General features: G+C 53.0%; 1 protein-coding gene and 1 non-coding gene across 3 annotated transcripts; one reads left to right on the plus strand and one right to left on the minus strand.

Moving 5' to 3' along the window:
* The first annotated feature begins 5,265 nt into the window (after positions 1–5,265).
* On the plus strand, positions 5,266–5,371 carry LOC120364784 (U6 spliceosomal RNA). Its single transcript, XR_005579926.1, has one exon. It is a non-coding gene; the product is annotated as a U6 spliceosomal RNA (small nuclear RNA).
* Positions 5,372–10,017: 4,646 nt separating this feature from the next.
* Positions 10,018–77,037, minus strand: NECTIN1 (nectin cell adhesion molecule 1). 2 transcript variants are annotated; one of them, XM_003923594.4, is made up of 6 exons: positions 76,116–77,037; positions 27,463–27,813; positions 26,620–26,922; positions 26,168–26,285; positions 24,221–24,372; positions 10,018–14,337 (listed from the first exon to the last, which is right to left on the minus strand). In XM_003923594.4, the coding sequence occupies exons 1-6, from the start codon at positions 76,192–76,194 to the stop codon at positions 13,790–13,792; spliced, it is 1,551 nt and encodes a 516-aa protein (XP_003923643.1). In that variant the 5' UTR covers positions 76,195–77,037; the 3' UTR covers positions 10,018–13,789. The 2 variants fall into 2 exon arrangements, with proteins under 2 accessions (XP_003923643.1, XP_074256835.1); XM_074400734.1 differs by lacking the exon at positions 10,018–14,337 and adding an exon at positions 14,345–23,762 and having other exon boundaries at positions 76,116–77,035.
* Positions 77,038–141,583: the final 64,546 nt, after the last annotated feature.

Genomic DNA, 141,583 nt, shown 5'->3' on the forward strand with positions numbered 1-141,583 from the left:
CAAACAAGGTTCCCACGAACTCAGGTTTCACCCAACCTGGGGCACTTCCTGATTCCTGGGTGCACGAAACCTGTATGGGGCCTGGGATCCCCTGTGGAGTCAGGCTGGTGCAGTCTCCCTCTCCTGGGCATCCTCGTGCCCTGATGCCAGGCCGTATATGGCTCTGCCCTTCACAGTTTCTGTGTCAGCAGACCGAGGGTAGGATTGCAGAGTGGTTAGAGACATGGCTTCTGTGGCCGGACTGCCTAGGTTTAAAGCCCAGCTCCTCAATGGCTAACTGGGGGACCGTGGGAGTTCACGTCTTCATGTCCTTGTGTAGGGGTTGATAGTAATAGTAATCATACCTACCTCCGAGGATGGAGGTGAGGCCTCAGTGTTACAAAGTATGTTGAACAGTGCCTGGTACTTAGGGAGTGATATTGTAAGTCTTAACTCTTATTAAAATATCTTGAGCCACTTTGTAATTTCCAGACATCATATTAATGTAAAGAATTCTTACTGTTGTTAGAATCCTGGGACTCAATTTCCCCATTTGAGAGTTGGGGAGAATGATCTTTGAGGTTCCATCTGGTTCTAACGGTCTGTAATTCTTGGATAGGAAGTTAGACCTCTTGCTTGGGGTTTGCATGAGTTGAACTACAGAGACGAAAGAATAGGGCATGGAATAGGACACCCGTGAGCCCAGGCTTTGTAAGGAGAACTTGACCCCTGGGAGGCGACAGCAGAAAATAAGAGGAGGCAGCGTGTTTCAGAGGGGGAGCTTCCCAGTCAGGGGCCCTTGGGTACCGTCCTTACCCCAGAGCCTGCACCAGCCAGCTGGTGGCTCCAATTCCCACTGGGGCTTGGGCGTGTCTTCAGAAAGAGTATCATGTGAGAGACCTATGATTTTCATTGATCAAGCCCCCAAATTTTCCTGGGGTGAACAGATACTTCTGTGAGGAAACCCTGGAGACAGACAGCCCCAATCTTTCTTGGGGGAGGGGTCTGTCCTCACCACCCAACGCTCCTTACGTGGGCTGTGAGAGGAGACATGGGGAGCCTGCTCTCACCATGGTTTTCCCTGGAGCCCCTTCTCTGCTCCCCTCTCGTAGGGGCTTGGAGTGTTTGTTTTATTAGCAGGGCAACTCCTTCACTTCTCTGCAGGGGAGGGCAGAGTGGATCACTCTCACAGTGAGGGGATGAGACTATGCCCACCCCAAATCCCCCACTCCCACTGCAGCTGCCGAACACCAGACTTCTCTGGAAGCTGCCCTTGGCCACTATCACCCCAGGCACCTGGGCTCAGGATCAATTGCAGTAGATAGTGGAGATGGAGTGGGGTGTGGTGATTCATCACTGTCAGGGCTGTCTAGCAGCTCCGGGGTGGACCTGCTACCCAGCCCTGCTGTTTTGTCTTCAGGAGCAACTCAGAAGAGGCCGCCAGGCTTCCATCTTCCATTACCCAGGATCTTTGTTCCATAGGCAGAGAGGAGTCATGAAATCCGAGAGGCAAAGGGCCTTGCTCAAGGTCACCTGGTGAGTAGTGGCAGGGCTGGTTGCAGAGCCCAGCCCCCTGCCACCTAGTCCAGGCGTCTCGTCAGCATGTTGCCTCCCTCCTGTCCGCTGCCATCCGGCTCTCACCACCTGCTCTTCCCTCCCAACCCATTATAGTCAACAAGGAAAATACCACTTGGTGTGGCTTACTGTCTCCTGCCTTTCTTGTCATAAATCCCCAGGAAATTTCCATCCCTTAGGGTCAATTGTGGGGACCAGAGAAAGGTTTCCAAGTGAACCCTACCTGGTGTGATCACCATGGCATCTGGAGGCCTCATGCCACCCGCTCTGTTGTGCCTCAGGACTCCTGTTACCTAATGGCTGGCTTTTCCTTACTATTCCAGAACAGGGGTTTCTCCTAGGAGTTGCCCAGCCTGGCTGACTGGATACACACCAACGCTTCCTCTTGAGCTCCAGGGAATATATGATAATGGGCCTTCAAACATTCTTTTTTTTTTTTTTTGAGACGGGGTCTCAATCTATCTCCCAGGCTGGAGTGCAATGGCACAATCTTGGCTTATTGCAACCTCTGCCTCCCAGGTTCAAGTGACTCTCCTGCCTCAGCCTCATGAGTAGCTAGGATCACAGGCATCTGCCACCATGCCCAGATAATTTTTTGTATTTTTTAGTAGAGATGGGATTTCACCGTCTTAGCCAGGATGGCAAATGTTCCTTTTTAAAAGCATAGGTACCTTTCAAAACCCTGCATCTCTGATAGTCGTATGAAAAAGTGCTCAACATCCTTAGTCATCAGGGAAACACAAATTAAACCATAATAAGATACTGCTATGCCCTTGCCAGAAAGGCTAAAAGCTAAAAGGATGGATGACACCAGGAGTGGGCAAGAAGCAGGGCCACGGGAACTCTCATATGCTGTCGGTGGGGCGACACTGGCACAACCACCCTGGAACACTGAATCTACTAACCCTAGTTCCACTCCCAGCAGAAACGAAGCTGATGGGCCCCAAAGTTACATGCAAGAATGTTTGTAGCAACTTTACTCATAATCTTCCCAAACTGGAGACTGCTCACATCCCCACTGATGGTAGAAGAGAGAGGCACACGGTGGCCGGTTCTCACTTTGGGATAATAATACACAGCAATGGACCATTGCTGTGAAAGAGCTGCAAAAATAGTACCCTCAATTCAATTCTATGAATAGAATAGACTAGGTATGACTTCATTTCTGTGAAGTTCCAGAATGGGGGTCATGCCTGGGTGGGAGCATGAATGAGCCTCTGTCTTGATCCGGGGGTGGTGACATGGGTGTGTACAAACGGAGCTGAACCCCTAAGATCTGTGCACTTTACTGTTGGTACGGTATTCCTCAATAAAAAAAAAAAAGCTTGAAAACTAAAAATAACGAAGTACCGAACCTCACACAGGATCCTGCTAAGTAAAAATGATCACAGCTGAGACCTATCCTCTCGCTTCCCATGTCAGGTGGCTCCTGGGGCATTTCCAGGTGGCTTCAGTGGATGACACTGTAGAAGGCACCGGAAGCCTTTGCTCTGGGGTGAATGCGGCCTCACATTCCTGCAGCTGGCCTCAGTGCACCCTGCATGAGGGTGGCCCAGTGTGGGGATCCCAACCCAGCCCTGCCCTGAGGGACACAGCCCAGCTCCTCCAGGCCCGGGCCCCTCCAACAGGCTGGTGGGTCAACAGGCTGGTGCGAAATGACGCCAGTCAGAGAGAAAGAAACCAAGGGGTGGTGCTCACCACGTAGCCAGGAAGGAACAGGGCTGGGGTCCTACCTGGAACTTGGCAAGTGTCTTACTACTTGATGTTATTTACACGATGAGTTCTATTTCTCTGCTGAGGGCAGATATACAGATATACAGTGGTGAAAATAACAGTAAGCAAGAATACCATCCTAGTTCAACACAGCTGAGCACTCTGTCTGTTTGAGGTGTTCTGCTGAGTGCTTTACAAGGAGTCAATTCTCCTTCAATCCTTACAGCCATCTGTGGCAGGTATCCCCATTACCTGCTTTACGAATACCTTACTCTATGTACGAACTATCTTTATTCATCTCAGCAGTCCACTCACATAGGTGGAGAAATAAAGTTCAGGGAAGGCAGGTACCTTGCCAAAGGTCTGCAGAGCTGACAGGTGGTGGAACCAGGGATTAATCAAGGTCAGTTTGACTCTAAAGACCTCTTTCCTTTCACCAGGTTTTCCATAAATGTCTGCTGTGGACTAACCTGATGGAATCAGTCTCCAAAAGGAATAGCGGAGGCTGAAATGCTGACCTTCGTCACCAAGATAAAACATTGCAGAGGTGCATGAAAATTACATTTGGGGGTAAACAGGCGGCACAATTGCAGGGTGAAGAAGACCTGCTTGGAGGTAGCACACGTGAAAACAACTCAAAGGCTTACTTGCCCATCCAAATCATCCATCCATCCTCCTCAGCTCACTTCTGCCTTCCAGGTTCACGTGATTCTCCTGCCTCAGCCTCTTGAGTAGCTGGGACTACCAGCAGCCACCACCGTGCCTGGCTAATTTTTTATATTTTTAGTAGAGACGGGGTTTCACTCTGTTGGCCAAGCTGGTCTTGCACTCCTGACCTCAGGTGATTTACTAGCCTCGGCCTCCCAAAGTGCTGGTATTACGGGTGTGAGCCACCACGCCTGGCTAACAGACTTTGTTTAAAGAGCAACTTTAGGCTCACAACAAGATTGAGTGGAAGGTACAGACAGTCTATGAGAAATTGACTCCCTACCTCTGCATAGGTATGACCTCTCCCACTATAAAAAATCCCATACCAAAAATAAAGGAAAAAACATCCTACACCACAGGGGTCCATTTGTGGTAGTTGGTGAACCCACACTGACACACTGCGACCGGTCCATAGGTAACTGGGGTTGTTTGATGTTGGTGCGAGGGCTTGCGCCGAGCTGGCCATTGTGATCATGCTTTCCCACAGCTACTGATCAATGGAGTCAAGACTTGAACCCAGGTTTGCCTGACTATTAAACACAGGTTCCTAACCGCTATGTTGCCAAGTGGCCTGATGATGATAGTATAGGGTTAAATATCTCAAAAAGGAGTTTGGTGAGGAGTAGCCATCTTCCAATATTTGAAGGACTCTCCCAGGAAGGCCAGATGGAGTTATTCTGTGTAGCTTCCCAAGGAAATGCCTAGACCAGTGGGTGAAGTGTAGGGGAGGGAATTTTTGTCCGCATAGAAGGGTAGCCCTGTGACATCAGGGCTTACCTTGAGCGGTAACAAATTGCCCAGCACCAGAGGCTGGGCACATTTGGAGGAAATCCCCCTACCCTGGGGAAGGTTGGGCTGTACCACCTGAAAGTCTCTTAATTTTATTTAATTATTTTAAGACATAAGGTCTCACTCTGTCACCCATCCTGGGGTGCAATGGTACAATTAGAACTCACTGCAGCCTCCAACTCTTGGGCTCAAGCGATCCTCCCACCTCAGCCTTCCAAGTAGCTCAGACTACAGGTGTGTCCCACACCTGGCTAATTTTTTAATTTTTTGTAGTGGAAGTCTTGCTATGTTGCTCAGGCTAGTTTCAAACTCCCAGCCTCAAGTAATCCTCCCACCTCAGGTTCCCAAAGTGTTGGGATTACAGGCAGGAGCCACCACGCCCAGCTGAAAGGTCTCTTTTCACTCTCACCTTGATCAGTTCAGTTTGGTTCAGCCTCTATTGAGTACCCACTCTGTGCTAGCTCTGGGTTGGGTGCCGGGGATGAGTAAGACATGATCCTGGTGCTTGCTTCGGCAGCACATGTACTAAAATTGGAAAGATACAGCGACAAATAGCACGGTCCTGTGCAAAGATGACATGCAAATTTGTGAGGCATCACATTAAAAAAGAAAAAGACAAGATCCCAGCCCTCGAGGGGCTGCCAGCCTAGGTTGGAAGGCAGCTTGTACAGTTGTGTTACTTGCTGTCGCTTTTTGCCTTGGATGCCATGGGGGCTCTCAGGGATGAGGGTCCCAGGAGTGTGGCAAAATAAAAAGGAGCTGGCTACTGAGGGGAGGGTGGTTGTAAGCAGGAGGTCAGGTTGGGGGACCCTGGCCAGCTGGTCTCTGGGTCAGTCACCCCCAAGGAGGTCTTTCCTCACTGTGGAATGGAAGAGGCCTTTGTTAGGGACCTTAGGGCCCATCCTCAGGCAGAGAGTGGAGGGCTCAAAGAGCACAGGCCCTGCCACCCTCCCTTCCACCTCTCTCAGAGTCCTCCCTCATCTGCCTAACTGGGATACAGGGGAACTGTCACCTTTCATGAAGCACATTCACTTCTCCTAGGTTGACAGCATCATGGAGCAAGAAGCTCCATTCAGAGAGGGCCTATGGGACCTCCCGCCTGGGCTCTTTCATAATCCCTCTTCTCCTTTCTGGCAGGTGCCCAGGACTGTGGGACCTCCCGACTGGGCTCTTTCATAATCCCTCTTCCCCTTTCTGGCAGGTGCCCAGGGCCTATGGGACTTCCTGCCTGGGCTCTTTCATAATCCCTCTTCCCCTTTTGGCAGGTGCCCAGGGTCCAAGGGTCCATGCGTGGTCTAAACCCCAAAAACCTGCTTCATGAGGATTATGGGTGTGGCTCCATCCTGTCCCCTACTTGCCTCAGGTGGTGACCTCCATTGCAGTCACTGTCATCCGGGATCCCAAGTCTCACAGGTGATGATGATGATGAACATGAAGATGATGGATGACAACTAATGATGACAACAATAAATAGCATTAATTGGCATTCAAACCCTATGTGTGTTAACTCATGGAATCACCCAACTTCCCACATCTTCAGTTTCACTTTCCTATCTCAAGACCCACCTCTTCCTCACGACTGACACCTGAGGTGGCCTCTGCCTCCATGCTGGCTGTCCATTTGAATCTCCTGGGTAGCATATTAAAAATATGTCTGTTACCAGGCACAGTGGCTCACACCTGTAATTCCAGCACTTTGGGAGGATTGCTTGAGGCCAGGAGTTCAAGATCAGCCTGAGTAAAATAGGGAGACCCCTGTCTCTACAAAACAATGATAATAAATAATAAAACTAGTCGGGAGTGGTGACAGGTGTCTGTAGCCTACTTGGGAGGCTGAGGCAAGAGGAATGCTTGTGCCCAGGAGGTCAAGGCTGCAGTGAGCTGTGATTGTGTCACTGCACTCCAGCCTGGGTGACAAAGCAAGAACTCATCTAAAAAAAAAAAAAAAAAAAAAAAAAAGCCTGTCCAGGCCCCAATCCCAATCCCAGAGGCTCTGACCCTATTGATATGGGGTGTGGCCTGATTTTTAAAAATCCCCAGATGATTCTAGGGTATAGCCTGGGTTAAGTTCTCCGTGCTCAATAGGGCCTGTGATGTATGTTGATGATGCCCTGTGGATGGTTCTCAAGCCAAGCAGCCAGGCTTGTGCCTTTCTCCATGGAGCTCAGGATGAGCTTGGATGCAAAATTGCCAGCTTAGATGAGGCCCCAGCTCCTGGAGTGTGTGTGTGCTGTGGGAAGCATGGTTAGTAGAGGCTAGGGTGAGGACATTGCCTGCAGTGTCTCATCTGGGAGTTGTTCTGGGGATGAGGAGTGGAACTACAGTCTCCCATGGAGAAGGACTTGGCCCGACTCTGCCATCAAGCCTGTAAACCAGAAGAGAAAATAGGGTCTGGGGTCCAAGAAGCCAGCACCTATGTAGAGCCTAAGGGCTGCTCTCCAGAGCATCTCAAGGATGTGCTGGTAGAGCCTCCAGCTGTGGGCACTGGTATAGAGGTGGCTCCAGAAGCAGGTCTAGCTGGCCTTCTCCTCAAGCGTTCAGAGGGCTTTCCTCCTCCAACTTTCCTACCCTTGAAAAATGCCCTTCCCATTGAACATTGAAGAACACTGGACATGGAAGGACATTCTTCAATGTCCACCAAATGCGGCTCCTGCAAACTCAGTTTGTATCCCCCTGGGGTTCTTGTTGCTTTGTGAGGGAACAGAAGCTTGTACCAGATCTAGCATCCTCCCAGGAGTCAGGCTGGTGCTACCCTTCCCCTGGGTTCCTCCCCTCCTGCTGCTCTCAGGATGTGGCCGTACCCTTGAGCATGTTGGCACATGCTTTCTGATGGTCTGATTGGGCCAAATCTTAGTTTCCTCTCTAGATTTTACCTCTCCATGTGCAGAATGAGTGTGTTGGAGTAGGATGATCTCTTTTAGAACAACCAGCGTAAGATGGCAAATTCTCAAGGCTACCTGAAATACTCTTAACACATCTCTGTCTGGAGAACTCCTACACATCCTTCAAGGGCCAGGTGACATGTCACTTCAGAACCTCCCAAACAAAATGACCCACTCCCACCCCAGGACTTTACACACAGCTCGGTAACAGCCTGTGGCCAGTACAGCACTGGCCATTTTGGAATCAGGCATACCCAGGGTTCTGAATTCTTTAGCCGGGATTCTGGGTATGGTTGTTACTGCATTGCAGTCCAAGAGCAGCCAAAAATGTGTTGTAAATGAATACGTGAATTCCTCAATTCATCAAGTTTCTCTCTTTAACCATCTGCAACCACGAGTGGGTAGAATAGGGGAGCAGAGAAAGGCCTCCATGGTCTCCAGAGAGGAGCTTCGTTCTGGGCCCACCAGCCAAGACAGGGATATGGTGGGCACATCCGGGGGGACCTTAGGCACTCAGACAGCTGCTGCTTCCAGGCCTTTGGTCCTCTTCTCTGCTGAGGGTGGCGCTGGAGGGATGGAGGCAAGGGTTGAGGTTTGGGCAGAAGGAGCCACACACAGCCTAGCAGAAAGTTTTTCCAAGGCCCAACTGGACTAGAAGACTAAGAGTGTGCCCCTGGACTCCCAGCATCCTTTGGGCCGGGATGTCTGTTAGGGAACAGCCTGGCACTGAGCCTGGGGAAGCGACTGGGTCTGGCTTCTCCAGCCCGAAGCTCCGTCCAGAGGGGTTGTGCCTGAGACTAATTGGCTTGCCCTCCTTCCGCTGCTGGAGAAAGTCTTGGCTAATTTGCCAGAACGCTCTAGTTAAATGCCAATTAGGATGTGCTGTCCACTGCTCTCTTCCAATATATTAATAATGTAATTAAGCATTTATTGCCTGCACAAATTAAAACTTAAACGGACAGCCTGGAAAACTGAGGAAGTGACCGCTTAAACGACCAATTTGCATCTCATTCGAATACCAACATCTAAACACAGCCCCTTCTAGGATGCTGGGTTTGGCCTTCCAGAGGGGGCTCAGCCAGCTGCCAACAGCTGCTGGCTTCTCCTTCGGCATGCCAACGTCTGCCCATCCAGCCCCAATCCTGGGTGTGGAGGATGTGGCCTTGCCCGCAATGGGCAGGAGGGCTTTCTGCGAAGCACCCATCTTGGCTCTATCCTTTCCACCCCCTCCCTTTCCCAGGGGTCATTTGGTGTGGATTTCAGTGAAAGGAGATGCTACCGAGTATGGGAGGTGGAGGGAGGGATGGCTGGGATGGGGCAGTCCCTGAAGCCCCTGCCACTCCCACCCCAGGATCGATTTGTCCTGCATTCCAGCCCAGGAGATGGGAAGCAGATGGTGCTGGTGCGAGAGTGGGGAGGTAACCAAGGAACAAGAAGACCTTCTCTCCAAACAACCAGCCCCCTGGAGAGAATGGGGGTGCGGGAGGGGTGGGTCTCAGGGAGAGCTTGCAGGGGATGGGCAGTATCTTCGAAACAGATGAAAGGATAAAGCTCTCAGTTCTTCTCCATCCCCAGGGACCTGTCTAACGCAGCAGGTGTGATGCCACTGGTTTTCTTCTCCAAACAGCCACGGGAAGGGACTTGGGAGGAAGAAACAGGACAGCAGAAGTGGGTGACAGGGGAACTGGAGTTTGGGGCAGGAGGTGCCCGTACCCCCAGGAGGGCTCCAGCTGGTGCAGGGCTCGCCTTCTCTGCTGTGTGCACCCCCAGCCCTCTCTCTATTCTTTTTCTTTTTCTTTTTTGAGACGGAGTCTCGTTCTGTAGCCCAGGCTGGAGTGCAGTGGCGCAATCTCGGCTCACCGCAACCTCTGCCTCCCGGGTTCTAGTTCAAACAATTCTGCTGCCTCAGCCTCCTGAGTAGCTGGGATTACAGGTTCACGCCACCATGCCCAGCTAACTTTTGTATTTTTAGTAGAGTCAGGGTTTCATCATGTTGGCCAGGCTGATCTTGAACTCCTGACCTTGTGATCCACCAGCCTTGGCCTCCCAAAGTGCTGGGATTACAGGCATGAGCCACCACACTGGGTCAGGCCTTATTTTCTTAAAGGCCTCTCTCCTGTGTCTGTGGACGCCCACCCCTCCCTCTGTGATGCTGCTGCCAATGTCCACGGTCTTCTCACTTGCCTGGAAGATGTTTCCAGGGCAGCCTGTGAGCATTCTCCCTCAGGGTCCCTGCTCCTCCTGAACCCTGGGGCCTGGGCATGGGGTGGGGGTCCTTTCCCCTCACCATCCCTCTGCACCATCCCCTCCAGCTCCACCCCTTCCCCGCCCCCACTGCCGTGGAGCAGGGCAGGGATGGGACACAAACCAGTTTGTTTTAAACACTTTATTTATAAAAAAGTACATTTTTTTTCCTCAGTACATTTTCAACCCATCATTTTTTTTTTAATACAAGTAAAAGGGGGTGATGCAAACACCCCCGGGTCAGAACCAGGAGGATCTGCTGAGCAGTTCCCAGACCAAAGGCGGAAAGGGTGACAAGACACCGAAGCAAGGTGGCGCATCACGCTCGGAGGGGAGGGGGGCAGCTTCTCCTGGATTCTTTTCATTTATACAAAAAAGGAAAATCAATTTTTTCGATCAAGAATCCCAATCCTCACAGCAGGGGTCAGAAGAGCAGCAGCACCAAGTAGGACGGGGCTCCTCCTGGCCTCACGCAGGAGCTGGGCAGTGTTGGCAGCGGTGGCGGCAGCAGAGGCCTGGGCGCCCTCACCACCCGGGCCGCAGCAGAGGGGCCTGCCTCCTGGCATCCTCGGCACTGGGCAGTGCGTGAAGACTCCCTGTGGGTGTGGGGACCTGGGGGGCACCTATCTGCCCCTCCCCAGGAGAGGGTTTTTGTTGGCAGTCAGGCTTTGGTGGTCTCTGTCTGGACTCCCAAGGCCTGGGAGCACTCCCCTCCTTCCAGGAGAGGGGACACCTGTATCTGGCTCAGCAGAGCTGCCCACACCCATCTAACACAATTCCCAGTTTCTCTGCTCTGAGGATGGCAGAAAAGTTATTGCACCAGTGACTTGGGCACATGGGGGTTGGTTGGCAGAAGGGGCACATGCCCAGGAAACAGGGCCCCTATGAGGCTCTCTTACGGCCTGAGCACTGGGCAATCATTTTTCCTTGAGGGTTTTCAGCAGGATCAGAGCATTCCTTCTGCAACATCTGTGCTGAGTGGCCCTCTGGCTGTGCACACACGTGTGTGTGTGTGTGTGTGTGTGTGTGTGTGTGTGTGTACACATGCCTGCTCGTGGGTCTGTCAGAGGTATGGTGTACCCACTATGGGCACATGTGCTGGGCTTGCAGGCCTGTGTTCACCTACTCTATGCTGCTGCTTTTCAGACCCTTCTGATAAAGGGGACTTGGATGGTTCTGTTACGCATTAGAACAATATCAAAATCTGTAAGGAAACAGGAGTATATAGGTGGTGGGGGGCAAGGACAGGGAGGGCAACAAGAGGCAGGATGAACACTGGGGAGGCCTTGGCACAATTAATACCAAGTTGATTTCATTTCCAGCAAAGCAGAAGCTCAGCTCATGCTGGGGGCACGAAGGAGAAGCTAAATGTCCTCATCTCTCTGCTGGGCCAGATCTCCCTTTTGCCAGCTGGCTGTGTCTGTGGGCCCAGCAGCAGTGCCCACCTTCCCACAAACTTGGGGCACAGAAAACCTCACATCCCTAGGCCCAAGTGCTGACCCCTGCCCCATGCGCACCCTCAGCCCAGACTGGCAGCTGTTTGGTGGGTATGCTGAGGCTGGGCCCCTGGCAAGGCAGGAACCTCTACATGGCCCATGCTACATGGACCCCAAAATTTGTGCTTTGCTTGTGGGGAGGGTGTGGAGGTGTCTTAAGGGGGAACTCAGTGCTTTGGCTGGGCTTGGGGCCTTCAAAGTCCATCACAGAATGGGGACTAGGAGGTGGCAGCGCAGGATAAAGGAGATGCAGAAGGAGATGGGGACAGGGAATGCCTCTATCAGGCAGGGCCCTGGGATTGCTTCCTGCCTGGGGAAAAGGGGACCAAGCAGAGGGGCCAGAGTGGTGTAAGGTGGGATGGGGCAGTGATGTAATGTGGAAAAGGTCCCCTGGCCTGGGGGACACTAATACTGCTGGGAGAAGCAGCCCAGCTCCTCCACCTCCCTCTGCCCTGTGGCTGGAAAGACCCCATCATCTCCTCCCCTAACTCCACTCCATCCAATACCCCAAATGTGTGGAGCGGAGAGCCGCACCAGGGCTGGCATGGCTTCAGACTTCTGCTACGTGGCTACTGGGCGGCCTGGGCTGGGGCCAGGGCAGTGAGGGCCAGACAACGATGGCCCATCTGCTGGGCCCAGCGTTGCTGGGGCAGAGATGAAGCTGGCTGGGGGTTCAATAGCAGCACCAGGGAGGGGAGGGGTGGGGCTGGGGGGCTCCCTTAGGAAGCTTATGGCAGGATGGGCTAGTGCCCGTGGGGCACAGAGTGGTCTGCCTCCCTCCTCCCCAACACTTGCAATCCTGCAGAGACCCTGACACCCTGGGCTGAGTCAACTAGAATCTCAGTGGGCAGGCATGAAAGGCTGAGAAGCCCACCTTGCCATCCCAGGGTCTCTCCCATGGGCATGCCCATCTGGAGTGCCGAGGGATCTGGGAGCAGATGGAGGAACTGAGGCACTTTGAGCTGGGGGACTGAGAGAGGGCTGGGCGGGTCTTCCTCCATTACATACACGGGAAGACCCAGTCTGGGGTGGCTGATAGGAACTCAATGTCCCATTTAAGGAGGGAATCTGCACTCAAAGGGAGGGCTTCTCCCAAGCCCTCCCCCATCCCAGAATGGCTGGGATGAGGGTGGCTGAGCAGGGGTGGCTGAGCAGGAAGTGGCCTAGTGACCCCACCTCCCTCACTTTCTGTGAGGCCCGAGACTTTGACAGTGCTCTTTGTGTGTGAGGTGTTGTCTGGACTCCTTGGTCCCTCCGACTGTGTTTGCAGAGATTCTGCCATGAGGGCTTCCTGCTCCACTGCCCTCCAGGTGGACGCTTCTTCACCTCTAACCCCTGCAGGTGGTTGCCCCTGGGATCCCAGCTCTGACTAGCCAAGACAGCCAAGTGTTGCTAGACGAGGGAGAAATCGGAGAAACCTCCATGCTGTCTGAAGCAGTTTGGGGCAGGCCTGAGATCCTCGGGTGGAGGCAACCGAGGCCCAGTCTCAGCTGTCTCTGGAAGCTTCTAAAGGCTGCCCCCATTCTCAGCTTAAAGGGGGAACGACATGGAAATAGATGGGTAGGCCTTGGGCAGTGTCTGGATGGGGCAGGACATGGGGCCCCGGGGAGAGCAGGCAGAGAGGAGTAGTGTGTGCACACGTCAGCAGAGGCAGACAGCAGGTCTGGGCTGGAGCCCACCTGGAGCCACTTATGGAGTGGGCGCATTTTGGGTAAACAGGGGACAAATCAGAGCTAGGCCAACTCCACTCTGTGGGCCAATGAGGAAAAAAAATGTAAAACCACCCTTAGCAGGAAAACACTGCCCAAGGCCCCGCTTAACAAACAAGACTCCCTGGGAACTGGGGAGAATCCGGCCCCCTCCCCCTACCTCTTGGGTGCACCGGCTGTCTAGAACCAACGAGGTCCAAACTCCCGGCTGCATCAGCTTTCGCTGGCGGGTGTTGGGTTCCCTCTCCCCGGGAGGAGCAGCATCTGGGGGTGTGGGGGGCTTTTCCTCTCAGAGCCCCTTAAGCCCTCCACCCCCAGTGAAGAAACACAAATTCCAGTGTTGGGGGGTGGGGAGGCTGGCTCCCTCAACCCTGGAGGGATGCCCAGGTACACAAGACAAGAACAGGGCTCCCTACACAGAGGGCAGGCGGGTGGGGCCGGTAAAGGGAAGATACGGTAACACTAAAGCCACAGTGGAACACAACACCATGGGGAAGGGCTGAGGAGGAGGAAATCAAACACAAAGCCAGTCACGGCTGCCTGGGCTCCCCTGGCCCCCCAGGAGTTCGGGGCTGGCTGTGGGCAGCTGGGCAAGTCTCTGTTCAGCTCCCGGAGTGGGAGGTGGGGGGTGGGCAGGGGGCGTGCGGGAGGGGCCGGGGAGAAGTGGGAACAGACAGAGGCTCTGGAAGTGGGGCTACACGTACCACTCCTTCTTGGAAATGAAAGACCCGTCGTTCTGAGAAACCATGTTCTCAGCCAAGTCCAGCTGCTCAGGGTCATACTGGTAGCCCAGAGTCCGGTCTCCGTAGCCGTCCTGACGGGCCTCGGCCTCATCCACGGTGAAGTAGGGCCGCTTGGCATCCTCGTCATATTTGGGGTGGGGGCCGCCCACCTTACGCTCGCCCCCTCCACCGCTCTCCTCCTCCTCCTCCTCCTCATAGCTGCTTCCACCCAGTGGGCCAGCCTTCTTCTCATCGTCTGAGTCGTCCGGGTACTGCAGGTTCTGTGCCATCGGCGGGTGGTGCTGGGGGATGCCCGCCTTGCTGTAGCCGTTGCCGTACACGTGCTTCTTGGTGCTGTAGTCACCCTTGAAGGTGTGCCGGCGCCGACGCAGGGCGACCACGATCCCGCCGACCACAATCAGCACCAGCAGGACGCTGCCCGCCACGCCCCCAATGATGGCCGTGGGCACCGGCCCGGCGCGCCGCCCATGTTCGGGAGGAGACGGGGTGTAGGGGAATTCTGGGTGAGGAAACGAGATGGAAGGGACAGCGTCAGAGTGTGCTCCTGGGGTGCTGAGGGGGTGGGAGGGAGGCAGGGAAGCAGGGAAAGGAGAGGCCAGGAAGGACAGGATGCCTGCATGCCCAGTTTCAGCAGCTCCAGTTTGAGGCCCGTCAGCACCCTACCCCTCCCAGAGCCCAACCATGCTGCAGCGTTGGTAGCTGGAGTGACAAACAGGCAGGAGGAGAGGCAGAAGGCAGTACCCACAGCACCAGGGTCGTCCATCCCCACTGTCCTCGGTGTGGTGCGGACCCAGCTCAGCCCCCCTTCACGGTGCAGTGAGACATGTGTGCCAGCACCAGCTTCAGCACAGTGTCCATTTGATGCCATTCCCTGCCGGAACCCTGAGGAGGTATGCCATTCATTCTCATCGGATATCCGAGGAGCCGAGGCTTACAGAGGTTAAAGAACTTGCCCGAGGCCACCTGGCAATGATGCAACGTTGCTTCTCCTGCACGTAGAATGTGTGCAAATGTCACCAACCCCTTCTGCCAGACACCTGGTAGTCACTGTGCCCCGACACCATCGCCTTGGCTTCCAGACCCAGAACCAGGAACCAGTTAGGTGTTGTGCCCCTGATTTTGTCTGCCTGCAGGGCACAGGGAAGACAGGCTCCCAGGCACTGGCCTGGAGATGCCCTGTGAGTGCCAATCAGCTGCCAAGGTGCCAGAAACCAGAGCTGTGGCTCTTGGCTGTGGTCTGGCCCTGCAGGGCAAGGTGGGGGCCTGGTGGTGCTGCCAGCCTGGGTTACAAGCGTAAGACACCAGCATGGCAGGGCACAGGTACGGGGCAGGGACGGCAGAAATAGGGGTGGAAGTGCATGCCTGCATGTGTGTGTGGTAATGTTGAATACATACAAGTGAGCATGTGAACAGGCACACACTCTTGCCATCACAGCAAGCCCACCAGTCAGGGAGCACATGCCAGGAGGGCCCATGGGCCTGTGCCGACGTGACGAATATGAGTCTGCAAATCTACGCTCCGTGGACATAGCCGCAACGAAAGGTGAGAAGCAGAGAAAGGAGGCAGGTGGGACGGGAGAGAAGGCTGGGTGGGTGGCTTTCTATGCCAGCGGGGCCGGACGGCAGTACTGTTCTCTGGCCAACGCTGCCCCTTCCCTTTCCTTACAGGGCTTGGGAATGTGGCTGAAGCCAGGGCCAAGCCACCGGCCAAAGAAGCCCTAAGGTGAGGCGAAGGGAGACGGTTCCTGGCACCGCCACATGGTGGCACCGGAGACCACAGCTGACCTCGGTCAGAGGCCTGGACTGTGGGTCTAGGGCAAGCCCAGAAGGCTGACCTCAGCCACTCAGGCCCTCCTCTCTCCAGGCCCACGTAAAAGGCCAGGAAAGGGCCGGTTTGTGCATGTGCTGCTGCCAGCTCACTCTCTGATTCAGTATCTCTCACTCCATGGGAATCACGCTCCTCCCCTGGGCCCGCTCCCTCCTCCCAGGGTGTGTGTGGGGTGCTGTCTCACTGGCCGGGGCAGGCTGCAGCAGGGTGGAGATTCTAGGAAGAGGAAAGGCCTTCCAGGAGTTCGGGCTGGAAGGGCTGACGAAAACAGGGGGCCCAAGGAAGGGGAGGACACTCACTCTCCCAAGGTCATGAGGCTGAGCTGGGACAGCCCAGAGGCTCCTGCACTCGGGGGCGCTGGCGGAGGAGCACTGCCATGGAGGACTCTGCTCCCCACCTGCCACCACTGTCTTCTGTGCAGGTCAGCTGGCAGCTGCCAGTACATACTCATGGGATCTTTGTCCTGATTGCCTGTCTCTGCGGCAGCCTCCCTGGAACCTCAAGCGTCTCCCGGCTCACCAGGTCTCATCTGGTTACTGCCCTCAGAAGGGCCCCACAACTGCTCCCCGTGGGAGCAGCCTCCACCAGGGGCACCCCAGAGGCAGCTGGGAGGAACCTAGCCTCCTCTGTACTCAGCCTGCCTGCCCCTCCTTGGTTCTTACCCGGTTCTCACCCAGATCTGAATGATTTCTCCTGTCTCCACCTGTCTTCCTGTCTTCATCCATTCCTCCAATCAGCAAACATACTGAGCCTCTATCCTGCTAGTCATGGGATACGAGAAACTGACAGCCTCGCCGGGCAAGCAAAGGACACTCAGAGACAGCACGTGAAGATGTCAAGGGAACTGGCAGGCAAGTGCAGGGTGCAGGGCAATGAGGTGGTGTGTCTTGGCATTAGAGAAGGTTTCTTGGAGGAGGCAGGACTTGGAGAGGCCAGTAGAATAAGGAAGCATCCTGATGGAGGGAGCTGCCGTTTTTCTGAAACATGTTATTGTATTGTCCCTTGCCTTCCAATACAAGATTCACTGGTCCTCGGCTTTCTCTCTGAGTGCTATCTCTGGCTGCGCTGCTCCTCTCTGCTCCAGCTATCTCACTGGATGCTCTGTCCTGGGACCCTCAGCCATGACCCTCTGCTTTCTTTCCTAGCGACAGACTGGTTTCAGTTTCAGGAGTCACCCTTATTCTGCTGGCTCTCCAAATTATTTAGGGTACATAGCTCTTGCCCAACTCTGGGACTGTATCTCCACAGCATCTCCCAAACTGTGGCCCATGGAACCTCAAACCATTGACTCACAGGGTCACCAAAAATACAGGGGTGGAAATATTGGCTTAGACAAGCATCAGAGCCAGTCACCTTCTCATGCACACTGTGAACTATTAGAGAGACGCGCCAAATGCCATGTTTCCCAACATATTGGAGAATGAACCCCGAACCCCCTGCTCCCAAGACAGTCTCACGTAACCGGTATTTAGGCAGACACAGTAGAAAAACTGACCTCTAACACATCCTTATCTGGAATTCTCACCACCACTTCAAAACCCATCTGTGCCAACCTGGTTTGCCATCTTCCTTCCAAACCCTCTTCATTTGACAAAACTCCCTGCCTCCACTGCCACCAGCATGCAACTGAGGCCAAGTTTTACTGCTGTGGTCCACTCCTAAATCTCCCACTTTCATTTGGCCTCTGCCTGCCTTGAGTCACCCCACCCACAGTCACCAGGTTAATCTACTGTGTAGACATGACCACTCCCTTTCTGAAAGACCAGCAATGGCTCCCCAACTGCCAGTCGGGCTGTGCCGTCTGGCTTCAAAGCTTCCCTCATGTAACCTTATCTTGGGTTTGGTCAACTCACCTTCCCTGCCATCCCTGTCATCCAAGTTGGTCCTTACTGTAAGCCTTTACTCATGCAGTTTGCCCCACCAGGAATGCCTGTCCTCATCCTCCCTCCCCGCCTGTTGCAATTCTCCAGCCCCTTCTTCAGGAGCCTTCTCTTCTCCAGTTTACCCTGGTCTTTTTCTCGTTCGAATTTCTATGTACTAATGGTCTCCACCTCTTATTCTGGTTGCAACAATTGCTAAGGTCATTTCATTAATCACATACCGAGGTAGCATAGTAAAGCCTGTATAAATTGCAAATAAATGCAAATTAGAATTTCCCATGGCTGGCTGTGGTCCTTCTGCCAGTTTTCAAATGGCTGAAGTTCTCTTCTGTAGGAATGAGGACGGGGCTGAGGAAGTGGCAGCCTCATGATCATTTGGGATTGTCTTGTTTCAGGGTGCTGCAGTAGTCTATACGCTCACTATGGTTGCTTTGTGCTTTCTTCAACAGCAGAGATCCAATAAAAAATAAAGTTCTCCTATATTTTCCTCAACTATGTTGAATTTTCTGGACCTCTCAAGCCACATCATTGCAGTATGGTAGAGGGTATGGTCTTATCTGTTTCACAAGAATGCCTGGTGTCCCAGACTAGTTTGTAAGTTATAATTCAAAATGCAGGCCGGGCGCAGTAGCTCATGCCTGTAATCCCAGCACTTTGGGAGGCCGAGGCAGGCAGATCACCTAAGGTCAGGAGTTCAAGACCAGCCTGACCAAAATGGTGAAACCTTGTCTCTACTAAAAATACAAAAATTAGCCAGGTGTGGTAGTGGGCACCTGTAATCTTAGTTACTTGGCAGGTTGAGGTAGAATTGCTTCAACTTGGGAGACAGAGGTTGCAGTGAGCCAAGTTTGTGCCTTTGCACTTCGGCCTGGGCAACAGAGTAAGACTCTGTCTTAAAAAAAAAAAAAAAAAAAAAAAAAAAAAGCACATTGAACCTGAACCTCTTTTTACCATCTCCATCACTACCACCCTGATCCAAAATACCCTCATCTCTCACCTGGATTATTGATTGCAATAGCTACCTAACTGCTTTCTTGATTCTACCCTTTCCCTCTGTGGACTGTTTTCCACACAGCAGCCAGACAAATCCTGTTAAAGTGTAAGTCACATCTGCTCAGAGCCCTCCAATGACTCTCTCTAGAGGCTTAACACCCTCTGTGTGCCCCACACCCTGCCCCACCTCTGAAGTCATCTGCTCCAGCTTTCCTGCAGGCTTGCCCCGCTCCTGGGACACACTGCACACACTGCTCTGCCTGCTGGAAGCTGCTTCCCCAGGGTCCCCAGGTTCACTCCTTCACCTCCTTTGGGACCCAGCTCAAATAGTCCCTTCTCATTAAGACCTTTCCCAATTACCGTATTTAAAACTGCAGCTTACAAGCCTACTCCACCTGTGCTGTCCCCGGCACTTGGGAGCCCCTTACCCCGCTCTTTTTTTTACCCTCCTCAATTTCACCTTCAACATTACTAGTACTTTTTTTTTTTTTTTTGAGACAGGGTCTCACTCTGTTACCCAGGCTGGAGTGCAGTGGTGCAATCTCAGCTCACTGCAACCTCCTCCTCCCCAGTTCAAGCAATTCTCCTTCCTCAGCCTCCTGAGTAGCTGGGACTACAGGCTCGTGCCACCATGCCTAGCTAATGTTTGGATTTTTAGTAGAGATGGGATTTCACCATGTTGGCCAGGTTGGTCGTGAACTCCTGACCTCATGATCTGTCTGCTAGGCCTCCCAAAGTGCTGGGATTACAGGTATGAGCCACTGCGCCCGGCCTGCATATTTTTAGAAAATGTATTTTATGTATTGTTTTTCCTCCTATGCTAAAACATAACCTCCACAAGGATAGGGACTTTGTCTGTTTTGCTCATGGATTTATACCAAGCACCTAGATTGCCTGTCACGTGGACAGTGTTCAAGAAATATTTGTTGAATGACAGAATGAATTCTCTAATGGCAAGATGATGTCTTAGAGATGAGCCTTGCTCTAGGCATAGAAAGTATGCACGAGAGACTCAAATAAACCTGCCCGGGGCCCACTGGGACCTTGTTTCTCTGGAGTGGCTGACAGGAGGAGTGGTGTGGTGGCTTGGGACCAGATTATACTAGGTTTCTTTCTCCTCCAGGCCTTCTGTTTAATTTTTTTTCCTTAAGTTACTCCTCCTCCCCGCCACCCCGCCGCACCCACTGCCACTCTTTCTTTTGAGACAGAGTCTTGTGCCAGCACCTGGGCTGGAGTGCATTGGCGTGATTATCAGTTCACTGCAACCTCTGCCTCCCAGACTCAAGCAATTCTTCTGCCTCAGCCTCCTGAATAGCTGGGGCTACAGGCACACACTGCCACATCTGGCTAATATTTTGTAGAGACGGGGTTTCACAATATTGGCCAAGCTGGTCTCAAATTCCTGATCTTGAGTCATCTGTCCACCTCGGCCTCCCAAATTGCTGGGATTACAGGTATGAGCCACCTCGCCTGGCCAACTTTTTTCCCTAAGTCCTAAGGAGGTTTACTGTTTCTTGGGATCTTTTGGGATCAAATAGAACCCTGGTTATTTTGGCTACTTTAGGGCTGGGCCTGTGTAGTAGCAGCAGAATGGCTGGGATGACCTCCCAGCATCAAAGACTTCCGAGTGAGGGACAGAAGAAAGGAGAAGCATGGGGAGCTAACTCATTTGCAAGCAGAAGGGGCTGTCTGGAGTGGAGTGGAGCGCCCTCCCCTCACCCTCCATCCCTCCAGCTGTTACACTCAGCCAGTAGCTCCTGTCTCTGTGCCAGCAGCAGAGCTGCAAGGGCCGCAGCTGGGAGGAGAGAGAAGAGCCAGGCCGCGGGGTCATTCGTGTTTGCTGGCGGGGGCCCAGCCACCCTCCCTCACATCCTCTTGCAAAGGGAGCAGCTTGGCCCCATTCCTGAAGTTGTCGCCTCTCTTCTGGGGTCCCAGGCTGGCCAGGACAGTGGGGAGGTGGGGGCTCTGTATGCCTTTGGGGTCTTGGTTCTCTGACTGAGGTGGGTGGGCTGGTGCTGGGGCTTTGGATAGATCTGAGGTGGAGAGAAGTGTTAGGGCTATAGTCTAGATCTAGGATCTGGAGGTTTGGGGTCAAAGAGAATGTTTAGGCTTGCCTCCAAAACCAATGCCTGGCACTTCCTCAGGCAGGAAATGCTCCGGCATCAGATTAGGCCTAGAAGCTGTAAGAACTACAACTCCCAGCATGCAGTGCAGCCAGCCACAGGGAGAGTGGGGAGGCCTGAGGTCCACCTCTGGGAGGCCCTTCTGTCCATCTGCAGCTGCAGCAGCTGTGCATCGTGTCAGACCATCAGACAGGGCCGCGGCAAGCTGGGGGGGAACCGAATCCTCCCAGAGGCACAGATGCAGCTGCCTTCTCAGACCTCCTGACAGACTGCCATTCACCGGCTCAGAGAATGGCACACTGCCACGACACAGCCACGGGCTCCACATGCACACTCAGCATACAGATGTAGCCTGCTCACACTGGTTCACATGTACATGCCCAGAGACACATGTCTATTCCATGGCTGAGCATGCACACTTGCAGGCTCACACTTGCCTCCCTTCCGGGACACCGGGCTTCAAGGCCCGCAAGTCTGGGTCTGAAGAACTCCAGGCCTGACAAGCAGACTGTGACACTCACCCACAAGGGATGAGCCCGGGGTTCACTGGGAAGGTGAGTTGGGACAGATGCCCTGCACCCTGGGATGGGAGTGGGGATGGACATCCTACACCCTGGCAGCCTCCCTGCCCCGGTGTTGCGAGTGGCGAGAGGCTGGGTCCCAGCTAGAGAGGCTTGGCCTCTCTCCTCCCGACACTCTCAGAGATAGAGGCTGCCTCATTTGGTTTTTTCAGTCTGGTTGAGGCCACATCCTGGGTCCCTCCCCACCTTGGCATTACCCCGGAGGGAGGAGGGAGGGAGCTTCGTTTTGTGACCACTGGGCCCACCCCATGAAACTGCTCCTTAGTGTAAGGGCTTCTGAAAGGGCTTCTCTGGGGCCTGCGCCCAAGGAAGTACACGCAGATTCTGCCGGGTTCATCTCCTCGGTGCCCCTATTGCCACAGCCACAGTCTGGGCCTATTGTTTCCCACTAGGGAGTCGCTCATGGTGGCAGCTCCTAACAGGTGTCCCGGTGCCAGCCACACAGCTCCCCCAGAATGCTCAGGCTAACTCACACACCTCGCCACGGTACTTCCTGGCTCAGAGCTCTCAGAGACTCCCTGTAAGTCTCTGAACTCCCAACAGAGAGAACACCTTGTTCTTTCCTCCCTGCCTACTCCGCTCCAGCCATTTTCCTTCCCATGCTTCCCCTGCCTGGGCACCCCGCCCTCCAGCCCCGACTACTCACCCATCTCCCAGCAACCACCCGGTGTTCCCTCCTTGGGGATCCAGGGCCCCAGGAAGCCTGTGCCAAAGCGAGTCTGCGCAGGTGTGCAGTGGCCCGGCACACACGTGTTCTGCACACGCATGTCTCTCCAGCACACCCTCTGCTGCCCACCTTCTGCCCTGCTCCAGTTGCTCCTCATTTCCCTTTCCAGATGTGCCCAGGGCAAAGTTATTACCAGAACGAATGGCCAGAATGAAAAATTAAATTTCCACTTATCCCTCTCGCTCATGCATTCTCTCCGGGCCAGTGGGGCTTGGAGCAAGGGCACGGCTGTGCCCTGCAGGATGGGCTCCCCAGAGAATATGGCAGGCACTGGCCGATGTGGGATGGAGGGTGGTGAGGTCAGCTGCTGCTTGGAAATTGCCTGAGAGCAGAAGAACAAACAGCCCTGAGAAGGCTCAGGTCACCTCCCTGAGTCCTCTGGAGAGGCTGAGAGACCCTTCCGAGGGAGGCCAGCCACTCAGCTCCAGGGCCTATCGATGAATGACTCAGTGAGTGTCACACATCCCTGGCTCCTGCCTAACAGGCTGTCAGCAGGAGCCATGTTGTGTCCCTCTTCCAGCTGGGACCCTGGACGGTCGGGCCCTCCAACACCACTCACATGTTGGTAGTCCACCATCAGGGAAGGTATCACCACACAGGGAGTACTGCCTGATTGTAAGAAGCCTGAGACGAGTGTGATTATCTTCATATTAGAGGTTTGGAGGCTGAGGTTCAGAGAGCTGAAGAAGTTGCTCAAGGCCACACAGCTAGGAAGAGCCAGTGTGTGAACACGCAGGCCAGGTCTGTGCTGTGCACCATGTGACAGTGCCTCTGAGGAGTGGACATGCTCCCTATGACCACTCCACATGGAACACAGGCTCTGCCCTTCCCGCTTCCCCTTGACTCCGCCAGCATCTCAGGGCTGGGGCTTGGACATCCATGAAGCTCCTTTTGAGCCCTACTCAGACATTCCCTGCTGGGGAGAAGTGTGGGACGCTGGCCCCTTCTGCCTGCCAACCCGTGAGAACCCCCAGCCCTCACCGGAGGGCTGGGATGCCTCAGCCTTCCCCAGGCTCCAACCCTGATGCTCCTCCTCCTACAACCAGCCTCAGGGCCGAGGGCAGGGACTGCAGACAGCGGCAAGTGGCTCTACACTCCTGCCCCCTGATGACAGAGGTGACAGAATGGCCCTGAGGACAGGGAGGCACAGACCCTGGACAGGTTTGCCTGGCTCTTTCTGCAGCTGTGCCCTAAATGTACCCACAGATGAGGTCTCCACTCCCGAGACACTGGCTCAGAGCTCATGAATCCTCATGGCTTGTCCAAGCTTTGTGGCTGGAGCCCAGGAACTGCCGGCCAGTCTTCTGTGTCCCTGAGGTCACCTTCTATACATGTTACTTCCTATATCTCAGTCACAGTGTGACGCCACTTCCTCTTCAAGGACACTCTTTCTGTCACTTTGTCACCCGGCAGCTAGCTCAGGTCCACTGTAGAAGACACTCCCCCATGTGAAGTTGTGATGACAGTTTACCCCTGTGTTGACCTGTGTTGATGCTTCCATTCATAATAATGATAATGATGGCGGTCAGGGTGATAATCACAGAGCACTGGCCATTTATTGACACGCTGGTCTGTGCTAGGTACTTGACCTACATCATGTAGAATTCTGACAGCAGCCCTTCAAGGCACATCATACTGTCCCCGTTTTACAGATGAGGGCCAGAATCACAGCTGTCTGACATCACCCCATGTTCCTTTCATGTCCCAGGTGAAGTCTCTCCTCAGAACCTCCTAGCCCTTGTTTTCCCTTTGCCTGGATGGGTAAGTTGACAGAAAGCACCACGGCTTTGGGCTACATCTTTGCTTTCTCTCCAGTCTCCCTGCTTGAGGTAAGCCTCACTTTCCGGCCCATGAAGAGATCCTCAACCTCAGGTGCAGAGCTTGGAGATGAGCTCCACCTGCAAACGTATCCCCACCAAGCCAGCATCCGGTGGTGTGCTCTGCTGGCAGATCCTTGGGCAGGCGCTATTGGCCCGTATAATAGCATCTATGTCAACAGCACTTCCTTCTTCCCTCCCAGAGCCTCCCTCCTGCCCCTCTCTGATTGGGAGTCACCCCGACTGTCTCATTTACATCCTTAAATGAAAGAAAGAGAAAAGCAAAGCAAAACCAATGGCCAGCGCTCAAGGGAGAACCAGAGAAGCAGGAAAAGGAGATAAACTTCCTGTAGTGGCACCACCCGAAGGTGAGGGATGTGGGTGGCAAAGGAACCCGTAGGTGTGGGGAGGCTGGGAGGATGCAGCTTCCTACCTGTGATATTGACCTCCACCTGGCCTGAGCGTGTGCCGATGGAGTTGGTGGCCTCACAGATGTAGGTCCCTGCCAGGCTATAGTTGATGGGTCCCTTGAAGAAGAGGGTTCTGTTCTGGGCCTCCACACCCTTGGGGAGAGAGCCATTCAGCCTGTGGGAATTGGCAGACACAGTGTAGGGTTACGACTCTCCAGCCTCGAGAAGCTGTTCCTGTGTCACCCACTTGGCTCCAGGCCCCCCAGACCTTTGCTGAGCTTGTGTGGTTGGGTCTGTCTTGGAAGGTAGAAAATAACCTTTTGCACTTGGCAGTTTTATATTATTTAGCTTTTCATATTTGGTCATAATATGGGAATATAGGCAGGCTAGGTAGGTACTGGTCCCACTTAACAGATGAAACCTGAGGTTCAAGGCCTGGGAAACACAGCTGGCAGACAGCAGCATGGGAACTCCAGCCACATCTCAGGACTCCTGGTGTAGTGCTCTTTCTACTTCCTACTCACATCTCCTGGTTGTTGGTCCTTTGTCTCCTAGGCAGCTGGTTAATAACACAGATGCTTGGGTTATAACTCCAGATCTCCTGGAGCAGAACCACTAGGGCAAAGGCCTGGGAATCTGTATTTAACAAGCCACTCAGGTAACGAGATAGGAACTATGTTCCATTCCACTACTTTGTGTTTTTGCTGGGAATGTTGCAGGACATTTTCATGTGGGAAGTGATTTGCAAATGTGCCAAGGACAGGACAGGGGATCTTCTTCCTTTCTCTGATCTCCGAGGCCACAAACTATTCTGCTGAACCGAGCAGCTCCTGAGTCCGCAGAGCTGAACCTGGCCAGCAGGCTCTGCCCACTCACACCTGCAGAAGCACTTCTTAAAAAACTTTTTTGAGACAGAGCCTCGCTCTGTTGCCCAGCCTGGAGTGCAATGGTGTGATCTCAGCTCACTGCAACCACTGCCTCCCAGGTTCAAGCGATTCTCCTGCCTCAGCCTCCCGAATAGCTGGGATCATAGGCACGTGCCACCACACTTGGCTAATTTTTGTATTTTTTGTAGAGATGGGGTTTCATCAAGTTGGCCAGGCTGATCTTGAACTCCAAACCTTGTGATCTACCCACCTGGGCCTCCCAAAGTGCTGGGATTACAGGCATGAGCCACTGCATCTGGCTTCAGAAGCACTTTTTATTCCAGGAAGTGGAGGATCATAGGTAGGGCATACCAGGGCCCTCTGGTTTCCCGGAAAAAGGGGACAGACTCCTTCTGGGCAGCTGTCTCCTGGCCATACATATCAACCTTCTTCTTGGTTCCCCATATCCCTGGCTTTCTGTGTGTTCCATCCAGCTCTTCTCTGGGAATAGCCTTGGCCCGGGTTGTCAGAGCCGGCTGGAGGGGAGACAGGACCCTTCTAGGGTCAGGCGAAGACCATGAGGCCAAGAATGGGATGATGGGCTGCAGGGTGCATGCTCCATGAGCACGGGCGTTCTGGGCTGGCTGCTGTCTCCTCCCCAGGAATCTGGGGGTGCCAGAGAGAAGGAATAGGAACAAAGAAAGAGCTGAGATGCTCCAAAACACCAGCTTCCCTGTGGGTACCTCAATAAAAATAAATACTGGGGGCTTGGGGTGGGAGTGACTCAGGCTGAATCACCAAAGGAAAATGACGAAACTCTTTATTAGGAAGAGGGAGGGAAGCAGATCACAAGGGGAACCCCCTCTGGTAGAATGGCTTGTCTCACTGACCCTGACACTGTCATACACAGATGTATAGTATATGATACACATGTATATGTGTGTGTGGGGGGGGGGGGGGTTCTCTCATGGCCCTGCTTCTCACTGAGCCCACACCCTAATTTCTTCCCTGCCTAAGGTTCCTGGAGGTGGGATGGGTGGCTCCCATCACCTGTGGTCCAGCCAGGTGTCTTCCAGGGTGACCGGCCAGCCCTGCAGCACTTACGTGGTCCAGTGGTATTCAGTGGCCGGGGGGTTAGCGTCAGCTTTGCATGTGAGCTTCACGTCCATCCGCTGCAGGTACCAGTTGCCATCAAACCCCTCGATGGTTACCTCGGGCTCATCTGTGGGACAAGGGATGTTTGAAGAGGGTGAGGCCAGGAGAACGGGACTGAGGGTGAGGGCGCTTCAGTCAGGAAGGGATGGAAGGAGCAGGGGCATGGAAACAGCCAGGAGAGAGGGAAGTGTGGGAGGGAGGGTGGTGACCACAGAGCCCCAGAGCGGAAACAGGAGGGACATGGGAAGGAGGAGAGAACATGAGCAAAGGGAGGAGATGGGGGAGAGCGGAGGGGAGAAAAAAGCACCTGCGGAAAGAGACAGGGAGGAGGAAGGAGGGGAGGAGGGAGGAAGGACAGTGGCGCCCACCCCAGGAGGCCCCTGGCACCCAGCCCTGCTCACACTGCACGTTGAGAGTGAGGCTTTCCTTGAAGCGGTCCATGTGATAGTTGACGATGCAGGCCAAGGACTGTTGGTGGGCTTCCCTGCTTGGCACCAGGCGGTAGCGGCTGATGACCGTCACTGTGCCATTGGGGTTCCGGATCTCCTGGTACTCTGCCTCACCCTTTAGCCGAGTTTCCCAGGATACCACACTGGGAGGCTTCCCATTGGCTGAGGTGCAGGTGGCCACCAGGACCTTGTCATCCTGCCCCTTCTTGGCTCGAAGCACTGCCTGAGTACCCTCTATCCAGTTGGTGGGTTTGGCTGCGGGGAAGCAGAGACAGTGATGAGACTACCTCCACTGACTTGTCCAAGACACACCAGCCGAAAGGGTGTGGCGCCCATCAGGCCTTGTCTTCAGGTCCCCTTGGCCATCCCTGCCTCTCAGCTGTGCCTCACCAAAGCCTGTCCCAGAACCTTGTGCAGGATGTTCTTCATGTCCTGCTAGTCATATCCCCCTCATCGAGCTTAGGCCTCCTGGAGTTCCAGCATGTTTAAGGCAAGCAGCACAGGCGGCTCCTTTCCTTACCGTGACAGTTCGATGCTGCTGCCTGCACGGTGCCTCGTGGTAGGCTCCGACCTGAAGAGCGACCTTCCCCACTGTCTAGAGCTCAGCTCCTGCCCCTAATCCCTAGTGAATTGTGGGGTGGCCTCAACAGAAGGGACTGGAAGCCCCATGCCTGGCACGATGGGAGCATGTCCACCCAAAGAGGACGTCTGGAGTCACTGAGGCACGCTGAGGATGGCCATGCCCTGAGGTCACAGGTGCCTGGATGAACAGGGTGGGGGCCTAGGGCAGCTTACCCATCACTGTGAGATTGAGCTGGCTTTCCCGATTGCCCGTAGGGAAGGTGGCAAACTCGCAGATGTAGACACCCTCATCCTCCAGCTCCAGGCGGGAGAGGCGGATGGTGCCATCGGTGAAGGAGGGTCTCAGGAATTCCACACGCTCTCGGTAGGGAGCTAGTACAGACACGCCCATGGATGGGTTGTAGATGGCCACGTTCTGCTTGGTGCCATTGGTGGCCTTCTGCCACGTGACCTGGGTGATCTTTACGCTGGGCAGAGGGTTGGCAAAGCTGCAGTGCAGAACCACATCTGTGCCGATGAAGCCATACATGGAGTCGTTCACCTGGACCACCTGGGAGTGGGCACCTGGCCAGGAGGATGGCAGGAAATGGTCATATCAGGCTCAGCCTCCCCCCGCCCACACAGTTCCCTGTGCTCTGGTCTCATCTTTTATAGCAGTCACTATTATTTTTATTCTGATTGTAAAAATATTAATTACTTGTTATAAAAACACTCTAGGCAACAGTGAAAAATCATGAGAAGAAGATGACAACATCCTATGATCCTGCCGCTCAGGATAATCTTGAAGGATCTATCTTCTTTTACTTGATATCTGTGTATATCAAGTCAGAATCACGCTGTACATATTATCCCATAAGCTGCTTTTTCACTTAGTGATAGATTATAAACATTGCTCTGTGTTAGTAAACATACTTTTTTCAAGCAGAGGCCCAGCCTAGGAGCCATGCACAGGCTGCTTTGCCTTCCTGAGCCTTGGTTTCCTCCTCTGATAAATGGGGCAGAGAATGCAGTCCTCTCTACCTCAGGAGGTTACTGGAGGAACCCAATGGTGTGATGGATGAGAAGGTACATCAGAGACAGGCGGCTCTGGGTGAGCTTGAAGGCCCGCAGTAGCTGTCATCACGGCTACCCCTGGTGTCTTCTCCCTTGCAGCTGAGTCTCCATCCTGGGGTGCACTGGCTGGGCCCTTCTTACTCAGCTAGGCGGAGAGAAGTCGGCACTGCATAGGGCTGGGCCTCCGCTGGCTCTCCATGGCCTTCACAGTCAAGTCTAAATGCCTTCACTTGGCAAGACCTCCTTGCACCTGCCTTTTGTCCACATCTCTCCATCAGCCACACTTTCACACTGTACCAGGCTGGGCCCATCCTCAGAACATGCCACATTTCCAGTTTCCTTCCCTCTTCCTCCCATTTATTCAGCCACAATTTGTTGAGTGACATATTCCAGGATCTACTGTGAGCATTTGGGTCATATCAAGGAGCAATTCAGTCCTGGCCTCCACGGAGCACAGAGCCTATCCACCCAACACTCCTAGACTCTTACCCTGGCAGCTCCCTCCACCTAGATGGCCCTTCCCCTTCTCCACCTGTGGACAGGCCCCTGAGGCCACCTCTAGCTCGGCTCTTTCCTGCCTTGGAAGGTGGTGGTTTACACATCTGACTTCTCCACCAGACCATGAACCTTCCCAAGGGCAGGGTCTGTCCTTCCCATCTCCACATCCCCAGCGCCCAGCATAGTATCTGGCACACAGTAGATGCTAGTAAATATCTGTTACTACACAAATTGCAATGGAAGTCAAGAGAGCAGACATTTGCAAGAAGGAGGGAGTGACTAGTGGTACTGAATAAGTGAAGAAAGAAATTCCCTCCAGTCTCCGCACGGGCTGTGTTATCCCCTTTAGAATGCCCTTTGAGCTTCCTTACCCCTCAACTTGGCTCAGCTCCCTCAACGTAAGGCAGCTGTCCCCACCACTAGGCTGTACACTCCAGCTCTCTCTTGAGTCTGGCCAACTCCCCACAAGCCATGTCCTTGCTGTCATTTGTATACTTCATGTCCTTGTATCCTTATTTCACCCACTTGATTGAGCATCATCAATAGCATCAATAACATCCAGCCCTGTACTGATTTAAGGCAGGGGGAGGGCCTAAATGACTCCCCAAGGGAGTCTGGGATCCCAGAGTAGGAATTTGGGGCTTATGCTCACTCACCTCCTTGGCCTGACAGGAACATTTTAGCAGCATGGACTCCTCTGAGGGACCTAAAACTCATGGTCAGGACAGTAAGTTGCTCCCCTTTCTTCCCCTTGAGAGGCCACAGGCCAGGTCTCTAGGTCACTACAGTATCCCTGATGCTCAGCATATAGTAGTCACTCAAGAAACGCTTGCTGGATAAGTCTATCTGTGGCTTCACCAAGCCAGGACCTGCAGTGTTCTGAAAGTTTCTCTGGGGTTTCCCCTTCTCTGCACCAATTCATATCCACACAGCCCTTCAAGGTCCATCAGGCCGATCCTACCCTTTCCCCTCCAGCCGTCCCATTTGCCAGCCTGTGGGGGGCTTTGGAGCTGATGCCCCTCGGGCAGAGGTCCCAGGGGCTGGGAACACGACGAGAGAAGCATCCAGCCATCCAGCCGGGAGTTGGGAGGGCTGGACTCTAGCCTGCCTCTGCCGGGACCGTGGCCAGTCACTTCCCCTTTCTGAGCCCTATTTTCCTCCTCTGTAAGGCAGCAGGCTGGCCTCCCCAGTCCCAGTGGTCCTCCTGGCCCTGTCTGGTGGCAGTCCGGTGCAGCTGTGGCCCCGCTCCAGAACAGTTCCACAGTGAGGTCAGTGGGCCAGACAGCCTAGCACTCCTGCTGATGGGCTAGCTGGCAAGCAGCTAAGCCCTAGGCCCTCTCCAGCAGGATAATTAGGTGCTCCCCACCCCTCCCCTAGCCTGCTGGAGGCTGCCCAGCGGCTGAGATAATGTGGGCATAATTGGGAAACTTGCGCCACACAAAGCCAGGAACCGGAAAAGCCAGTTGGGAGGGCTTGGGCCCCAGGTGAGAGTGCAGGGAGGAGGTGTGGGCTCCAGAAGCCATTCTGGGATTGGTGCCAGGCTTGGTGGACCTGCAAGGGGACATGGCCCTCTGAGCCCCGGCAATCCTGCCTTCTCTCATCCCCCCGAAGGTGTGGAGGCAAGCAGGGCACAGTCCCCAGTGACATTCATTGGCTGCGACTTCAGTGGTGACCTCACCTTCAGAGCTACGTCAATGCCAGGAGGGGAGATGGCTGATAGTGGCCAGGCATGTGATGGGGAAGGTACTGCAAGGTGCCCAGGCACCCCAGAGGACCCCTCACATCCTCCATCCCTCACCAGGCAGGGGCGGCCCTCCTCAGACCCATGTCTATGTTGGGGTGGAGATTACTCTTTTCTCTCCACTGTGGCACTCCCAGAAGCAACCACATGGTGGGGAAGTGAAGAACGTTTCTGGTCTCTCTCTTACTGGGCACCAAGTGGGTGCCACTAGCCCTGGCCCTTTTTGCCCTGGTGATGGGCAGGGTGGGGCAGGGCAGGGAGGGTCTCTAAGGAGCAGGTACAGACTCACTTTAGCATTTGCCTCTTTGCCACAGCTGACTGTTAGCAGGGCCAGGGGAGGTGACCCGGGGGTGAGCATAAGGGAGCTCTTGGGGTAAAGGGCTTGGGCTCATTGAGGGTGGGGATTGGATCCCAGAGTTCTGGAGTTGGGAGGTGCTGGAAGATTGGAAAGGCCTAAAAACTCACTTCCCCACTCCACACTTAGGAACTGGGAACCCAGCCTCTTGTTAGTGGCTGCCTGCCTTGGTCCAAGGACTCAGGGTTGGGGAGAATGACCCTCGTTCTTTGGATTGGGAAGTTTTCAGAGGGGAGCAGAGTTCAGGTGACTCTAACAGGCAGGGTTAGAACAGAGGAGCAGGGATCACCACTGGAAAGAAGAGAAAGAGCTGGATGGGGGCAAGAATCCAGGAACAGGTGGGCCAGGAAAAGGGACCAGGATTGATTCAAGGCAGCCTGCTCCAGGGACAGGCAGCAGGGCTTCAAGACTGCACAGCCTCTCTCCTTGCCTGTCCAGGCTTCTCCAAACACTGCAGCCCTGGCAACCTGAAAACTAAGCCGACGTCTCCCACCTTCTGAAGGGCTGTTCCATCACCACCCTTTCAGGCAGCATGTTGGGGCTATTAAGAGCCAGGCAGTTGGGTCTGGATTCCATCTCTGCCATTGATGAGCTGTGCAACCTTGGGCAAGTGACTCAACCTCTCCGTAGCTCAGGTTGCACATCTCCAAAATGGGGATTATAAGAGTTAATACCCACCCTATAAAACTGCCATAAGGATTAAGAGAGTCCCTGGGAAACAGAAAGCAGCACTTAGGACAAATGACAGGCTCAACAGATGTTAGCTTCCAACATCATCACCACCATCATCTTTCATCTACGAAGCAACAGGCCTCCCTCCTTGGAACTTCATTCAACAAATATTTGCTGAGCACCTACTCCATACTGGACACTGTAGGGAGTGCTACTAGGTGCCCCTCCTCCAGGACACCCTTGTGACTGTCATCCCTTACCATTAAGCTGACAGCTCCATTCAAACACCAATAACATATAACATTGACCTGTACCCCTTTTATTTTCTGCTTGCTGGCAGATGCATCTAGCCTGTCTACTGTCTCCCAATTGACTGTAAGCCCCTGCAGGAGATGAAAGGAGCAGGCCTGGGCTTGCGTTGAGTTGACCATGTCACGCCTGACCCTGGCAGGGTCCAGGGCTTGGGGAGTTAGTTCCCTGCTGACTTTCTCTGATTCTCTAAGCCAGGCATCCCCAAACTACGGCCCTCGGGCTGCATGCGGCCCCCTGAGGCCATTTATCCGGCCCCCTGTCGCACATCAGGAAGGGGCACCTCTTTCATTGGTGGTCAGTGAGAGGAGCACAGTATGTGGCGGCCCTCCAGTGGTCTGAGGGACAGTGAACTGGCCCCCTGTGTAAAAAGTGTGGGGACGCCTGCTCCAGGCAGTCAGGGCTGGTCCACGGAACACATCCTCTCTCCTTCCATGCAGGTTTCCTTTACATGAGAACCAGGGACTGGCCCAAATGTGGGACCTGGGATCACTAAAATAGTAGCATATTGGAGCTTAATGGACCATGCAATTCATCATTTATAACGACTGGAGGGATTACATCACGTGCCCAGGGACACAGAGCGGCAGCACCCAGCCCAGTGCTTTCCCACCCTGCCACAAAAACAGACTCTGGCTCAGTCTAACTCCCTGGGGCCGCTTTCTGGGTGGTGTCCCTCCTAGAATACAACCTCAGTGCCTCCATTGACCCTTGTGAGAAATGGCACAAACATCAGCTACATATTGGTGTGGCCACTGCACCTGCAGGTCACCTGACTGGGTGTCAGGTGACGGGTCAGAAACAGGGGCTTTGCGGAGCCCAGATTTGTCTGTGTGGGTGGGGGTACCTGCAGGAGGCTGTTAAGTGCAGTAAGAGCCAGAGAGGTGGGGAGTGAAGGGCAGAGGCATCCATAGAACTTGTGCTCTCAGCAGAGGGGCTCTGGCATCCCATGATATCAAAAGAATGAGTCCTTTTTTTTCCTGACCTCAAACACTGCCTATATTCTCCCTGACCGCACTATAAGCTTCAGGATCTGGGAACCACGTCCCTGGGGCTTGTGCTCAAGTGCCTCAGTTTCCCCACTAGAGCTCCAGTTGGGCAGTTCAGGCTGCCTGGCTTCCCAGAAGTGCTGAGCCAGCATGGCAGGCCTCAGGCCCGTCCCCTGAAACGTCACAGACCTGCAAACGCCTGAGCTCAGCAACAAAACACAAAGGCTCCTCAGTTGTGGCGGACAAACCTGCTCCCCAAGGCCCTGCCTACCGTGGAGCTCATCCGTAGGCCAGTGCCACAGGTTCCCACGCGGTGGGGTGTGGCGCACTCCGCTCCCCACCCCATACCCACTTCCAGCAGTTTCTCTTCCTGCCCTTTTAAACCCAGACCCCTCTCTTCCTAGCCAAGTGGTCTGAAAGTGGGCTCCAGGGTCGGTGAAAGTGGGTACCTAGGTGAGGCAAGGGGAATTCAGGGCTTCCTGGCATGAACCATATTTTCCTCTGTCCTGGCTGTGCCAGCCCACCCCAGCCCCCCTTTCCTGAAAGTCTGCTTGGCGGCCTTCAAGTGATAGAGCAGAGGTGACCGACGTGGCCTGGAGTAAAGTGGCAGCACATTACAGAGAGAGAGTGGGGCTATATGCACGTGTGTGAGGCGGGTGCAGGGCTCCCCCATAGGGCCTCTGTGAAATCGATTTCCTTCAGAATGCATTTCTAGGGCTTTCCAGGGATGCTCTCACCCCCACCCCTGGAACAGGCAGAAGGGGACAGGATGTCCGGTGAGAAACTGGCTAAGTGGTAAGTGGGACTGACTCACCACTGGGAGGGGCAGGGCCTCCAGCTGAAACCCTGCTGGGTCAGCACAGTGACCTAAAGGGTATAGGCCCCCTCCTCCCAGTGCAGCCACTTACCCGAATAGCAACTCCCAGGGCTGGCTGGCTCCATACTTTCTGAAGCCAAGGCCAGCTCCATCTGGGACGGAAGCCGGTGCGGAGGAGCGTGCGATCAGGACACCCCCCCACCGACACCTATCTGGGGCCCCCTCCTTTCACAAGTTTTGCCAATCAGTGTCACCTAGACCCTAATCATTCTGTCAGCAAAACTCACAAGGGCAGGGCTCTCACTGAGCTTTTCCTGTCTCGTTTCCCCATTAGTCCCGAGCTTCACGGGGGCCCAGGCTGCCCCCTCCTGCCTCTGGACTCCCCTCTACACTCAGGACGGGGAGGAGGGCTCAGCAAGGAAGCAGAAGCAGACTCAGCAGACCCAGTTCTTGTTCTGGTGCCCTAGCCACCTTTCCCTGGGGCTGGGCATGGTCTGGAGTTGAGTCCAGCCTGGCCCTGCCCTGCTGTTAGCCCGGCGTCTCTATGACCCCTGCCTCCTGCAGTGCAGAGATTTTGGCTGGTGGGAGGTAGGTTCTGGGAGCTTCCTTCTGAGGCCAGTGTCTGCTGGGATGGCTCCAAGGTGGTCTGGGGCCTTGGAGTCCCCCCCAACTGGCCTCGCCAACAGTGCTGATAACATCCCATGAGCCCACAGTCAGGGGCTAATTGCTACCATCCAAGTTGGGTGCCTCCACCCCTTCTTTGGGGTCACAGAAACTGCCGATGTTTTCCTTTTGCCTGATGACTCCCCAACTCCCCACATGGAACTGTTTAATGATGGGCTGTGGGGCTGGTGCCCGGCGCCTTGGGCGGGTGAGCACAATGCGTGGGAGAGGAGGGGGTGCTGCAGCCTGGGAAAAGCCCCGAGAAGGAGCCAGTGCAGGAGCCCAGGATCTTCCAGACAGGCCAGGCTGGCCCTGCTCCGCACTCCCAGCAGTGCAGAAGCCCCAGGGTGGTGGCAGTGACAGGGGTGCTCTGGCAAGTCCTGCCTCCCTTTGGCAGGACAGGCTGGGGGACAGGGATGAGTCAGGGAGCTGGGTTTTGCTTTTTCCCACCAGGTGGCTGAGGACACCTGGACTCTGCCTGCAGGCCTGTTTCATGCTGGCTGCGCCATCCCCATGGCCCATCATGGGACCGGTCCTGAGCCAGCCTCCAGCCTCTGACTCCACTTCGGCACCCCAGGAACACAGAGCCTCTCTCTTGGCCCTGCCTGTCTCTAGCCTTTAAGGCGTCACCTCTTGGTCCACTCTCCTGTACCTGCCACCTTCGCTCTGCTCACCTGGATGTTGGGAGAGGCGGGCTCTGGTCTCCACTACTTGGTCACTGTTTTTCTGTATGGCCTTGGGTAGGGTGGGTTCCTCTGCTGTAAAATGGGAGTGTTGGCTCTGATTACCCCGGGGGACTGCACTTTGGACATGACCTGTCCAGCTCTCTCTGACCCAACTCTGCCTTTGCCTTGAATCAACTTCTGGGCACCTATCTACCAAGTGGCTGTTCTGCCTCTGTATGCTGCCCAGCTCTTCCAGGAAGACCTCCCAGGTTACATGGAATACCAGGAAAATCCAGGCCACAGCATGGCAAAGCTAGAGCACACAGGGGTTCTCCTACAGCCAAGTAATCACCAAGTCTCACTGATGCTAGCTCCTGAACAGCTTTGAATTCTTGGTTCTCCAGCCCCTCTGGCCCCGATTCAAACTTCCTAAGCCCCCTCCCACTAGCGCACACCTCCCTCCACCTCACCTCCGGCAGAGTCTCCCTCTCCTATTTTCTCAGGACACCTGGGCTGAGACTTTGCACTAGACCTTTCCTTTGACCTTAGCACCTGCCATCTCTTGCCTCCCTCCATTTCCTCAAGCCCTGCCCCTGGTCCAGGCCAACATCATCGCTCACCTAGTCTACTGCTGCTTCAGGCTAGGTCTAGCCTCCAGGCTCTAGCTCCGCCCTCTGACTCCTTCACTCAGCTGCCAGAGGGAGCTCTGTAAAATGCAAATCACTTACTACTTCAGATCCTCCCATGGCTTCCTGCAGAGCTCAGGATGGGTGTTTCTGGGCTCTAGACCCTATCTTGGGCATCCCCAACCTCCAGCTACCTCCTCTCCCAACTTTCTCTCTCTTCCTTGCCACACTGAACAATCCTGTCAGTTCACGTTGCTGCCTCTGTTAAAACCGCACCACTCCCCCCGTTACCTGTGCAAGTCCTTCTCATTCCTTCCTGAATCACCTTAGACTTGACTTTCAAGGGGGAGGCTTCCCAGAGCCCTCCTCTTCCCACCATCAGGGTTGGGTGTTCCTGCCCCCCCAGGGCCCCAGTATCTGGGTGTGGCCCCATCACTGCATTTCTCCCACTGAGGGAAAAGGCCAGGACTTCAATCAACCCAGTGCCTGGCATCCGGGAAACACAGGGGGCCCAAGTGGCAGGTGGAAAAGGCTGTGAGTAGCTGGGGGCCTAAGCCAGGGTTAGCCATTTCTCAGGTCTGACCACAGCTTCCTGGAAACTGCACATTATCCAAGAGGCAGAAATGGAAAGTGAGGCCTCATACCTGCATGGAGGGAAAGCAGGTCAGGGTCCGAATCTCCTTCATTGAAAGCAGGAAGCCATGTGCCAACAGGGGTAAGGTTGGCCAGATCCCTTGTCCACCTCCAACCCCACATTTTCTGCTTGCTTCCCCGAGACATTGCTCAGTCCCTTTCGTCTCTCCTCTGCCCCAGTTCCCTAGCCCCTCTTTCATCCTCATGCCAGACCATAAGGTGACAAATATTTTTCTCACCCAAGCAAACTGCATCCCTGAGGCCCTGGTCTGGAGATCTTAGCCTTGCTTGTATCTGCACTCCCCAGTTCATCACCCCTCCCACCACTGCTGGGGCTTCTGCCATCCCAGCCTTTCATGTCTGGCTAAGGCACAAGATTCAGGCAGGTCCCATTGTCTGCCTCCGATGCCAACCCTCTCCACCCCAGCTGCAGCAAACGACACTGTCTCGTAGCAGACACGGCAGCCTGGATTTCCCTCGGCAAGTGTGCATTTTTAATGACACATTTTGGGGAGTGTAGGCAGCAGCCTCTTTGGAAGGCTAGTGTGGGGGTGGGAGAGGCGGGGGGCTGCCGAGAAAGCAGAGGAGAATTCCCCAGGCTTCCCTGGAGAATCTTTTAAAAGCTCAGTATTGACATCTGCATTGTCTCAGCCCTGCAGGCTTTGTGCTAATGTTCAACACCTGTTTGGAAGCAGAGGGCTCCCGATCTGCCTCATCCCAGGAGGGGCCTGTGGGGCCACCCCAGCGCCCAACCCTCCTGATGCTCCGTCCTGCTATGGGCAGCTGCCTGCTTGGATGCATGTGGGGTGAGTGGAAGGCAGTTGGGGACGTATACAATACCTTTCTGCAGGGAACGCTCATTCTGATAGGTATGGGGTGAGAGCTATAATGATTGTGTAGAAGATCTGACCGAGGAGAGATTAAAAGGAACACAGGCGGGTGTAGAAAGTCATCTATGATGCTGACTTTGAATTCAGATAGACCTGGGTTTGTATCTGCTGCTTTTTAGCTGGTTGACTTTGAGAAAGGTCCATTAACCTCTCCATGCCTCAGTTTCCCCATGTTCAAAATGGGGCCAATAATACTACTATCTCCTAGGGCTGATTTGAGATAGTTCAGTTATGCTCTTGGCATAGTGCTTGGCCTATAGCTACAACTACACAAGCGGTGGTATTATTTGCTAGGAGAAAGAACCTACCTAGAAATCAGGTGTACTGGTTCCCTGATTCCCATCCCGGCTCTAAGCCCACCCTGTGATCCTGATGAGGCTACTCCCCCAGGGCATGAATGGCCTCTGCACTAGTAACATTTTGGAGGGGGGCTTGTCCTTTGTGTTGCAGAAATTTAGCAAGATCCCTGGCCACTACCCAAGAGCACCACCTCCACTTGTGATGACAAAATCACCCTAGACATGGCTGCACCTCCCATGGCACGTAAAATCAGGCCCTATTAAGACCACTGGGCCAGAGGAAGGGAGTGAAGCTCAGGCAGGCATGGTGGAGCTCACGATGAACGAGCACGGCGGGCCGTGGCAAGCTGGCGCGGAGAGGAGTGGGAAACATAGTTGGGGGCACTCTGGCAGGGAATTGGCCTTATTTGCCCAGGGACAGAGGGTCCAGAGGTGGCTGGGAACGGGGGTGTTGGTCTTCCTATTTGGAGCGCCGGGGCTCTGTAGGAGGAAGGGCGGCGAGTTGTGTTTAGGGGAGAGTACAGGGCCCTCCGGGGAGCTGGCTGTCAGAATGTGGGTTATGGAGTGGCATGTGTGTCCTCAGAGGATGCAAGAGGGTGGTAAGGCAGCAAGGGGAGGGACACGGGTCACATGGTGGGGTGTTGTGAGCACCTTTAGGCAGGGAGGGGAGGGAGGCTGCCAAGGTAGGGGCTGGGCTGGGTTCCTAAGAGCCGAAACAAGGTCAGGCAGCGTCTTCCTTCGGCTGGTAAACTGCTATCATTTTGGAAGGATTTTCACCTCATTTGGTTCCTGCTTAAGTGAAATCCACAACATGTGTTCTGTGCATTAGTGGAGTGTTTGTGCTTAATTAGTGGCAAATTCTTTCATATTAAAGTCATTAAGTTTTGCCGTTTGCTTTCCTTACCCTGGGCCTGGTTCTCCTGGCTTTTCTTTGAACACAGGAGGGCCTGATTGCAGAGACTCGCAGGTGGTTCCCGCCTCGCAGCCTCAGCAGCAGCACACGCATGTGCCCGCACACCTTCCCCGTGGCATTCGGACCCTATGGCATCAGCCCTTGAGCCCGTCCCACCCAGGGCTGGCATCTGGCACTTCCAGCACCTCCATCCATGCCTCAGGCACCTCCTGCTCCTAGTCAAGGCTTCGGAGGTAGAATTCTGTCTGCCCAGGGGCAATCTGCTAGGGAGGGGAGCTGCAAATCGAGGGACTATTGGTTCAGGCTTTAGGGCGTGGGTGGGGTCTTGCTGCTGGAGGGGCAATGAGGAGAAGGCAACCTGACTGCTCAGGAGGTTGGACCTGCACATTCCAACCAGGCAGCAAGACTAGTAGCTCAGTGCCCACTGCCGGAGCAGCAGGTGGGGGCCGCTAGAGCGACAGTGGGATGGAGAGCTCTCGACCCCATCCCCTCAAAAGGCCTTGGCCTCACCAATCCCACTGCAGTGACCCCTGAGATAATACTTTGTAGCCACAGCACAGTGGTGAGCTTGAACTCTTGGACAGGGAGTGGGGATCAGTGACCAGGGTCCCAGAGCAATCTCTTCCCTCCACCTGCTTCCGAATCAGCTTGAGAAGAAGGAAGAATTTGCACAGGCACCAAACCTGCTATTTCATTTCTGGGTAGAACCCACTGGTCTGGACCCAATGAGTGATCCTGTGCTCAAATGGCACATAAGGTCTGGCTTAGATATACCATTCCCAGGGGGGCTGGGCCTTGTGGTGACCCCTTCCCTGTACGGATGATACGAGAACTGCAGCAGGCCTTGGCAAGGGGCGCTCAGGGCGTCTTCTGTACCTGGATTTAGGCGGTGCCGAGAAAGGGAGCTGTGATGCTGGAGGAGAGGGTGGGAGCTCCTCTCCTCACAGCCCTTCCTTGGTGAAACCTCACCCTGCAGTGTCTCAGGTGGCACGACCTGGACTGAGACCCTAGCAAACCAGCCTCTCTTTCCATGTCTCCTGGCTCAGGGCTGAATCCATTAAAAAAAACAAAAACAAAAACAAAAACACAAAAAAACCGCTTCTTTGCTTCCTTGCCACCCTATGAGCTCTGCTCCTGGATCAGGGACCTCAGAGCTGGGGACACTAGTCTTTATCAGACACACTTCAGTGACCAGGGTCTGGGGCCAGACAAGAAAAGGAGGCGGGAAATGGAAGTGGCAAAGGCTTAAAGTCGAGTTTTCTCTCGACTTCTTGAGCTAGTGTGGCCCCAGGAGCCCCCACCAAAGGGTCTCCAGCCAGGGTGCTGGAGGTGGGCCAGAAAGGTGGTCCCCCAGGCGCCGGCAGATCAGGGCCTCAGGACTGCCAGGGTAAGAGGAGGCAAAACCCTTGGCTGATGAGGGAACCCAAACCCCGGAGGGGAGACGAGCCTGTGCCTAGATGTTCAGGCTCATGTCTGGGTAACACCTGGATTGGGTCTGGGGTGGGGAGGTTCTACATCACAAGATGCAACAGAGGTGGAGGAACCGGGGTACAGGGCCAGGGACTCTCTGAATGGCCCTTCCATCACTGCAGAAGCCACTCACTTTTCTCGCCACCTCCCTTCAACCTGCTTTTGGGTCCAGCTACCACCCCAACCCTGATTCTCTCCCTGGCCAAGGCTCCAGTGAAAATGAGCAGTTCTCTTCCACACATAAGCAATGGCGTTTTGTTCAACCAGTGCTGGGCCTCCCAAACTCATCCACACTCTCTGAGGACACCAGCCTGAGCTGGAACACTCCAACTCAGTGTACCTGCCCCAGTGTTAACCACCGAAAGCATTCTCCCCAACCACCCACGAAACCCCAAGAGCAGCCCCCACCCAGGTATCAACATCAGCGCCAGCCTAGACCACAACACAAACCCAGGTCCTGACCCCAGTGCTAGTGTTAACCTCTTCCTGGTTTAACCACAGAACAAAGCAAACTCCAAGCATGGCCCTCAGTGCAGCAGCAGCCCTGAGCTCAACTCCTCTGGGGCTCCAGGTCTAAACCTAGCCCCAGCTCGGGGGCACCCTGGAGGGCAGGCAGCTACAGCTCACAGTTTTCTTTCCATCTGAGAGTCCCCCATCTTGAGGTGGGCAGGGAAAGTGGGGTCTTCAAAAAGTCGTGACTTAGGGTTTTGGGGAGGCTGGCTGAGCTGGAGGCATGGGTGGTCTGTCTGCCAAGGGGCACGGTGCTGCCCACTCTCTGCCTTGCTCTCGTCTGGCCACAGCAGGGCCTGTGGGCATGTCCAGGTCCCTGGGCTGTCCCTTTCCCCAGTGCTCAGAAGGCTGAAAGGGGCGGTGGGAGGGCAGATGCTTCCGTTTGTCCTGGTGCTAATGTCAGCCTTGGCAATTTACCAGCAGTAGGACCTATGAACGAGTCTCATCACTTTCCCGAAACCCAGCCTTTTCACCTGTGAATGGGCTGGAGCACACCTACCTCATTTGGGTGGAGGGAGGGCTCCTGTATAAAATGACCTCCCAGTCCCAGGAGTCTTCTGGGAGCCATCCTGCCTGGCCTGCCCTGCTCCCAGCTCCCGGCTATCACCCTCTCTTCCTCCCTCTTTCTCAGCAGCACTGAAATCATCACTTGGCAAAATGCTGAGGGGAGCACATCCCTCCGCCGCTGCGGCCTGTCTTCTTCCTGCCCCGCCAGGCAGGGGCACGTGGGGTGAGGGGCCTGAGAGGCAGAAGGTGGCACCCCGGAGCCTGGCCACATGTCCCCAGCCCCACCTGCTCCCTTCCAGCATCCAGAGTGGTGTCAGAGTTTCGAGAGTGGGGTCTTTCCCATCCTTCCCCTCCCCAGCCATCCCTCTGCCCAACACAAATCTATCAGGAGCCTTGCCCAGCCCTGCTTCCAGCTCAGACTTGTCGGGGTTTCAGGAGTCGCCGGGTAGGGCTGGCGTGCCAGGGCCTGCTCTGCATCCGGCCTCACAGAGGAGCCAGCACGTAGGCCCGGGGCTCGCACCCAGCTGCAGACGCAGCCCAGCCTTGGTGGCCACCTGCTTCCCTTCCCTTCCCTCCTTCCACTCCCGTGGCCTCTTGGCCCTGACATAGGGACCCCTGAAAGCCCAGGAGTGGGGGTGGGGGGAGTGGACCTCATGATGGCCACATCTGGGAAGAGTGTTGCCAGCCTCCTTTGGCCACCCCAAGGTTGGGCTCATCCCCTTAGCAGCAGCAGAAACCGGGGCTCAAGTGTTCCCCTCCTTCCCTCCCTGGGAGAGAAAGTACAAAAGGACCAGGTTTCCCGCCAGGCCCCTCCCAAGGGATGGCAAGAACAGTTAACACACGTGCACTGCTGAGCTGTGCCAGGCCCGGGGCTGGATGTCTACATACTTTAATTCACTTCATCCTTATAACACTCCAGGAGCGAGGTACCATTTTTGTCCCCACTTAGAGATGGGAAAACTCAGGGAGGTCAAGTCATCCGCCCACGGTCACACAGACTGTGAGGCTGATTCTGATCAGGGCAGTCTGTCTCCATGGCCTTCCTCATGGCTCCGTGGCCTCTCTCCCCTTCCTGAGAAGGAGTACCTGCACCCTCCCAACCCGACCTGGGTGGGCGGTCCCTGCCTGCTGGCAGGGGGACCTGAGGCTGACAAAGACGCTGCTAAGAGCTCCTTGCAGAGAGGACAGGCACCGTCACCCCGCCTCCACCTCTCCACCTTCACTCTCAGGGAGGCTGAGCTGACTCCTCCGCTTCCCCCAGGACTACGGGGGCCAGCAACCCCTGGCCACCCAGCACAAGGATATGACTGAGGACTCCAAACATGAAAAGCCCCCATTCTTCCCCTGTTCCCCTTCTCTCCTCATCCCAGAGCTCAGAGACTTGACTTCTAGTCCAAACCCTGCCACTCTCAGGGTCTCTCTATCTGCCCCTCAGCTCCTCTACCTGTGAAACCTGCAGGTGGCATCTGTACCCATTGCCTCCTGGGGCTGTGCGGTGGTGAGGACCAAGTGAAACAGGAATCCTGAGCACTTCTGAAAACTAGAGGGCGCATGACAGCGGTGGGTATCAAGCACCTGTGATGTCATCATTGACATGTAAAATCTCATTTAATCTTCACAACCACCCCGGGTGGGGGGGCTCCCCTCAGCCTCGGGCCAAGAGAGTGACTGCCAAGCTCTGTCCTTTCCCAAGGCCCAGGAATGGAAGGTGCTGTTATTCTTTTCCTTGTTTTTTTCACTCAGCTCCGCCCATTCTGAGCCATGACCACCCTGAAGCCCAGGAAGTGGCAGCAAGTGCTCAAGAAGGGTCAGCAGAGGCTCTCACACCCCTCCCTGAGTTGGGGCGCTGGGGTCCTGGGAGGCCCAGCTCAGCCCCCAAGACAAGCAGGGGGTTCTACACACCCGGTGGAGCTGGGCTGCCCCAGCAGAGGCTGCTGGGATAGCATGCCAAGTTAACTTAACGAGTGGGGCCCAGCTTTAACAGGGGCCCTCTGTGGTGCAGTGGTGACTCCTGCTTTCACTTCTAACGCTGGGTAGGGGTGGGTTTTCTTTTTCTCTCTCCCCCGTGCATTTTCACCCTGGCTAATGACTCCTCGCTCAGAAAGGCCCCTACCACTAGCTAATTAGATTTCATTACTGGGGTAATGATTCGACTGGAAAACTGAAATATGGTGGGTGAATTCTGTGTATAAATAGGAAAGTCAAAGGGACAGGGAACTCAGGCTGGGACCAGTCTTGGGCGAGAGGAAACAGCAGGCCGAGCATGGGTCAGCTCTCGGCTCCCCATTCACATTCACGGAGGGGCAGAGAAGAGCAAGCCTTCCAAGGCTGCCAAGAAGTTGGTGGGAATCGCGGGGAGTGGGAGTTGGCAGGTCAGACCCGGAGAAGAGGGGTGGCAAGGAGTGGCTGGAGCCTGGGTGGCTTGGCTCTATGGCTCGGCTCGCTCAGTAGTGTGCCCATGGCGCAGGAGCACCCGGGCAAGAGATATCAACCAAACACAAGCCCACAGAAATGTACTGTGCTTGCTTCTCTCATTGTGGTTACAAAGACCCCGCCTCTGGGTCACCAGATCAGCAAAGAGCTCAAGCCAGGAGGCAGCCAGGTGTTATGATAAAGAACAGTCGGCAGCAGGCAGGCAGTTGGGAGGCCTGGGTTCCCCGGAAGGTCACTACCTCTCACTGCAGAAATTCCTGACCTCCTGTCTATTTCCTGCTTGGCTCACACCCACCTGCCTTGGCCTGAGGTGATGTGGGCTGGGGAGGTTGGGTGGGAAATGTATTTGCTCTTCGAACTTGGTGGTGACACACCAGTTTTGTACTCTGGGGAGGGGAACCCTGGAGGCAGAAATAGGGGAGAGAAGTGGGTAGGGATGCTGGTTTGGTCCACGGTCCACTCCAGGGCAGGCCCACATCTATACCTCTGTGCTGAGGGCCTGACCCATGTGTCCCGCTGCCCCCTGGGCATCTTGCCCTGCATGTCACTAAACTCGTCTCCAGCTGCTCCCTCAGCCCTGCCCCTCCCAGGGCCCAACCGTAGTTGTATCAGTATAGCCCCTTGACTCTGCTGAAGGTCTAGAATACAGACCTTCAGCTCCCTGCAGCTCCGCAGGAAGGTGAGGCTCCTACTGTCACTTATCTGGAATCACGGTACTGAAAATATCATACCTTTACCGTGCACTGCTGTCTAATGGGTATTACATTAGGTAATCTGTCTCCCTAGTACGCTGAGAAACTGAGGCTCAGGCCCATGAAGTGATCTGTCCAAGCCACACTGCTAATAAGTGGATTTAAATACAAATCAGATCTTGTTACACAAGTCCTCAGTCAATCTCCACTGCCTTAGGGTAAATCTAAACTACTTATCAGGCCTTCACAATCTGTCCCTGCCCATAGTCTCCCACCCCTTCCAGGTCCCCACCCTCCCCACTAGTCCCAGCTGCCAGTGAAAAACTCCTACCCACCCTTCAACACTCAGGTCCCACACTGCCACCAGCTCTGTCCTCAGGTTCCCTGGCTCCTTGCTCAAAAAGCTCTCCCTGGCACACAGTGTTGGCTGTGCCATGAAGACAGACACTCATCCCTGACCTCCCGGCACACAGCCTGACACTGGCACATCCAGGTTTGTTTGATAAACTTCGAGCCAGAGTGGAATCTCAGAGAACATACTCAGGGATGTGGGTGCCTGGTGGCTTCTCATGTCACTACAATCTTTTAATCAAGATTTCTTAGGAAGCTGAGTGATCAAAGAAGGACCAGAATCCCTGGCGAGGGTCATGCTTATTTACCAAAACGAGATTCTCTGTAAGAGAAAGGCTGATGGACCAAATATGTGGGGGCTGCATTCAATTCATGCCCCCGTTGGGAAGTGGGAGCGCCCCGCTTTGCTTCCCAGGTTGACTTGCAAGTGCTGATGCCATCACTCTCCTCCAGCCCCCTTTACCAGGAACGTCCTGGATCCTGGAATAATCAAGAGGAAGGCGCTACCCAGTGTGTAGATGCTGAAATTGAGACCCAGAAGAGTGAGGTGTCTTACATGAGGTTATATAATAAACTAATTGAAAAGCCAAAAAGAATCCAGTCTCTTGACCTTTCTACATTCTTGGTGTGAAAGGGGTGAGGAAGAGGCAACAAGGCAGACAGCCTTACACCCTGGCAGGTGAAGGTGTCCGAGGCAGTCGATAGATATCTGTATTTCATTTTAAAAATTTTTGGTAGTGTTGGGGTCTTGCCTAGGCTGGTCTTGAACTGGCCTCAAGTGATTACCACCTGCCTTAGCTTCCCAAAGTGTTAGGAGTACAGGTGTGAGCCACTGCACCCAGCCTAAAGGTAAGAGTCTGTCTTTGGAGGGCGGCTTGGGGCCCCATGCTGCCTGGAGTAAGGTGAAGATGAGCAGCACCCCACCCCCCAGCTAGACTTCAGCATCACAGAGCTGAGAGGCCTCTTGTCAGTGCAGTCAGGAGGTGCTCTGGAGTTCAACCCGCCTGCCCCCCTGGGGTGGGGTTGGAGGAGGGAGGGAAGCTGAAGAAGCAGGTCAAAGCACATCCTCCCCACCTGCCCCACCCCCACCGAGAGCGGGCAGAGACGGAGCCTGTAGGACCAGAACCAGGAGCCCTGTCCTGGCATGTCCCAGAGACACAGCTTGAGTTGGAAGTAAGGGAGGTGAGTCAGGGCTGGGTGGTGGAGGCAAGAGAGAAGGGGCAGGAGGTCTGTCCCATTTCTGAGGACACAGGGACGAGGGCTGGCAGGAACCAGGAAAGGGTGGGTTCCCCTGGAGTGGCAATTGCCCAGGGTTGACTCTGCGGGTCTTTGGCCCAAGGCCCCCGCCTCTCCTGAGTTACAGGCTCAGGCGGGCCCCGGGAAGCAGGACTGCTGGCAGCATAGGGGCAGATAGGGGCAGATAGGGGCGAGGCTGGAAGGCATCTTGCCACAGTGTCTAGGGAGGAGACACTCAGGCTGAGGCCTGAGAACAGTGAGATAGCTGCGCCATGTCACCCGCACAATGTGCTAAGATCAACAGGAGGCCTGGCAGAGGAGGCGGGAGGGCCGCCTGTCTCTCCAGCCCCCTCCCCACCTCCCATCAGGCCTGCCCACTCTGGGTGCTGCCCACTGCAGCGGGCAGAGGCTGGCCCTGGGAGTGGCATGGAGTGTGCAGCTCAGGGAAAGGCCCTCTCACCCACAATAGATGAGGGGGGCGGGGAGGTCGTGGTGAGGATTAGGGCGGGGAGACGCTTTGAACCCCAGAAAGACTGGTGGGAACTGGTTCTTGACTCACAGCGGAGAAAGCGGGGGTAGGGAATGGCAAGGGCTTGCACTTTATTATTTTTTCTTTTATGAGATGTGAACTCAAGCAATTAAAGAATACACATTTTATTTTTACACATTGGGCCCTGCTCTGTCTCTGCATCTTTCCTCCAGCCCTGTTCCCATCAGCACAGTTGCCATTTCACCGCAACTTTTCATCTTCAAAGTGATTAGACAGATTATGTGCCCAAGTTTTATAAGGCTCAGCACCCCCCCTCCTTCAGAGACTCCCCCCAACCCTGAAAATAAATACTGGTGGACAGTATCTGTGCTTCCTGCCTCCCAGAATTCTGGCAGCAAGTTATTTTATCTCCCCCACTATTGGCTGAATAGCTTCTACCTACCAGGCACTCTGAAGCGCTTCCCTTTTAGGATCTCATATTTTCACTTCCATCTTCTGGAAGTGAAAGCAAGAACTGATAGTCCCATTTTACAGAAGAGGAAACTGAGGCCCAGTGGTTGAGAATTTTGCCAGTTTGCGTAGCTAAAGAGTGGTGGATCCAGAATCTGAACCTGAGTCTTCTGGTTGTGGTGCTCTGTGCTCCTTCAGACTGACACCACCTTTCGCTTTTCCGCCTCCTCAGTTAGAACCCTCTCTTCAGACCAGATTCCAGCTCTGTAGGCAGGCAGTGCCTAGTCACTGTGTGTGCATTACGGGTTCTCAACAAATTTGCTGAAGAGTTATTTCCCCAGGGGTGGCTGCAGAGGCTGAAGCCCTCGGTAACCTGCCCAGCCTGAGTCTTCTCCCACCTCCTTACCAAAGATAGGGAAGGGGAAAAGAAAGAGCAAACACTGGGGTTTTAGAGTGGCAGAGCTCTCAGTGTGGATCCAATTATTGCCCAGACAGGTAGCTGGGGACCAACCTTCCCAGGCCCAGGTCCTGCCCTGCCTGACATGCTGCCCCAGGCACCAGTTGGCAAAGGCTCCCAAGTGGACTTAGACAAGAAAGTTCTTGGAAAAGTAATTCCCATGCCTGACCCTTGTGGCAAGGTGACAGCAAATGGAGGTCATGTCCCGCCAGAGATGGGGGCCTGAGCCTTTCCCAACTGAAGGGTACTGTCATACACTACCCCCTGACGCTGGAAAGATTTTACTCCAAACAATTCCACCCGGGTGATTAAATAATCTCTTCCCCTTCTTTCAAGGCCTTCATCATATGAGATGCTACCATTTCTCCCTGGGAAACTACTAAGATGTTCTCTGCCCTTCAGTAGGGGAGAAATTCTTCCTGATATGCACCCTCAACTCCTCTTACAAGGGAAGCACACTCTCAGGTGGTATGCTTGGGACCATGGGGTCAGGTACCAGGGCTGGGGATCAGGTAGTTATTCCCTGGAAGGAGAGAGCAGTGGGGAGTGGAGAGGGAGCTTGAATGGTGGACAGACCTGGGGCTGGGCTCTCGCACTCATTGGCAAGTTGCCTTTAACCCTGTGAGCCTCAGTTTCTTCATCTGTAATATGGACTTCATATTTTACCACGAAATGGCTATAAGGATTCAGTCAAATCATGTATGAACATGGTTAGCCAAGTGCCTGACACAGAATAATTGCTCTGGACGTGGCAAACTGGTACGTGGGTACCCTGGGATCATGGACAGGGCTGCCAGCTAAGACCGACCATCAGGGCCAGAGCAAGACCCTTTCTAACACCCCAAAGGACCAGTAGCCAGGTCCTCCCCAAAGGCCACGGCTACTCTCGTTTGTATGGATTCTCTAAGTTGTCCTGTGCCAGCCTGCAGAAAAATGGGCAGCCTCAAAGCTTCACAACAGGTGTCAGACAGCTCAATTGTTTCCCTGCAAATCAGCATCCTCACTCTGGCTCGTGCTGCCCGATCTGGTCCTGGAGTCCTGTGGTTTTCAGGTGGGGACCCCGGACAGCTCTGCAAAGAGCTGGGATCATCCTCTCTGCAGAAGATAAGGGGAAGTGCCGTGTGTCTCTGCCAGCTGGCCCCCTGGTAGGTGCCAGCACAGGCCTGTGTTCTTACTGTGGCATGCGATGAGCCCCAAGGGGGCAGGAAAACAAGGACCAGTGCTGGAGCTTCGACCTGAGCCGAGGGGACTTTTCCTCGTCTCCTTCCTGAGTTCCTGCAGTCTAGAGTTCCAACTGTCCTCAAGGGAACTCTGGGACGCTTTCCCACGGCCGGCCAGCGGATGCCAAGTAGCCCAGCTCCTCCCTCTCCCTGCGTCCTTCTCCCCAGGCCGGCCACACCCAGCTCGGTTGATGCCCAGCCCCGAGTCCTGGAGAACAGAGGTCCCCGTCCCAGTGGCCCGCCCCGCCCCTGCACTCTGGCACCTCTGGCGGGCAGGCGTGGCTGGGCCTCCGGGCCTGGCAGGAGTCATAGGATGGCTGGAGGGCCCCATTCCATCTCTGTCTGCTCCCTCGTCACCCACAAACATGCAAGGGAGAGCAGCCGGAGCCTGGGGTAGGGCCTTTTGGAAGACACTCGGGTGGATTCCCTGGAGTGCTCATGAAGTCCTCAGCACAGCCTTCCAAGGCAGGTGTTAGGAGACAGCTGAAGACACCGACGCTGAGTGGCATTTGGGCTTGCCAAAGTCACGGTTAGTGGCAGAGCCAGCATTCAAACCCAGGTCTCCTGACTCCAAGTACTGTGTGTGCCCACCAGCTCACCGTTCCTCTCCAGGGCCGCAGAGGACGGGCTGCTTTCCAGGCCCAGCTCTGTCGAAAAATCACAACCTCTCCGGGTCTCTATTCCCCCTCTTAAAGTGGGAACCACCACCAGCCCAGTCCCTGAGGTTTGCGGGGACCATCAGATGAAACAAACTTTGAAGGCGGAACTGTTACCGGAGAAGAGGGACTGCAGCTACAACCGTGTTCAGGATTCGAGGCCCTGGAACAGGACCACGTCTCCTGCTGGGGTGAGGGCCCGCCTGAGGGTTTTGCCAGGAGATCTCTGGGGGAGAATCTGTGCCCTTGTGGTCACTGAGGCAGGGAGGGGCTGTGATGGGACCTAGCCCTGGACACACCTTTGGTCTGACACCACTGGCATACACCCCACCTTCCCCGGGAGGCTGCCCGTTCTTGGCTCTGAGAGTCCCTAATGGGACAAATGCATTTAGTTACAATGTCATTTGCCAAGTGCAGACACCTAGTTCGTGAAAGGGGCCTGGCTTGGGAGTCAGAAGACCCAGGTACTAATCCTGATGCTGCCAAGAGCCAGTGAACTATGTGGCTTTCTCTTTCCAGGCCTCAGTTTCCTCATTTAAAACACAGGAAGGCTGCTCGATTGATCCTTCCTTCAGGTTCCATCTGGCTTGGCCGGTCTGGGGGTCTCTGCTCTGCAGCTACCCTCCAAGAGGCCGCAGGTGTGGAAGGCAACAAGCTGTCAGCCCTGGTGGTGGGAAGATGGGTGGGAATGTTCACTCCCACGTTCCCAGGGTCCTGGGGACTGTAGCTCATCAGAAACAAAAGCTCTAGGACGTGATTACAGTGTGGCGGGATATGAAACAGACTGGATTTTGCAACCCTTCAAGGCGTATGCAAGGTGTGGCGCTGTCAAGGGCTTCTTGTGCCTGTTGAGAGGCGCTCCTCAGAGCTGGTGACTCTCTGAAACCAGGGCTGGGGCCCCTTTCTGGGATGGGGGTATATGAGAAAAGGCACCAACTTTGTGAAGCAAATCCAGGCTCTTGCCCAAGTCGAAGAATAGCCCACAGAAGCACCAGAGCTTCTGTGGCTTAGGGAGGCTCCTGAGCTGGGACCGTGAACTTACACCCAGGAAGTGAGGCGTCTGTTAGTAAGTGAGACTCCCAGCCGTGAGTCAGGTCTCTGCAGTGGGGCAGATGTGGGGGTGCGGGCATGTGCTCAGGAGGGGAGGCTGGGGAGCAGGGTGCTTGCTCAGCTAAGCGCTGATCCTGCCTCTGCCAGCCATTTGCTGTGTGGCCTCGTAAGATATGTAACTGCTTTGTGCCTCAGCTGTCATCTGTGAAATGGGAACACCAATTATTGCTTCTTATAACTCTTGGGATTATTGCCGGGGTCAAACCAAAGTGACCTCATGAGTATGAAGGAACTCTGAGAACCTTCCAGAGCTTTACTGAAGTTCTGTCTCTCAAAATAAATAAGAGCTGACTTTTCCTCTGAGCAGTGCCTGTTGCTGACCATCCTCCCACCGACTCTGAATGAGGTGGGCATTGACTCTGCGTCTCTGAAGTGGCCTAAGCACAGAGAGGTAAAGTGCCAGGGGTGTCTGGGGCTCAGAACCCCAGGCAAGTGGACAAGATGGACTGCGGGGGCCCTGTGAGCCTGCAGTCCCTAGAACGGGACCACAGGCCCCGCTTTGAGTGACACCTCTTCTGTCCTCTGTTCTGGGGTTGGTATTGAGGGGAGAGGCCGGGGCTGGGATTCTGAAGCCCAAACCTGGCCTCTCCCAGACTCTTCTCTTCCTCCTGGCTCCGGGGGGGAATCTGGAGAGGAGACAAACCTAGGGGAGATGTTAATTAGTTCTGACAAATTAATAAAGAAAGCCTAATTTATTCTCCAGATCTCATTTCCTTCCCGGTGCTTTATTTTCCTGCCCAACAAGCTGCTGCTAGGGAAATGGAGGGGAAAGGTGGTGGTGGGGGTCAATCTGAAGACAGGGGCAGCCCAAATCCACCTGCCTCCTCCTCACTGGCTCCCGACCCATCCCTATCCCTCTACTGCTCCAGGAAGCCAGCCCCAGACATTAAGCTGTCAAACCACTCCCAATTATCTCCCTCTATGCCCGCCGGCTCCAGGGGCGACAGTTGTAGCAAGCTGGCGTTGACTCATTCTATCACTGGCCTGCCCTGCTCTGGGAAAATGCAATTTAATGAAGTCCGATGGCAGGGCTGGGGCAGACAGGGTCCCAGGAAGAGGGTGGCACCAGCCTGGGGACAGCTGACAGTGTCCTCTTCCTATGGGACAGTGTTTTTGATCTGTATGACGCGATCTCATCTCCAGACCCTGGAGGGGTCATCCTGGACCTCCCTCTACCTCACTCACCTCTCCAGCAGCTCTGATAAGCCAAGCCATTAACCTTTCCCACCAGGGCCTCCACCTCCCTCGGCTGCCTGTTTTAATAGCGTATGGTCATGACAGCTGGGAAATTCGTCCTGCGGTTTCATCTCGATCCCTTCTGCTGAAGAGCAAGTCCATTTCCCCAGGCCTTTTGATATAGAGCCTGGGAGTGGGTCAGCCACCGCCAGATGCCATCAAGGCCAGTCCAGGGCTGTGGCCGAGGCCATCTGTGTACTGCCAGGCCAGCTCTGCTGCTGGAAAGAGGATTGTTCCTTCTGCTTCTGGTTGGGCCTGGCCTGGCCCTGCCACTTGCCCCCATCGAGTCCAACCTCACCAGGCGCATTTGCTAAAGATCCCCATTCTCCCTAGTAATATAGCAGAGAAGCCTCTGACTCCAGGTTCCTGGGTTCAAATCCCAGTTCTGCCACTTGCAAGCTGTGACTTTAAACTTTCTGTACCTGTTTCCTCATCTATAAAAGTGGAGAGAGAATAATCACTCCCTCAAACACTGTAGGGAAGATTAAATAAAGCTCTATAAGCAAATCTCTGAGAGCTGGCCATGGCACGGGAGTGCTCAGTAGATGGTGGCTTTTGGCACTGTGGTCCCCACACCTTTGGCTGACGCAGGGCCTTCTCAGGGGTCCTTCCCTTGTTTTCTCTTTCTCCACTGCCCATTCATTCTTCATGCCTTGAGTAGCATCCCTTGCCCTGGGAGGCATCCCTGTCCCCTAGAATGGGCGAAATCTCACTTGCTATATGTACCCACCAGGCTCAGGTCTTTGCCACACTCAAAAAGCATATTCAGTGTCTGGCCCCCCACCAGCCTGTGAGCTCCATAAGGACATGCATGGCACATGCTTTGCTCAGAGCTGATGCCCAGCACCTGCCAGGGCCTGCACATGGGAGGTGATCAACAATTAAGAGGTGACTACGCATGGCATGACCAGGAGGCCAAGGCACCTCAAAGCTTCCCCAGCTCCAGTGGAAAGGGTCTGGGACCCACATGGGTTTGAGAAATGCTCCTGGCAGAGGATCTGACCACGAGCGCCTCCTGCCTGGCCCCACTCTGTGTCCCACATGCTAGAGGCCCGGCAGTCAGGAAGGGCCGTCACGCTGGTACCAAAGGGACAGATAAATATCTTTCAGCAAGGGGCAGTCAGACATCTCTAGAGCTCACAAGCTGGCTGGCCCTCAGAAGTCACACCACCACCCTCTCTTATATCCTTCTTGGTGTTTGCCTTGGACTGACCAAGTGGTAGGAGAATAGTAGCTAGTTCCACACAGATCCCTTGTGCACCTAGGATGGGCCAGGAGACTCCCAGAGCTCCCCATCAGTAACTAGCCCAACTTACTTGCAGGACAGATAAGGAAATCAAGGCCAGAGACTGTCTGACATGACCCGACCCACAAGTGGCTGAGACAGGACTCCTGACGCCGAGGCTGATGCTTTTTCGTGAAAGCACACCTGGCCCACATTAGCAAACAGCCTCCTGTCTGCCTCGCACCCTGGATTTTCATCACCCTGGATTATTGGTACAGTCCCCCACCACCCACACTCTACGTGAGATCCCAAAAGGATCGATCATGGAAAATGCAAGGTAGCTTATTGCTAACGTAATGAGGTGCAGCTCAGCCTGTTCAGCCTGTCAACTCCACTGCCTCCACCGTGCCAGGTATACTGGGACCCTGGGCAGTGAGGAGACAGCTCTGGCTAAGATCCGGTTTGAGTCCTGGCCCTGTCACTTACATGTGGTAGTGTTTTCAAGCAAATTAGTTATTAACCTCTGAACTTACTTTTCTCAGATGTAAACCAAGGTGATAGCCCTGACCTCGGAGAGTGCTGGGAAGATAAGGTGAGAGAACTGTGTAGATGCCATAAAGCTCTGCAGGATGATAAGGCTCTGTGGGAGGGCAGCCCATATCACAGGCTGGGGTGGGACCACGAGGGAGTGAAGTATGTGCTGGCCAGGCAGGGCTCGAGATGAGGCCTTCATGAGCAGGAATTTCAGGAAGACTTCACATGATTGCATGCAGAACAGAGGGTGCAGGCGCAGGAGGCAGAGGCAGTGGTCCACTGGGGTGTTCATTTATTAAAATATTCCTGCTGTCACTCAGTACCTATTAGGTCCCAGGCATACAGCATTGGACAAAGCAGAAAACATTCTGTCTTCATGGAACTTATTATGTTCTAGCAATGGCAACCAGACAATAAAGAAGATAAAGGGTGTGTAGGACTAATTAATTTTAGATCAAAGATGGCCAGAGAAGACCTCCCTGAGAAAGGAGACGTTTCAGCGAAGAACAAAAGGTGAGCAAGCCAACCATGTGGCCACCTGGGAGAACATTTCAGGCAGAGGCAGCAGACAGCAGGTGCAAAGGCCCTGCAGCAGGAGAGCGTCCGGTAAGAGTGGCTGGTGCAGCCAGACAGGAGAGATTGAGGCAGGGCCCAGGACTCTCCCCTGAGCTGGACCACGCTGGAGGCAGTGAGTGGAGGGATGAGATCTGTGACCTGGCTTTGTTTTAACAAGATCACTGACGACTGCTGAGAATAAACAGGAGGGAGTGCAGGCAGGGAGACTGGTGGAGGCCACTGCAATCATCTGGGGCATCTCAGCGGCCTCTGCAGAGCTGCGGAGGGAGTGCCAAGGCCAGAGGCGGGGTGCGGGCTGCATCCAGGTCTGTGGAACCCTCCTTTCCCACCCCTTCAGGTGAGACAGCTGGCAGCCAACTCCCTCTCCCTGCAGACAAGCTGTCTTCCTATCCTGGGCCTGAGAGCGAGGTGGGGAGGGGCAGGGGTGAAGAGGGAGCCCTGCACAAAACAATGGCCTTGAGCCAAGACAAGTGAGACGCTTGTTCCCCTTTATTTATGATGGTTAGTGGGAGAAATAAAGCCCTCAGCTGCAGCCTCCCCTCGGCCGCCAGCCAGGCCCTCGCTCCTCTCTCCTTCCACCTTTGCCTTCCGTCCCCACCTCTTCTCTGGGCACAGGCTTTCCTCTGACACACAGAGATCAAATAACTTTTCACTCAAAGGGAAAGATATGATCTCCTCTTACTATTCAGCACCAACACCAGCGGACCAACAGCCCAAGATTAAAGGCAATTAGACAGGTTTGTTTTTGTAGGGGCAGAAGGTCTGTTTGGCACCCTCCTTGGGAACTGGATCCCACAGCGGGGAGGGCCAGTGGCCTCTGTAACTCCCAGTGGAGAAGGCTTTGGGCCCACCCCAGCTCACCCCCCAACCCCGCAGCAGCATTTTCCTTTGCTCTGAGAACTGCTGGGTGCCCAGGAGGAGGGAGAGACCTCCTTGCCAGGCGCCACTGTATTTTGTCTCTGCACACGTCTACCCTTGGAGTAAGGGTGGAAGCTAAATTTGTGTTTCCCCCCAGAAAATATAGTATTGATTGCTTTCAAGTCAATTTCAAATAACAGCATGATATTGCCCCCACCAGGGCTTCCAATCCCTTGGAAATGTCATCAAAGACAACGGCACAAAAAAGGGCAGGGGCCTTGGTGATTCCTTCAAACCAGAGACCCTGGGCCTCTGTCACTTCGTCCTGATAACACATAGGAGAATCAATGCCGGCACAGCCCTTTCAGAGCATTTGTATAGGCTATCTTATTCAATCCTCATGAACGCCCTCTAGGTTTATATCGTTATCCCACTTTCGCCCTTGGCGGGTCAGCATTCATGGAGGAAACTGAGGACCAGAGCATTGGTGTAGGGTATCCAAGGGCACAAAGCCAGTATGTGGCAGGGAACCCAAATCTTTCCTGTCCCTCAGTTCTCCCCCTGGGGCTGGGTGAGGAAGGAGAGGGGATAGAATCCATCACCTGCCTCCCGGTAGTTTCCATCTGGCAAGGGAAGTAGGCCCACTGCTGCCCCTGCTGGCTGGGGTGGACAGGGGAAGGCCATTCATCCTTAAGAGACCCTTGAAGGACAGGGAGCTTTTCATCAGACACGGGTGTAAGGGCCACCATCGTCACCTTGTCCTAAACCTCTCTGGGTGACTGGGCTGCTGCTCACTCCACCAGCCCAGCCTCACCGCTGCCCTCTCTCCTCATCCCACGCTGGGCTCTGCTCCCGGGTCCTTTAGGCACTGGCTCTCGCTTGCCTTGGGGCCTTTGCATGGGTGAGTGGTTCTGTCTGTTGGGATCAGCCTCCCCTGCACCCAGCACTCCCCTTTTCTGGCTAAAGGTCACCCCTACCTTCTCCTTTATGGCTGTTCCCCATTCTCCTCCCACCCCTGCCAAACCTTCCACCCCATCTCTCATGCTAGTGACCACCACAACACTCCACAAGGCTGTCTAACAGGGGGAACGACCCCTCCCCACCTCTCCCCTCTCCAATTGCCCATGTGGGCAACTTGCAGGCCCGGTCATACCCCACCCTGTCCCTGCTACGCCAAGTTGCGGAACCCTCTTCTTCCTCCAGGTTCTTCTATAGGGTTGTCGCTCTCAGGTTAAATCTACTGGCTCTGGTTCTTCCACTTGCTTTTTTTTTTTTTTAATTGATATATCATAGTTGTATATATTTTGGGGGTACATGAGCTCCAGCCCTGATTTGATAATTACACACCATAAGCAGGTATCAAAATATCAAATCAGGGCTGGGATCTCCATCACCTCCACACTTTTCTCCCCTGGCTTTACTCCATGACGCACTACCACACCTATACTACGTGCCAAGCATGGTGCTGGCATCTTTTGAGTGAACGTGACAGTGGTAGTGGCAAGAGGTAGGAATGTGGAGGAAAAGGACAGATTAAGACATCGTCTTTTTCTTTAAAAGCTCTGTCTAGCAGGGGCCCCAGACATGAAAACAAATAATGACTGAGTGACAAATGCAGTTTTTTGTTTGTTTCTTAAAAATACGAACCTGGCTGGGTGTGGTAGAGACAAGAGGGAACAGGAGGGGAAGAGGAAAGAGTGTCTTTAAAAGCTTGGATGTGGCTCAAGCACTGGATATCTGGGGCAGAGGAGAGGGGGATACAAGGTGAATGGAAAGCAAGGTAGGAGCCAATTGTAAAAGGGTTTTGTATGAGATAAGGGTCTGAACTTCACCTTGTAGGCAACTGGGAACCACTGACGCCTTTTAAGCAAAGTGGTGACATGGTCACATCTGTGCTTTGGAAAGAGGCACGTGGAATGCTAAGTAGGAGATGTCAGTTACAAAAGGCCACATACTGTATGATTCCATTTATATGAAATGTCCAGGATAGGCAGATCCATAGACACAGAAAGTAGATGAGTGGCTGCCAGGGGCGGGGGAGGGAAAATGGGGAGCGACTGCTAATGAGTCCCGAGGTTCCTTTCGAGGTGATGAAAATGCTGTGGATTAGGCAGTGGTGATGGCTGCACAACTCTGTGAATATACTAAAGCCACTGAATCGTACCCATTAGGAGGGCGAATTTTGTGGTTTGCAAATTATATCTCAGTAAAGAAGAAAGAAGAAAAGAGGCATACGAAGAATGATGGATGACAGGGGCTAGGCTGGAGACAGGCAGGCTACCAGAAGACCTCTGCAAGCCTGCAGCACCCCCAAGTGTAGGGGCCTCCAGCTCAGTGCAGCTGCTAAGAGTACTGGCCTTCCGAAGTCCAAAACTCAGCTTCCCTCCTCCCCTGCCCAGGACTGATTCTGCTGGGGAAGGGGGCACCAGAGAGATCCTGAGACACCCCACCCCCAACGCGTGCCCACATAGCCAACTTATCGCACATATCCTACACGAGATGCCTGGGAGCAGAGCGACAGACGGTCACCTGACAAGCCACACCACCTATTTTTAAAGACAGGCAGGTCCCTTGGTAATAGAACAGGCACGAAGAAGCTTTGCCATAGATGGGGAAATGAGGGCAGAAAATAACAGCATGAAAACAGAACTGTCTGTTCAGAAATAAGAGACCCTCTCACTCATATCCCAGTGTTCCAGGGACTGTCTCAGCCCCTGAGAATCCGGGATCACCAGCTCCACAGCCGGGCCCAGGGCATCTCTGTCTGCCATGCACTTGTCTAGGCCACTCTGCTACCTGGGGCTGGGGGAGAGCCTGCAGGGTCAGGGGCGCAGAAGCAGCCCAGACTACCCGCTAAAGAGTCTTTTCTATGGGGCCCTGAGCATCTGTAACCAGGCTGTGAGGAAGCACTGATTTCCACGGGACTGGTGGCGGGGAGGTTGGGGAGAAGTGCAGGGCCAGCTCCCTAGTCTGCAAGGGAAGAAGGCACTCTTGAATAGAAGCAGGGAGGGCGGGGAGCCCCGTGTGGGAAGCCTGAAAGGAGCATGGGAAACACTGGGGCTGGGGACTGGGAGGGGAGAGTGATGCTTGGGGACTCCCCAACTCTCATGCAGGGAACAGCTTTATTTTCACTCTGGGTTTATGGAGTGAGGGCAGGGTGAGGCGGAGCGGGTTGGAGGGGGAGGACCTAGCTGGTTTTTCCCAGCATCCCCCAGGCCACTTCTCTCACCACAAACCTCAGTCTCAAGCCACTTGGTTGTCATGGAAACAGGCCGGAATAGAACAGATGGTCTCCACTAGCCAAATTCCAATTAAACAGGGCAGAGATGGATAGGGAAGGGAGTGTGATGTGATGAGGCTGCAGAGAGCTCAGCCCCCAGGATGGACGGGAAATCCTGGGTCACCGTTCTTGGAAGGGGACCTCAGGTGGGGAGAGAAAGCTGCCTGGGGGAGGTCACCACCCAGTCACTCCTTCAATCCTCAAAGGTGGGGGGCGTGGCGCTGAGGGAATGTCAGCTTGGGGAGGGGCAGCCACAGCTTTCCATTTACAGAAGCACAGAAGCACTGAAACAGAGCCACATGCATGCACACACGTACACACAAGCACACATGTGCAGCTGAACACTGCGGTATGCACCCGGGGTGACATGCTCGGGAACACGCCAGAGTGATGCAGAAAGGCCAAGCAGTCATTGCACAGAGACAGACTTTTAACACAGTACAAAGAAAATGCCTTGGAAAACCAAGTAAGCAATTTATTCTCATTTATTTAATAAACGTATTAAGAATCTACCAAGTGCCTGCAATTAGGGCTACAAACACATCACACACACACACACACACACACACACACACACACACACACACTGCATGCCTGTGTATGCATGTGAAGGACATCAAGGACACAGGACAAATTCACTCACATGATCACTGCTACAGTAGGACTGTTCACAGAGTGCCAAGGATGATACAGGGAAGAAATGATGAATGTGCGGAGGAGAATTAGAGTAACAAGAGGTGTCCCACAGGAGGTAAGATTTCACTGGGCTTTGAAGGATGAGTAGGAGTTTGCTAGCTGGTGAAGTAGGGTCCTTCAAGCAGAGGAGATAGGAACAGCCAGGCATGGTGGGGCTAAATGGTCAGAGTTTACGGAGGGGATAAGCCCGGTGTGAAAGGAGTTTAAAGTGTAGAGCTATTCATGGGAGAGAAGACCACACACAAGCCGTGGAGAGCATAATTTCTGACTCAAACACGAACACCCCACACAAAAAACCATGCCATCACACAGCACCCGCCTGTCAAATCACACAGACTTCACACACACACACATAACCACAGAGCTTCCTGATGCTTATAAATGTTGAGCAAATGGAAAAAAGATGATTTTGTTTACTGCAAACAAAATGAGATGGGAGGAGAGGTGTCAAGTAAAAGGGAAGCATCAGAAGTTTTCCTATCTTGGCATGGGGGTTAAACAGGGTTGCCAAAAAAAACCACAAAGAAAGAGGCACGGGAGGCCGGGTGTGGTGGCTCACGCCTATAATCCCAGCACTTTGGGAGGCTGAGGCGGGTGGATCACCTGAGGTCAGGAGTTCAAGACCCGCCTGGCTAACATGGTGAAACCCTGTCTCTACTAAAAATACAAAAATTAGCCAGCTGTGGTGGCAGGCGCCGGTAATCCCAGCTACTTGGGAGCCTGAGGCCGAAGAATCACTTGAATCCAGGAGGCAGAGTTTGCAATGAGCCAAGATTGCACCGGAGTACTCCAGCCTGGTGACAGAGTGAGACTCTATCTAAAAAAAAAAAAAAAAAAAAAAAAAAAGAAAGGGGCACGGGAGAAGGAAACCTCATAGTTTATCATAGCTTTTCAGAACTGGATCCTGTCCTTCAAAGAGCTCAGGGGCAGAGTGAGGAGAGAGAGAAAGTAAATACTAAACAACGCAGAAGGGGAAGGGGGGTAGCATCTGGGAACCCCAGATTTCATAGGTGGGTGTGTTAAGGCTCAGCCATCATCAGGAGCCAAGGCTGGAGAGTGCACTGGAGAAGCTGGGAGCCGTTTATGTTGACTGGAACCTAAAATAGGTCCGTGTAAAGTTGTGGGGGCGCAGAGCAGTCAGTGGAAAAGCAGTTTTGGAAAAGGAGGCTGGCTGCAGTGAACGCTTAGACCGGTGGTTTCTCAACTGGGGTACTCTTGCCCCCAGGGAACATCCAGTAATCTTCGAGGACACTTTTTATTGTCACACTGCACGAGAGTGGCAGGATAGGGGTGATGGTGCTAGGATGGGAGGGGGTCCTGCAGAAATGGAATAAGGACTCACAGCCAATCAGAGGCAGTGGTGAAGGAGGGAGCCACGACTCCAGTGCACAGCAGAACCGGGATTTCAGCACAGAAATGGGAAGAGCCTGCGGCGGGCTGTACCTTGGGAAGAACAGGGCAAGGGTGCCTGTGGACCAGCTGGGCTTGGACTGCACACAGGTCAGGCTGAAGCCCGAGAGAACACACTGGGGGGTTGTTCTTTTCAAGTCCCAGCCCACAGGCCGAGAGGTTGCTGGTTTTCTTCTAGGTGTGCTTGTGTCTGGGTCTCCCTTGGCTGTCCTGGTCACATTCCAGCCCACTTCTCCTCTGCCTCCAGGTTTCAGAATCAAGATCAAGGTGCCAGAGAAGCCTCCCCTCCCCCAGGTTAGGCCCCCCCATGTCTCCACCAAAGCTCTGGGGATAGCTGAATCACCTAAGTAATTCTCTTTGTGCAAAGCATCACTTGGCAGGCAGGGGCCTCACCTGTTTTGAGGACAGTTCACTGATCATGACTGTACTCTCAGCCTCAGCACGTACAAGGCTTAGGATGGGAGAGGGACCCCTTGTTCTTTTGCTTCAACTCTTCAAAAAGAGGGAACCTTCAAAACCTTCAAAAGAGGGGAAGGCGGCAACTCCTTTCCACTTTCCCCTTTCCTCCCTCCCTCTCCCTGACCACCACAAGGCTTACGAAAGCACATCTCTGCCCTTGGTGCAATCCTGCAAAAGGGACAGAAACCCAGAAACCTGCCTGACCTCTAACCAAAGTAGCCCAGAGTTAGAGATGCAAAATGCCTAGTGTCCCCTTTTCTCCTCACCCTAAACAGCCAGTCCTGGAGTCACCTGGTCTTCAGGTCCCCACTCATGTGCATCAGCCTCTCACCTCAATTTCAGTTGCTTAAAGTATTTTTTTCTTGACACATAGTGCCTGGCACATAGCAGATGTCCAAAGAACATCTGTTGACTGACTGACTGACCTCATCTAAAGCATTTGGGCAGTGTTACCCACAGGGTGCCCCAGGACACTTTCTGGCTGGCAGAAAGGGCCCTCGGCCAAGTGGGTCAATGGGTGGGGTGTGTGACACCGTCAGGGAGGGCACCTGGAGATGCTCTTTGGGTGGCGGAGGGGGCCTGCCCTTCCAGCAGGGAATATCTAGGGGCATCGAACAGCCTGCGGGGGAGGGCGGCGAAAGCAGGTCACTAATCTCTCTTGGAGATTAAACACCATGCTGGCTCTGGAGACCAGAAACCAGCTGGGGGATGGGGCAGAGGCCTAGGGAGGGCTGTGGAGGAACAGAGGGCAAATCTTGCCTGGGAGGTGACAGCCCAGGGCAGGGGTGGGGGTGGGGGCTTCTTTTTGGAGGCCTGGGCAGAGCCTAGAAAGAGCTCCAGGATTGTGGGGTGGAGGAAAAGCTGAAATTAGGGAAAAAAACCATCCGTGATTTATTAACCAGAGTCTCTAATTATTAACCCGCTAGACTCCTGGACTTGAGGGCCCAATTCCTGACCTCCCAGCTTCCTGAGTGTTGAGCTCCCCAATGTACCTGCCTGCCCTCTTCCCTCTCCACCTCCACCCCTCCTTCTCCCCCACCTCCACCCCACCCTTTCCCCCCCACCTCCACCCCACTTCCCCCTCATCCCTGGACTGTCTCCGCCTGACCTGGCCCTCATCTCCTCTTATCTCCAAATGCCCTGGTGGCTACTGCTACTGGAACCTTAACCCCTACTCCCAGCCCTGGGGTGTCAGGAAATAATGAGACCGCAGTGACTGAAACTTATTTGAGGCAGGTGAAGCTTGGCCTGGGTGACCTGAGGGGCAGTCATGTCCTCTGGCCCACCCAGTCTTCACTTCCAACCTCCCCACCCTCCACCCTCTGGAGGGCAGCTCCCATCTCTCCCGGGTTAGCCTTAGAGTTTGGCAAGGGGAGGTACCATCCAGGGCCGCAGTCCTGTGCCCGGTGTTGCTTGCCAGTGAGACATCTGATGCCAAGGGGGTGCCAAGGAGCTGCAAGCCTGGAGACTTGGGAAGAAACTCTAAACAGAATCTCCTGGGCTTTCGTGCCAAGGGAGGCTGCAGACTCTGAGTGGCCCCCCTTGGCATTCAAGATGGAGGCTTCTGAGTTGCTCTGAGGATACATGGAAGCTCAGATTCTCCAGGGGTGAGACGCTCCTTCAGCCATTGCTGCAAGAACCCAGGCTCAGCCAGTCCCACCAAAGGAGGAAAGAGGCAGGAGTGGCAGCCTCTGGGTGGGCCCCTTTTGAGGGGCAGCCAGGGCCTGCCTGGGGGTTGTGTTAGTGCCTGGATGGCATTCATGAGCCACCTATGGGGTGGTGGCCCCTGGACTTCCAACTGCAGAATGTGCCTCTGTATCCTAACACCAAAAGCGGGACACCCCACCCTGCTACATGCCGTGGCTCGCCCTCCTGGGTCCATGACATGCCACAGAGCCACTGCACCATGGCATGAAGCACCAACAAGCAAGGGAGGCTGCCAGATCACCCCACCTGTGGGATCCCAGGGATGCACCCCTCTCCACTAGTCACCACACCCATCTCAAAGCAGCCCCACATCCATCCCCCACAACGGCGCAGGCAGGTGGGGGACACAGACCAGCCCAACCCAGGGTGAACCAATGCAGGCAGAGGCGTCCCCTACCCTGTCCTGCCCTGGCCCACGGTCCTTCTGCACCCCGACCCTCTGCAAAATGCTTCCTCTCCCTGTCCCTTTTCTCCCCATGGCCAACTTAATTCCTTAATTCCCACTGGAGATAAGCTGATATTTCACTGAAATTCATCATTCATCCAAAGGAAAACAGGGGTGGGAAGGGGTGGGAGTTGGGAAAGGGTGAGATGGAGGTGGGGAAGCCTGGAGGGCCCACCCACACTGCCTCCTCCTAGATCTGGGACAGTTGTGGCAGCTGGGAATCCTAGGCTGAAATCCCTGGGCAGAGCAGCCTACATCTGGAGCTGTTGCTGGGGATCTGAGGGGAGCACCTGAGATGGTGAAGCGTGTGAGACTTGGGAGAGGCTGTCTGTAAATGCCTGCAGGATCACATGTGCTCCACGCGATTCCAACACTAATGGGAGGGAGCTGCAGGGGGAAGAGGGAACTGGGCGCAGTCAGTGCTGTCCCGGCTTCCATGGAGGGTGGAAGGTACCCTGCCAGCGGAGGACGACCAACAGGCGGGAATGTGGTTAGGAGGTTTTAGGAAGTTAATGGGGTGCTACAGCGTTTGATTTCCCCTCCAATGTTGAGACTAGGATTCTCTGACATCCTCTCCGCCTTCCCCTGCAGGGTAGGGAGGTACCTTCAGCTGTGGGCCCAACTGGGAGGCTCTTTCCAGACCTGGGTCTGGGAGATGAACAAGTGGGCTCAGGTTTCTTTTATTTTTTGAGACGGAATTTCACTCGTTGCCCAGGCTGGGGTGCAATGGCGTGATCTCAGCTCAGTGCAACCTCTGCCCCCTGGGTTCAAGTAAGTGATCCTCCTGCCTCAGCCTCCCGAGTAGCTGGGATTACAGGTGCCTACTACCACGCCTGGCTAATTTTTGTAGTTTTAGTAGATACAGGGTTTCATGTTGGCCAGGCTGGTCTCAAACTCCTGACCTAGGTGATCTGCCTGCCTCAGCCTCCCAGAGTGCTGGGATTATAGGTGTGAGCCACTGCGCCTGGCGGGCTCAGGTGTTTAACACACCTTTGCAGAATGAAGAATAATGCAGGCCCCTGCCTAGTGTCACTGTCCCTTCATGTCCAAGCAGGATGGCTTAAGGAGAGTGAGGGGCTTATGCTGGTCTGACGCACAAGGCCCCAGCTCCATCTCTCCACCACCCACCCGCGCCTCAACCCGACAAGCATTCCTGCCTGAAAAAGCTGGCACCCTCAGGGGTCACCTGCTGTGTGTGAGGTCAGAGGTCAGAGCACGGATGCCATGGAGTGCTGGACTAGCCATTATGTTTGCTGCTGTCAACAGCTCCCACCTCTGTGCCTGGCACACGTTGTGTGAATGTCGGGATGAACCCACAGCACATCCAGGGCAGTGGGGTTCCCACAGGGAACTGGCACTGGGCACTTGGGACAGCCAGAATTCTGCACCTTGAGTGTAATCCTTGCTTCCCTTTAAGAAGGGAGCACAGGAGGCCCCTGCCCGGGTGACCATCTGGGGGTGGAGAGGATCTCTAGTAGCCCAGGGGCCTAAGCCTTAGACATACCCTGCTCACACTGACCATCCTGGAGAAGTCACAGGAGCCCAGCAGAGGGGCTCCCCACAGTGTTCTGGGGCACACAGAGACAGAAGGGCTCCTGGGCCTGGCTTCCCCAGCCCCAGGGAACAGACCCTCCTTCTCTAGACTTGAAGCCTCTCCAAGTGGTAGTTCACAACAGCCCAGTGGTGTGAAGACTTGCTCTGGATCAAACAAATTACTGCTTGTGCTAAGCACACCACATGCGTTATTTACCCCTTCCAGCCTCTTATCATCTCATCCCATTGTACTGCTAAGGGAACTTGCTTAGAGAAGACACAGGTAAACCCACTGACATAGGTAAGTCATAACAGGCTGAGATCATTTGACTCTAAAATAACCACTGGGTTCAGTCAATTTCGTGGGGGAAAATAGTCAAACCAGTTGTTTGTGATCCTGTAGACAAAACAATGATCTAAGACTGACCTTCCCCGGTTCTCTAACTGGTGGCTGGGGGGCAGTGTAGACCCTGCCCGGACAGTCATCATCTTTGATTAGGTCCCCCTCCTTCTCCACCCACCCTTAGTATCCAGGCTGTGCCCCCAGCCTCAGGGTGGGGTGAGAGCCCCCCACCTCTGTGTGGGAGAAGACGGCGATCAGAGTCTAATCAGGAGCAGGCGCATGCACACGCGCACACATGCACGCACACACACAGAGCACGTGACCTCATACACACACACACACACCATAAACCTCCTCATACACACACAGAGGACATAAAAACACTTGTAAAGAAACACATAAACCAGCACAGATGATCATTACAGCGCAAACTGTGTACACAAGTGCTGAGGGGATAGCAGTAATGGAGTGATGGGAGATGAGAGAGGGTAACGGGGAAGGGTGTTTGTGAGCAGAGCTCGGGGAGGAGGCCAGGGAGCCCCTGCGGCAGCACTGAGAGGTGGGCGCCAAGGACTGGCACTGTCTTCCTCTCCTTCAGGACTGGCCACGAGGCCCATCATCTGACCCCTCAGAGGGTGGGGAATGGTGTTGCGGGCGGGGCAGAGGCGCCCGGGAGCAGGGGGCTGTCGCACACGTTCCCCCAAAGGCCCATCCATCACGCCAGTGATCATCAGAGTGCTCTGCCGGCCCAGGACACTGATGACTCTCCAGGCACCATAAAGACAGGGAATAAATCTGGGAAGTTGCTGGGTAGGAGGGTGTCTCAATAGCAGGGCTGGCCACCCTGCCCGGGAAGGGAGAGGCAGCCCCTCCATCATTCTGCGAGATGTAGCAATCTAGGCCAATGAGATCAGGACAGTTCGAGGGGCAGGGGATGTGGGCAATCGAGATAAAATAATCCAGTGCAGTGTGGCTGCTCTGCTCCGATCTTATTTACACTCAGGGAGATGCCTGTCCCTGCCTCTGCTCCAATTTATGCCTAGGAGTTTCGGCAGAAAGCCTCCGCCACTGATTCAAAACCCTCAAAGGCAGCTTGGCCCCAGTGGGCAGACGAGGGGGCATAAACATGGCTAAGCTCGGGAGTCCGGCAGGCACCTGTAGGCCGCAGGGCAGGGGGACTCTGGGCAATGCTGGTCCCCTTGTGCTGGCTGGGCAGTGCTAAGGCTTGGATGGGAAAGGGAGGTCCTATGCCCTCCTTCCTCCTGTTGCTTTCAAGCACTTCCTAGGTGCAGGGCAGATCCAGCCCCAGGAGCTGATCACATAGCTCTGGCTTGTGTCTGGGCCACAGAGGCCGCGTGGTAATTCAAGCTAACGGAGCATGGATAATCTAGAACAGCGGAGGGTCTAGGAAGAATTTTACTTTGGCGTCGACACAGATCAGATGACTGTTTTGCAGCCGAATTACCTTCCTAATTAAGCAAGGGAGTCTGTGAGGCCTGAGCCTGCACGGTGACCTGCAGGGTCAGGGTGTGCTGGGAGGAGCATCAGCCCTGGGTGACTCTTGAGAGGACAATCTGCATGTGGACTGTCTCGACTCAACTCCTAGTCCTCAGCCACAACACTGGGGAAGGGCTTTGATTGTTCTGCTCCCGTGATCTTCTTCCCTAGGATAGTTCTCTGCCCTCGTCTGTGAAGCTGAGGATGCCTGGACCCAGGATCAATGCCTCTCTCCCCAGCTTGCTGTCCTGATCCTGCCTGGGGCAGAGGAAGCACCAGCCCTTTTATCCCAGGAGATCAAAGCAGTCTGTGCAGGTGAACACCCTAAATCCTTTCCCCATCCACAGTCCCTGGTAGGGGCCCCTCCCTTGCCATCTTTTGGTATCTCTGGGTGAGGGCAAGAGAGCCTGAAACCTTCCAAAAATTTAGGACAGGTTCTGGCATAGGATCAGCTTGCTGAGCCCTGGATCCACCCAGGATTGGGGCCAGCCTGGGAACACCTGCTGGGAGAGTTCCAGGCAGATTCTCTCAGAGGAGCTACTACATCTGCCTCTGGTCTCACCGTGAGACGTGGTGGTGGTGGTGGTGGGGTCAGGGGGGCCCAAATGGTATCAGTGATATCCAAAAACTCAGGAGATGAAACACTGATTACATCAAGTCATTCCACTCTGGCACAGCCACATGAATACTCCTGGGACACAACAGTGTCTGTGGCAGGATATACCAGTAATACAGGTTGAATATCCCTTATCCCTAATGCTTGAGACTCAAAGTGTTTCAGTTTCAAATTTGTTCAGATTTTGTAATATTTGTATACACAAAATGTTATCTTGGGGATGGGACCCAAGTCTAAACACGAAATTCATTTCTATTTCATGTACACCTTATACACACAGCCCGAAGGTAATTTTATACAGTGGCTCTAATAATTTGTGCATGAAATAATGTTTTGACTGCCTTTCGATTGCGACCCTTCAGGAGGATAAGGGTGGAATTTTCCACTTGCAGTGTCATGTCGGCACTCAAAAAGTTTTGTATTTTATATTTTTGGATTAGGGATGATCAGCTTGTACCAAGGCTCTCTGAAGATTCAGCACTCATAACTCCCCAAATGTGTCAGGCATGTACAACTGCAACACCAGGTTATCACTGCACCATCAAAGGGACAGGAACGTGAATAAGAAGGTGCTACGTGGAAGTGGGAAGAGGTTCTGGAAGCAAGGTCTTGTGAGGACTCCAGGCTTAGGAAACTGTCTGCCACCCCTCGGGAAAAGAGGCAGCTTAGCCACGTGGTATAATCATGGACATGGGGCCTGACTTCTGGGACCTGAATCCTGGCTCTGCCACTTACTAGCTGTGTGACCCTAGGCAAGTTACCTAGGCTGTATCTGGGCCTCATTTCTCCATATAAAACTGGGGAGAACAGAAGTACCTTCCGTATGCATAGTTATGAAGATTAAATAAGTGATTACTTGTAAGATGTTTACAACAGTGCCTGGTACCCAGGAATTCTCAATACCAATGTGCTATTATTAGCCTTATCAACTGTTCAAACAAGCAACCGTCCATCTACCCAGCACGGACTGCTGGTCCCCTACGCCAGGCTCTGGAGAAACCAGGCACTATCAGTAATGGAGCTCTCAGTCTCGTGACAAAGATAAATCCCAGGCCCAAATGACTGCATAGCAGGATGGGGAGTAATTGGTGGCAGGGGGTGGCATGGATGAGACGCTGGGGGGCTTTGAGATGAGAGAGGTTATCCTTAGCTTGGGGGGCAGTTCATGAAAGCTTGATGGTAGAAGTGGCCCTTGACCTCAGTATTTAGATTTCATATTTATGGGAAATAAGGGAGAATGTGAGGAACAGCATGTGCAAAGGCACTGAGGTGGGAAATTGTTGGGCATGAAAACATGATGTGCAGGGGAGGGCAGTGGGGGACCAGTCAGAGAGGGGGCAGTGCCCCCTCAGTTGTGCTTTAGGCAGATGCACCCAAGGGGCAGTGTGGGCAGACTGGAGCAGCAGTCTGAGGACGTGCCACCAACCTCCCCAACAGTGGGACCCACATGACATGGTGACAGAGGTGGCTAGGAAGAGGCACTTCCTCTACTGCCTTTGTCCTAGCAGCTGACGGCATTTGTCCACGAGACACCAGGACTGAGGGAGAGGGTGCCTGGGGCACAGAGAATGGTCACAGCAGCTGCCTCTTCAGTCCTGCCCGGGGCATGTTCTCCAGACCAGCTGCCAGCAGGCCCTCACAGGGGCATTCCAGAGTCCACGCAGTCCTTTGGTCCTCCTACTTCCACAGCGGGTGGACTCACATCTGCCCCAGCAGATTGGCACTCCCATCTCTACTGATTCACGTGGCGGGCATCTATGAAAGTGTGGGCTGATGTGGTGACCTCCCACAGGAGCACCCCGAGTGAGCCTGCACATGCTAAATGCCAGTTATTGGGGGTGACACTCATTTTCCCCCACAAGCCTGAGGCACCAAGAAGGGACACGCTTGCCTTGGGTCTTGTCTTGTTTTTCATGGCCATGTCCTTCAAGCCATGGTGGGTGGTGTTCTGGTGACCAGCAGGCATGTGGGTTGTAGGGGAGGAATGCAGAGCAGAGGGGAAGATACAGGCAGAGAGGAGGCTGCTGGTCAGCAGGCACCAGCATCTGCTAAGAAAGAAATCCTCCTGGTTTTGGTGGAAAGAACCACAAGATGGAATCCAAGGCCCCAGCACAGTAACTGAGGACAAGGTACTCAAACTGGGGAGCAGTGGGAGTAGGACGCCCCTGCCAAGGCTACCTGCTGGCTCTCCATGGTGGCTGGCTCTTTCAGCCGTGGGTGAAACTCCATCAACAGGTGACGGGAAATGCTTCCTCTCTGAGGTCCCCAACTCCCTGCACTCGCTTTTCAGACAGAAAGACAGGCCAAGATTCAGGCCAACGCTGTGGCGAGGACCCCAGAGTCCATCTCTGTTGCCAGGACGTATCTCTCAGAGCACAACCAGACATACGGGCTGTGGGAGGCTGTGCTGTCCCCTGTCCCCAAGGGTCCTCATCCAAGGAATGATGATTTGCTGAGCTTCCAGCCAGCTCCTCCTAGAGAAGGCCGCCTCCTCAGAAAACTCTGGAGGGAGCTGTGACCTCCTCTTCAGGCAGCGGGCAGAACTCACCGTCCAAGTGGGAGGGCGGGACATGAGTTTCCAGCTTTGGGAAGCAAGCGTTCCAGGACTTTGTGGGGAGGGACTCCATTTAAGCCCATAGCTTGAACTCAGACTCCCAATGGGACATTCTGGTGCCCATGGCCACTGGCCTGTTTTGCTGCCTGGGCCACACCCGCAGCTGTGTCCCAACTCCCGCAGCTGTGTCCCAATGGAGCCACCAGCCAGCGGAACTAATGTCCTCTAATGAGATCTGGGCCAGAATGGCCAGGCGGATTTTATTGTCTGTGGCTTGGTAATGAGACTCCTCATAAACTGAGAATGAAATTGGGGTCTGTGCAGACCAGAGGGGCTGGGGGATAGTCCAGGAGAGTGCCAGTCCCCATGCTGCTCTGTCTAGTCCACATCTGCTCTCTGGCCCAGGCCAGGCCAACACCCTGATACTGTGCCTGCCTGTGCCCTGCAGCTCCATGCTCATACCTCAGGGGCCCTGCCCGTATCTCAGCCCAAATACCCAGAGAGAAAGATGCTCCAGGACACTGCTTCCCTGGGCCCCAGGAATGTTCCATTGTTAGGCATCTCCTATTCTACACCAACCTGGGCTCTGCGGTCAGCTCCGGCTGGCCAACCTCCAACCTCTATCAACTGATTGCTCACATCCCCAGGGAGCTGCCAGGCTCTGCCCTGCCGTGGTGGGGAATGTGAGCTGGTGGTAGCTGATTAAGCAGAGAGGACCGTCCCATAGACACTTTCTAACGTTCTATCAGCCTGGTTCATCCTCTTCTGTCTGTCCATCTCTGATCTTTTCATCCTCCTGGTTTACCGGATTTGCAGTCAGAAGACCTAGTGTCTAATTTGGCCACAACCGCATGAGATGGTCAGTAAGTTACTTAACCTAGGTCTCACTTCCCTCATCTCTAAAATGGAGCTAATATAACACTAATGCCATTCACACGGGGCTCCTGAGAGGCTCAGCTGAGCCTGTGTGAGTGCCACAAACAGTATTATGACAATTTGCAAAAGGATTCAGTCTACAAAGGGAGGCTGAAAGGACCTTCTGCTAGTGAGAAAGAGGTAACCCCAGCAGGGATTCTCTACCCATCTGGCTGGTACCATCTCACGGGGTGAATGGAGTCCTGGAGGGAGGCTGCTGTTGCCCACCTTCCCCTCAAATGTGGAAGTGAAGGAAGGCAGGGGCCCAGTCCCAGGCCCTGTCTGCAGCTGCAGGGAGCCTCCAGATGGGCAGTTGGTGCCTCATCTGGGCCACAGCCAGAGAGCGAGGCAGGTGCCGGGAGAGCCCTCAGCGACAAGCGGCAGAACAAAGGCCACCCAACACCTGCTGCCGAGGTAGCCCTCAACCATGTCGGCTGGACCTGCGCAGGTACCCACAGGCAGCCAGGCCCCTGAGTGGGGGCAGGGACTCACTTCCCAAGTGTCACCTGACTGAGGACAGGGGAAGTGAGGTCAACAATGCTCGAGCAGCTGAGTGGCTCTTTCTCAAGGGAGCATGAGTAGCAGACTCAGCGGGGCCAGGACCTTTGAAAGGGAAGGCATGGGGGACAGACATTCACTTCGCTGCATGTGCTCATAGGCCTGGCAATGTGCTAAGCACTTTTCATACCTCATTCTCAATCTCATCTTCACAAACCTCTTTGGGAATCTGTATTAACAAAAGCCTAAATCAAAGATGGGAAAACTGGCCAGGCGCGGTGGCTCACGCCTGTAATCCCAGCACTTTGGGAGGCCAAGGTAGGTGGATCACGAGGTCAGGAGTTCGAGACCAGCCTGGCCAACATGGTGAAATCCTGTCTCTACTAAAAATACAAAAATTAGCTGGGCATGGTGGCACGCACCCGTAATTCCAGCTACTTGGGAGGCTAAGGCAGGAGAATCACTTGAACCTGGGAGGTGGAGGTTGCACTGAGCTGAGATTGAGCCACTGCACTCCGGCCTGGATGACGGAGCGAGACTCCGTGTCCAAAAAAAATGGGAAAACTGTGGCCTATAAGGTGACTTAACCAAGGTCACTCAGCTAGTGATTGGTAATAATTGGTAGAGCTGGGATTCCAACCCAGTCCAGGGGGCCCCACTGTGTGATCTCATTAGGCTATGCTGCCAAGATGGGGTGATCACCAGGTTGTAGGGAGAGAACTGAGCTGTCTGCTGCTCTCCCTCCACCAGGGCCTGGGACCACTGCTGCTCTGCTCTCTCCTGGGAGGCTGTGAAAGGGAGACGTCCCATGAGTCCCCTAAGAATACACACCTATTGCCTCCCCACCCCCCACCCAGGGTAAACCTGAGATTATCTGTTGCCTTGAAGATTCTCCAATCTGCTGTCAGAAAGTCTTTCTTTGTGTTCAACTCGGGTCTCTCCTGTTACACAGAGCTCATCTCTCCATGTGGAATCGGTATTACGTTCGATGTGTTTTCTCATGTCTCTTTCCTTTCCCCATCTCCTAGCCCCCAATAGCACGAGAGAATCCAGAGCTTAAAGGGTTAACTGGACTAAAGGGTGTTATCTCCAGCTCAGGGCATTCCTTCTGCAAGGTGATCCCTGCTCAGATCTTAAGTTACCTCCTGCCCTAGCCAGCACATCTGCTGCTGGCTCTGCAGACCTGGTTTCTATGGGCAGGGGTAGGCATCACGGAGAAACATTTTCCAGTTGAGCTTGGGCACAGGGTGCTGAGCTCCCGGGACTGCCCTCTTCCCCACTCCTTGTCCCTCATTCGTACTTCTTTTTCCAATAAGGGGGTTCCTGCTTTCTGCTGCATGAATCCAGGATGCTTCCAGGCACGTGTACTTTGCCCACCTGGGTACACACGGCTCTGCAGGGCCCTCACGGAGGACCAACGCTCATGCTCACACCCTTTTTAAATGTCCAGAGTATGCCACCTCCCCTCCCGACACACACCATGATTCTTTGTCTTAAATACTCATATAGGAAGCAAAGATGCCAAATTAGTAGCTGAGAAACTGCCTCCCTTGGTCCCTCCCAGCCATCCGTGGGGCAGGCCAGGCCCCAGGTAATGCCAGGTTCCAGTGCTGCTCTGCCTGCCAGGGAGACAACAGAAGGCTGACAAGAGAGGAGCGTCTCTCCTGGTGTGGTCAAGGTCTTCAGCATCTCCCTGCGAGGCGGCAGAGACCCAGTCTAAAGCCAAGGGCAGCACAGAAAGAAGCGGTATTGAGGCTTCACACACACACCAAAGGACCCGGCAGTGTGTCCTAGAAGGGCTGACCGAGGGCAAATCCTGGGTGTCCTCCCAAAGTCACCCTCACTGACACTCTGACATATAACATAGGCATTCTCAAGGCTGGACCACTCACAAAGTCCTAGTCAGAAAGCTCTCGGCAGTCAGTTCCATGTGGATATACATTTGAAGTTATGTATTTATGGTCCTAGTCCCAGAGTGACCCACACAGTACATACACCTCCTACTCCTAGTCCCCACAGATACACACATGCGAAGTGAATGGCAGATCACCGACACAAACACACAAAGCCCTGCACATGTGTGTGCACACACCCACTCTCTACTAAAGGTGAGACCATATGCAGATTGTCAGAATGTCATAGCCTGAGTTCCACATCTGGCTCATGATCATTCTAGACTGGCACACTGGCTCATGTTTGAAGTTTTTTTTTTTTTTTTTAATCAGCAAAACAGGTGAATATGCTGACACCTCTGTGTCTATCCCTCCCCCAGGTAGGAGGCATTCAATTTACCAGGTTAACTAGGAAAAGATACAATCAGAAAAATTGAAGATACATTCACACCTCCCTTGGGTGTTTTCTGTTTGTGCTGAACAATGAACATTAGTCAGCTGCTAAACAATGGCAGTATCATAGACACAGCAACTGGGACTGACCCTCTGTCCCCCCAGCCTGGCCCACTTGCTCAGTCATCAGCACTAGGGTTCTGCTCAACCATCCTGGCAACATACAACAGAGTCTGGTGGGTCAAGCAGTAGCCAAGGGGGATTCATTGTGCAAAGCTGAGTGGCTGAGAAGGGAACTGATAACACTCTTAATCTCAGCCAGCCTCAGGCAACAAGGGCTATCCCTTGTCCTATGCTCAGAAGTTCCGGTTCAAGAGACGCCTTCCAGGCCACTCAGCCAGGACAGCTGGGCCCAAGCTCTGCAGTACCTCTTCTCCTCCTCCAGCCTTGACTATGGAGGCCTAGAATCCATATCCAATTCGAAGGCACTCCACAGTGCCCCCTTATAAAGAGGCAAGGAGATTCCCATTTACACATACTGCAAACCCCAGGCCAGCAGTATTGGTTTTGCCATAATGCCTTGCCCAGAAAGCTGAAGCACACCACTGTCTGTGAGGAATAGAGAGAGGAAGGAAAATAATCCAATAGCCCCAACACTTGGAATTTCAAAGACCACATGACAGCAAGCTCTGCACAAGCTGCAGAGAGGCTGCAGAGAGGAGTGTGCTGTGACCCGACAGGTCTTCAGAGGAGGGTGTGCATGACACCTGGGGTGTGTGTTCTCTTTCCAGACAAAAGGTGTGGGGAAGCCAATTAGGGAGGGTGTGGTGTAGGTGGGAAACCAGCTCAGTGCACCTGCTTCTCAGGCAAGTTCTCTGCCTCTTCCTCGGGCTCCCCCTATCTCTTTTTGGGATGCAACCCACCTGCCCCGCTGACCCTCTCCTGTAAGTTAACAGGAAGAAACCATGGATCGTCATCTCAGGAAACAGAGGCTTGTGGGGCTTCACCACGCTGCTTAGTAAAGTCTGTGTTGTTGAAAACATACTTCTGTGTTTACACTTCAATAGCCAGATTGGGAGAAATTGGGGGCAATCGCACACACTTGGGGCCCCTCCCTCTTCCTCTCCTCAAATCCCCAGACCCAGGTTCCCTGTCACAGCCCAGGAAAACCCTGAAAAGAGCATCAGACTGGCAAGTCCCTAGAGAGACACTATAGCGGGCAGTAGGGAGGAAGCCAGCAGGTGATGTAAAGTAGGGCGTGAGCTGGCAACTTCTGGGCCAACCAGCCTCCATCCAGGGTCAGACTGGGCACAACCATATCCTCCTGCCTCTCTGGACCATGGACCCTAGAGCAAGCAAGCAGAAAAGGCACTAGGAGCCCAGGCACTGGGCAGAGGAGCTGGGCGGTCCGGGAACTTTGGTGCATGGATGCTAGCCATCCGTCAGTTAACAGTAAAGAGAAGAGCACTTATTAAGTACCTCTCTCAACCTGGTTCCTTTCTCTGCATCCCACCCTTTCATGTGGGTTTTTGGCAGGGGTTGTGTTCACCTTGAGCCAGGTGAGTTCACCTCCCTACTCCCACTTTCTGAGTGGTTGGAGCACAGCAGGCCTCTGGCCCCCAAGGAAAGAATTAACCCAGAAGGGATCACAAAGCTGGGGAAAGAGAATAACAAAAGGAGGGGAGAATGAGTGGGTTCCTTCCCCTTTTCCCAACCCTTCCCACCACCCTTTGTCCATCCCAGGATTACATTAACCCCTAGTGTGCTGGACCAACCAGAGCTCTGGTAAGCTCTTCTTTCTCTGGATTCGGGATGTGGACATATATAATTGAAGGGTTCCTGGAAGCTCAAATCCCTGTGGCCAGGCAAGTCCTAGAGCCCAAAATTCTGTATCTCTTGCTGGCTTCCCAGGCCGTCCAGTGTGAGAAGACCTCTCACTCTCACCAAGACCACCCTCTGGGGGCAGGGTGAGCAGTGACACCTGTGAGCCCTGGATGTTCCCCAACCCCCACATCCAGCAGAGCAGTACCCCTTGCTTCGGAGGGGAGGCACCCCACCGCTGGCTTTCACAAACTGCTTCCCAGACATCCACCACTCAGCAAGATTGGCGGGGCCCTAGCGGCGAGCTGGCTGGCAGCAAAAGAGGCACAGAAGGGAATGAGGCCAGGCTTCTGCCTTCCAGGATTGCACCCAAGCCCCGGAACTGGGCGGCCAGACTGGTCCCTCGATAACAAACTGCCTGGCCATTCTGCGGCATTGCACATTGCAGGAGCTCGGGATCTAATATTCCTGCCACAGGAAGAGATGGTCTCTGCACACTGACCCCCTATTCTGCCACCCCAAGGCGAGAACCACGTGCTCCAGTCAAGATCCCACCCCCTTTCCCCCCAAAAATCCCATCTTGGTAGAGCTTCAGGTCGTCTCTGGTTTCTACCCAGAGAGCTGGAGGAACTCCCCAACACCCCTTGCCCGCGCTTGCTGTCCGGCCTTACGGGAGCTCAGCAGCTTCCCCAGGGACACAAAGGGTTAAATCCAGGCGAGGGGACTCGGTCGGATTTGCCTCCTAAACGCATTTTCCAGTTCATTCCCCAGCACAATATGCCTGGGCCAGTCCCAGCCTCCGCCCCCACCCCACCCGTCAGAACGGGCCACCAAGGGCCACCCCGGGGTCGGGCGCGAGGTTAACCCCTCGGCTGCCGGCAGCCTGCACCTCGAGGAAGGACACGCGGGGCACCCTCGGGAAAGTGGGTCATGCAGCTACCTGGTTGGCTCGAAGCCCGCGGCATCTCCTCCAGGGAGAGCCCTAGAGCTGGGAGTAGAGTTCCGAGGGGGAGCCCGGTCCCGCGCCAGGCCAGGAGGTTGCTATCCTCGGCTGCCCCGGCCTCACCCTCCAGGACAGGAACCGCAGGTGAGCAAGGAGCCGCCTCTGCCGCAGCAGCTGGCTCTCCGCGCCCGCTGTGGGGCGGTGTGGGGCGGGAGGGGGCCCGAGCGTCCAGAGCCGACTGGCAAAGAGGCTGGCGAAAGAAACGAACCCCCCCTCCCAACGCCCCGCCATCCTCCAAACCCGCAGCCCACCAGCTCCGAGACTGACGCCCTTCCCCTGGGGCTGTTGTCTCCCGCCCGGAGACGGTGATTAGGGTGATTATTTTGCATTTATGTAACACGCAGTGTTTCCAAACTGCTTCCCGAGCAGAGAGCTGGTTATTAAATAAATAGAACGCTATTACATATTATTATTTTTGTGAAGAACTGAGCGGAGAAAGTGCTTTCATGCTACATAGAGACGTGCATCCGACTGCTTCCCTGCAGGGCAGGCTGTTCGGCTTCTCAATCTCTTTCTCCGCCGCGCCACCTCCTACCCCCCTTTACCAAAGCCGTGACCCAACTTTTCTGGCTCCTTTCACTCCCCACAATCCGGTCGTGCCCGCCATCCAGCTCCCAGCCCCGGGGAGGCAGTGGATGGGGGTGGGGACAGGAGAGGTTAGTGCGCTTACCTGGGAGGAAGAATGCGGTCAAGCCGAGAGCTAGTCCCCACCAGCATCCAGCGGCGCCTGCAAGCCCCATCCGAGCCATCGGGGTCCGGGGGTCCGGCGAGGGCAGCGCTCCTCGCGCTGCAGAAACCAGCCCGGAAGACGAGGGCGGATCGCTGGCGGCCGGCGGGCGCTCGGAGGATCCAGGTCAGCCGCAGCCGTCGGCCGGGGCGGGGTGGGCTGGGTGGGATCCGCGCGGCCGCAGTCCGGGCCCCGGGCCGCCGCCGGCTCACAGGCTCGGCAGATGCCCGCCGCAAGTTGCACGAGTCATGCCCCTTCGCCTCCTCCGCTCTCCTCTTGGCGCCGGTCCCCGCCCTCTTCTTCCACGCAAAGCGGGGCTGGGGAGAGGGACCCACCCCCGGCGCGCCCGGCTGCCCGGCTGAGCGGCGCGGGCTCCTGGCTCCGGCGCGCTCACACCCTCCCGCTCGGCTCCAACTTGCAGGCGTCCATGGCCGGCCGTCCTCCGAGGGTGGCGGGACGCGCCCGGGCGGCGCGGGAGGCTCGGGGCCCAGGCGGCCCGCGCGGAGCTCGGCGGCCCGCGGCCCGGGTGGCTCTGGCTGCGCGGCCGTGCGCGAGGAGAGCGGGTCGGGGGCGCCGCGCGTCCCAGCCGCCGCCGCTCTGCCGGTGCCGGCGATCCGCAACAATGTGGAGCCGCGCTCACTGCTCTCGCTCTCTTTCTCTCACTCGCCGAGCTCCAGCCTCTCACCCGCTCGCCCGTGATGTCAGCCCGAGGGGAGGGGTTAACGTTAACCCGCTCCTGGCCTCGACTCGCGCCCGCCCGGGCCCGGCCGCAGCCCGAGCGCACGCGCCTTCCAGCCCGAAGCAGAGGCGGATGGTGTGCGCGGGCCGCGGGGTCCGGCACAGGACCCTCGCTCGGAAGCTGCCCCTCGGCCGCCTTCCAGCTGGGGAGCGGGCTGGAGCGCGGGCTGCCCTCCTCTCCGCTGACAAAGGCAGGCAGTGACCCCTAGCGGCCGGCGGCGCCGAGGCGCGGCGGGTGGGGGTGGAGTTAGGACCCGGCCCGGGGCGGCGGCGGAGGAGCCGGCGGGATGGAGAATCCCGGCTAGCAGCTTTCGTGCTGGCAGGGCTTCTGCAAGACCTCTGCTCCCACCCTGGCCCCATTTCACAGACGAAGAAACGAAGGCCCAAAGAAGAGTTCCTCCCGGGGCGGAACGTGGCAGAGCTCGGAACAGAACCCAGGCTCCGGAGATCCCTCTCCTCTGCACCGCTTGGACGCTCCACGGAGAGGCAGCGGTGCGCGGGGCGACCGGGAGCTGCCAGAGAAGCCGGTGGTGGGCAGGAGTGCGTGAGACGGGCCCACTGAGGTTTCTGGTAGAGTTTCATTTCTAATTCCTGCTCCCTTCGGGGCTTCCTTTTACAAAAATTAAAGCACCCCGCGCCCCGCCCTTGCCCAAACGGAGCCTGAAACCGAGCTCTCCTCCAGTTGCCAGGACCTTAGTTTTGAGACATTTGTGGGATTCCCGCGAAAGCGGATCGTCCAGTCAGTGTCACTGGCAGGGCAGGGACTCTCCGCCCCATCCCGTTCACCACCCACCACATCCTGGTGTGGTAGGATTCCTGCCAAGGCGACTGCGCCCTCCGGGCCTGCCCTGTTCCCCTTCCTCTGGTCCACCTATCCCCACCCCCTGCCCTGGGGGAGGAAGACAGACGGAGTTTTCCACGAAGGAGAGCTGAATTCTCCCTAGACCCTGGTCTGACACTGCTCCCTCTATCCTTTGCCCAGTCCTCTTAGGGGGGCCAGAGCAGAGGAGAAGTGGCTGTTTCTGGTAACATGTAAATTCTAGTTCCTTACAGTAGGAGGGGCAGATGGAGGCGGGGCAAAGACAGCGCCGCATTCCCACTGTTTGGGATCCGGCCCCGAAGCGTCTCGGTTTCTCACTGAAGTAGTCAAATCTGGCACTCTCACGAACACTCACCCACTCACTGTACAGTCTTTCACATTTGGTACATGTTACCTGGGCTTGCTTCGTATCAAAACACAGTGCCTGGCTTGGGGGTACAGAGACATCATCATTGCCCTAAAGGAACCCAATCTAGTTGAGGGGGAGGGGGAAGACAGATGTAGAAACAATGTTTCATCCCATATGAAATATTGTAAACAAATATTTCATATGGGAACGTGAGGGTTTGGGGTCACAGAAAAAGTGCCCAGTTTAGCCCTGGGTGGTGTTGGTGTAAAGGCTTCAGGGAAGGGAACGCAGGGTCTCGGTGAGTCATCTGTCAGACAGAAAGTAAGTGCTGGAGGGCAGAGACATTTAAGAGACTGGATTTAAGGTAGGGGGTCAGCACCAGGAAAGGAATGAGAGTAAGCAGTAGTCAGGTGAGTAGGAGACCTGCAGAGGATTGGCTGGACGTAGCCTGAGCCTAAGACTTGAAGAAGGGAGAGGACTGCAGATTCATGAATCATGCCCGGTGGCCGCTAGAAGGGTTTTAAACTGGGAACACCCTATCAAATTTAGTTTGTGGCAGCTGGAAATCTCCCATCTGGCTGCCCAGTGCTTTAAGGGCCAGGGCTAAGTTGAATTCGCTGTGATGGCCTTCGGCTTGGTCCCTGGCACATTGTAGGAGCTGAAGGGATGGGTTTGAAGGGGCAATCCCAGATGTACCAATGTCTTCTTGTTCCCTGCTCTTACCCTCCCATCCTCTCCATCTTTATTTATTTTATTTTTTTGAGACAGAGTCTTGCTTTGTCATCCAGGCTGGAGTTACAGTGGTACGATCTTAGCTCACTGCAACCTCCATCTCCCGGGTTCCAGCGTTTCTCCTGTCTCAGTCTCCTGAGTAGCTAGAATTACAGGTGCGTGCCATCACGCCCAGGGAATTTTTGTATTTTTAGTAGAGATGGGGTCTCAGCATGGTGGCCAGGCTGGTCTTGAACTCCTGACCTCAGGTGATCCACCCTCCTCAGCCTCCCAAAGTGCTGGGATTACAGGCGTGAGCCACTGCACCTGGCTGCACCCTCTCCATCTTTAGGTCAGGCTTCTTTGATCTTCTGATCTTAAATGACCCTCCAAAGCAAGTGCGGCCAGCGAGGAGGATGTGGCTGCCCCAGGATTGGTTGGGTGGAGAAGATGAAAACAAGTAAGCAATATAGTATGGTTGTTCACTGATCATCTTTAAACAAGCAGGGAAGGTTGCTGGGGGAGGTGACATTTAACTGAGACCCTGAAGGACAGATCAGATTTGGACCAAAGGAGGCAGAAGAGAGAATCTTAGGTGGAAGGAACAGCTTGTACAAGAACATGGAGATGTGTAGAGGTGGGAGGGGTGCCACCTGTGTCAGGACAGTAGGCAGTCTGGTTCGTTTTGCATTTTAGCGATGTATAAGAGAAAGGGACAGGTAGGTGCAAACAGAATGCAAAAGGTCCAGAAGGTTTCCTTTAGTGACAGGAAGAAACACAGGACCAAGCAGCAGGAGAGCAGGCTCTGGTTCTTAAGCTATAAGCCCAGGACTCACTTTTCCTGCTTTCCTCTTCCTAAACCACGATATTCCAATTCTGTCGATTCTGCCCGATGTATATATATTTTAAGTCTAGTGACATCGCTCCGTTTCTCCTGTCATTACTCTAGTCCATGCACTCGTGGTTTCTACCTGGTCCTTACAATACCCTCTGATAGTATAGCCAGTCCGCACTGAGGTGGGGAGTAAAATGTAATGGTCCAGCCCATGGAAACTCTGAAGAGCTAATGTGCCTGGATTGGAATTCTTAATCTCCAGCTCTGACACTCAATAGCTGTGTGTCCTTGGGCAAGCAACTTAACTTCTCTGTGCTCAGGTTCCTTCTCCATAAAACAGGGAGAAATAAGAGCACCTCTTGAAGTTGTGAGGATTAAATGAACCAAACATGTTAAGTGCGTGGAATAATCCCTAGTGGACGGGAAAACTGTTGAAAGTCTTAGTCATCATTATTATTGCCACCTGTCTCCCCACATTCAGTGTTGCTCCTTTCTGAAAATGGTTTATATGCATTTTACAAGCTTTATTTGGAAATAATTTTGGATTTGCAGTAGAGTTGCAAAAATAGTAGAGTTTCCACATGCCCTTCATTCAGCTTCCCTCAATGTTACCATCTTATAGAACCATGGTACATTTATCAAAACCAAGAAATTAGCATTAGCATAATACTATTAACTGAACTACAGAATTTATTCAGATTTCCCCAGGCTTTTTCCTACTAATGTCTATTTTTTTGTTCCACAATTTAATCCAGGATACAACATTACATTTAGCAGTGGATTATCTTCAAATGCAGATGGTCAGGTCGTCATACCCAGGAAGCATGTCTTGGCCTGCCAGACTCTGAGGCCAGTGTGTGGTCCTCAGCAAGGTGTAAGAGGCCCATGCCTGCTTCTGCAGCCTCATCTCACCCTGCTCTGGGCTTCAAATAGGAGCCACTGGGATTTCCAATCATCAAGCTCACCTTCTCTCCCTTCACTCAAGCTGTTCCATCTGTACCAACACTCTTCCCTTCTTTTTGGCCAGCTGCTTATCCTTTAGGGCTCAGTTTACATGTATCACTTCCTCACCACGGCCCGCTCAGCCCTTCAGACTGGATGAGTCTCCTGCTATAGGCTTTGCATACTTGGGACCACTTTAGTGACCGTTTATAGTGCCCGATTCACTCCCCATTAAACTATCAGCTCCTCCAGAGCTGGGATCATGTTGCTTCTGATCTCTGCTATATCTCTACTACGTAGAACATGCCTGGTACCTGATAGACTTTTAATGAAAATGTGTCAATTAACTCACATCCTGTGCCACTTTCTGCCAGTCACTTCCCCTCTCTGGACCTCAGTTTTCTCACCTGCAGACTGAGGAATTTAATTTGTTCACTGATTTTCCAATTGTGTTTTGGAAACCCTAGAATTTCCTGAGCTCAAGAGGAGCTACATTTAAAGAGCATATGTTTTCATGTGCTTCAAAATTGGGCTTCTGAGAAAGATCTCTTAATGGATTTTGAAGATTCTGCTGCTTAAAGAGGTTTGAAAACCTGGCAGATTATTATATATTATGAATTACATATAGTTGCATGATTTTGCAACTCCATTATTTTTATTTATTTATTTATTTATTTATTTTTGCAGGCAGTGGTGAGCCATTGAAGGTTTCTGAACAGAGAAGCGCTTATTGGGAGCTGTCAGAGCTGTGCTTCAGGAGATGAATCTGGCAACAATGTGTGTAGGATGGACAGATGATGATTGGTCAGTGGAGGAGGAGGGGAACCAGGAGAGAGGGTTGTCATGGAAGCCAAGTGAGAAGAGAATTTAATAGAGGAGGAGGAGGAGGTTGCTAACAGTGTCTGATGCTGCAGAAAGCAGGTGGGGATCAGAAGGGGTCTTTGGAAGCAGTGGCAAAACCACCATTGACCTTTGAGAGTGATGTTAGTGACCGGGCAGGGGCTGAACCCAGATCAAAGTGGGAGGAGGAGCAGCTGAAAAGTGAAAAAGCAGAGGCAGAAGGTATCCTCTCTGCTTTTGAGAAGTTTGGTGGCAGATGGAATGAGCAAGGTGGGTGAGAAGCTCCAAGAGGGTTAGCAAGACAGACCAAGAGGCTTATTTTCTCCCTTTTCATCAGAAATCAAAGGCTACCAAGCATCTTGTAGTTAGAAGGAAATGAGCTAGTGGACAGTGAGGGAGTGGAGACGCAAGTAGAGGAAGTGAAATAGGGTGTAATTTATGGAGCAAGCCCTGGGCGGGGTGGGAAGGGCTCAGCCTTGGAAAGGAGAAGACCATTTTTCTCTAAGCCTGGAGGGAAGGTGAAGAGAGTAGTGAAGGTGGAAGTTTTGGGGTGGAGTAGTGAAGGTGAAGTTTATAATGTCATTGCAGTACAGTGAGAGCTGATGTTATCTGCACAGGGAGGTTGGAAGGTGGCTTCAGCTTTCACAGTTGAGAAGGCCAACAGGAGTGTGGGGAGGTGTGACTACCAAGCTTCCAAAATCTACGGGGAAAAAGAAGCAAACATCATCTGTGTGTCTTCATAGGGAAAAGTCAGTACCAGTGGGTATATTTTTGGGGAAGTAGATTTCAGTTTAGTCTAGGCAAGGCTGTCCAGGGATCTTAGTTGACCGACAATGGAATGACCTCCCAGTCACTTTTCAGACTCAGGCTGCAGGCCCATTCATCAGGCATGCTGTGCATGGGCTTCTTGCCCTGGCATGGAGTGTGGATGCGATGAGTTCCATGCTCCCTCCTGGCTCCAAGACTTGATGACTGCAAGAATGGCAGCCCACTTGAAGAATGGGCAGTTGGGCTCACCTTTCTCACTGACCTCAGGACTGGAGGCATGAGGTGGGGGGCAGCTAGAAAAAAGATCAGCCCTGGGGAAGATGCCATCCCTAGGAAACACTCCTCTGAGCCCTCCGCTGGCTTCCACAGGCTCTTTCAGAGAGACAGCTGTTGAGCTTGGAAAAGGCCCAAAGTCAATACAATAATGACTTCCCCTCCCGGCTATGTCCCAGGCCCCTCTGTGTCATTCAGAAATTGGCTAATAAAGTTCACTTTGATGTGAGAGGAGCCCTATTAAGAATTCTCCAAGATTCCCCAATCCCCTGGAATCCGTCAATAGGGGAAGATATGTTGGAGTGGTATGCTGGATGGGGGTCACCCCTTCTGTGACCCTAGTCCTCACCCTGGGATCAGTTGAGGCTGAGAGCAAGGGGAGAAGAAAGAAGGAGGAATCCGTGAAGAAAGTCTGGCTAAAGTCTTAGCCAACCCCAAAAAGGACCCACCTGGCATGGCCACCCCTTTGCCCTAACTTGACGGGCCAACCTCACCCCAGGCAGTGCTCCCAGGTTAGGTGGGAAGCCACAGCACCTAATTACTATGATCATCACACTGGTGGCTGTGGTGATTATGATGGTGCCTCTATCCCACAGTGCTTAGCAGTATTTAATTACTGTTATTCCAATGGAGATCACTGCAGAGCCTTGGCTGCCATTGCTCTTGGAGATGGAGCAACTATACACAGCTGCACCCACTCCTCAGTCCCATGATCCACTGTGTTGAAGTGCTGCCAAGATAGTTAACAGACACCAGCCTCCTCCTGTGGGCCATGGTGTCCCAGGGATCTGCATGGTATTTGGGACTGGAGCTCTGAGCAGTGATAGAAAGGCCCCAGTGCCATCTTGAACCATCCAACTCTCCAGAAAGAAGGGAAATTGATCTATGCCCTATGTCTGGTCAAAAGGCCCTCAATATACTCCTGTGAATCACTATATCCCAAATCCTGAAGAATTCTCAATGTGAGTAGAGGTGGCATTCCTGATTAGGGATGAGAACACTTAAAACTCAACAATGATACTGAGAAGAGGGTTTCATTGAGGATCCACATAGACCAGAGAGCTTAGGTCATGAAGATGGGAAGGGACAGGGTGGAGCATACCTTATGCAGAAAGACAAAAGGAAAAGGGGCTTTGAGAAAGGAAGATATTCAACCTCCCACCCATACTCTCTTTCCTTTGATGATTCCCTGGGGTGGGTATTATGGTCAGGATAATTATCAGGATGGACTACTTGTCTAGAGGAACCAGATTTTTCTTGCGAGTTATGTGGAAACCAAGGAATAGAATGTATTACTGGGGAAGAACAGAGTTCCTGGATCAGCCCCAGCGCAGCAGAACAAGCTCATGGTGGACACCTGCCTGGGAGTGGGGAGATGAAATGGGGGCTGTAGAGCTGTGGATCTTACCTCTTTGGGCCTCAGACCTTTTCAGGATCTGATGAGCAGTACGTCTTTCCCCAAAAACTGCACATACGCACAAGGACAGTGTCTGCATCGCAACCTGATGGAGCCCAGCTGGGGCCTTGAGTTAGAATCCCTGCTGAAGAAGGAGTGCTTTGGGAGGGAGGCAGCCCTGAGCCCAGACTCCCTGTGATCTGGGCTAATGAGGGATGCTAGTGACATGGAGAGTCCCAAACGAGGAAAATCCAAGCCAGACTTCTGTAATGTGAAGTAAAAAGAACAAGTATTATCCATATACTGCACTACAATTCTGTAAGAATAGGCACTTATAGAGAGAAAAATATAAAGGCGGCATGGAGAAATGAAAATAATTTGTGGGTGAAGAGTTTTTATTTTATTTAAAATTTACTTTAATATCATTATGAAGCTACTTTAATAATAGATTTTTTTCTATATTGTGTAAAGTGCTTTTCCTGTAGAAATGAGCTTTTGAATTATATTTGATTTAGGTTAATATTAATGCCTTGCGCTTCCTGAGTACATGTTTCCAGAAAGAGGTGATCCAGGAGGCTGCCAAGTGACCTGCAGGTGACAACCAAAGGGTGGACAACGCCTATGCCGGTGACTGAATTCTGAGGAACCTGAGACCCTGTACTGCTCAGGAGGCAGCCGATGCTGTGTTCTGGAGTTAGGTTTGAGTCCTGGACCTGCCATTCACTAACTGTGAAACCTGGAGTTTACCTGGGCTGAGGAGGGGGTGGTTCCCAGGACATGGGACTTTCAGTGCTGAAACTGGGAAGATCCTGAGCAAAGTGGGACAAATTGGTCACCCTATTAATGGGCTATTAATACCTCTCTGAGCCTCAGTCTTCTCACTTGTAAGATGGCATTGGTGACTCCTGGGATCTTTGTAAAAGCATTTTGTATGCCATCTTCATACCTGTTGGGGATGATGAGTATCATTGGTGGGGTGGAATGGAGGAGGGGGAGTAGGGAAAGGGGTGTTTCTCCCCAGCCTTGAGGCGTGAGAGACCAAGAGCCTGTCTGGATGGATACTATGATTTGTATATGGAGACCTTAAGACACTAGTCTCTCACAACTGGCTTTCAACAATAATTCTTTCAAGAAATACGTATGAAGCACCTACAATCAGGTCTGTGCTGGGCATCTGGATATTCTGCGAACAGCTGCAACATGCTGTCTTCCTTCCTGGAACCGAAGTCTAATGGGGAGGCAAGGGTTCATCGGGAAGCGAACGGCAGGGAAAGCTGGGGGCTTTGGGAATGTCAGGTGTGCAGGGACCCCTCCCTAGTCTAGAGTGGCAGGAAGGGTCAGGACGTGTTCCTGCAGAGATGAGCAGATCCCCCTTGAGGGGTGAGGACTGTCTGGCCAGGGATGCCATGTTGTAGAGAAATCAAGCACAGGAGAAGGCAGCAAGAAGGCCCAGAGGCTGGATGCTCCAAAGGACTGAGAAAAGTTCCTTCAGTCTGGCTGGCGCAGTGCAAGAGGAGAGTGAGAGACAGGGGTGTGGGGAGTCACAAGCCCATGTCATGTGGGCCTTTGTGCTATATTATGGAGTTTGGACTTCATCCTGACGATCCTGAGGGTGGCAGGGAGCTGTGTGTGATAGGGCTGCAGCAGAGCAAGCATGTTTTATACCTGGCCACTCAGCAACCCCAACCCGTATGTGCTCAGATGGCATTCCCAGGCCAGGGGCTGGTTTGTCCTGTTAGGCCCAGGTCCTCTGGGCTGTCTGTCTCACTGTAAGGCTCTGAGCCTAGCCCATCTGTGGAGCGCGTCTGCAGCTCCAAACCTGGTGTAGTCAATCTGGACATTCCCCTGGCAGGGGTCTGCTGCCTGGCACAGGCTGTGACTCCAGAGAGCAGAGTGGCACCCCCTCCCAAGCATGCTGCTGTCACCACAGTGTGTCTGCGTGGGTTTGATGGCTGCATGGGGATGGTGCTCAGGGCATGCTGGGGGCTTATGCAGCCCAGGCAGCTGATAACTAATAAACAGTTACACTAATCAGCCCAGGAACAGGGAGGCAGGTGGGCACCCCTATTCATGTGAACACACATGACTTGCACACACATTCAGATTCACTGACATTTATGCCCATCCTTTCACTGAAACTCAGGTGAGCACATGGAGAGATTCCCTGCTACCTGGGTGAGATGAATAGGCATTGCATTACTTTACATCCCATTACCTTCATCAGAGACATGCCCCTCCCCCACTGACACATGGATGTCACAAATGCTTTATACACAGCCTCACACAGATGCCTGCACACCTACACTGGCCCAGACCCCTTCTCATGTTTTCACAAACACGTTACAAGAATTAAAAGGGAGCATCCATATCAAGTGTCTAGTGCAATGCCTGGCACATAGATCTATCATATTCTATCTTAATATGCTATTATCATGCTAAGATACTTTAATATGTGCACATGTACTGATACACTCATAGACACACACACATTGCCCCATACACTCTTTTAAACCCAGATGCACACACAAGAACTCCACCGTTCCACCAACTGGCACAACCGCTCCCATGTGCGCAAACGAGCTCACTCTCAAAGATGTGCAGGTTGCCAAAATGTGCTTTCCCATTTGCACCTACACACAATCACCGCCACAATAATAATAATAGCAAAACCAGGGTGGATGATTGCTTCATATTTTTCAAAGGGCTTTCAGGCCTGTAATCTCATTTGATCCTCACAGCAGCCCTGTGAGATGGGTGGGTGGAGCGGGCATTATTACCCCAGGTTTATAGTTGAAGCAACAGAAGCCAAAAGCGTGAAATTTGCCATCTGGGAGGCGCCTGAAACTCAGATCTGACTTCTGGTAGTGAGCTTCCCGTGTGTATCCGACAACGTCCAGCTCTCACTACAGAAAGCAGCAGCCAGGGCAGGGGTCTGCTAGATTCTTGATTCCTGGTCAAAACATTTTCCTGAGTCAACCCCAGCTGAGAAGCGGGAATTGGAGGCTGATAAAGGGAAACCGCCATCATTAGAAATCCCATAAAGTCTCATTTACAACTCCCTGTCAGATGAAAGGAGCAATTGACTGCGTTGGAGGGAAAAGCAAATACTGATTTCCTTTAGGACTGCCCAGCCTCAGACAGCTGGTCCTGGAAGGTCCTGAGGGTGAGGGGATCCTGTCCCATCTGGGCTGTCCTTAGCTCTGTGCACTTTCTCTCCCCTCTGTCTAGGCCTGCCTGTGGGTCCTTAAGCTCTAATTTGAGGAGAAGGGAGGAGAAAAGGGCAAAGAAGCCTCTCCCCTTCCTTTGGATTCCCTCCTGCTCCCATACACAAGAGAAGAGTGGGAGCCTCCCTCTTCTCTTCTGCTTGAGCCTTCGGGACAGGTTCAGAACCTTGTCTCCTACCTGGCTAGGCCAGAAATGAGGAACAGGTTGCAAGCCCTCCTCCACCTGACGTGTCAAGTCCATATAGGCTGCGGCCTTAGATCCAACAACTTAGAAAGGCAATGAGGGCAGCTTCCTTCAAAGGTTCGTTTCGTGTTCAGTGAGGAAGTGCCCTGATGACGAATGGAGAGGTGGAGTGACGGTCTCTTAATCTGCTTCTGATGCTGCTGCTGCTTCACTCTGGTTTCACCATTATTGTGTGCCTTAGTGTCTCCATCTGCAAAATGGGAATAGCAACACCAAACTTACAGTGCCACTGTGAGGTGTGTAAAGCACACAGCACAGTGCCTGGCATGGGATCCACGGTGTCAGGCCCTGTCCCCTTCCCAGGCAGCTTCTGGAGGAATGCCTCCACTGCCAGGGCTGGAGGGGTGGTGTGGCAAGAATTGCCTCCCCAGCCTCCTGGGTGTGCCAGCTCTGGCTGGGAGGGAGGGGCAGGGAAGGGACATCTGTTTGACACTCTTATCAGCATCCATTACCTGGTGTGTATTTTCCCAGGAGCTGATTACATTACAGCATGTGTTGATAAACATTTGGAGTCAGAGTACAGAGGAAACTGAGCAGAATGTTAAGCGGGTGGTGCTTTGGTCAGGAGATGCTGAGAAAGAACTGGCTGTTGATAAGCTGGGAGTGGTGACCAGGGTCCCGATCTGGAGGCTTCTTCACCTGCCCAGTCCTTTTCTCTTTCTGATCTCCCTTCACCCGACTGCTCTGGCCCTAGCAGGGCATCCAGATATGGTCCCAGAGGCAGCTTGTTATAGCAGAGAGGTATGGGACTTGGGCCTGACAGAGTTATGGTGTCCAGTTCCAGCTCTGCCATAAACTGGCTCTTGACACTCTGCGCCAGTGTCTTACCTCCCCAGGCCTCAGTCTCCTACTCTGTAAAGTGGGCTTAACATCCACTCCACAGAGTGGACCAAAGGTTAAAGGAGAAACCACATATAGAATTAAGCACTGGGTCTCAGGGCTCTTTTCCTGTGGTTCCCAGTTTACCCCTGAAAAATGGTCACTGTGCCTGGACTGTGCCTCAGATGTTAGACAACTGGTCTTATTTCTATTTTGAACTAAGAGGAAGTGGGTTTATGTTCTTCATAAGGCAAACACCCCTACTTCCAACCCTAGTTAGGGCTGGAGCAGGCAACCCAGGATGAGGGCTGACTCTTCCTCCCTTTTTCTACACCCGTGCACATGCATGACAGCTGTAGCTAGACAATTATTTGTGTAGTTATCCGCTTGATGTCTTTCTACCCTGCTAGTCCGTAAACTCCCCGAGGACAGGTCACAGTTGAGTGTTTGCAGTCCAGCCCAGAGCCTGGCACTGGTGGGAATAGATGACTCTCCCCATCTGATTGGTCTGGAGCAGAATGGTCAAGATAACTTGTCTTAGGGTTCTGTGCTGTGAAATTCCACGGTTGTTTCTGAACTCAGAGCCCTGGCTATGCCTCTCGCTTGGTCTTTGGCATAGATGACCTTGGATTCACTTTTCCTGTGGGATATCTCCCTAGTCTCTCTGAAGTTGTGGGCATTTAAGGATGTGCACCTGTCTCTCTGTCCGACTGTCCAATTTAGTGGGCATGGACAAATACGCGAATGAATGAAACTGTGGGAATGCTGCTCCCACCTCCTCTCTGCCTCAGAGAGGCGGCACCTGCTTCCCCTAGCCCACCTCCAGGTGCCCTGGGTGCCTGGGACCCTGCGGGCTGCCTGGAGTCAGGATGGGCACGATGCCACCTAGTGGTTGCGGGCTCGGGGGAGCACGTCCCGGTCCTTCCCTGTGTGGGGCCCAAGAACCAAGAGTCCCATAGGCTCCAGCCACTGCCTCTGTTGCCCTTATTCTCTAGGTCCACAGAGAGTGGAGACTCTCGGGGAGTGTACTCTCATCGGGGTACGGGGAGTCCTGCCCGATGGCCATCAGCTTGGCTTGGGCACGCCGTGTACCCAGGAGGCAGCCTCCCACCTGCCCCCAGCACACGTCGTTCCTGTCCCTCCACCACAAAGGGACCATTGATTGGGAAGATCGGCTAGGGGATGGTAGGGAGGTTGCAGGGGGACACTCGAGCATGCACACACACATACATGGAGGCACACGTGCACATACAGAGGCACACACACAGAAGCCCACACACAGGCACATACGCTCATACACATGCACACATATGCTTATACACAGAGGCACGAGCACACAAACGGAGGCACACACACACAGGCACACGCAGGCACATGCAGGCACACGCTCACACAAAGAAGCACACACACAGGCACACACAGAGGCACACACATGCTCACACACAGAAGCACACACACAGAGACACACAGGCACATGCAGGCACACACAGGCACACAGAGGCACACACATGTTCACACACAGAAGCACACACAGAGACACTCAGGCACATGAAGGCACACACAGAGGCACACACATGTTCATACACAGAAACACACAGAGGCACGAGCACACATATACAGAGGCACACACACGCACGCACACACAGAGGCACACACAGGCACACCTCGCCTCCTGCCACACCTGTCACTCCGAAGGGCCACAGGGCCTCAGGACCCGGGGAAGGGCGGGCAGGGGTGCGAGGCAGCGTGGAGCTGGGCGAACGTGCCCGGGGCGGGAGGGGGGCAGCTCCGCCTCCCGGACATCGTCTCTTCGCCACCCTCTCTCTAGTCTCCTCCTCACCCCCTGCCTAATTTTTGCCAGTGGATCACCCGCCTTTGGATGAGTCCGCAGCAAATGGCTCATTCGGCACGGGCCCACCGCCCCATCCCCACAGTGTGCCATCTCCTCTCCCCAGCAAAGATCTTCGGTGGCACTTAAGGGCCCTTTTTAATACCAGGCGAAGCCAATATTATTAGGAAGGAAGAACTGCTGTGGCGGCTGCTGCAAAGACAAATAATATGCAGTAATTCAGCGCGGGCTGAGGGCGGGTCTGAGCGTGCGGCCGCGCGGGCTTATCAGCTCGGAATGGCTAATGGGGGCGCGGCTCCCAGCGGAAGGAGGGCTGGAGACTGCGGCGCGGGGCGGAGAGGAGAAAGCCAGGGCCGGAGAGTAATCCTTTAGGCAGCAAGGATTCCGAATCTCTCTTCTTATCCTGCCCCTAAAAGGAAGCTGCCCGGACCTGAAGGTGGAGCTGGATTTGAGCCTTTGCTGGAGGTGGGGTGCTTAGCTCTTCGACAAACGCCCGCTTGATTGCCTCTGTGATGGGCAAAGGCCTTCCCTCCCACAACACCTGAATTCTGCACACCCTGATCTTTGGAGGCCAGGACTTTCCCAGGTTCCCTGTCAGTCCACCCACATCAGAAGTAGAACGAACACCTTCTATCTAGCCCATTCCTGGCTCCTGTCCCCAGCCCTGCCTCCTACCCCCAGCCCTGCCTCATAGCTGGGCTGTGATGGGTGGGGCGTGGCTGGCAGTTGGTACCCATTAAAAGAGAGCCGGGAGTGATATCTACTTGGTATCTCCCTCAAAGCTCCCGCTGGCCACCTGGATGCCTACGTGCACACAGGAATTGGCTGGGGGCCAGGGAGAGCGTGGGTGGGGGTGCTGGCTTGCTTGATTTATAACACTTCTTCTTGCTCCTCAATGCCAGGGCAGAGAGTGTGCTCCGTACGTGTGTCCTCATTTGCAGGCAACACTGTGCCCACGCAGGTGCCTGGATATGTGGGTTTACTCACACATTCCCAGGCTGTCAGGGTTGGATGCGACTTTGAAAGAGGCCTTCCCGCCTCCTCCCTCACCTGTTGTGCCATATCCATGCCAAATGCTTGTCTGGATTGTACTTGATCACTCCCAGTGACTGGAAGCTCACTTCTTCCCCAGGCAGCCCACCTCTGCTGACTGTTAGAATACTGAGTTGGAAACGGTGCCAGCAACCTGGACAATTCCCACCCCACACCCCATCTGCGTACAAATGGGACCAGGACAAGATATGAAAAACACAGCACCTGAGATAGTTACAGCTCATGCTTACAGAAAAAACCTTCTTAGCCAGGCACTGTACTGAGTGCTGCACGTATATTCACTCTCATCATCTTCATGAAACTCTATGAGGTCGTGTTTGTTGTTATCCCCATTGTGTTGAAAAGAAAATTGAGGCACAGAGAAGTTAAGGCACTTGCCTGAAGTCTCACAGTGACAAAGTGGCAATGCCTGATTTAAAATCAGGAAGCCTGGCTCTGCCTGAGGTTAATCACCACATTATATTGCAGGCACTGCCCAGAGAGAGAGAGAGAGAGAGAGAGAGAGAGAGAGAGAGAGAGAGATGGAGACAGAGAGAATGACGCAGAGAGAGCAAGTGAGAATGTGTGTGTATCTTCACCACCATTTCCGGGAGGCAGAGCTCAGTGACGTTACAGGCGACTGGGAAGACTGGATATGAAGTTAAGACATCAGGAATTGCCTTTCTTCTTCCTCCCTCCCCCTTTTCCTTCCCTTTCCATTCCTTTTCTTCTTCATCACCTTTGCCCTCACCTTCATCTGAATTAAAAGTCATCTTTTCAGTACTGGTGTGTTCCCCTTGGAAGCTGTAACCTCCATCTGCGAGCTTCCAGGCTGAGGCAGATATACGGGCCCAGACAGACATAGGAGCCGTACTCACAATGAAGTAGCATGAGATTAATGTGGTTGGTAGATGGGAAATAAATAGGGAAGATCTGTATTTACGTTCTACACCAGCCAAGGGTTAGGTGGTACACGGTTCAGAAAGTTTTATGTTCAATTTTATGTCTAGACAGAGCTGGAGATGAGGTTATCACTTCTCTTCTAATTAGTGCAAGAAGGCTTCCCCAGGCGCTGCTTCCATGAGTTCTGCTGTCTTGGCTTTGCCGTTTGTTCCCAAGAGTGAGACATAGGTGGTGTGGGGAGAGGGAATGAGCACTGGATTGGGAGTCATGATACCTTCGACCTTGACTGTGCCACCAGCTTGCCATGTTACTGTGGGTAAATTAGCCCACTCTCCTGGGTCTCCATGGCTGGGCTGTCTATCAGGGCCCTTCAGTAGGTGTGCTTCCCGAATCTGTCAAATGGAGCTGCTGCATGCAGGTGGATAGATTTAAAACTGTGTGAGGACACCTGGCCAAGAGGGAGCTGGGGGCTGAAATCCAGTCTATGCTCTTCTCATCAGGCCTGCATTCACTTGGAGAAAGAGGCACCTTTTTCTAATTTGCACAAAGTTATCACAGGGACTAGCAGTGGCCCTGTGATTAGAGTTGGAGTTGAGGGGAGATGGGAAGGGGAGTTTCTTTAGCGGAAAGTGGGATGGTGAGTTTGGGGGTGGAGGATAAGGGCCATGGAGGGAGGATGAGGGAGAGCTGCTCTGGTCCATGAATGTGGAGGTACCGCAGAGAGCAGTGGGAAGGGGTCAAGGGAAGCTGGTGGGGAGAAGGGCGGGTCCATGTTGACAGTGGACCCTTTGGCTGTGTTCAGGGTACCCTAGGAGTGGTGGTTCTCCGGCTCCCCAGCCTTGCTCACTCCTGTGGTGTGAGCAGTGGTCTCTTTGGAGTGATTCTTTCTGCCAAGTTCCCCTCTTGGGGGAAACAGCAAAGGGTTGGGTTTTCTCCAGGAGCCTTTGCCAGAGAGGCTGCAGGCTCTGTAGTGGGTGTTCCCTTACTACTGTGGGCCTACTTGACAGGCATAGACCCTGCCTTCGGGGAACTTGCCATTGAAGGGAACTTTTGTGCACGGGTCTAACGCCAATGGCCCTTGTCTTCTGGGGCAGGGTCTGTGAGTATTGCAGACAGTCTGGTTTCTGTGTTGGCCTCAGTCTGGTCTGAGGTGAAGGCTCTTACCCTGGGACCAAGGACTATGAGGTGTCACCAATTTGGGCCTTGCTGTCCCTTAAGAAGTGAAAGATCTGTTGGGGACAGATTTCTGAGGCTCCCAGTAGTCAGAGAGGATGTGGGGGTCACTGAGGAAGAAAACTCAGGACAACGGGCTTCTGCAAGGATGAAGAGGAGGTGGGCAGGCTGGGGGTTCTATGGGGGCAAAGCCTCCCTTTCACTTGGTTGAGGGGTGACAGAACAAGAGGACCGTGGGAGTGGGCATTGGGAGGGGCTTGCTCTGTGAGGGGGACCCACCATCGATCAAGGACGGGGCTCTGGAGAGCATTTTGTCTGCCTGACCCCCACTGCCAGCCCACCGCTGTTCAGAAGCAGCCCTTCTCATTCTCTTGGATCTTCCAAGGAATCCCAGATTCCTTCTAACTCAAAGTCCTTCCTATTGTAGGTCTTACCCATCCCTCCACAGCCCAACAGGCACAAGGTTTAGATGGCAAACCCAGTCTGCCCCATCCACTGTGTCTCCTTGGCAGTCCCAGGTGTGTGAGGATGGGATAGAGGGCAATTGAGCCCCAGGGCTGTCCTCTCTGTCCTGACAACCACAGGAATGTCATCATGCCTATGCCAGGCACTCCCACCCCTTTCTTCCAGGGCACCCACACTCCTGTTCTTTAGAAGAAAGGGACAGCAGTAGTCTGATCATCTGTCTGATGCCCACTTGGCTGTGCCAAGTGACCTGTTGTTTTGAGGATGTCCCTACCCTCCTGGCTGTCTTGCCTTTGGTCTCCAGTACCCAGTGAAGCAAGCTGTGGGCTCTGAGCAGCTCATACCAGACAGGAGCCAACCTGGAGGGAAGCAACAGCGTGTCTTCTCCCATGTGACAGCAGTGCTAAACTAATAATAACAGAGAGCTAGCATTTCTTGAGCTCTTACTGTGTGCCAGAGACACTAAGCGCTCACGCATATGTATTCGTGTTCTGTGGCTGCTATAACAAATCATCGGAAACTTTAAACTTACGGCATAAAGCAACACAGATGTATTATTGTGCAGTTCTGTGGTAGGTTAGGAGTTTGACACAAGTCTCGCTGGGCTAAAAATCCAGATGTTGGAAGGGCTGTGTCCCTTTCAAGAGGCTCCAGGAGTGATTTCACTTCCTTGCCTTTTCTGTTTTCTGGAGGCCACCATGTTCCTCGGTTTGTGGGCCCCCTCCCCTGGCTCCATTTTCCAAGCCAGCAAATGATGCATCTCTCTTTCAGATGCTGCTTCTCTTATCACCTGTCTCTCTAACCCAGCCAGGATGGGGTCTCTGCTTTAAGTACTCGTGATTAGGCTCAGCATACCTAGAGCATCTAGGATCATCTCTCCATATCAAGGGCCATTCTCTAAACACATCCACAAAGTCCCTTCACCACGCAGGGCAATGTATTCACAGGTCCCCGGGATTGGGGTGCTGACAGCTTTGAGGTCCGTTATTCTGCCTACCACAATATACTTGAACTTTTCCACACAAAAGATGGATGTAGGGTGGGTAGTGTTATTACCCCTGTTTTAAGGCACAGAGAAGCCCAAGTAGTGTAATTCAGGATTCAAACTGAGGCAGCCTGACTCTGCAGTTGTACCTCAGTCACTGTCACAAGGAGATGTCCAAGTTTCACGTGGCATAAAGCTGAGTGCCCTGTAGGTCAGTGAAGCAGTGGAGGAACATGTATTTATTGAGCACCTACTATGTGCCAGGCCCTAGGAGGGGCTCCCAGAGGCACATGACAGAGCTCCAATCTGAACCCGGGTCCCAAGCGCATCATTTCTCTTCATTCTGTTGCTGTGTGAAAGGCTGCAGGACCCTCCTGCAAAGGTGAAATGGGAGAAAAGACAGAGCTCCAGTAGGGGCTTGCAGCCCAGGGTTCTGGACAGCGCCTAGGTAGAGGAGGAGAGAGCTGGGTGCCCTATGCCTTGCAGCATGCAACTGGGCCACGTCAGAGCCTACAGGGGCTGACTCACCGGGTTGACTGTGCCTGCCCGTCCATCACAATGGGGAATGGGCCCTCCGTGAGCCTGAGACCTGCAAATCATAGAAATTAAGAGCTATTAGGGAGGGAACCAGCAGCCCCTGGCAGCACTTCGGGCCACAGAGGCAGCTTCGCAACTTTCTGAGATGTTTCCTCCCATTTTGTGGTCCAGCTGGGAGGCAGAAACGAGCCAGCTCAGAACAAGGCCTCCTGAAGGTGCTTCAGTGCAACTGGAAGGTGGGACAGCAGCCCCTCTACAACATGCCGCCCTCCCTGCCTTCCCATCCTGGAGCCCTTTCCCAGCCTCGCCCTGAGGGTTCCTTTCTTCATGTGCTCTGGCTCTGTCCTCTACACTAGACCTCTGGAGAGCGGTGCCTGGGAACCTGCAGGAGGGAGAGAAACAGCCAGGGTCACCTTGATGGGCTGTAGCATGTGCTGCCTCTGATCCTGCGTTCTTTCCCTCTGTTCCACCTCACCTGGGCCAGCTGGAGGCTCTTTCCACTTCCCAGTCAGGGGCAGCTCTTGAACAATCCTTCCTCTCATTCCCCCTGTCCCCTACAGAAGAGGTGGCTAAGCTCGTAGAAAGCATGCCAAAGCGGTGGAGACTCCCATGACTTTCGGGTGGCAGCGCCAGCATGGTGCCATCAGCTAAGAGACAAAAGCCAGAGAAATTCTCCAGCTTCCCAAGTACTTTCCTGCCTTTAACCCTTGCCACTTGCCCCTGTCCTTCACCCCACGCCGTTTCCTGAGCTGTGGTGAGAAGTACAGGGAAGGACCTGTGCTCCTGGGAGAGGGGCTGGCTCTGAGAAGGGCAGAGGCAGCTCAGCAGGGTATCTGGGACAAGGGAGAGTGGTGGTCTGTACTCTTCTCTGGGTGGAAGCTATGATATTGCAAGGGCATCCCTTGCCTGGCTCTGGGGCCTGGTTTTTTTTAGGATAGACCACTGTGCCAGGTCAAGGTCACCTGGAGAGAGAGACACGAGTGGAGTGGAGGGGCTTCTCTGCTGCTCTCCGCCAGCCTTCCTGAGACCTCTGAGCTGGCCATGAGCTGACCCCTTTCCTTGCCTCTTCCAGCACTGTGGGTGGGGCAGCCCTGGACTCTCGGCCATACCTGACTCCACTGCAGTGGAGGGGGAGGTTTCTCGATGTGGGCACCAGGGCTGGGTGAAGGGAAATGGGACAGGACAAATTTGCCCTCACAAACTTGGAATTTTGGAATTAAGGAAGTGCAAGGAGACCAGGCATGAGTACATCAACTCCTGAATTTCCTTCCTGACCTCTGCCTCCTCTCAGGTCTCCTGTGTCCCTGGAGGCACTGCTGATAGGGCAGGGGCATCTTTGTCACCGTAGGAGGAGATAGAGGAGGTGAGTCTACTTATCTGGTCCCTGGCTCCTATCATATTGGCCCCCAGCAGTACCTGCTTCCTGTCTGCTTCCTTCTCTGCATCCCCTTCCACAGTTCTCTTCCTAGCTTCTTAGTCCCTTACATGTCCTGCTCTCTCTTCTGGCTAGAGGCCCCCTGCTGCAGTCACCTCCCACTAGCCTCCTTTCCCAGAAACCTTCCATCCAGGGTGTGATGAGCAAATATTAGAAGTAACGTCACCTGTGCTAGCCTATTGGCATGCAACCTGAGCTCTTCCCTGGGATTCCTGCCAAGGGAGGAAGCATGTTTCAGCACAGTCCTGCCATCCTTAGTCCTGTTGGCCCTGTTGGCTATGCTTAAGGTGAGATGAGAACAGAGCCAGATTTCTTCCAAGGGGTGAGTAGAGAGAGAATCCAGTTTTCTGCAGACCTTTGCCTTTGCTAAGTGAGAATGCAAGTCTGGGGCCAGAGCTGAATTGCTTAGGACTCTTCAGGGGGCATGACTCTATCCTGCAGAGTCCCCTCCTTCTCTGACCTCTGCCTCAGCCCACACGCCCAGGGCTCGCTGTCACCTGCAAACCAGTAGGGAACCAACCTTCAAAGAACATTGCTGTGAATATCCTCTGGCTCTGGATGAAGGCAAAAAGCAGAAGCAGGGGACTTGCATTCTGTCTCAGCTCCATTGTTAATACGAGATCTGTCTTTAAAAGCCAAGAGTCTTCATTTACAGTGTGGGGGTGAAGTGGGGCTTGAGCCATGTGACTTCTAGGTCACCTCCAGCTTTAGGATTTCAAGAAGTTGCAGTTACCTGGGAAGCCCCTGGAACTTTTTTTTTTTTTTTAATAGAAACTTACCCCCTTGGATCATGAATTAAAGAGACCAGAAAGGGAAGTACCTACTTTGTGGTTGGCACAATGCCAGGGGCTTTACATTTGTTAACTCATTAGCTCATTTGATCCTCACAAGAACTCTATTCTTCTTCTTCATTAACAGAAGAAATGTGGGCTTGAGAAGGCCTAAGCAAGTTGCTCAAGGTCATGTGGTATAAGAGGCAGGGATGAACTCTGATGTCAGGACTGTAGGACTGAAGGTCTGTACTGGATCCACTGCTTGGAGACAGAAACAGGTGAGGTAAGGGGTGGGGCTAGGGTTGGAGCTGTACTAACTGGGGTTTCTATCCATTGGCCCCAAAGCAGAGAGCATTGTCCCAGGGCTGGGACCTTCATATTTCAGGGACATTAACCCCTGGGGAGGGAGAAGGAAACTCCCTGGCAGAGAGGCAGGGTGGCAAGTGTGAGAGGCAAAGGCAGGAGAGGACCTGGCTAGTGGCTGGGGATAGGGGGGACTGTCAGGAAAGATCCCAGGAAAGGGACAGTGGGGAAGCCTGGCCCCAGAGGCATAGGAGCATGCTTCTGGGTATGTCAGGTCCTGTGGGCTGTTGACTGCAAGGATTCCCATGGTCTTCTTGCCCTCCGGATTACTGGGGCATGCAGCCATACTGTACACGTGTACAGATGTGCTCCGCCATCCTGTCATGGCCTGTCATCACAGACAGAAACAGGCCAGCACCGGGCTCACTGTGGCAGCCCTTCACCTCCTGGTGCTCTCGTTGCCTCTTCCGTTCCCACCCCTACCCACATTCAACCTCTCTCTCTCTCTCTCTCTCTCTCTCTCTCTCTCTGTGTGTGTGTGTGTGTCTTCCTCCTAAGGCTGCATAATTTTTTGCTGTCCGTTGGCCTCTCTTAACATATACACAGAGTCTGATAATCGCTCTATTGTGTGTCACACACACACGCACCCATGCATACACGTGCACACACAACCCTCAGCCTGTCCTCTGCTCCTTAGCTGCTCGTCTTCTGGTCTTTCACTCCAATCCACGTTAGTGCTCGAAGGGACCACCCTGACTGCTGGTCTAGTCAGCAGGTTTCCAACCATTTCACTTCATGTGTGGAACCTCGGCTCTGACCACTCTTACCTGGACATGTAAACAAACAAAACTGATTAAAGCCAAAAATGCTTGTGTTAAGGTGGGTGGGAACTCTGTGCAGCACCCTCACCCCTGTGATCACTTCTGTGTGCCCCTGAGTGAGCAAGCGTCCCGCAATCCTTTCTAACTCTGACAAATACAGCTTAAAATCCAGCCAGCCAGCCCACTGGTTCCTGGTGTGGTCCCTGAGACCAGAATAATCAGCGTTACCTGAAGACATCCTCAAAATGCAGATTCTTAGGTTCTGTGGAATCAATAATCTGGGGGTGGGCCCAATGACTCATGTTCAACAGGCTCTCTGGGTGACTCTGACACACACCCTAGTTTGAGAACCACTGGTCTAGTGCAACCCCCTTGCCTTACAGATGAGGAGTTGAAGCCCAGAGAGAGAGAGATGAGGAGTTGAAGCCCAGAGAGTTGTGCCTTACCCAAGGTCACAGAAAGTCCGTCCCTGTCAGGTTGTGACTCTGGGCCAGACTGCCTATCTGTGGACGTCTGTGTGGTGAAGCCATGGATTTATTCGCTTGCCCTTCTCCTTGGCTGGCGCAAATACTCAGGGATCAGGGATCCAGAAGCTAGAAGGTAAGAGAGCCTGGGAAATGCACAAAACAGGGCAGGGAACAGCAGGCAGTGGATCTGGGAGCCACAGCAGATGATCAGCACGCTCGCTCAGGCTTTCACTCCCTCACTCATTAATAGCATTTCTGGAGAACCCGGGTGCTGAGGAGAAAATGACAAGAATTCTGGGTCCTGTCCTCGCCAAGCTTCAAGCCCAGCACTGCTCACCCCACTGGCCATGGGTACCCGCTCACTTCATCTGGGGCAAGGGAGAGACCTTTTCCCTCAGGGAGGCTGTGCCAAGTGATGGCCAGTGAGGGCCCCCAGGGCCTGGACACATGGGAGGGAGGTAGACAAAAGCCAAGTTGAGGGCAGAGACCAGGGTGTGGCTGGTCATTACTTGTGTGTTATGTCTGGGAGGTCTTCTTGGAAGAGGCAGATTCCAGGAGAAGACACAACTTTGGGAGCAGAGGTGTGTTTGAGCACAGGCCGGTGTGAGGGAGGAGGGATGAGCTTCGTGTAGAGGAGCAGCCCCCAGAGGGGCCTGGGCTGAAAGCGAGGCTGGCGTGGGACAGGGTGAGCAGGAGGGGAGGCACCCAGCTCACTGGTCCTGCTGCCAGTTCCCCAGAAGCCTAGGGACTTCTGCGAATTAGGGAGCATTTAACATCTCCTGCTAATTAGCCACTGCCTGCCACGGCTGAGGCAGGAGAGGGGAGAGGGGAGATTGGAACCCGGCAGCTTTGAAAGCAATGCTGCTCCTTGACAAAGCCGGCCTGGGGAGGTTTCAAAGACAACTTCTGAGCAGCCTGCACGTTTCATGTTCATTAGATCCTCGCTTCCCAGGCTCCAAAGACAAACAGTGGGATTTAAGGGTTTTCTTCTCTTTTTGGAGACATTGTGTTCTGAGCTGAGCTTTCAGCTGGGGAGGAGGCAGAGCCGGCTGGGCTCCTAGCTCCACCACATCCACAGCCCAGACAGAGCCCAGCTCCATCTTCTGTGTACATTGGGAGCCTCCCAGGGGCCCCCAGAAGCTTTGCAGCAGCCCTTGCCCCCAGACTAGGTGAGCGGGTGCCCCTGGCCAACAGGGGGTGGGCAGTGAGAGGCACGGTCCAGGCACTGCTGGCCTTAGGGTTGGTGAGGACAGAATCCAGAATTCTTGTTTGTCTTCATGTCCCCAGCACCTGGGTATTTGATAAATGATGACCGAACAAATGACAGAGTGAAAGGATGAATGAGTGGGCTGATCACTCGATGGTGGCTCCAGATCTGTCTTCTGTTCCCTGCCCTGTCTGGTGTGGCTGGGAGCTACATTTCCCAGGCTCCCTTACCTTCTGGCTTCTAGATTGGTTCAGCCAATCAGAGGAGGTACTGGAAGAAGGCGGATTGTGGGAGGAGGGGAAATGCCAGGATATTTCTTCCCTCTGTCTGTTTCAGGCCTGTCCCTGCAGTATCTGTGTCTCCTCTGGCTTCTACTGATCAACCCTGTCCTGTATCGCCCAGCTCCCTGTGTGGGGCCTGCAGTGGCTCCCGTTTCTGTCTGGCGGCCTCAGCATGGAGGCTTCTAGAGACATTGCCTCCTTCTAGCCCCAGGAAGGATACAACTTTCTGCTGTTGCTAATCAGGGTTGCTCTACCTCTTCTGTTACCTGTATAACCAAATCCCTCATTTAAATCCCTCTGCTTGAAAGGACTAGGGTGGTTTTTATTTTCCCAGTGGAGTCCGTGGAATGAAGAGTGAACGCCCTGCTTGTTCCCTTCAGAAAGAGGTTTATATGAGCAGCCAGGCCTGAGTGGGTTTGATCTGCCTGGGCCTGCAAATCTCACAGATATGGCAGCCTCGCCCTGGACAGGACACCCCATCCCGCTGCCAGGGCACATGCCTCTGCATGTGAGTGCTGCTCTAGCCCTGTGGACGTTGCCTGCCTATGCCAGTTGTGCTCATTTCCTCTGAGCTTGGCACTACTGAGTGATGCAAAAACATAAGACGTGGCCCACCTCATGCCCATTAGGACGGCTACTAGCAAAAACCCCCAAAATGACAAGTGTTGGTGAGGATGTGGAGAACTTGGAAACCCTGTGCCCTGTTGGCGGGAATGTGAAATGGTGCAGCTGCTGTGGAGAACAGTATGGCACCTCCTCAAAAAATTAAACATAGAATTATCATGTGACCCAGCAATTTCACTTCTGGGCATATGCCCAGAAGAACTGAAAGCAGGGTCTTGAAGAGATATTTGTATATCCATGTTCATAGCAGCATTATTCACAATAGCTAAAACATAGAAGCAACCCAGATGTCCATCAACAGATGAATGGATAAGCAAAAGGTGGTCCCTCCATGCAATAGAATAGTCAGCCTTAAAAAGGAAGAAAATTCTGACTCACTACAACATGAATGAACCTTAGGACAGTATACCAAGAAAAATCAGCCAGTCACAGAAGGACAAACACGGTATGATTCCACTTACGTGAGGCACCTAGAGTAGTGAAAATCATAGAGACAGGAGGTAGGATGGCGGTTGCCAAGGGCTGGGAGGAGAGAGGATGGGGAATGATTGTTGAGTGGGTACAGAATTTCAGTTTTACAAGATGAAAAGTGTGATGGAGCTGGAGAGCACTGATGGTTGCACGTTACGTATTTAGTACACCTAATAATGGCTAAGATGGTAAATTTCACGTTATGTGTATTTTTGTGTTATATTGTATATACCACAATTTTTTAAAAGTGAAAAAAAAAGAGCATAAGACATGGCACAAAGGCACAGCAAGGGGCAAGGAGGGAAAGACCATCCACTGCCTGTCAGCCCCTGCTCAGGCCTTTTAGCCCTTTCTCTCCACAAACGGCCACAATGACCCTGTTGGGCAGATCATCTGATCTTCATTTTAGAGAGGCAGAGACTGAGACTCTAAGAGCTTAAATGCCCTCTTTCTTCTCTCACAGCCAAATGGTCACTCAGTTCTGCCCATTCCACATCATGTTTGTGCCTCTCCTTGCCTGCCTGCCGTCCTCACTGCTCTGCCCGCTGAAAGCACCTGAGTCCCTCTCCACCCTCCGGACTGGTGTGCCTGCCCCCAAGCTCACCTTCTCTTGACCAACCCTCTGCACTCGTGCCAGGGCCATTTTGGAAAACAAACTGAATACATACTGATTGCTCAGCACCCTTCAGTAACCCCTGTTGCTTAAGGAATAAGGTCTAATTGCCCTGGCATGGCAGTCAAGGGCCCCTGGGATCTGGGCCCAGCCCCATCTCCAGATGTGTCTCTTTGTCTCCCTCCACTTCACCTCCCACCCCCATAATTCAGCTCCAGGAAGCCATGTGGAGTCTCTCCATGAACCCACATGCTAGAGGTACGTGTCCTAGCTTTGCCATGGGGCGTCCTGTCCAAGGCGATGCTTCCACATCTGTAAGATTCCCAGGCCCGGGCAGATGAAACCCTCTCAGACCTGGTTGCTCATACAGTCTTCTTTCTTTCTCTTTTGTTTTGTCTTGAGATGAGGTCTTACTCTGTCACCCAGGCTAGAGTGCAGTGGTGCAATCACGGCTCACTGCAACTCTGACCTCCTAGGCTCAAGTGATCCTCCCACGTCAGCCTCCTGACTAGCTGGGACTACAGGCCCATGCCACTATGCCTGGCTTCTTTTTTTTAAAGTTTTTGTAGAGATGGGGTCTTGCTATGTTTCCCAGGTTGGTCTCAAACTCCTGGCCTCAAGTTATCCTCCCGCCTCAGCATGCCAAAGTGCTGAGATTAAAGGTGTGAGCCACTGTGCCCAGCTCAGTCTTTTTTCTGTAGGGAACAAGCCGTATATCCACTCATTCATTCCACTGAGTCACATCTCCTTGCCTTTGCAGGGGCTGGCTTCTCAGCCCTAAGGACCCTTCGTCCGCATCCCTCTGGGAAGCTGCTGTCCTTTCTTTAAGACCTGGCTCAGCATCTTTCTCCCAGGATGCCTTGCACAGCTCCCTGGATGGAAGCTGTCTTCTCATTCCTGCTGCCTTCATTACACCATGTTGCAACCATATTTTTACATATTGATTTCCTTGCCTGGACAGCAAGTTCCATGAGGGCAGAAGCTATGTTTTATTCAGTCATTCATTAAAAAATATTTACTGAGCACTAACTTTATGCCAAGTACTGTGCCATACCCTGAGATACTTGCTTGGCTCATGTCATGGAATATATGTTCTAGTGTGGAGTAATCTCACCAAAAATATATATACTCTGGGTTATGAAGGAAAGGTAAAAGGTGTGCCATCCCTGGTGTCTGGCACTGGTAGGAATGCAATGCATGCCACTTTTCAGCCTCTGTCCCATCCCCGAGCACCAGTACACCCTAAATGCCCAGCATAGTTATATTGCTGCTCCCGCACCGGCCCACAATCTTCCGGTGGGAGAGACTTTGTCTCTTTGACTTGTGTCCCCAGAGTGTGGCACATAGTAGGTGTATGATAAATGTAGGCTGAGATAAAGATGGAATCGTACCCTTGTGTGTGAGTCGGGATGGGCCTTGCTATCAGAAGGAGCCCAGGCCGCTAGACAGTGGGGTCAGGGCTTTGGACTGGACTGCCCTTCCTCTCTATACACTCCCTCCCCACTGCTATGGAAAACAGGAAAACGGGAGTTCTTTCAACTCTGTTACTTTCTAGTTGTGTGATGACGTTGGGTGAGTCATGTAGCATCTCTGAGCCTGTTTCCTCATTCGTAAAATGGAGGTAATAGTACTATTAGGTTGGTGCAAAAGTGATTGTGGGTTTTGCAATTAAAAGTGATACAATGTCATAAATTTGCCATGAGGAGGTTTAAGCTAATATACAGAAAGGATTAGTGCAGCGCCTGGCACAGTACCTGCTCTGTAAATATGAGTTATTGCTATTATTTTACTGCGGGTTCCCAATGAGGGCCTCACTGTCATGCATATGTATCTCCCCATATTCCACACCTGACCCAGCTCCCTCTGGATGGGCACACCACCGGAGTCCCGTCTTTTCCTGTTGCTCAGAAGCTGTGGGAAACTGGGGCTTAATTAAGCATGCTTGGCTGGGGTGTGATTAGCGGCTGCTGTATGAGTCAGCAGAGAGGGCCAGGGTGGGAAGAGGGTTAAAGGGGCTGGAGAGAAAATGGAGCAGGAGGAAGGCTTCTGGTGCCCGGGGTTGTATTTCCAGGCTGCATAAACCCACTCTGTTCAACAATCGAGGGGGATAGGGTGAACAATCCCTCAGTCTCTCGAGTTCCTCTAATAGCTCTTACCAGACACCCCACGTTCGCACTGAGAGCTGTAGCTATGTCATTGTACAACTTGTTCGTTCATTCCTTTGGCACACATTGCTTGCTTGCTATTGCTAGACATTGTTCGGAGGTGCTGGGAACCGTGTAGTGGACAAATGGACACAGGTCATTGCCCTCATGTAACATCCAGACTCGGGGAGGGCACAGATAAGGACACAGAGATTGCAACATCCTTTGACCCATGCCACCATGCATTGGAAGAAGCACACGGAAAACCCCAGAAAAGCCTGCCTTTCTTTCCTCTGGTGTCCTGTCTTGCATAGCCTCCCACTATGCATTTGAGGTGATACGATTTGCTTACCCATCTCCTCCACCAAACTGCAGGCAACTTGAGGGCAAGGAGCATGTGGTGTTTCCCTCCAGGTCTTGGCACAGTACTTGGGGCATCATAGTAAGTGCTCCAAATATTGGTTTGCTGATTGAATGAAGCCCAGCTCAGGAAGCAACCGGTTACATGATTTCCTAGAACAGAGTTGGCAAACTGTAGCCTGGGGGCAAAATTCCACCAGTAACCAGCTATTTTGTATAGCCCTTAAGCCAAGAATAGTTTCTACATTTTTAAAAGGTTGGATTGTTTAAAAAAATTCAAAGAATAATATGCTGTAGAGACATATATGCAGCCCGCAAAACCTGAAATATTTACTCTCTGGCCTTTTACAGAAAATGTTTGCCTACCCTGCTCTAGCAGCCTGTCTGCACTTCGCTCAGTTTCCTCATCTATGAAACTCGAGGCCTGAGTTAGATGCCAGAAAGGGGCGAAGTGCTGGAAGTCTGCATCCCACGGTTCCCATCTTTGTCCTTGAGAGTCCTTGTTGCACTCATCCCCATACTGTGGGCATCTTCCCCAGCACCCCACGCACAGCAGGTGCTCAGATGCTGAATGGCAATATGGGGGTGTGGCCTCCCTCCCTCCCTAGATCTCCCGGGAGGGGCAGAATCGCAGGGCTCAGATACAGACAGAATGGAACCCATGCTGGTCTCTGGAAGCCTCACCGCTTCCCAGTTCAGATCCTCTCTATTTAGCAGGTGAAACATCTGCAGGGCTCCGCGAGGAACCTCAGGGGCATAAGCGATGCATACGGGGTTATGGTGGCTCGAGAGGGGCTCAGAGTCTGCCTCTGTTGCCACACAGCTGTGTGAGCTGAGGCAAGTTATTTAGCTCTCTGAGTTCCCCCATTTCCTCAACTGAAAGATGGGGATCATAATTCACCACCTACCTTCTAGGGTTGCAGTGAGAATTAAGGAAGGCAATTAAACAGGCAGGTGCCTTGTGATTCTACAGGGCATCCAAATGCTGGTAAGTATTGTTACTGTTATCACAGGACATTGTGGGGACTCAGCCTTGCTACTTGATTCCACTTGATACAATGGAACACATCAGGTTCTGGTAAGAAGGATGGTTTTATTCTTGAAGGTCAAGGTGGATTCTAAAGCCCAGGGTGAATGGGCTCAGGGGTGGAGTGTCTGTGGCCCTGGGGTACCCCCTGCCTAACCTCTGCCTGCTCCTTCAGTTGTGGAGGCTGAGAAACACTGGGGGAAGAGACTCACCCAAAGTCTTGAGCCCCTGCAGACCTCAAGGTAGGGAATGGGGCCAGACCCACACAGCAGTCTCAGCAAGGCCCCTCACTGCCTCTGTCTGCTGAGAGGAGGAGTTTGGTCCTGCTGCCTAGCCCAGTTGCCTCCAGCCACCACTCCCTGGTGGCTCATACTGTCACAGGCTCCAGCTTCATCCCTCCACAACCTGGACTAATCTCTGTTTAGCATTTCCTTCTCTTTCTTTCTCTTTCTTTCTTTCTTTCTTTCTTTCTTTCTTTCTTTCTTTCTTTCATTCTTTTCTTTCTTTCTTTCTTTCTCTTTTCTTTTTTTTTTTTTTTTTTTTTGAGACAGAGTCTTGCTCTGTCCCCCAAGCCGGTGGGCAGTGGCACAATCTTGGCTCACTGCAACCTCTGCCTCCCAGGTTCAAGGGATCTTCCTGCCTCAGTCTCCTGAGTAGCTGGGATTACAGTCACGAACCACCACACCTGACTGATTGTTTTTAGTGGAGACGAGTTTGGCCATGTTGGCCAGGCGGGTCTCAAACTCCTGACCTTGTTATTCGCCCACCTCGGCCTCCCAAAGTGCTAGGATTACAGGTGTTGACCACCGTGCCCAGCCAGCATTTCCTTTTCAATGAACTCTTCTGTATATCATCCACTTTGTTTTCCACAAACACCCTACGTGGTAGGAATATTGTTTTCTCTATTTTTATAGATGAAGATACTGAGGTTCAGGGAGGTTAGGTGATTTACCCCAAGGGAGTGTCCCAGCTCGGATGAGACCTGGGCTCCTTACTCCCAGGGCTTTTTCTATGGCACCAAACTGTTTTTCTTTACCTGCCTTGGTTGTCCCCACCCTGAAATCTGCCTTCTTGCCTCACCTGCACTCCTGAGCTGCCCTTCCCTTTGCCCCAGCTGACTCACAGACCTGGGAGAATCCCCTTCCCCTACCCACCTGTGCGGGTGTAAGTGCATGCCGGCTCCTGCAATGTAAACCCCCTGGACCACAGAGGGGCTTCAAGGCCATCCCTTGCCAGGCCATGATCTCCAGGGTCCTGGGGTAGAGGAGGCTGGGAAGGTGTGTGCTGAGGGCACCAGGGAGATGTCAGACTCAGTTACCATGATGTGGACTATTCACGCTGTCTCAGGGGCTGGGGTGTCATACTGCATTAAGTGGGCACTCAGGGCTTACTCCCTTCAGCTAAGAGATTCAGCCCCACTCCCCCTTCTCCCTGCTTGAGACCACTCAGAAGCATTCCTAACTCCTGGGGGTACAGTTAGGGCCTCCTGGGTGCCCAGCCTTTGGGAGGTGCCACTCCAAAGGGACTGAGTGTTCAATGTGGGGGGCAGGTGCAGGAGCCTTTTCCCTCAACAGTTTCATCTGGCCTCCCCAGGGGGCCAGGCTCCTATTTCATGGGTTGGTGGGGAAGAGTTCAAGGTGTGAGAACCCCTGTCCATGGGCTCAGCTCAAAGGTGGTGCTCAGCAGAAGCCTGGGTGCAAGGATGGGCTGTAGTGGGGACAACCTCTGGCCTTGCTTCTGAAAGGAGACCCTCCTAGAATGTAGGGAGACCCGGCAGCCCGTTCCTACCACGGTGGGCCCCGCTCCGCCTTGCTCACCTCCTGCTTTGTCTCTGCAGCTCTTCCCATTTTCCTGTACACAGCATTAAGTAGAGTTTGGAGGGGTGGGCTGCAAAGGGAGAGCAGAAAGGACCCATGTTCATACCCCTGAGGGAAGGTTTTTTTGGGGGGCTCTGTGGGGTGCCCAGCATGCAGAGTGAAGTGTTGGGGCAGAGAGCATGAGCCAAGCACAAGCTGAACCCCAAAGCCCGGCATCCTCCCTTCTACCTCCTTTGCTCCCGACCTCACGGTTGTCCAGCAGGACACAGGTCTTCTCAGTGCCCCCGCCTCCCACCTTACACCCTGGCCCGCATTTCATCCACCAGGCTGCCAACATGCTAGAATGCTGTCCAGGTCTCCTCCTCGCTCCAGACCCTTCACTAGCTCCCCGTTGCTGACAGGATGGCGTTTGCACATTTCAGCACTCTTGATCTGTCTGGCATCATGCTCCAGCCTGTGTGTTCCTCTGCAGCTCGCCTCTCCCTGCTCCCCACACGGAGGGCTGTTCTCTGGCCGGGAACCTGTGCTGCTGATGTGCCATGCTGCCTTGGTTCCTGAGACCTTGGCATGTACTGACCCCTCTGCTGGGATTGGCTGTACCCCTTAGCCACTGAGAGAGATTCCACACATTCTTTGCCTCTCTGAGATCTACCTCCAAGAGAAGCCTCTCAGGCTTCTGCTCCACTGAGCTGGCCGCATAGTTGGACACCTCTCTTTGTTTTAACCATTAACTGCTTATGGTTTGCCTTTTTTTTGTTGATGTTCCTCTCTGACCCTTGATAGTGAGCCACTGAGAGTGGAGGCCATGTCCCAACCATCCCGCCCCTCAGCAGTAGCACTGCGCTTGGCCTGTCCTGTGGATATTTAAATGTCTGGATAATACATTTTTAAAATTAATTATTCTTTCTTTTCTTTTCTTTTCTTTTCTGTAGAAACAAGGTCTTGCTATGTTTCCCAGGCAAGTCTTAAAACTCCTAGCCTCAAGCGATCCTCCTTCCTCAGCCACTGTGTGAGACACCACACCTGGCTAGAAAATGTTTGAATTGACAAACACATTAATGACGGAAGTCACTGGAGAGGTACTTGAACACTTTCCATCCCCCTGCTCCTTCCCCAATGTCCAATGTCCCTGACACCTCCCCACAGGATGTGGGGGTCAGGTCTCACAGCCCACAATCCAGGCTGCCCTTAAAAGAGCTTGAAAACCAGATCCAGTGCCCAGGAAAAAAGAGATCTCCAAAGTGCTGCTCGTCCTGCCCTTAGTCCTGCCCCATCTTTCTCTGATATCCCTGTGGACAGCATGCTGTCCAAATTTCTGGCATTTAAGCTGAAAGCAGCCTCAGAGCCAGCTCACTAAGCCCTAGTCTGAGGAGCTGCATTCTCTGTGACATCATCCTCCTCGGCTGGCTCCAAACTAGGTCAGGGCCTGCTGGCAGGAGCCGGCTAGCACTGACTGCCCAGCGGCCAGCCACGCAGTTGCAGCTTCTGGGTAGACAGAGCAGCAGGGCTGCTGAAGTTGACGGAGAGTAACTGGGGGTGGGGCAGGGCAGGAGAAGATCTGACGCTGAGGCCAGAGCAGGTGGAAATGTCTTCCTTACCTCTCTTGCTCCCGTGAGTTAATTATTAATAGCTCATCAGCCATTTGTCGTTTCACCTGCTTATTCCACAAACAGGTGTTGGATGCATGCCTTGTGTCAGGCTGTGTACTAGGTGCTGGGGTAGGAAGAAGAGATCTTTGTCCAGAGAGGGAGGCAGACATGGATCGTGTGGATCAGCCAGAGGGTTCTTCTGGGAATGTCCCAGATTCTCTGGGATGCCCGGGGAGGGAACAACGGAGAGAGTCTGCGGAGGTCAGAAGGTACACACGTCCTGAGGGCCAGCTGCAAACGCATATGCAGGACTAGCCTTGAAGCCCCCTTTTCCCACCACACCCTACTCACCAGTGTGCGCTCTAGACTCTATCTCAAAACCAGATTTCAGAGGCCTCCTCCCACCTCCACGGCTACCACTCTGGCCCCAGCCTCCTTCTCCTGCCTGGTGACTGCAGTAGCCTTTCCACGGAGCTTCCTGCTTCTACTCTTACGTGTTTGCAATCTATTCTCCATATGACAGAATGATCTGGTTTTAAATATGTATTTTATTTTTAGTAGGTAATACATACCCTTTATACAAAATGAAATGAGTTGTTTTTTTTTTTAAACTCCAAATAATCAGGAACAGATCATGTCACTCTTCTGCTTAGGATCCACCCAGTGGTTTCTCTACTTAGAGTATAAACCAGATCTCCTACCTGGTCTGCAAAACCCTGCTGGCCAGGGTCTGTCTGCCTTTCTGACCCCACCTTGCACCACCTGCCTCTCCTTGGAAATGAACCTGTCTGTTCCTCAAACAGGCCAGTCTCCTCACCTCCTATGGCCTTGCATGTGCTGTTGCCTCTGCCTGGAATGCTCTTCCCCAGACCCCCCTTGGCTGTTACTTCTTGTCAGTCAGAGCTCAGCTTCATGTCACTGCCTCAGGGAGGCCTTCCCTGATGAATAATCTAAAATGGCCACTAGACATTCTCTGTCCTATCACTGCATTTGTAAAAACAGCTTTATTTAGGTATAATTGACATACAGTAAATGAACATATAACACTCAGTTGGAGACATTTTGACATATGCATACACCTGTGACCATCACCACGATTAAGATAGTAAGCATAGCTATCACCCCCAAATGTGTCTCTATGCACCTTTGTAATCCCCTTCTCTCCACCCGCTGCCCCCACAACCACTCATCTGCCTTCTGTCACTATAGATCAGTTTGTATTTAATCGAATTTCACATAAATGGAATTGTACAAGATGTACTCTTTATTTTGGGGAGTCTGTCTTTTTTCACTCAGCACAGTAGAGGTTTTTCCATGCTGCATGTATGGATGGTTTCTTCCTTTATGTCTCTGAGTAGTGCTTCATTATACAGACATACCACCATTTTGTTTATCCATTCACTGGCTAATGGACATTTGGGTTGTTTCCAGATTTGGCTATTATATATAAAGCTGCATGAATATTTGTGTACAAGTTGGTTCTCTTTGGTAAATACCCAGGAGTGGAAGAGCTGTATCATACTTAACTTTTTTTTTTTTTTTTTTTCAGACAGGGTCTCACTCTATCTCCCAGGTTGGAGTGCAGTGGCACCATCTCGGCCCCCTGCAACCTCTGCCTCCCTGGTTCAAGCAATTCTCCTGCCCCAGTCTCCTGAGTAGCTGGGACTACAGTCATCTGCCACCACATCTGGCTAATTTTTGTGTTTTCGGTAGAGACAGGGTTTCATCATGTGGGCCAGCCTGTTCTCGAACTCCTGATCTCAGGTGATCTGCCTGCCTTGGCCTCCCAAAGTGCTGGGATTATAGATGTGAGCCACTGCCCCCAGCCCATACTTAACTTTTTAAGAAATGTGGCTGTACTGTTTTCCAAAGTGGTTGTACTATTTTACATTCCCTCCAGCATCCTTGTATGTATGAGAATTCCCATTCCTCCGCATCCTTGACAAAAATTGGCATGGTCAGTCTTTTTATCTTTAGCTATTCTAATAGCTATGAGGTGATTGCTCACTGTGGTTTGAATTTGCATTTCCCTAATTACTAATAATGTTAAGGATCTTTTCATTTGCTTCTTTGCCATTTGTACAACTTCTTTAGTGAACTGTCTGTTTAAATATCTTCCCCGACTGTTTGAAATTGAGTTGTTTGATTTCTTACTATTGAGTTGCAAGACATAATTTTAATATTCTAGATACAAGTCCTTTATCAGATATGTGATTTGCAAATATTTTCTCCAGTCTCTGGTGTGTCTTTTCATTCTCTTAATAGTGTCTTTCACAGAACCGAAGTTCTTAATTTTCTTGAAGTCTAATTTATCAATGTCTTCCTTTATAGATTGTGTTTTTGGTGTTACATCTGAAAAGTCTTTGCCTAACTCATGGTCATGAAGATTTTCTTCTAGAAGTTATATAGTTTTAGGCTTTACACTTACCTACATGATTCATTTTGAGTTAACTTTTGTATTTTGCATTTATCATACAAAGCAATTTTGCATTTTGAGTATATGGTATGCTGTACAGATAGTTCTTTTTTGCATATGATAGCCAATTATTCCAGCACCATTTGTTGAAAGATTGTCCTGTCTCTACTACATTGCGTTTGTACCTTTGTAAAACAGCCATTACCCAGACATGTACGGGTCTATTTCTGGTCTTTCTATTCTGTTCCATGAATCTGTCTGTCTGTCTTGATTCCAATACCATAATACTGTAGTTACTGTAGCTTTATAATAAGCCTAGAAGTCAGGCAGTATGAGTCCTCCAACTTTGTTCTTTTTCAAAGTTGTTTTGGTTCCTCTGGGTTTTTTGTATTTCCATATGATTTTTAGAATCAGCCTGTCAATTTCAATTTAAAATCCTACTGGGATTTTTATTGGGATTGTATTGAATTTCTAGAACGATTTGGATAGCATTGATGTTCTCACAGTATTGAGTCTTTTGACCCATTAACACAGTACATCTCTGTTTTTATTTAGGTTTTTGTAAATTTCAGCAATTTTTTAATTTTTAGTGCACCTGTTTTGCACATCTTTGGTCAGATTTAGCCCTAAGTATTTCATGCTTTATGATGCTATTGTAAAAGATATTTTTTAAAGTTTCAATTTTAAAGTGATTGGTGATGAGATACAATTGCTATGTGCATTACTGAGCATATATTCTGAAATCTTGCTAAACTTGCTTATTAGTTTTTGTAGATTCTATTGGATTTTCTTTCCTTTCTTTCTTTTTTTCCTGTCGCTCCACTCCCACCCACTATTGGATTTTCTACACAGATGATCCTGCCGACTGTGAATAAAGATAATTTTACTTCTTTCTTTCTAATTTACCTTTTCTTTCTTTTTATTGCCTTATTGCACTGGCTAAAATCTCCAGTACATTGTTAAATGGAAGTGGTGAGAGCAGATACCCTTGCTTTGTTCCTGATCTTAGGGGGAAAGCAGTCAGTCTTTCACCATTAGGTATGATGTTAACTGTATTTTAAGAAGGCATAGATGAATTTTATTGGTTTGGGGAAATTTCTTTCTATTCCTAATTTGCTCAGAGTTCTTTCTTAAGATCAGAAATGGATGTTGGATTTTCTCAAATGCTATTTCTGAATCTGTTGAGGTGATCGTATGGTTTCTCTTTTGTAATCTATTAAAATGGCAAGTTGTGTTATTGACTTTTTTTTAAGAGATGTGTCTTGCTATATTGCCTAGGCTAAAGTGCAGTTGTTATTTGCAGGCATAATTATAGTGCATTACAGCCCTAAACTCCTGCGCTCAAGTGATCCTCCTGTCTCAGCCTCCTGAGTGGCTGGGATTACAGGCATGTAACACCACACCCAGTTAAATGATTGATTTTGAATATTAAATCGATTTTGTATTCCTAAGATATACCTCATTTGGTTATGATATGTAATCTTTTTATATATTGTTGAGTTGTATTTGATAAAATTTGGTTTAGAATTTTTGCATCTATGTGTATAAGGGATATCAGTCCATGATCTTCTTCTAATCTTTGTCTGGTTTTGTATCATCGTAATTCTGGTCTCATAAAATGATACCATTTTAAGTAGTTCCTCCTCTTTAATTTTCTGGAAGAATTTGTATAAATTTGATATTATTTCTTCCTCAAACGTTTGTTAGATTTCACTAGTGAAACCATCTGGGTCTGGAGTTTTCTTCATGGGAAGATTTTAAACTACAAGTTCAATTTATTTAATAGATGTAGGACAATTCAGCTTATTTTTTCTTCTTGAGTGAACTGTGGTAGTTTACCACCACAGTATTTTAAATTATTTGCACAGCTCTTTGTATTATCTGACAAATTCTTGTTTTGTTAATTAATTATTTTTTATGTGTTTCTCTCCTACAAGGTTGAATTCCAGAAGGACAGACACTGTCAGGTTCATCTTTGCATCTAGCACAGAGTATGAGCTCAATGTATCATTGTGGAGTGAATAGAAGCTATTTCAATCTCTCTGAGAATACAGAAACATGGATGTTCTTAGGTTATGCCTGTGAAAGCTGAGGCTTAGAGAGAGAGGTTAAGTAAATTGCCCAGTACCAGATAACCTATGAATTGGGTCAAACCCATGATCTTGCTCCTACATGCTTTTCCCTCTTGCTAAGTGTTCACTTGGTAGCAAAATATGAGAGTAATGGTTACAGAGAAACTAGACAGAGCTCTCAGGCTTTAGTGTGCATGAGACTTACTTGGGGCATTTATTAAATGGGCCAGGGATCTGCATCTTTGACATGGTCCCCAGGAGAGTTTGATCTATATGATCAAGAGACCACACTTTGGGAAGCTCTGACCTGGCCTGTTCAAAATTCAGGGGAAGGGAAAATGCTGCTCTGTCCAGAGAGGGTGGGGACATGGTATGGATGAGCCTAGGATCATGCTAGGTGGTGACTATGAATTCAGGACCCCAGCCTGAGGTGGGGCATTTGCAGACATGTGCAAACAAATCCCAAGGGCACTGTGTCAGCCCCAGGAAGTCCTTTTTCAGGGTCGGTGGCTTATGAACCACTTCCTTTCCCCTGTACCCCTGTTTCTCAAGTGGTCAGAGATAAGGGCAGTGCAGTTTCTCTGCTTTTAATAAAAGGATAAACTGTAGGGGTCTTTCAAGCTGTCTTTCGTTAAGCTTCCAGAAACCTCACTGCCCCATCTAGTCCTATTCCTTACTTCTTATCTGGCTCCATGGTTAGGCAGGACCAGGATTGAGGGAAGGAAGGCAGGGAAAGAGAGAAGTCCTGGGCTACTTACTAGGGAAAGGCATAATTAGTAGATGTCTCTCTCAGGGGTTTGGGGACAGCAGCCCTCTTGCCATATTCAGGGGAGGAGGAGGAGGAGGTACATGGAGAGACTACAGGCCCTGGAAAGTGTGCCATAGGTTTCCTCACCTCCAAAAGTTCACCCTGCTCACCTTCGGCCTGTGTGAATCAGTGAAGGAGTTTGGCTCCATGTAGGGAGAAGGGCAGGGGCTGGGGGAGGTGCTTGGATAAGGGGATAGGTCACATGCTCCACCTGCAGGAGGTTTCTTTTCTGGAAGCCTAACCAAAGAGAGCTTCCCGGAGCCTCAGTACAGGACATTCCAAAGCCTCTGCTGGTTTTCTGCCTTCCTGCCCTCCAGTGTCACATTGGCTGAGATTTCTGCCGTGATAGGGCAGAAGTGGCATGCAGAGGCAGGGAGGGCTGGTGTCCCAAAGGGCAGGCAAAGAGGGAGGGCAGGAGGAGGGCACAGGAGAAAGGGCAGAGGGCAGGCCTCTGAACTGGGTGCCAAAGTGCTCCACTGTGGAAGGTGGGAGTGGGACACCCTCCTGGAGGCAGTTGACATAACGCCTGGCTTGGCTGTCAGTTGGCCTGGAAGCTAATAGAGTCATTTGCCTGCCATCACCACATTGGCTGGGAGAAGTGGAAGGGCACTTGTCCCCTGGGGTAGTCTCTGCCATCCTGAGTTGGCACTGGACTGGACAGATGTCATCGCCTTCATGTGGGAAAAGGCAGCCTGCCCTGGGTAGAGTAGCCGCTGTCTTTGTGGCCTAGTCTCAGTGATTAGGGTCAGAGGGAGGGGTCCTAGTCAGCTCCCAAACAGCAGGGAAGGCAGAGCCCTTGTATTTGGCCTCAGAGAGGGATCCGGGCAAAGTCCTATTGGAAAATGCTGTCTGGGTGGTGTTTTATTTGGTTAGATATTTGTGTTTATTTTCTATGCCTAAGTAAGGAATGACCGCAAACACAGCAGCTTAAAATGACACCCATTTCAACACCTCACAGCTTCCGTGGGTCAGGAGTTCAAGCTCAAGTCAGCAGGGTTCTTGCTCAGGTTTTCCTAAAGCTGCCGTCCAGGTGTTGGCTGGTCTGTACTCCTCTCTGGAGCTTGGGGTCCTCTTCCAAGCTCATGTGGTTGTTGGCAATATTCAGTTTCATGTGGTTGTAGGAATGAGGTTCCACTCTCTTGCTGGCTGTCATCCCATCTCGCTTGGCTTCTAGAAGCTTTCAGAGTTTCCCACCATGTAGCTCTCATAGGCTTTCTCGCCTGGCAGCTCACTTCTTTAAAGCCATCAGGAGACTCTCTCTCTGTCCATTCAAGAAGGGCCAGTTCATCTTTTAAGAGCTTTCACCTGTTTAAGCCAGGCCCACTCAGGATAATCTTCCTTCTAAGTAATTCAAAATAAACTGGTCTGAGACCTTAATTACCTCACCCTGTGATATTCACGAGGCCCACCCACACCGCAAAAAAGGGGATTGTGGTAGAGCATCTACACAAGGAGGCAGGATTCCTGAAGCCATCTTAGAAGTCTGTCCATTGCAATATGCAACTTCATTCATTCATTTTGAGAGAGACAAGGGGGGAGAGAGAAAATAGAGAGTATGAGATAGAGACAGAAAGGAAGAGAGAGAGAGGGGAAAGAGAGAGAGAGAATGTTTAGATGTTTAAAGATGAAAGGGAGTGGTAGGTACTTGCTCCTTGTTAGCAGAACAGAAGAGCTGAAGAGTCCACCTGAAGCTCTGTGCTGTTCTGCTCTCCCCTTCCTTGCTTATAATGAAAACAGTTGATAATTCAGAATTTTTATTATAAACTGTTGCATGGATAGGAGCCAAAAAGAGCATTTGCTGTATGTGCTCATTTCTTACAGGGAATTGGTGGGAACCAGCTCAACCAATGACTATTGCTGTTGGCCATCTGCTGGGACATGCAAATAGCTTATAGAACCAGAGAATCACAGACTCTTAGAACCAGAAAGGGCTCTGGGGATCTTGTAATCCAACTCAGTCATTGCACAGATGGTGGAACCGAGGCCCAGAGAAGAGATGTGAGTTGTGCAAGGTCACACAGCTAGCGGGCAGCAAGTTTTACTGGGAACGAATCAATGCCTACTCATTCAGCTAGCAGGTCTTCTATGAGGATTAGGAGGGGGCATACGTGTCCTAGGCCAGCTCATGTACTTTCCACTACACCGGTTTGCCTCATTACACAGTCTCTGCTTCTCTAATGGGACTGGCTTCATAGAATTCTTAATCTGTAAAATATTAATCAGCAGTTGCCTTCCTTGTCCTCTTGGCCATGGGGAGTAGACAGAGGGGGCTGCAGCCTGAGCACAGATGGGGTGACAGCAGGAGGAGGGGGCTATGCAGCCTGTGGAATGGCAATGCTTGTGCATGTGTGTGTGTGTGTGTGTGTGTGTGTGCGTATGTGTGTATCCAACTGAGATTAAGCCCTGAAAGCAAGACTCAACCTTGCCTCCTCCCCCATGCAATCACATCCTGTCTGTGACTGTGTCAACTCCATCCCTCCAGCAGCCTTTATCAGTATCACAGATGCTGATTCACAAGATGCAGGTTGCAATGGAAGGTGATTAATGACGGCAGCTATAGTCCCTCTTATTCCCCCAGCCTCCCTGACCTTGTTCTTCCCCTCCTCTTTCCACTTCTCCTATCCCCACTATCCCTTAAGAAAAGAAGCAAACATTCAAGACATGAGGGGAGCTGGGTGTTTCTGGAGTAGTTGCTATGAGCCAAGCACTGTGCCAGGCTCTTTTGTTTGCTCACAATGGACATAGAGAGATGCTGTGGGATGTCATTGGATGTGAGAAGGGCAGTGTTCTTCCCATGTCTCCAAAGAGGGCAGAGCCAGGATGATTTCCAGCAGACAGGTTTGCCATCCTTTGGCACATATTGTTCATGTTGGTTCTGATGTGTATGCTGTCAGCATGCCAGGCTTCAGGGTTATACATGGACTTGCCCTCTGAAGCCTGGCATGCTGACAACATGCACATCAGAACCAACATGAACAACATGTACCAAAGGATGAGGCTGCCAGGAACCTTAGCAATCATTCACTTTACTAGCAGGGTGAGATGGAGACCCAGAGGAAACTTGACTTGCTCAAGGTCATGCAAAGCTGGCTTCTCCTGATTCCCATTCTAGAGGTCGTTCTCATCCAGCTTCTGTTTCTCCTGCTGCACTTTTACTCTGTTCTGGAAGCAGAGGCATGGTCACTGAGCATCTCAGAGCTGTGAGGGTGATAAGAGCACAAGCCTTCAGTGAAGAAGATTTAAGCCACAGGGACAGCCTCTCCTAATACCACCTCTGAGCAGCTTTGCCCAGTTTCCGCTCTAAGTGATGGACCTTGTTTTCATCATGACTAGAATGGACTGCTAGCCTACTGAATGGGTCAGAGATGTGGCAGAGCCTCTGACACCGAGGCGACCTCTATATGATGGACCATTTCCTCTGTCCCTTTTGTTGTGTTCATGTGTGCTCATGTGTGTGGAGTGGGGTGGGCTTCAGAGTGTGTGTGGCTGAAGTATTAGTTATACATTCAGAACTCCAAGCCCAATTTCTGATTTGTAAGATGTGACAGTGGGGTCTTCCCTTCCTCTTATATTTTTGGGACGTCCAAGGAATCATGTAAATGGGTGACAGACTCTAACTCAGGAGGACCCAGGGGTGCTTTTTTCTGCCTCTGTTGGCTTCCTCTGGGTCAGGCTGGGAAGCTGGGGAAGAGAGCTGAGCCCAGCTCCTGTCATCTTGCCATCTGTTGCTTGGTCCTTCAGTGAGTTTGGTTGAGGGAGAAATTAAATCAGAGGAGACAGGTCTGGTAACCCAGGTCTAGGAGATGTGAGAATGTGGGCTAAGGTCCATGGGCTCTGTTTTCTTGAGGCATATTGGATTGGGTAGCAGTGTCAAGCAGTTATTTCTCTCCTATGGGGAAACCAGTCATCTCAGTGAATTCAGCACCCTGGACAGAGCATAGGAAGGCTGGGAGGCTCTTCATGCCCTTTGGTGCCCCCACCAGGCTGCAGGCCTGGTGGTCACTGGTGCCAAGGCCTAGAATTCCCAGCCGACCCAAATGTGGGCCTCCAGACTACAGAGAGAATTGGGCTTTCAAGACTGGACTCTCAGACTTGACTGGCTAGGACTGGTCTGCAGGCAGAATGGAGTGTTGGGGGTTGGGCCGTTCCTTTGAGGAAGACTCATGGACATGATGGCAGGGCTGAAGTGGCTGGACCTGGGTCTGGGAAGGTCAGTGCACAGGCACAGAAGTCTTCTGCCTGTTTGACTATCCCACTGTGAGCTCCTTGAGGACAGGAACCCAGTAGATCTCACGGCTGTGCCCTGCACAACTAGCAGATGGTCTGGCTGAAGATAGGTGCTCTTCAATGACTAATTAGTGACTGAATATTGAGGAGACAGGCCACACAGAGTGAAATTGGGATGAAGCTGGATGGGAACAAAGCCAGGCCCTTTGATGAGCCCCCATTGGGAGATATTTCTCCATTCCTTTTTGCCTGTCCTCACCAGCAACCTCCTTTCCCACCCAGGCCAGTCTTCTCAGTGCACTTCATTCCCCCATTCCATGAGTGGCCCCCTTTTGACATTTGTCCAGCGCTGCCCTTGCCTTTGATGTTTTCCCTAAGGCCATTGTCCCACCCTTTCCTCATACTACAGTGAGCCGTCTCTCCCTGGTTGCTGGGTGCTGGCTCTCTGACCCCTTAGCACTAACAGGGATTTTGTCTTTGTTCCACATTGGGGATGCCATAGTTAAAATGGTTTTCTAAAAATTTAACAATATATTTTATTTAGCCCAATATATCGAAAATGTGTCATTTCAATGTGTGTTCAATATCAAAACTTATTAGTGAGCCAGTAGACATTATTCTTCTCAGAATCTATAGTGTATTCGGTTTCACCTCACAGTGCTCCAGGAGCCCCAGGTAGGGCAGATGGTGTGTTTAAATAGCTTTTGTCTCTGAGAACTTGCCATCTGAGTGCACAGCACACCAAGGGTCACTCCTGGCCTCGTTTCTGGGTTTCAACAGGTTAGAAATCCCCAGGAGCTGGACTCTTGGGTTCCTGCTTCATCTTTGCTGTTCCTCACTCTATAGCCATCTCTTGGGGCTGGTCCTCATTGCTTCCATCACCTGCTCCTGTGAAGGGGGTAGGGGATCATTTCTGTTTCCTCTCTGTAGCACCAGAAGGCTCTAACCTGTTATCTCAGGAGTCCCACAAATAGAAGGTGCTATATTTTCTTTTGCATAAAAGATTTTAGCCTATATGGCCCTACCTTCTACTTGCATCACCCTTCCCTCCTCCCATACCACCCCCCTCCACAAGTTGTCATAGAATATTGAGAAGCTCTCATTCTAATTGGAGCTGTGCACCCACTGATGGAATAGGTGCCCTGAGTGGTACTGGGCTCTCCATTGCTGGAGGTGGCCAAGGTTAATAGACTCTTGTAGCTGGCTAGACACAAAGGGGAATCCTGCATGGGTGAGAAAGTGAGCAGGAGAACTTAAGGAAGTCACTTCCTACCTTGAGATTCCATGATTCCATCAAGTACTTAGTATGGAGGTAGACAATGGGAGAGACTGGAGAGAGTCTCCCAGTCTCTAGCCTCCAAGTAGATGCAGTTCAGTTGGGGAGATAAAGAAAATGCTTAAGAGATCCCCAGAAAAATTCGGGGCTAGCATAATTGCGCTAGGACACAAAGGAGAAACTTGGACAGTGGGGTGGGGGCATGGGGACCCTGGAAATAGCACAGAGTAGAGGTGAAAATGAGTCAGACCCCTCCTTCCTCATACAGAGTTGAGTTGAATCTGGCCTCTCCAAACACTCCCTGATGCCCCAGGCTGCTGCTTTGGGTCACCCAGAACAGAATCTGCATATTGGGTCTGTCCCTCTGCCTCTCTGCCTCTTCCCTCTGTAGGGTGAAGACTCCCTGTTGCTTGCTAAACTCTTCTTAGGAGGGTGGCAGCAGAGTGTGGGTTTAGGAGCATGTGTTCTGGAGACAGATCTCCCGGGTTTGAACCTTGACTGCACAACTTCCTAGCAGGATGACCTTGAGCAACTTACTTCAGCTTGCTGGGCTTCAGTCTCTCATCCCCTCAAGGGGGCTGATGATGGTGGCTGCCCCACAAGGGTAGAGTGAGTTAGCAGTTGTGCTGGAGACTTGAAAGAGTGCTCAGGATACAGTGTCACATGTTTGTAAAATTAAATACAGGGCATGACTTTAACCCCTTCCCCCAAATGCTCTCATGGTTCTCCTGTGGAGGTGCCAGGGGTGTCGGTGCCCCCGTCACTATGGGAGAGCCGAGACTGAGCACAGAAATTCAGGGGCACGAGACTTTGATCTCACTCCTTCTGGCCAAGATTCTGTCAGTGCAGCCCCACCCAAGATTCCCACGTTTAGAAGTTAGTGGCCTCGCCATGTTTTTGTCACGTCTCAGGCTGGTTTTCAACCAAACCCTGAGAACATTTTTCACAAGCTGCAGAGAAACAGGCTCTACCCCATCCTGTACCTGTGCGGCCAAACTATTTTTTCCCCTGCTTTATTTTTGTTTTTTAACTTTTAGGTTCAGGGGTTATAATAAAAGTGAATGGTTCTTATATAGGTAAATTTGTGTCGCAGGGGTTTGTTGTACAAATTATTTCGTCACCCAGGTGCTAAGCCTGGTACTCAATAGTTTTTTTTTTTTTCTGCTCCTCTCCCTCCTCACATTCTCCACTCTCAAGGAGACCCCAGTGTCTGTTTTTCTCCTCTATGTGTCCATGAGTTGTCATCATTTAGCTCCCACTTATAAGTAAGAACATGCAGTATTTGGTTTTCTGTTCCCATGTTAGTGTACTAAGGATAATGGCCTCCAGCTCCATCCATGTCCCTGCAAAAGACATTATCTTGTTCTTTTTCATGGTGCAGCTGAACTTTGTAAGAATAGAACTGTCCCTTTGCCACTCTCTGCTACTATGGGACACATGAACTGCTGCCCCAGCTTGTCAAGATCTTTTTGGGGTACAGGTCCTGTTCTCGGCCACATGGACGGGGTCTTTGTGCCCAGGAGCATCTGAGAGTGTACAGACAGTGGACCACTGTGCTGTCCTGCTGTGCTCATTATGGTCTTAGACAGGGAGAGGCCTCTGGGATGGGGTGGTGCTGAGAGAACAGATCTGGTTCTTGCAGGTCTTCTCTTTGGCCCTCATGGTCTGGAATCTTCCTTTGCCTTTACCAGAAAGGTTTACATCACTCACAGATCTTGCTCCAGTGAGGGACAGCCCTTGGAAAGTTCTTGGCCCCTTGAGGTCTTTCTGGCAGGTGGTCACATGGCCCGCCTGCCTGCCACCTTCCCTCTTCCCAGCTGTGGGGCTTCGAGTCTGGGCTGATGCAAGTGTACCCTCTTCAGTCCCAACCAGTTCCTCTCTTGATCCACCACAGCCAGCAGCTTTTGGGGGCCTTTGAGCCCTTGGCCGAGATCTCCCCAGATTCAGAGGGCCATGACCAAGCTCATCACTGCCCAATAGGGCAGGCCAGGCATGGTTGGGGTAAAAAGCTCAGCTCCTCTCTTGCTGCTTCCAGGAGGTGGACATTGCTGGATCTCCCAGGCTGAGCAGCAGGGAGTGTGCCCATTGTACACCTCCCTGCTCCTCCACTCCTCACTTATCCCAGCTGCCTGCAGCGCTAGGTGTGCAGCTCAGCCTTCAGCTGACTCTGGGGCCTGGGGCTGTCAAACAGCAGATTCTCATCCCACCTTCAGAGGTGTTGAGGAAACACGAGATGTACCACCCACCCACACCACAGTGACATGTGGCTCTTCCACATGCCAGCCTTGGGGTGCTCTAGTCTGGACACCCTGGGTGTGGGTACAAATATCGTGACTTCCCTACCTTCCAGGTGGAAGGAGCTGGTGCCTGCAGGGTAGCCAGAAGACAGGCAGGGGGAACTGGAGTTTTTCTTCTCCCACTGGCTCCAGGATCATAGCCTCAACTTGACCTTGGCAGGAAAGGCAATAGTGGGCTTCTCATGCTCGGCAGGGAGTCTTCCAGCTGCTGAACATCTGCAGGGCCCACCAGATACAGAGCACATTTGTGCAGGGCACGTCCTTAAGAGGACCCTGACTTGGCATGGTTGTGGCCCGGGGAGTGAGGCCAGGGGATGAAAGGAATGAGGTGCCCAGCTGGTGCCCAGGACAGATTCACACCTCAATCTGTCTTGCAGAAGTAGAAAGGTTCTGGGACAGGCAGGGACACATGCTTCCCAAGATAGCACATCTCCATCTGAGCATCATTCTGAGGCAGGTCGACACAGATTTATGCTGGTACACAAATTCAATAAACACTACCAGCCTCCTCCTTCCTGCAGGCAGCCTGTCTGGGAGGCTGAGGGCTCCACTGGGGTGACTCAGGACCACGGGGCTTCCGTGGAAAGTGCACTTGAAGGACCCAGTTTCCAAGGATAGGATCAAGAAAGCTGATGTGGCTCCTGCCTTCTGATGTCCTGTGCGTGCCTCTGAGCAGGCAGGCACAGGTCTGGCTGGGTCACCTGTGCCCCTCTCTGTCTGTTCGATTGTAGCTCCAGTGTTTGTAAAATAAGGCTCAGCATTTACAGCCCTTTCCACTGTGGTCACTCCATGTCCTAAAGTGATCCCTACCCATTTTCTTGTCCTCTTTTCACCCCACAGAGGCCTCTCAGCTCCTGGATGGGCAAGGTAATGATGACAGAACCATCCCATCCCATCCATCCTCTGGAGAATGTCCAGGGTCTCTTGGTCTGGAAGAGGGCAGCCAGGGCAGACCCCCTTGCAGGCCCAAGCTCTGCCCATCACCGGTCATTCTCTGCTGTGCGCTGGAGGGGAGGGGTGTTAGCAGGCCTCAGAAGTATCTGTCACCCTGCACTCAGCTTGCTGCTGGCGCAGAGAATCTGTCATGTCTGTGCTGCACTTCAGCCTTGTCATTTTGTAGATAAAGTGATGGAGGCCAGAGAGGGAAAGTGACTTGCCTGAGGCCTCAGAGCTGTCACAGAGTGGCAGAAATGGCTCAAAACCCAAGCCTCCTGGGGCTCAGCGTGGTAAGCTTGCTGCTGTCCTGGGCCACCAACGGTGCCTTCCTGCCCTGGTGGGGACACAGTTCTGGCAGGGGTTCGCAGGGAAGCTCTGCTTCCCACCAGAGCAGGGAAGTGCGGGTCTCGCTCTATCCAGCCCCCTCAGTACTCCATCCTGACAGCACTGGCCTGTTTTCCGACCCCCTGCCTCACCTGAGGCACCTGAGCTCTGGAATTGATCCTCTCAGAGAGGTCTTCGGGGAAAGGGTGGGTGCGCATTGCAAGGGGTGGGAATTCTGGCACTGCAAAGGGCAGGGGTGGAGGCAGTGCCAGGGTATCAGGGCTATGGAAGCCCAGTGTGCTCTGCAGAGGCTGCTCCCCCAATTCCCCTCCAGACTCCAGGGCCAAGAGCTTCAGATGCTGCAGCTGCTGCCCGCCGGGTGCCCCTCGCCTGCCACCACTGATTGCAGTGTGTGCTGTTCCATTTTTAACAGTCCTGCCCGGCCCTGGCTGCCTGAGCCGATCCAGAGGCGGGCCTTGCTCTTGATTGCAGCACTAAAAATACCGGCGAGGGCTCTGATGAGAGCAGGGGCTTGGTCTCCCCTTTGCCTGCACATCAACTCTTGGCTGCCTTTCTGCAGAGTGGCATGGAGGGACCCTGGTGTTAGGGGTGGGGGCAAGGAAGCTCCATTACTCCCATGACCTTTGCAAGCATCTAGGTAAAAAGCAGAACAGCTATCCCGATATTTGGAGACATGGCATCTGGGGCCTTTCCAAATGCTGGGATTCCCAGGTGTTTTGTGCTGGGTGGACACTGTCTCATGGTGTTTTGAGACTCCAGGTGTGTGGTTTCCCGAGTCTGTGCTGGGAAGGGAAAGCTGGACACTTTTCCAGGCTTCCAAGCTCTTTTCTCTTCACTTCTTATTTCCAGTCAGTGGCCAAAACCTGGGGGTTCCACCTCCCCCATAATCTCTCCCACACACTGCCTCCTTTCCAGTCCCGCTGCCTCCGTCTGACTCTGGCCTCTGCCTGAGCATTACCCTAGCTGCTAGGAGCCCGTCCCATTGCCCATACCTGTGCATGTCACCTGCTGCTATCAGGTTGAATTTCTAAAGCTCAGCTCCCATCAGCCACTGCTGCAGTCTAAAACCTAACTCCTTGGCCCAGCATGTAAGACCCTCTATGATCTGACCTTGACAGATTGCTCTAGTCTGATTTCTTTTCTTTCTTTTCTTTTTTTTTGAGACAGGATCTCGCTCTGTCACCCAGGCTGGAGTGGCATGATCTCAGTTCGCTGCAACCTCCGCCTCCTGAGTTCAAGTGATTCTCCTGTCTCAGCCTCCCGAGCAACTGGGGTTACAGATGTCTGCCACAACAACTGGCTAATTTTTGTATTTTTAGTAGAGACGGGGTTTCACCATGTTGACCAGGCTGGTCTCGAACTCCTGACCTCAGGTAATCTGTCTGCCTTGGCCTCCCAAAGTGCTGGGATTACAGGCATGAGCCAGCTGGAAAAGGGATTTTCTGAGTCAAAGAACTAGAGCTACAATCCAGGCCTCCCAGGTCCTTGTCGAGTGGATCTCCCACTCCCACCTCCCATCTGCTGCCTCCTTCATTCTCACACCTAGAATGTCCTTCTCTCCCATTGAAATCCTGTCCACTCTTCAAGGGCTGGTCTGTCCCGTGAGCTACTAAAGCCCCTTTCTGTGTATCCTTTGGTAAAGCCACTCTAATTCCCATCTCCTCTGCTGGACTGTGAGCTCCCGAGGATAGGGACTAAGTTGGTTTCAAGTGTGCACCCAGTTCAGTGTCTCCATGTATGTTTCTGGGGCTCCATGCATGTTTCTGGAATGAATCAATGAATAATCCAAAAGTCTGTTCCACTGAACTTGCATTTGATGGTGGGTGTGGTTCCGCCTATAGGAATTCACCCTGCTTTAAGACCAGATGATGCAATCGCAGGCAGTAAGAGCCAAGATGCCTTCAGCTGGCTGTTAGCATCACTGCCCCGACACTGCAAACACCAGCCCATAGAGGGCTGCCCTTTCCGTTAACGTGTTGTCTTTCCTGCTCACCTCTGCCCCGGAGGGACGGGAAGGGTAATTATCTGCCGTGGTGTCAGAACTTTTATTTCTTGCTGCTGCTGGGCTTCAGCCGCAGGGAGAGTAAGACGGAACAGAGATGCCAGAAGAAAACAGCAGCACAACAGCTAAGTGCCACATTTTGTTTCTCTGGCTTCCCTGGGTGTAAAGAGTGTGTGTATGAATGTGGCACTTTTAGCAGAAGGTCCTCCCTGGTGGTGTTGAGAAGAGGCCGTGGTTCCTGTGTCTCTTTTTCCTCCTTCAGGTCTTAGGCAGGGAGTGTCTGGCAGCCTGGAGAGAGCAGCAAAAGCCCTCTTAACCTTGCTGAAGGCCTGGGGGATTTATCAGAAGGATGCGGAAGTGCCTTGTGGGACCCACAGCCAGAAAAACATCCAGGTCTCAGGGAAGCTGAGAGGCTCCCAAACCTAGCAAGCTGCCTTCCCTCCATTTTTCCCCCTCCGAGGCCACACTGGGTCTCGTCCCTGCTGCTCCCTCTGCTCCATTTTCCTGCCGTGCTCTGCAGATCTGCTTTCTTTGCTTACTCATCAACACATGGTCCTAAAATAGCTGCCTGGGCCTCCCCCAGTCTGCCCTGGCTGCCTGACCCTCAGCTTCAGGCCTAGCCACAGACTGACTCCCCATCCCTGAGCCCCTCAGTTCCAAGATCTTAAGACAGAGTATCTGATTGGCTGTTGGTCACCAAGAGGCTGTCTCCTGCTGGGACAGGTGTTCATTGGTCCAGTTGTCTGAAGGCAGCATGCAGGGGCAGGTGGCCCCGAGGCTGCATTCTCAGGATGGAGTTTGTTAGAAGGAGAGGCTGGGCAGGCAGGCCTCCCCACTGCAGCCCTGGTGTTCCTCAGGCCCACTAGGATCTAGAGAAAGACAGCATCTTAGTCTCTTTTGTGCTGCTTTAAGAGAATACCTGAGACTGGGTAGTATGTAACGAAGAGAAATACATTTCTCACAGCTCTGGAGGCTGGGACGTCCAGTATAGAGTGGCCGGCATCTGGCTAGGGCCTTCTTTCTGCATCATCCCGTGGCGGAAGGGCAAGAGAAGGAGCCAGTGCCAGAAGGCCCTTTTAGTAAGCCCTCCCATGAGGGTGGGGCCCTCATAGCCTAATGACCTGTTAAAGGCTCCAACTATTAACACTGCTACACGGCAATTAAATCCCAACATGAGCTTTGGAGAGGACAAGCGTTTAAACCACAGAAGGCAGTTTCCTTTTAAGACCCAAGAGTATTGGCAAGGGTACACCCGAACATGTTCCTGTAACTCATACTGGAGCAGACATGGAGCCCTCCTCCCCATGAGCTGCAGGCGGGGTGGTCCCGGGACTGGCAGTGTGTGGTAGCCCAATTTCTCCCCCACCACATGCTCAGGCTCCAGTGAAGGTAGCCTCCTGGGATACTTGACCCCTGATTCAGGGTAGCAGAAGTAGGGTGATGATGAAGGCAGGAGTTGGGGATGGTAGCTCGGGTGAAGAAGCCTCCCAGGTGCTGTTGGGAGGGCCTCCATGCTGGTCTTGACCTGCAGGCTGTCTCCTGGGTCTGTTCTGAGCACACCACCTGAGGGTGCTTAATCCTTTCGTGGTGATTTAAAATATGTCCTAAAATTCTTTGATGTTCCCTTTAAAAGATGGAGCCAGTTCTCCTCCCTTGAGTGTGGGCTGGACTTTGAGATTCCATTTTCACAAATAGAATCATGCAGAAGTCATGGCATGTGACTTCTGAGACGAGGTCATAAAAAGTATTGTGGTTTTCTCCTGGCTCTGTGGGAAGCAGCTGCCTCCCTGGTTATAAAGGCATTCATGCATCCTCCTTATAAAACCTCCCCGTGGTGGGGAACTGAGGGTCCTGCCCACTGCCATGCAGACGAGTTGCCTTGGAAGTGGGTCTTCCAGCCCCAGTTCTGCCTTCAGATGCCTGCAGCTCTGGCCAACTTCCCGGCTGTGGCCACATGAGAGGACCTGAGCCAGAACCCAAGAGAACCAACCAACATTCTCTTACAACCTGTGACTCAAACAAACTGAGATGGCAAACATGTCTTTGTTTAAGCCAATACGTTTGGGGTAATTTGTTACACAGCAATAGATAATGAATGTATCCCAAACCTGTTTGCCTTCCTCGGGTATTTAGCAATTTGCCAGGAGTTTAACTCACTTTCCATTTTCTGCTAGGGGAACACCAATGCCCATGGTGGCTTGGGCCCACCCACCATTCACCTATTTTATAACGACCTCCCCCCATGGGAGGCTGAGAGGGGTGCTGTGTTACCACCTCCCCCTCCAGCGGCTGTCACCCTCTTCCTCTCTGGCCCTGTGAAGCAGGGGAAATTCTCTGTCCTAACCCTAATGCCAGCCATAGCCTCAGTCCAATCTCCTAGGCACGTGTGTTATCTGAAGGCCTTCAGCCGTGTTCACCCCAAACCCTTTTCTGTAGTTGAAAGAAAAGGGCCTCAGCTCTTAAAGCCTCTACAAAGCCTCAGAGGTTCTTTGGACTGCTGGGTTGCATGCTGAACCCGATGGATCCCAGCAGGCAGGGGTGTACATGGCAGAGTGGAAATCCAGTGGAAGAAAAATACAGATAGAAGTCACAGGGCTGTAGTTATGCTGCTCACAAGGTCCCATAGAAATTGCACAACTTCTTTTACCCTTTGGGCCTCTGTTATCTCATCTGTAAAATGGGACCGATAGTATTTGTCCTGTCTACTTACAAGATTGCTGTAGTATCAAATGAGAAAATAAATGTAAAAGTGTTTCACAAACTATGAAACATTTGACAAATGGGAGGATCAAAACCAAACGATTACAGAATTGAAGGGCTATTCATCATTTGATCTCGCGTTTTGTGAATACTTGCTATGCACCAGGGCTCACATGCATTTCCTTATTTAATCCTGAAAGCTGTTGCTGACAAGGTGCTATTATTCCATCTCCCACTTGCGGATTAGGAAACCAGGGCTCAGTGAGGTGAACTGACTTGCTTAAAGCCCATGCACCCATGGCCACCTTTCCTAACCTGGGCCGTGACATTAATAACCACTCCTTGAAGAATTCAGAGAAATGGCAAGGCCGGTGAATAGCCCTGGGCCGTGGCCCCTGAGTTCTTCTCCCTGCCTCCTCCATCTGCCCAGCAGCTCTTCGCCATCCTGAGCACTTTCTCAGAGGCAGGACCCAGCCAAACATGCTTTATCTTGGGTGTGTCCTGGGGAAACAGGAGCGAGGGCTCTGCAGGACAAGCAGAAAACCAGCTCCGATTCTCTCAGGAACCATAAACCAAGCCCCACGGGGAGGAGACAAGGTTTAGAACTATAGGAGGAGGGCCGGGCGCGGTGGCTCAAGCCTGCAATCCCAGCACTTTGGGAGGCTGAGGCGGGTGGATCACAAGGTCAAGAGATCGAGACCATCCCGGTCAACATGGTGAAACCCCCGTCTCTACTAAAAATACAAAAAATTAGCTGGGCACGGTGGCACGTGCCTGCAATCCCAGCTACTCAGGAGGCTGAGGCAGGAGAATTGCTTGAACCCAGGAGGCGGAGGTTGCGGTGAGCCGAGATCGCGCCATTGCACTCCAGCCTGGGTAACAAGAGCGAAACTCCGTCTCAAAAAAAAAAAAAAAAAAAAAAGAACTATAGGAGGAGGCCGGGCACAGTGGCTCATTCCTGTAATCCCAGCACTTTGGGAGGCTGAGGTGGATGAATCACCCGAGGTCGAGACCAGCCTGGCCAACATGGTGAAACCCTGTCTCTGCTAAAAAATACCAAAAAAAATTAGCTAGTCATGGTGGCGCAATCTGTAATCCCAGTCACTCGGGAAGCTGAGGCAGCCAAGATCCCACCACTGCCCTCCAGCCTGGGCGACAGAGCCAGACTACATCTCACACACAAAAAAAGAAGTACAGGAGGAAATCTGGTCAGTGAGAAGTTAAAAGCTCGATTTGCAGCAGATAAGTTCTGGGAGATGGTCCCAGAGAGAGGTCTGTATCCATTAGCACTTGTGGCTTTTGCAAGGCCTGAGGACCATTTCCCTTTTAGGCCGGGAGCTTGGCTCTCTCCTCCAGGCTTTTTGTTTAGGGATAGGAGAGTTGCTTTACCAAGTCAGGCCACACAGGAAGCATTCCCAGGCCTCAGGTGGCCTCTTATAGATGAGCGAGTCCCACCCTAAACGGGCTCTGCCCTGTATACAGTCTGCTCCTGTGTGCCCCACCCCCACCTCCACCTTAGTGAGCTTGATTTCTGCGTGCATCAAAAAGGATTTCTAAGCATTTCCCCCAGACACGCTTTTCCCAGGTCCAAGGTGCCCTGCTTCTGGCCCCATCCTAGTGCTTTGGTGTGGGGTGGAAGAGTCCACGTCCCTGGGACCATCCCGCTCCTTCGTGTTTTGCTTTTGCCTCATCTTCTGGGTCAATGCCACCCTCTCTCTGGGCAGTTTCTTCTCAGCCTCGGAGCTGCACACAGCTGGGGTGGGGGTGGAGACAGCCATTGCTGGGGGGCTTGGGAATGAAGGGGCCTTTTATACAATGACAAAGGCAGTGAAAGGGCAGGGAGGGGGTCAGCGACATTCATTCTCTCTGAGCCTGAGAAATGTTTCTGGTTTTTGCTTATGGCAATTCTCCCTGCCTCAGCCTCCTGAGTAGCTGGGATTACAGGCGCCCACCACCACACCTGGCTGATCTTTGTAATTTTTATTAGAGATAGAATTTCACCATGTTGACCAGGCTGGTCTTGAACTCCTTGTGATCCACCCACCTTGGACTCCCAAAGTGCTGGAATTACAGGCATGAGCCACCACGCCTGGTCCAGGCAAGTATTTTTCCTTGGCTCTGAGAGTACCTAATTGCCTCCCCCTACTCACTGGGGGCTGGAACATTTGTCCCCCTCATAAAAGAAAGGTCCAGAAGCCTCCGAATTTCATTTTTCTTTCCTCTTGCCGTGTGTCGTCTCATTCTTCCTCTCCTGGCTTCTCTGCTTCCTTCCCTCTCCCCAGACATTTGGTCTGGGGTGGGATCCCTGTCTCCCTTGGCTGCCTGGGCCTCTCTGCAAGTTGTAGGCTCCCAGATTCCTCAGTAGGACATGAAAGCCCCATCCTAGAACTGTGAGCCTTGGGGCTCAGCCTCCCTTGTTTAATCTCCTAAAATTCTGCATGGCAGCTGCTCTGCGTCTGGTACTGTGCTAGGTATTCAGGAGATGAGGGGGGTGATTCCTGTACTCACAGGGCCTACAGCTGGTGGAAAGGAGGAATAATAAACAGTAAATCCTACAAGCCACTCTGTAATTAACACTGTGATGTGTGTTAGAAGGGAAAAAGCTCAGGGAGCTTTGAGAAGGTGTGAGGAATATCTCATACAGACTGGGTGGGGGATGCTTAGGGAGTCCCCCAAAGAATGAATATTAAGATGACACCTGAAGAACAGAAGAGTGGGGAAAGCATTCCAGGGAGAGGAACCAGCAAGGGCAGAGGTCCTGTGGTCAAAAAGCTTGGCACTTAAAGGGAATAGCAAGAAAGAATGTGGCTGACATGTGGTAAGCAGGGGAAAGGGAGGGAAGATAGGGCTGAAAGGAGAGGAGGGGCCAGAGCATGCAGGGCCTCGAAGGTCAGGCCAGCAGAGCTCAGGGTTTATTCTAAGGGCCAGGCTGGCAGTTTCATTTCTTATAATGTTAGACATGTACTCACCATCTCCAGCTATTCTACTCCAAAATATTTCCCCCCCCCAAAAAAATAAAAATCTATGTAAAAAATACTTCTGCACAAAGTTCATAGCAGCTTTATTCATAATGGGCTCCAAACTAGAAACAACTCAAACACCCATCAGCTGGTGATGGACAAAGACACTGGGGGCACACCCACACTGAGGAGCACTATAGACCATGAGGGAAGGGCTCCCTTTCCACGCACACGTCACTCATGCAGCAACGTGCCGGACGTCCGAAAATGTTATGCCGAGTGAAAGAAGCCAGACACGAGAGGATACCTGCTGCATGATTCCTTTTACATGGAATTCTAAAAAGGGCAAACCTAATTTATAGGGCTAGAAATCAGTGGTTTCCTGGGGTGGGAGAAGGAGAAGAATACAGGGAACTCTCTAAGGTGATGGAAATATTATGGTGGGTTGGTGGTTACACAGGTGTACCTATTTGTCAGAATTCATTATCTATACACTTAAAATGGGTACACTTTATAAAGGTAACTTTTGAAAAAAACACTTTTCTTGTTCCGAAATGAAGAGAGTTTCTATTAGTCAAATAAAGAGACATATCATTTGAACACACATTCAAAATCATTTGAAAATGCGTTGTGATTAGATATGTATGTTTTATTTTCCCTTTCTTTTCCTTCCTTCCTCTCTCTCTCTCTCTCTCTCTCTCTCTCTCTCTCTCTCTCTCTCTCTCTCTCTCTCTTCTTTCTTTCTCTTTCTCCCTCTGGCCTCTGTATGGAGACAAATTGGATGGGAACAGGTGTGAAAGTGGGAAATTATTGCACAACTTCAGGCAAGCCAGGATGTCAGCGTGGACTCTGGTGAAAGTGCGGATGGAGAAAGGTAGACAGGAGGAACTGCTGGGACGTGGAGCTTCCTTCCCTCTCATCTAGGGACTATCCTTGGCCTTCAGCTGGGCTCGGGGTTGGAGACTGGTCCCAGGTGAGAGCAGGGGCTGCCAGGGAAGGACTGCATCCTCCCAGGAGCACATCTGTGGGTAGACACGCTCCCAAGCCTCTGGCCTTGCACACCCCGAGCCCAGGCAGCCAGGCTGCAGGGGGCCTTGCTTCCCTCCTGCTGCTGCACTTGCTGGCTCCCTAGGCCAGGCACACCTCAGGCTTTGCAGACTGGAGGACTCGGGTTGGAATCTGCCCCCTTCCCTTGTCAGTTGTGTGGCCTCAGTCAGTGGCGGTCCCTCGAGCCTCATTTTCCTCATCTGTAAAATGGCAATGACAGCCATAGTGCCTGCGGGGTAGCTGTGTAGACTGGCGGAGCCAAAGGGCAGAGGTAATTCATATCTTTCCGAAAGTCCCAAATGCTCGGCTTGATCATTTGCATTTTGCATTCACTCTCACTTTCACGTACACTCCAAAATTAGCAGAAGCTGCAGCAGGAAAGGGTAATCCATTTCTCTTTAGAATCAATCACTTGCCCAGAGCACCCCCTTCCTGTCCTGGGGTCCCCACATCTGCTCTAGCCCCACCTCCCTTCCGGCCAAACTCTCCTGGGTCTGCCCAGAAGCCCAGCTCACCTTGCTCAAGTGGCCATTCTCCATTCTGCACCCGTGCAGAGGGGTGGAGCTGGAGGCGCAGAGCACAGCCCACCCACGGAGGGCCTGGCTCCCTCCTCAGCTCATCCTGTAGGATTGCACCTGGTCCCCAGGAGCCAGGCCCATTCCCAGCCCTCCTGGGAGGCTGAGGTAATTGGCTCAATTAATCAGCTCAATTAGCACCTTCTGGGTGAGCGAGCAGCTCAAAGCCTGCCCAGCCTCAGTCAAGGGTGCCAGCCTGCCATCAGCTGCTGTGTATCAGGCCCAGTGCTGGGCATGACAGTAGGGGCAGAGGACTCCCTGCCCCTCCCTAACCCCCACCAGCCACTGGGGTAGGAGTCAAGTTACCAAAAAGAGAGCACCTTGGGCCTCGGTCCTTGGAGAGGGCTCCCTACCCCTGCCTGTCCTTGTCCCCACCGCTCCTCTGCCAGTCCCTGCCAGCCCATTTGTCCAGCTTGGGTCCAGCAGCCTCCCATGCTGAGTCTCCAGTCCCTGCTGGCCTCTGCTCTGGGACCCTCGTTCTGCATTTAGAGGTCAGCTGTGGTGGGAAAGGTAAAAAGCTCATGCCTGATTCCTGTTCCCTGCCCCGTGCCAGATGGATTTACAGAACTTTTTCTACAGCCTTTGTCTTATTGAGTCCGCCCACAATTCTTTGAGGAAGGTGTTGTTGAGATCATCATTAACTGAGGTTCTGGAAGGGAAAATGACCTAAGGTCACACAACCAATCTAGCCTTGGCAGGAGAAACAGTGGGCTCAATTTTCTGTCCTCTGCCTCTAGGGGTGAGGGCTTCCTTTGGAGAACTCCCTACCCCTCACACAGATACTATCAGGGATCCCCAAGATCCCCTGCCCCCCACATCTGAAACCCATCACTGCCAGCCATGTTTCTGCCACAGGCCCAGCCCTCCTGTGCCTGGACTTCACTCCTTCCCATCTCCCCACACCCCCTGCTGCCCTAGAAACAGAAGCCGCAGTGTCTGGAATTCCAGCATAGGACGAGAAGCTACCTGAGCTCTTGGGGGTGGGGTGCAGGGAGTGGGTGCTGAGCGACTGGGAAGTGGCCAGGGTAGCCTGGAGGCCCTGAAACTGCAGTGAGGAGCTTGATTCTGGCTCCGCTGGGGCATCTGGGAGCCTGCCTGGAGAGTGAGGCCACCTCCCATGAAGCCCCCAGAAGCGGGGATTCTCCACGATACCAAGTGCAGGGACAGTGGCAGAGGGGACCTGGGTGTTTGATGCTTCCTTGGAGAGGCCTTGAGGTGGGAAAGGAGGAGGGGAGGGCAGGGGGCTCGGGAGAGGGGAAGAGGCGGGGCTAATGCTCCAGCTTCCACTCTCACTTCCAACTCCATTCCTTAGCATGTTGAACAAGAGAATGCATTGAAAGATAGAACAGGGTTTTGACTAAAAATTTTGCAGTGGCTTTAAACAGGTGGCCCCCCAAAAGGTATATCCATATCCTAATCAAGGAACCTGTGAGTGAGGCGGCCTTATTTGTAGAAAGGATCCTTGAGGATGGGATGAAGTTAAAGATCTGGAGAGGAAATCGGCCTGGGTTATCCGGGAGGGCTCTAAATCCAGTGACAAGTGTCCTTATGAGAGACACTGAGGAGAGGCAGGAGGGCTGTGTGAAGGTGGAGGCAGAGTTCTGCACCTGCAAGCCCAGCAACACTTGAGCCCCAACAACAGGAACAGAAGAGGAAGGAGTCTCCCCTAGAGCCTTGGGAAGGGGTGCAGACCTGCTGACACCTTGATTTTGGACTTCTGGCCCCCAGAACTGTGGAAAAATACATTTCTGTTGTTGTAAGGCACCCCATTTGTGGTCATTTGTTATGGCTAAGAAACATGCAATCATCTTGGTTTAACAAAATAAGAGTTTCAATTCCATAAAATATGTTTAAAAGTCACCTATTTGGCTCAAACTAAGAGCCAGAGGGGTGACTGGGTCACCCAGGGAGGCAGTGGCAGAGGCAGGACCAGAACCCGGCTCACACCAGGCTCTCTGGAGGTAAGTGGGGTGGGTCACAGCCATGCCTGAGTTCTGATGCCCTCAGCAGCCCCTCAAGGGGTGGGCTGGGGGCTTAGATAGTTTCCCCTGGTGGGGGGCATGGAGTTATTTTCTAGGGTTGCCCTGAAGAGTTTGGGTGGCCTGTTTGGGGTTCCTGACCCAACTTCAGCTGTAGCAGGGTCCTGCCCCACAACGTGGGTGCCTCAGATGCCTCTCTGGGGGCCCCATCCTTTCTGAGACAGATGGGGATGGGGCCAGGGAGAGGAAGATGCAAAACCTTTCTGAAGCTGGCGACATGTGCCTGGCCTCTCAGGCCCTGCTGTGCTCTCAAGGTTTGCGGCCCCCCAAATTCTCATGGTGAAATCCTAAGTTTCCGTGTGAGGCATCAGGAGGAAGTTCCTTGGGAGGTGATCAGATCATGAGGGTGGATCCCATAGATGGAATTAATGCCTTTGTAAAGGGACCCCAAAGGGATCCTCCCTCTTCTCTGCCGTGTGAGAATGTAGTGAAAAGATGGCTATGAACCAAGGATGCGCCCTTGCCAGACACTGAATCTGCTGCCGCCCGGGTCTCGGACTTTCCAGCCTGCAGGACTGTGAGAAGTCCATTTCTGAAGTTTAAAAGCCACTTAGTTTGTGGTATTTTTGTCCTAGTAGACTAAATAGACAGAGCTTTTCCATTTCTAGGTGCCTTCTCAGGGCACCTGCCTCAGGGCTTGTGTTCTCCGAGTCCCCTGCCCCCTCCCGGCATAAGCACCTTACCCATCCTGGAGCCCCTGAGACTCACGGGGCATCTGCTGCCCGGGCTTCCCTGCCTCTTTCAACCCCTGGTGATGGCTCCTGTGAGGGGTGAGCTGGGGACTCAGTTATGTCGTGCTGGGGCGGTTCTGGGGGAGGGAGGAGGAGGAGCCCACCCCTTCCGTGCCTCTTGTGGGGAGGTGCCTACGCGGTGTTGCTGTACATCCCCATTCACTCTGGCTTCTCCCAGGGGCATCTTTCCTAAACAGGTGGTCTTCTGGATTGGGAAAATCCAGTGTTCTCCAAGCAGTGAGTGAGGCAGCGGTTGTGTGCCCTGAGCTGGGGTCAGGTGGGCAGCCAGCTCTGGGTAGTGGACAGAGCCCTGGACCGGGAGCCAGGGGTTCTGGTCTCAGCCCGCTAGGTGACCTGGGACAAGACATTGTTCCTCTCTGGACTCAGTCTCCTCCTCTGTCAAATGGGAGGGGCATGGGACCGGGTGGCTTCTGGTTTCTGAGGTCCCTCTTGGCCCTGTGTTCCATGGCTTAGACCAGGAAGAATGGAAAGTACTCCTGGGGCCAGCCCACTTCTCACTGTCCCAGTCCCCACAGCCCGGAGACGGACCGCTTTCCTGGGCTCCACGCTGGGCCTGGCTTGGGGAGGTTAAGCAGAAGCAACAGCCCAGTGCTAATTGAGCTAACTCGGAGTGAAGACTGTACCCCATCCTCTCTTAGGGGGTGTTATCCCTGCAGCCCTGGATCCCACACATGTGACTCTCCCCACCCAGAGACTTACGGCAATAACAATAGTAATAACCATGGAAGGTGTGTCCGCATGTGCCAGTTTCTTCACAATCTCTAATTCTTATCATGATGCTCCAAGGAGATCGCGACATCTCCATTTCACAGATAGGGAAACACTCACAGACATTTGACATCTCACATCACAGCACACAGCAAATAGGGTGGGGCCAGGAGGAAGAGGGGCATACTGGGGCTTGGAATACCCCAGCCCGGGGGAACCTGCCTAGGCCTCTGGTCAGCACCGTGCATCCAGCGCTCCCCACCGACCTCACTGGGTGGGCTGAAGATGGACACAGAGAGGAGGAGCCAGAGGCTCTGCCTGGGGCGAGGTGGCACAAAGGGCAGAGGGGACACACCTTTGCTGAACGTGGCAGCCGGTGGGCCTCCAAGGCTTTCAAATCTGATGACTCGTGACTGGTTGCAGTGGTGACCCCTTAGCAAGGCCTCCTCTTCCCTCTGAGTGCAGCACAGACCCAGAGTCTGGCACCCCTGTCTCTGATTCCAGTTTCCCCATCCAAGAGGCCCAGATGGCCTCTCAGCCTCCTCTCCCGAATCACTAACACGAGTCTTGGAGGTGAGTCTTGGAGGTCTAGGCATACAGCTGGGGAGATGAGGTGGGCTGTCCCCTGTGCTGGCCTTGGTCCCGACTCTCCCTACTCCTTGGCCGTGTCTCTTTCATCCAGAAGAGGGACCCTGGACCCCAGACTGCTGAGACACTGTGATCCCCAGATGCTGGCTGCCTGGGCAGAGTGGAGCCAGGAGCAGGCAGGGCCAAGAAAGGAGCAGGACGAGAACCAACATGGGCAGGGGTGACGACAAGGTCCCTGGGGACGAGATCCCTTGGGGTGCCCACAGAAATAGTCCCCATGTGTCCCTGCTCTCCCAGGTGCATTGTGCACCCTCAAACCACTGCTTCTTCCCAGACCTCAGAGATCTGCCCTGGCATCAGGACGAGGAAGTATAGTGTCGAGGATTGCTTTCTTTCTTTTTCTTTTTCCCCTTTTTCTTGGGGGCTGGTTGGGTGAGTTATTTCTCATCTTCTCATGTCCCCAGGGCTCATGTGCCCTGGGCCTGTGGGATGTTGACAGCTCCTTCGGTTGCCACCACGGCTAGGCTGAGCTCATGGCGGCACTGGGAGAGCCTGCAGGAAGACTCATTTCCTGACTGACTGACAAACAGGGGCGATACCATCTCGCTCATCCCTTCCCCGGGGAGCCTGCTTACAGAGGAGTTCAGCCTGAGCCTTCTCTCCCGTCAAACACACCTCTCTGTCCCGTGGAGATAAACTCATCATGCTTGAAGGCAGGCAGGGAGGCCTGGGAGGGCTGTCGAGGCTAGCATGCAGGGGGCACTGCGGCTCACGCACGTGCCTGCCTCTTGGCCCTGCTCTGGGTGTTTGGCGGCTGGCAGGGTGGAGGTCTTGTCAGGAGCACTTCTCTCTTCTCCTCCGTCCTTCACGAAGGGTGTGGGAGGATGGCTGATGAGGGGGCTCCTCGCCCGTAATGGAGGAGTGGAGGGGGCAGGTAGGAAGAGGATGGGGTGAGCTGTCACCCCAGGAAGGGAGACAGACGCAGAGAGAAGCTCTGGGTCCATGGGGCATGCCCCTCTGGTCCTCTTTGGATCCCTGGCTGAGGGTCCAGGGCTGTCCCTGGGAAACCGGACTGAGAAGGGACCTTTCTGGGGCTCCACTTGCCTCAACTGAAACATGAACTTAGAATGTAGGACAGCAGCTTTGAGCTTTTGGGGGTCATGGATCCTCTGGAGTTGGATAAAGGAACGGACCCCTTCCCGTCCAGAGGCTCATGGTGCATGTGCAGACATGGGCATGTGTGCACACAGACACTTTGGCCTCCTCCCTGTGGGTATTCACAGACCCCCGAAGGCCCGCCGCAGTCTCCAGCTCAGCACTCCTAGACTCCACGCCTTCCAGTCTCACCCCACATGTGTGCGCTGTGTGTGCAGCAAGGCTGCCCAGGAGCCCAGGAGGCCTGGACTGGCTGGGAGTTTCAGATTGGCCTGGCCCAGCCTTGCTTTTGCTTCGGGCATCTGTGTGTGCACAGGCTGTGGTTGGCATGACCCTGTGGGGCACTGACACCTGCCATCAGGGCTGTCCCCTCTTTCTAGCCACAAATCCTTCCAGCCGCCTCACACTCATTCCTGGTGGCCACACTAAATGTCCCACAGGCAACAGGTGTGCATTTGGGAGGCTGAGGCAGCCGGGGGTCTGTTGGAGCTGTGCAGGAGGAGCGGCTCTCTGTGAGAGCTAGAGCAAGCTAGCTCAGGGGCTGTCACCATCCTGGGTGTGTCCCCAGCCCCAGCAAGACAGTTTGCCTGGGCTCCTCCCGTCCTGCCCTGAATTAGATGACATTGCCAGAGAGACTGGACACTTTGAAAACGCTCCCGGCTTTCTGAGCTGAAATCTGTCCTCATCTAAATCATCTCTCTAATCTTTTATGAAGGGACAGTAATGGAAACACTATTAGAGAACACCCGCCGGGTACCATGTTTTTGTCTAATTCTCACAGTGATACTATAAGGGAAGCCGACCCAGAGCCCAGGCACAGAGGCAGGGAGGGGCTTGCCTGACACCATTTGGGGCAAGAGTCAGAGTCAGACCAGGTCCATCTGATCACAACACCACTGTCCTTAGAGATGCACTGTCCCAGGTGCTTCTGTGGGGACACCAGGGAACAACAGAGGCCACACTCAGTCACCCCACAAGCTAGTGCCTTCACATGGATGCTGACAGGACAGCAGAATGATGGCATCAGACTGAAGCTGGAACCTGAGGATGGAGGCCCAGCACTATGTGTGCGTGCGGTGGGAGGGGGGGCATGCACACATGCACACGCACACACTCAAGTGCATATATGCATCTATTCTTGTGTTTGCATATGTGTGTACTGTGTGTGTGCAAAACTCACTTGAAGACTAAAGAAAATGTTAATACCTGATTCTACAACCATATTCGGTGCTGCAGCTGTGTCCGCTAAAGAGGAGGGAGAGAGGGCTGCCTAGAGGAACTCTGGAGAGGCTTCTGGAAGGAGGCGGTGCTCAGGCAGGGCGCCAGGAATTGGTGAGGATCAGGGCTGCAGAGAAGAGTCTTTTTGTGCTCGACAGAAAGTGCATCCAGCCTCGCCCAGCTCAGGGCCCTTCTGGCTTTCCTTTCAAGCTTGAGCTTTTTGTTTGGCTAATCCAGATCCTCCGCTTCCCGGGCCTTGTGTGTGTGCACATGCGGGCAGGAGCTGGGATGAGGACAGGCACGCTTCCGGGTTGGATGGAGGTTCCTTCCTTGGGGGGCTGCAGTGGTTGAGGCTCCTTGCCTGGTCCTGTCCAGACCCTCCTGTCCTCTGACAGTCAGAGAGTCTGCACATCCCTCTCTAGGGCAGGACAGGCGGGGCAGGAGGGATGCACTGAGCTCCAGGAGTGCGGGCTGCTGCCCCACTCACTGCCTGGGCACCTTTGACCAGCTTCCTGCTGTGAGGACCCTGCTAACGACTGTGTGTGAGTATGAGTGTGAGTGAGAGAGAAAGAGAGAAATGGAAACAACTTGAGAGCACCTTGGTTTGTGGACCCTGGATGTGAGAAGTGCCTGGCACGGAGGCTGGATGGTGGCACTCGCCCTTTCCAGCCCTATCTCTGGTCTGTACTGAGTGAGGACTATGTGTGGACCCCTCGCTTGGTTGTGCCTGTAGAGGCAACCTGGACCCAAGAAGGTAGCTCACGTAACCCCAGCCACCAAGCAGGAGGGCCCTTTAACCAGCCTCCCATGTCCCCACTCCCCCTCCCCTCCAACTGATATCCATAACGTCTGCGTATGCACAGGCAAACTGAGGGGACAAGAGGTCTCCCATGGAGCTGAACTAAATCCCGCATGCCACAGCCCACGAAGGCTTTTCCCTTGGAGCACCGAAGCCCCAGGACTAGGAGCAAGAGTTCAGGTCTCCTGTCTCCCCCACCTCCTGTGGCTGCTGGGCCAGCTTCCCAGCTCAGTGGGTGGCTGAGAGTTACTCAGCCTCATCTCTGTGAGCAAACAACAGTGGCTCAGCAGGGACGGCAGAGGGGGGCCGGCCCACCCCAGCTTGTGTTGCCAAATTTGTTTGTGTTTATTTTGGTTCCTCTGCCTGGCATGGAAACAACTGTGCTAGGTCCCCTTGCTCTGTCGGCTCCTCAGTGGGTGGTGACAAGAGGGACTCAGGCCTGCCCCTTCTTTCTGGAGAGATTCCCTCTCTTCTGCCCTGTTCCCAGTTCCCTAAGGAAAGGTTGGGGCTGGCCAGGCGTGGTGGCTCACGCCTGTAATCCCAGCACTTTGGGAGGCCGTGGATGACCTGAGGCCAGGAGTTTGAGACCAGCCGGCTCAACATGGTGAAACCTCATCTCTACAAAATTACGAAAATTAGTTGGGCATGGTGGCGCATGCCTGTAATCTCAACTACTTGGGAGGCTGAGGTGGGAGAATTGCTTGAATCCAGGAGGTGGAGGTTGCAGTGAGCTAAGATCCTGCCACTGCACTCCAGCCTGGATGAGAGTGAGATTCTATCTCAAAAAAAAAAAAAAAAAAAAAAAAAAGTTTGGGGCTACAGTGCAGGGATGGTGAGAAACCATGCAGATGGGGCAGAGAAGGGGTGGAGACGGTGTGCTGACATCAGGAGTCAGGAAGCCTGGGTTTCTTGCTAGCTCCCTATGAGTTTGAATAACAGGGGCTACCATTTAATAAGCACCTACTAAGTACTTCACATTCATTCACTGAGACAGACTTACTATTACAAATACCTACTTTCAGGCTTGGTCATGGGGGTACAACAGTAGCAAAAAAAATGCAAAAAATCCTTACCGTCGTGAAGTGTGTCTTCTGTTAACCCTGTGACACAGCTAGGGATTCTCTCCTCATTTAACAGATAAGGAAACTGAGGCTCGGAAAGAATACATGCCTTGCCGGAAATCACTCACTCTGGTTCTCTCTGGGTCTTGTACCTTCTTCAGCCTCAGTTTCTTCCCCCTGTAAAAATGAGGAGTCAGATGAGAGGAGCTTCAGGCTCTCTTCCACCTCTAACTGTCTATGCGGAGGGGCTGAAATTTGCAGGGAGCATTTTCTAGGGGTACAGATGTGTGCCAGTGCTTGAAGAAAGTGGAAGAAATGGCTTGGCACTGGTTTGGAGTGGGCATTGAGCCTGGGACACTGCTTAGTGGCTTGTGCGTTTGGCGGCCAGGCCTTACGGCTCTGAGAAAGTCCTCTTATTCTTGAATCAACAACAAAATTCTCCCAGTGAAGAGGCTCTACCCTAGTTCTGGTCTCCTTCCTTCTGGGCTATGCACCACATCACCACTTAGCTGTGAGGGCCCAGGCTCCTGATTCTTAGAGTCCGAGAGAGAAGCTGTGGGAAGAATGTCTGCCTGGGCCATCTCTGCTTCTTATC

The sequence above is a fragment of the Saimiri boliviensis genome, chromosome 6, assembly GCF_048565385.1.
Source record: "Saimiri boliviensis isolate mSaiBol1 chromosome 6, mSaiBol1.pri, whole genome shotgun sequence".
NCBI classification, from domain to species: Eukaryota; Metazoa; Chordata; class Mammalia; order Primates; family Cebidae; genus Saimiri; species Saimiri boliviensis.

Bases quoted from the DNA above. Each gene is read 5' to 3' on its own strand.
- NECTIN1 (XM_003923594.4), bottom strand. From the start codon at position 76,194: ATGGCTCGGATGGGGCTTGCAGGCGCCGCTGGATGCTGGTGGGGACTA. The intron at 24,373-26,167 runs GTAAGTGCTGCA...CAATTCCCACAG, and splicing joins ACTGAATACCACTGGACCAC to GCTGAATGGCTCTCTCCCCA. The intron at 14,338-24,220 runs GTAGGAAGCTGC...TTCCTCACCCAG, and splicing joins GGTGGAGGTCAATATCACAG to AATTCCCCTACACCCCGTCT.